The sequence below is a fragment of the Microcaecilia unicolor genome, chromosome 3 (genome assembly GCF_901765095.1).
Source record: "Microcaecilia unicolor chromosome 3, aMicUni1.1, whole genome shotgun sequence".
Taxonomy (NCBI): Eukaryota; Metazoa; Chordata; class Amphibia; order Gymnophiona; family Siphonopidae; genus Microcaecilia; species Microcaecilia unicolor.
Window position 1 is genome coordinate 522,522,140 of NC_044033.1, and position 121,896 is coordinate 522,644,035.

Sequence of the window (121,896 nt, forward strand, 5' to 3'; positions counted from 1 at the left end):
TATTTATGTTATATTCTTTGTCATTTTCAATACACATATTCTCTATACGTATTTTTTTAAATATTTGTTTTCAGTTAAGGTTAATTAAAATACTTTTTTATGTCTTAATATTCCTGTTCTTCTTGTTATCCTTATTTTATATATCGTTTTCATAGTTTTAAATTGTAAATATTATATATATATATATATATATATATATATATGGGTTTTTTTTGTAGACTCCTGATGCAGGCCTAGCAGCCAAAACACAGCGTTTGTGTCGAGTCTTTTGATTTAATAAATGTTTGTTTCTTGAAGAATCCATCTTTCCAGCGTTTGGTTTCTGTAGTCAAACATCCCACTTTTTCTTCTACTCCTGGTGGATGGGGAGTGGCTGCGGTGGCGATGGGGAGGCAGATCAAAATGTGCCCCCCCAACTCTGGCTGTGGCCCCCTCCCACCTCGAAGTCTGGCTATGCCCCTGGATTGAAGGTCCATCAAGCTCAGTATCCTGTTTCCAACACTGGCCAATCCAGGTCACAAGTACCTGGCAGGATCCTAGAACAGTAAAACAGATTTTATGCTCTTTATCCTAGAAATAAGCAGTGGATTTTCCCATGTCCATTTTAATAATGGCTTATTGACTTTTCTTTCAGGAAATTAGCCAAATCTTTTTAAAACCCTGCTAAGCTAACTGCTTTTACCACATTCTCTAGCAACAAATTCCAGAGTTTAATTACACATTGAGTGAAGAAATATTTTCTCCACTTTGTTTTAAATTTACTACTTAGCTTCATTGCATGCCTCCTAGGCCTAGTATTTTTGGAAAGAGTAAACAAGCAATTTACCCCTACCCGTTCCACTCCGTTCAGTATTTTAAAGACCTCTATCATATCTCCCCTCAGCCATCTCTTCTCTTGGTATTTATGCCTTCTGTTGAAATGGTGTAAGTCAGGGGCGTAGCCAGACTTCGGCGGGAGGGGGGTTCAGAGCCCGAGGTGAGGGGGCACATTTAGCCCCCCCCCTCCCAGTGCCACTGACCTGCCCCCCCTCACCATTGCCAACCCCCCCCCCCAGCCGCCACCACCACCACCACCAACAAGTTTGACCACCCCCCTGCCGATGACCCTCTCGACCCCCCCTCCTGCCGCCAACCCTCCCCCGCCGTCGCCTACCTTTGCTGGCGGGGGACCCCAAGCCCCGCCAGCCGAGGTCCTCTTCTTCCTTCATTCTGTTTCTGAGTCTGACATCCGGCATGTTGTAAGTGCAAGATGTCAGACTCAGAAACAGAATGAAGAAGAGGGCCTCGGCTGGTGGGGGTTGGGGTCCCCCGCCAGCAAAGGTGGCAAACGGCGACAGCGGATTGGCGGCGGGAGGGGGGTCAAGAGGGTCGTCGGCAGAGGGGTCCAGGGCCAAATCTACGGGGGCCCAGGCCCCCGTGGCCCCACGTAGCTACGCCCCTGGTGTAAGTTACGGCACCTACACATAGTTGCGTGGTTGGCCAGCTCACACTATTGTTCTATAATGAAATCTTGGCCCCCAGATACTGTTAAAGAATTCCTACTCAGCGCACTGCATCTACCCTCCCCCTCCCCCCCTCCCCCCCAATGTATCAGTTTTTGTACATATCAAGAGGGCAATTTCACAGAAGCCTATTTCAGTACAGAAAACACTATTCTGTGTAGATAAACACCTTTACAATTAACCCCTTAAGGTCGCATCAATCTGGATTGGACAAAATATAATACAGATTCCGAAGCACAGACATGCAACAGAGAGAATCACTCTGAATCCAGCCATGCACAGCAGTTAGTGTTGCTGTATTTGGGGCTTGGAGAGGAGAGTTTCTTTCAAGAATTTCTCTTCTTCTTCTTTGGAGAAGCTTTAGATTGCAGAAGCACCTAGTTCTTTCCAGGTGCTCTTTTTCTAGATCACCATTTTTTTAAAAATATATAAATATTCTTTTCAGAAGATTTTTGACACTGAGAGAGAGAGTGCAAGCTTGAAATGACGCGTGCCTAGCACGTGGAAGGTAAATCCCCTCATTCACTCCATTCTTCTAGTATTCCCTGGCAGGCGGCCAAACTAAATGTTTCTGCTGGATAAAAGAAAATGCAGCCTTCTCTCTCCGGGATTCTAGCTGTGGAGAATAGGCTTGTCCCTCACGTGGAGAGACAGAGAGAGATTGGGCATGTTAACGGACTCTTTATGTATTTATTGCAAGTGAGTGGCAAACCTTTTGGAGGTCCGAGCGGAAGAAATGAGCCAGCAAGCCTTGGAATTAAAAATAAAAAGATCTGAGATGCTGGTTCGTCAGGGGGAGAGGGGACCTGTCATTACTTCTCAGGGTTCTTGGCTGGCAGGCCTGCCACATGTTCAGGCGTTTGGCATGTCCTGGTCAGATACATCACTTCTAAAGAAGGACTTAGCAATTGGAGTCTGATATCGAAAAAACCTGAGCTCCTAAATTACCCCCCCCCCCCCCCCCCCCGTATACTAACCAGCTTATAATTGAAAAAGAAAAACGCCTATATTGCGACCCAAATCGGGAGATAGACGTTTATCTCACTAAAACGAATAAAGCGGTATAATCGAAAGCCGAATTTGGACGTTTTCAACTGCACTCCGTCGCGGATGCGGACAAAGTTGATGGGGGCGTGTCGAAGGCGTGGTGAAGGCGGAACTGGGGCGTGGTTATCGGCCGATCAGAGATAGGCGCCTTTCGCTGATAATGGGAAAAAAAATATGCGTTTTTAGCGAAAATTTAGGGCACTTTTCCTGGACCCTGTTTTTCCACGAATAGGGCCACAAAAAGTGCCCTAAATGACCAGATGACCACTGGAGGGAGTCGGGGATGACCTCCCCTGACTCCCCCAGTGGTCACAAACCCCCTCCCACCACAAAAATATGCCGTTTCACAACTTTTTATGTTCACCCTCAAATGTCATACCCACCTCCCTGGCAGCAGTATGCAGGTCACTGAAGCAGTTATTAGGGGGTGCAGTGGATGTCAGGCAGGTAGACCCAGGCCCATCCCCCCCCCACCTGTTACCCTTGTGCTGGTAAATGGGAGCCCTCCACACCGCCCCCCAAACCCACTGTACCCACATGTAGGTGCCCCCCTTCACCCCTAGGGCTATAGTAATGGTGTAGACTTGTGGGCAGTGGGTTTTGAGGGGGATATAGGGGGCTCAACACCCAAGGGAAGGGTGCTATGCACCTGGGAGCTGTTTTACCTTTTTTTTTGTTTTTGTAAAAGTGCCCCCTAGGGTGCCCGGTTGGTGTCCTGGCATGTGAGGGGGACCAGTGCACTACGAATCCTGGCCCCTCCCACGAACAAATGCCTTGGATTTATTCGTTTTTGAGCTGGGCGCTTTCATTTTCCATTATCGCTGAAAAACAAAAACGCCCAGCTCACACATTGTTGAATAAAACATGGACGTCTATTTTGTTTGAAAATACGGTTCGGTCCGCCCCTTCACGGACCCGTTCTCGGAGATAAACGCCCAAGGAGATAGACGTTTTCATTCGATTATGCCCCTCCACGCCATGCTAGCGGCTGCCATGCGCTAATGCCAACACTACTACTACTACTTAACATTTCTAAAGCGCTACTAGGGTTATGCAGCACTGTACAATTTAACATAGAAGGACAGTCCCTGCTCAAAGAGCTTACAATCTAAAGGACACGTGAACAGTCAGTCTGATAGGGGCAGTCAAATTGGGGCAGTCTAGATTACCTGAAAGGTAAGAGTTAGGTGCCGAACGCAGCATTGAAGAGGTGGGCTTTAAGCAAAGACTTGAAGATGGGCAGGGAGGGGGCTTGGCGTAAGGGCTCGGGAAGGTTGTTCCAAGCATAGGGTGAGGCGAGGCAGAATGAGCGGAGCCTGGAGTTGGCGGTGGTGGAGAAGGGTAATGAGAGGAGGGATTTGTCCTGTGAGCGGAGGTTTTGGGCGGGAACGTAAGGGGAGATGAGGGTAGAGAGGTAGTGAGGGGCAGCAGACTGAGTGCATTTGTAGGTAAGGAGGAGAAGCTTGAACTGAATGCGGTATCTGATTCACTTTGGATGGGCTGTGTCGACATCGCCGCTCAGCTTAGTAAACATGGGAGTTAGAGTCCTATTTTCAAACAGACTTAGGAGGTAATTTAGCTGAAACTTCATGTTAATTTAGGAACGTAAAAGTTGTGCTTATAAATTTAGGACTGCCTTCATTTGCCTAAATCTCTGAGCCTACTGCTGAAAATCAATGCTACACTCCTTTTATCCCCATCCTAAATCCACCCCTTTTGCCATTCACTTTTTATGTTCCTAAATTTAGGAATTTAGAGACAGATATTTGGTTGTGATCAGCATTTGTATTTTGTTTTTGTTTTCTAGAAGCTTTACGCTGAAATATTCAGTGCCGGACACTGGCATATGAACACAAGTGTTGGCGTACTAGGACAGCATCCTGTTTCCAACAGTGGCCAATCCAGGTCTCAAGTACCTGGCAAGATTCCAAAACAGTAAAACAGATTTTATGCCACTTATCCTATAAATAAGCAGTGGATTCTCCCAAGTCCATCTTAATAATGGCTTATGGATTTTTCTTTTAGGAAATTAGCCAAACCTTTTTTAAACCCTGCTAAGCTAATTGCTTTTACCACAGTCTCCGACAACAGAGCTTAATTACACATTGAATGAAGAAATATTTTCTCTGGTTTGTTTTAAATGTACTACTTAATAGCTTCTTTGCGTGCCCCCTAGTCGTAGTATTTTTGGAAAGCGTGAACTGATGCTTCACATCTACCTGTTCAACTCCACTCATTATTTTATAGACCTCTATCATATCTCCCCTCAGCCATCTTTTCTCCAAGCTGAACAGCCCTAGCCGCTTTAGCCTTTCCTCACAGGGAAGTCGTCCCATCCCCTTTATCATTTTCGTCGCCCTTCTCTGCACCTTTTCTAATTCCGCTATATCTTTTTTGAGATGCATCGACCAGAATTGAACACAATATTCAAGGTGCAGTCGCACCATGGAGCGATAAAAAGGCATTATAACATCCTCATTTTTGTTTTCCATTCCTTTCCTAATAATACCTAACATTCTATTTGCTTTCTTAGCCGCAGCAGCACACTGAGCAGAAGGTTTCAACGTATCATCGACGACAACACCTAGATCCCTTTCTTGGTTCGTGACTCCTAACGTTGCACCTTGCATGATGTAGCTATAATTCGGATTCCTCTTTCCCACATGCATCACTTTGCACTTGCTCACATTAAACGTCATCTAATTCCGCTATATCTTTTTTGAGATGCATCGACCAGAATTGAACACAATATTCGAGGTGCGGTCGCACCATGGAGCGATACAAGGGCATTATAACGGCATTATAACGGCCCATTTCCTTGTCTAAACAATTTTTAAAGTCTTTGCGCTTTTTTTTTCTTCCTTTTTTTTGCATTTTTTTCTCACTATTTTCTTTCTCTAAAATTTCTCCACGAGGTTTACATTCTTTTTGTTTTTTTGTCACTAATGGAGAACATGGATCGTGCAGGACATGCGGGAATTAAGGGGTCCTTTTACTAAGGTGCGCTGAAAAATGACCTGTGGGTAGTGTAGATGTGTGTTCTGGGCGCGCACAGCATTATTTTTGTAGCGCACCTACAAAAAAATGTCTTTTTTATTTTTGCCGAAAACGGACGTGAGGCAAAATGAAAATTGCCGCATGTCCATTTTGGGTCTGAGACCTTACTGCAAGCCACTGATGTAGCGGTAAGGTCTCACGCGGTAACCGGGCAGTAATGGTCTATGCGCGTCAAATGCCACTTCACACGCATAGCTGCCGCGCGCCAGAAGAGAATATTTTTTCAGAGGCGCGTAGCGGACGCGCGCCAAAATTGAATTTACCGCAAGGGCCATGCGGTAACAGGGCAGTAACTCCAATTTGTCACAAATAGGCGCTTAAAGCTTTTCAGAATAGAGGAACTCAAAATTCAGCTACAGTGAGTGTGTCCTCGGGAGATAATTGTACATCAAAAGCTTCCGTAACTTTAGCAATCTTACAAGTAAATGCAAGAATAACATCATTGGTGCAGATCACAGGATGATTTGTCTTGGCTTATTTTACCACATGTGAGGAATTTCATTGTTGCCAACAATTCTGACAGTAGATACTAATCTTAGATTTATATAATAACAGTTCTTTATCCTCTTTCAGGCATCTTTGAATTCAACTAGTTTCACTGCGTTTGATATAGTGTCTTTCTGTGATATAAGCAAAACAGTTTACATGTTATACATAGCTACTTTCTTGTCCCTAGTGGGCTCACAATGTAAGTTTTTGTATCTAGGGCAGTAGAGGGTGAGGTATGGCTCAGTGGCTTAGCCACAGGTGGGCCTGAATTCAAACATGCGTGGGATAAACATAAAGGAATCCTGTTCAGAAGGAATGGATCCTCAGGAGCTTAGCCGAGATTGGGTGGCAGATCCAGTGGTGGGAGGCGAGACTGGTGGTTGGGAGGCGGGAATAGTGCTGGGCAGACTTATACGGTCTGTGCCAGAGCCGGTGGTGGGAGGCGAGACTGGTGGTTGGGAGGCGGGAATAGTGCTGGGCAGACTTATACGGTCTGTGCCAGAGCCGGTGGTGGGAGGCGGGGCTGGTGTTTGGGAGGCGGGGATAGTGCTGGGCAGACTTATACGGTCTGTGCCCAGAAAAGGACAGGTACAAATCAAGGTAAGGTATACACAAAAAGTAGCACATATGAATTTATCTTCTTGGGCAGACTGGATGGACCGTGCAGGTCTTTTTCTGCCGTCATCTACTATGTTACTATATTTAGATTTGTTTTCATTTTTCTACCTTTCTTTAATTCATTGTATCATTTTCCACATTTCCTCTCCACTGTGAATTCTGAGTTTTCTTTGTCACTCTTTTTATTCTCTGAGCATTTCATCTACATTTTTCCATCTTGTTATCGTCTTTCTTTTGTTTTCCCTTCTTTTTTTCTTTATCCTACCTATACTCTTCCATTCTTGTTGTCTCCCCTCCTGCTCTCTCCCCTTACTCCTTCCCTCCCCACTCACTCATCCTTCACCACATCTCCAAAATTCCCCCATCTTTCACCTCTTCTTGAACCCCCTTCTCCATCTCTTCCTTGTTGCTTATTTTCCTCCACACCCTCCTCTCCGCCTTTTTTCCTTCTTCTCTCTCTCTATCTTTGCCCCTTCCCACATCTCTTCACCCTCTCCTCTCATATCCCTCCTTTCCCATTTCCTTGCCCTCCCTCTTGTCTTGCCATTATTGTATATTTTCCATCCTATATCTCTGTCTCCTCAAACCATCCCCTCTTACCTAGCCCCTGTCTCCTATCAGTCATCATTCTCTCCCTTCCCCAGCATTTTTTCTCATTTCTTCCTTCTTTTGGGCACATACTCCTTTTTTCCTCCATTTCTCAGCACTCTTCCCCCTTTCCGCTTTTCTCCCCCCCCCCCCCCCCCCCACCAGGTCCAGCTTCTCTCACTCCTTCTTCCCTCCTTCTCCCCACCAAGTCTAGCATCTCTCCTTCTATCTCTTCTTCAGCCCCACCACCACTACCACCACCACCAGATCCTTCATCTCTTCCTCTCAGCCTCTCTCCTCCCCCACCATCTCAATTTCTTCATCTAGTCCCCAGGGTCCTATGTTTGGAATAAACTCCATGAGCCCATACGTCAAGCCCCCTCCCTGCCCATCTTCAAATCCTTGCTCAAAGCCCACCTCTTCGATGTCACCTTCGGCACATAACCATTATACCTCCATTGAGGAAATCTAGACTACCCCAACTTGACATTTCGTCCTTTAGATTGTAAGCTCCTTTGTCCTTCTTTGTTAAATTGTACAGCGCTGCGTAACCCTAGTAGCGCTATAGAAATGTTAAGTAGTAGTAGTAGGGTCAGCATCTTTCCCTCTCCTTCTTGCTCCCTATCCCCCTCCCCCTCACCAACATATTTAGTCCTCTCCCTCTTTTCCATCTCCTCACCCCTCAAGTTCAGCATCGCTTCTTTTTCCTCCTCCCCAGCATCTTCTCCTTATATACCTCCCTTCCTGCAGGACAGGACAACTAATTAAAAAGTGATAGGGACCATGAATGGAGCCTTCACTTTCCAGTGCTACTGAAGGCCCTACCCTTTTGGCATGCACTTCCTTTGATGTATGGAGCAGAATGGCACAGTCTTCAGTTGCATGAGAGGGTGAAGGGTCTGCGATAGTTGTTACTACTTTCAAATTAACAGCTGTTAAATATAAAAGGGAAAAACGCTGGGCCATGGGGCAGGAGGGGGCAGAGGGAAGATAATACAGAGCAGCACCAACAGCAAAATGTAGACGATGCTGACCTGAAGCATTTGCCCAACTATGCCTATGCCCTGCTGTGTCAACAAACTAGGAAGTGTTCTCACATTCCCAGCTCTGGATGCTGAGGAGGGAAAGAGCATCCATGGTGGGTAAACCTTGTGCATGTTATTCGGTTTTTCTCCTGATACAGATGTTTGCAGTGTCTCATTCATTCCTCCCACACACACACTGCCTGGGAGGGTGATGCTTTCCTGGGCACCCAGCCCTGAGTCTGCTTTCTTTTCTGAATCATTTCCCAGGATGCCTGTGTGTGAAGGGGAGGAAGGGGCGAGGGGGGGGATTAGAGGAAGTGGAGGCTGGTCTGGGAGGATTCTGCTGCTTGCTTTTCTTATCTTCTCACTATCTGTTGAGAGTAATGCTGAGAATTTGACTAATTGACAGTGCTGAATGACAAGTTCTCCTTCCACCAGGAAGGTAAAATAATCGATGATTCGGATGTTGGATTAAGTCTCCGGGGACACAGCATTGTTGACTTCACCCCTTCCATTTCCCTTTATAGAAAAAAGCCTAGTTGTGAATTTGTCTAAAATTACTAAGATCCTTCTATTTTTGTACTTAGATTAGAGTAATCTCCATGACAATGTGGTTTTCAACTTTTGGAAAGTTGCTTTCTACATAGCCTTGCCCATCATAATGAATCTAAGGGGTCTGCCCTAGCTCATGCTTACCGCAGCTTAAAAGGTTCTACCGCAGGGCGCACTCAGGCATCCTGCGGTAAGTTCTGGGTTAGTGCGCGCACACCGCACGCTAAAAAAATTATTTTTGTTTGTACCACAGAGAGGGCATGCCTGGAGGTGGAGAGTGGGCGTTTCTGCGGTAATCAGTTCACGCAGCTACATTGCCGTGTGCTAACTGATTAGCGCATGAGCCCTTACCTTCTGCAGAATTGGTGATGCTAATGACCAATAATACTGTGGATCATAGTACCATATGTCTAGGTGGTAAAGGCGGTTAGCTTAGCGGACTTTTAAAAAGGTTTGGACGGCTCCTAAAGGAAAAGTCCATAGACCATTATTAAATTGGACTTGGGGAAAATCCACTATTTCTGGGATAAGCAGTATAAAATGTTTTGTACTTTTTTTGGGATCTTGCTAGGTATTTGTGACCTGGATTGGCCACTGTTGGAAACAGGATTCTGGGCTTGATGGATGTTTGGTCTGTCCCAGTATGGCAACACTCATGTACTTAGGATTCTAAATGGAATCTTGCTACTCTTTAGGGTTCTAAATGGAATGTTGCTATACACTTTGAAATTCTGCATGGAATCTTGTTATTCTTTAGAATTCTAGAATCTTGCTACTCTTTGGGATTCTACATGGAATGTTGCTATTGTTTGGGTTTCTGCCAGGTATTTGTGACCTGGATTGGCCACTGTTGGAAACAGGATGCTGGGCTTGATGGACCTTTGGTCTGTCCCAGTATTGCAATTATTGTGTACTTATGTACTTATGTAGAATACCTCTATAAAATAAAAATAAAAAAATTATTGTTTATTTAAATAAAGTCTCTTGCTTTTCTCAATGTTTTAATGATTAAAAATTAAGAATCAGGAGGAAAAGACCTCATTTAGACCTTAAACCACACTCTTGGAACTTATTATTTCCTGCATATGTACTTGGTCAAACAAGTCATCATTGGTCTAAAAAACCTCCTGTTAACTATTGTTCAACGGACAAAAAATGTATCTACTTTAATTCACAATAACTTTCGTTCAACAACTATATATGTAAAAATTGTTACTTAGCTTGAACAGCTCCAAATGATTGTTTAATAAATTTTTCTGTGAGACGCTGTGCAACGCTGTCAATTGCGACACTGTCAGTTGCTCGGCAGGACGTCAGACTCACAGAAACAGAAGCCTGCGCGGCTGCGTTGCTGATCTGCAAGGGCAGGCTTCTACATGGAATGTTGCTAGTGGAGTAGCAACATTCCATATAGAATCTCAAATAGTAGCAACAGAATCTCAATAGTAGCAACATTCCATCTAGAATCTCCAATAGTAGCAACATTCCATGTAGAATCTCAAGTAGGGATAGGGAAATGGGACTTGATATATCACCTTTCTGTGGTTTTTGCAACTACATTCAAAGCGGTTTACATAGTATATACAGGTACTTATTCGTACTGGTAGCCAGTGAGGTTTTTGCAAAAATGGTAGTCTTCCTACAACATTCTGAATCAATTGGAGCTGGTGCAGACCCTTTGTAGTCAGCCCAGTGTAGAGGGCATTACGGTATTGATGTTATCATGGCATGCACAACTGAGACAAGGCTTGCCTTCTCAATGTAAGGAGAGAGGCAGCATAGTTGTCACAAGTGATAGAAGCTGCTCTTGAAGGCTGCTATGTATGTGCGTGTGTGTGTGTGTGTGTATCACAAGACGAAAAAGAAAGGTGGGCTAACGAAAAGGTCACAAGAATAATCCAGAGCCAGGAAACAGTCTAATACACACAACAAACAGTCACACACATGACAAGTGCACATTCATGCACAGTCATTCTCAGAACATAGTGGCTCCCTCTCTTGATTTAAAAAAAAACTTTCTGTTATAGAAAATTGAAAATATTTGCCTCCCCAACTGTTTGCTCTCGCAAATCCCTTCAATAGTAAACAAACGTCTTAGGTCCTGGCTTGGATGTTGAACTTCCAACAATAGAGAGCATAGGGCAGTTTCCCTCTAATACTGACCCCCCCCCCCCCCCCCCCCCCCCCCCCCCCATCCTGAAATGTCAGCCCAGTCCACTATCTATGCTCCTGTTCATTTGGAGAGGCTCATTTGACATTGCGAATGGCCTCATTTCATCACATCCACCCCCGCAACGAATTCAAACCCTTTCCCTCTTTCTGTCACCCATTGCACAAATATTGGGGAGAAGATCACTGATAGATGAGAAGATGATGTTGGTTTAAAGACTTGTGTTTATCTGCTGGAGGAGCCAGGAGTCCTGCTTGCTCAAACTGTTTATGTCTCATGTTACAGTCCAGGAAATAAACAGAGCCCTTCCTTAAACTAAACCCTATTCCCTGGGGAGGGAGGACTTGGGGGCAGAGTCCTCTTCAGCTTTAACTTTCGCTGGCTTTCAGCTACGTAGGAGTGGAAGGTACAACCGTCTCTTTACTGGGAAGGAGGAAGTTGCATGTAGAGGGGGCAGGGGGGGGGGGGGTTTAGTCATTGCAACTGTTATTGATTCCAAAGCCTCAAGATCTCTTCTTGGAAAGAAACTAAGCAAGATTAAACCTCTTTAAGACCTGGAAAGGAGACCTCCGAGATACACGCTTCCCTCCCAGTCAGCTTTGTACTCATATCATAGGATGGTGGCGGTGAGGCAGAATACTGTGTGGCTCATGCTATGCCATGTCATTCTTATATTATGCAAGGTTCCGAAAAGATTCTAAGCGGATTACGGACAAGAATTCCTTCTATAAACTTTCAAATACAACCCTCATCATCATTATAAAATATCTTTCTCAGGAACGTTCATGTATTACCATAATTTATTCTTCCTTAACATATATACGCACATGATATATATCTATACCATGATCTGTTCACGTATGTTATGTTACATGTATGTTACCATGTATGTATGCAGCTTAACACATTACCATTTGTAATTCTGTTACCCGGAAATGGCAACCGCCATTACGGCAAATGTAAGCCACATTGAGCCTGCAAATTGGTGGGGAAATGTGGGATACAAATGCTACAAATAAATAAATAAATAAAAATCAAACAAAAATAACTGTAGCACTCTTTCAAAAGAATAATATTGTGGTATTCTCTGAATTTCCAAAGGCAATCTGTTCCAAAGCTTCACTCATACATAGTAACATAGTAGATGACGGCAGAAAAAGACCTGCACGGTCCATCCAGTCTGCCCAAGATAAATTCATATGTGCTACTTTTTTATTTGTACTGTCCTCTTCAGGGCACAGACTGTATAAGTCTGGCCAGCCCTATCCCCGCCTCCCAACCACCAGCCCCGCCTCCCACCACCGGCTCTGGCACAGACCGTATAAGTCTGCCCAGCACTATCCCTGCCACCCACCACCGGCTCTGGCACAGACCGTATAAGTCTGCCCAGCACTAGTTCCGCCTCCCAACCACCAGCCCTAGCACAGACCGTATAAGTCTGCCCAGCACTATCCCCGCCGCCCAACCACCAGCCCCGGCACAGACCGTATAAGTCTGCCCAGCACTAGTCCCGCCTACCAACCACCAGCCCTGATATAAAAAGGATAGCTCTAACATGGATTTCTTTTGAATACCCTTAAAAGATAGATAATTTAATTTCGAACTTGTACTGGCTTAGCCGAGGAAAAAGATGATGGAAAATCCAAATAATTAATCAAATTAACAGAGCCATCACCATACAAGCTACTTTAAATTGTAATCTCGAGTACACAGGAAGCCAATGTAACTCCTTTAATAAAAGTGGGGGGGGGTTCACTTTCATACTTTACCAAACCATAAATCAATCTTGCAGCTGTAAAAAGTGCCAAACCCCTCCGAGAAAAGTTGCATTGGCTCCCAATCAAAGAACGGATCATCTTCAAAATGTGCACCTTAGTCCACAAAATCATATACGGCGCAGTCCCAGAATACATGACAGACCTCATAGACTTACCAATAAGAAACAAAGTCAGATCATCAAGATCCTACCTAAACCTACACTACCCAAATTGCAAAGGACTGAAATACAAAACAACTTACGCAGTTGGCTTCTCCTACATAAGTGCACAACTATGGAATGGGCTCCCAAAAGCTGTGAAAACAATCCACGACCACTTGAACTTCAGGAAATCACTAAAAACCAACCTCTTCAAAAAGGCCTACCCCAACAACCTCACGTAACCGTCTTCACCTACCAACACAGCATGACTATGATTGAACAGGACATCACACAATCTTCATTCATTCCGACCCTCCACTTATACCTCATACGATCACTATACAACTTTGTATTTGTTATCCACCGACTGGGCAAACGCCTTTGACGGTACTATGTAAGCCACATTGAGCCTGCAAATAGGTGGAAAAATGTGGGGTACAAATGCAACAAATAAATAAATTCTGCAAGAATTGCAGTCTTTGTAGCAACGTTTTAGTAAGATCCCCAAATAGTGAGCTGCAATAATCCAAACATGGCATTAAAACTGCCCTGTGCCACTGTGCTAAAATTATCTGGGAGGAACTTAGAGCGAATTGCTCTTAACTACCATAATCAAAAAATTTTAGATAAGGTCTTCACATGTATTTCAAAGGTTAAACCTGGATCGGTTATAACTCCCAACAATTTTGAATGACCTTCAGGATAGTACAGGAAATTTTGGGCACCCAGCTTTACGCTTATCATAAAAAGTTACACACAAACTTAGAGAGGAAGCTCAGGGTCGCTGAGAGACACAGCTGGGCCCCGGGGCAGGACTAGACCGCCGCGCTGCGCCTCCCCATACCCCCACACTCGGGCTGCTGCCCCTGCACCTTTTCTGTCTGCTCCCTCATTCTGTCCTCTCCTGTGCTGCTGCTTTCCATGATGGGAGTTGGGACCCCGATGATTGCATTAACGTGATATGGCATTAATGCAATCATCCAGGTCCTGGGTGGACTGCAGGAGAGGACAGACCCGGAAGCAGGCAGGAAGAAGCTTGACACCGCCAGGCCCGAGCCCGGGCCCCCTCTTGGAGGCTGGGCCCGGAGAATTTTCCCTCCCCCCCGCCATCCCCTCTCAGCAGCCCTGAGTAAGTTCGATTGCGCACACAACTTAATTCAATAATTGGCTGCTAATTGGTGTTAACAGACCAGAAAAAAAGGCACTGAGGGCCTCCAAGAGAAAGTAACCAGCAAATCATAGTAAAATAGTAGATGACGGCAGAAAAAGACCTGCAAGGTCCATCCAGTCTGCCCAACAAGATAAACTCATATGTGCTACTTTTTGTGTATATCCTACCTTGATTTGTACCTGTGCTCTTCAGGGCACAGACCGTATAAGTCTGCCCAGCACTATCCCCGCCTCCCAACCACCAGCCCCGCCTCCCACCACCGGCTCTGCCACCCAATCTCAGCTAAGCTCCTGAGGATCCATTCCTTCTGCCCAGGATTCCTTTATGTATATCCCACTCATGTTTGAATTCCGTTACCGTTTTCATTTTCACCACCTCCCGCGGGAGGGCATTCCAAGCATCCACTACTCTCTCCGTGAAAAAATACTTTAAGGCCGTTTACTTTTTTTCCGGTCTGCTTACCTGCCTGTATTGTGGATTCCCTCTATTTTGTTGCTGCCGAATTGGAGTTAACAGCCAATTATTGGCTACTTTTGGCCTCAATTGGTGCTAATTGGCACTAATTAGCCCTTTGTCACTGTGCTATAAGTTACAGAGGGGCATTTTCTATATGACGTGTTGTCCAACTTTAGACGTTTTGCAAAAAAACATCCAAAATCTGAATAGGAAAGAAGGTCATTTTCAAAAAGGAAAAATGTCTTATCTTTTTTTTTTTCCCCCGAAAATACTGTTTTGAACAAGGTTTTGTGCTTTGGATGTTTGGTTTTTTGGTCCATTTTTGAAAAAAAAATATGAGTAAGTGCAAAATGTAGAAAATCAAGCCATTGGGATATAGGAGGAGCCAGCATTTTTAGCAGCCTGGTCCCCCAAATATCCCAGGAGAGCAACGGGGCACCCTAGGGGGCACTTCTGTGCACTTCATGAAAATGCTCCCAGGTACACATCTCACCTTTGTTCGCTTATCATGTTCCCTGAGCTCTCCGAAACCCACCCAGATCCTACTGCCCCCCCCCCCCACACTGTACAGCACTACAATAGCCCTTATAACTGATGGGGGCACCTATATGTGGGTACAGTAGGGTTTTGGTGACTTTGGGAGGGGTCACAGTTTCTACCGCAAGTGTGACAGGTAGAGGGAGATAGGGGCTTGGGTTCTCCAGTCCATAGTGCACTGTACCGACCACTACACTACTCTAGCGACCTGCATGCTGCTCTAATAGACCTGGCTGAAAACGGTAACGGAATTCAAACATGCGTGGGATAAACATAAAGGAAAGTACTGGGTGAGAAGGAACAAGGATAGGGGAATTGACTTTTACAGAATCAGGGGGATAGGTGCTGACATCTAGATGCAAGAATATACAATCCCAAACCACTGAAAAAATAATCGCAGTATTACAAAAAAAACCCAGTGAATAACGGTGTCCATTTAGACCTAATATTCTACACTTAAACCCGTATGGCAACTATATGGTAAAACCATATTTAAATAATGGAGGTGCCCTCAGAACATTCCCTCACAGGACACTTGGCTGTTGAAGGGATCTGTTTCAACATGACTGAGATGACAGTGCTAAGTATCCTGTTTTTGACACTGCTGGTTCTTATTAAAAAAAAAAGTCATTTCAAGGTACTGTTGGACACATTGATATGATTTTTAAATTGGACTCTTAGCAGAAAATATTTAATACTAGTAAAACAGGCCCATTTCTGACACAAATGAAACGGGCACTAGCAAGGTTTTCCTCGAAGTGTGTATGTTTGAGAGAGTATGTGTGAGATTGACTGTGTGTGTGAGAGAGAGTGAATGTGCGAGTGTGTGACAGAGAGAGAGAGTGAGACTGCTGGGTGTGAGTCTGTCTCCTCTGTCCCCCCTCCAGCCACCAAGCGATTCTCCTCTCTCCCCTGCTCTCCCTCCAGCCACCCAGCGATTCTTTTTCCCTTGCCCCCCTCCAGCCACCTATCGATGCTCTTCTCTCCCCTGCCCCCCCTCCAGCCACCCAGCGAGTCTCCTCTGTCCCCCGCTCCCCCTCCAGCCACCCTGCGAATCTCCTCTCTCCCTTGCCCCCCCTCCAGCCACCCAGCGATTCTCCTCTCTCCCCTGCTCCCCCTCCAGCCACCCAGCGATTCTACTTTTTCCCTTGCCCCCTCCAGCCACCCACCGATGCTCTTCTCTCCCCTGCCCCCCCTCCAGCCACCCAGTGAGTCTCCTCTGTCCCCTGCCCCCCTCCAGCCACCCAGCGAGTCTCCTCTGTCCCCCGCTCCCCCTCCAGCCACCCAGCGATTCTCCTCTCTCCCCTGCTCCCCCTCCAGCCACCCAGCGAGTCTCCTCTGTCCCCCGCTCCCCCTCCAGCCACCCTGCGAATCTCCTCTCTCCCCTGCCCCCCCTCCAGCCACCCAGCGATTCTCCTCTCTCCCCTGCTCCCCCTCCAGCCACCCAGCGATTCTACTTTTTCCCTTGCCCCCTCCAGCCACCCACCGATGCTCTTCTCTCCCCTGCCCCCCCTCCAGCCACCCAGTGAGTCTCCTCTGTCCCCTGCCCCCCTCCAGCCACCCAGCGAGTCTCCTCTGTCCCCCGCTCCCCCTCCAGCCACCCAGCGATTCTCCTCTCTCCCCTGCTCCCCCTCCAGCCACCCAGCGAGTCTCCTCTGTCCCCCGCTCCCCCTCCAGCCACCCTGCGAATCTCCTCTCTCCCCTGCCCCCCCTCCAGCCACCCAGCGATTCTCCTCTCTCCCCTGCTCCCCCTCCAGCCTTAGCAGAAAATATTTAATACTAGTAAAACAGGCCCATTTCTGACACAAATGAAACGGGCACTAGCAAGGTTTTCCTCGAAGTGTGTATGTTTGAGAGAGTATGTGTGAGATTGACTGTGTGTGTGAGAGAGAGTGAATGTGCGAGTGTGTGACAGAGAGAGAGAGTGAGACTGCTGGGTGTGAGTCTGTCTCCTCTGTCCCCCCTCCAGCCACCAAGCGATTCTCCTCTCTCCCCTGCTCTCCCTCCAGCCACCCAGCGATTCTTTTTCCCTTGCCCCCCTCCAGCCACCTATCGATGCTCTTCTCTCCCCTGCCCCCCCTCCAGCCACCCAGCGAGTCTCCTCTGTCCCCCGCTCCCCCTCCAGCCACCCTGCGAATCTCCTCTCTCCCTTGCCCCCCTCCAGCCACCCAGCGATTCTCCTCTCTCCCCTGCTCCCCCCTCCAGCCACCCAGCGATTCTACTTTTTCCCTTGCCCCCTCCAGCCACCCACCGATGCTCTTCTCTCCCCTGCCCCCCCTCCAGCCACCCAGTGAGTCTCCTCTGTCCCCTGCCCCCCTCCAGCCACCCAGCGAGTCTCCTCTGTCCCCCGCTCCCCCTCCAGCCACCCAGCGATTCTCCTCTCTCCCCTGCTCCCCCTCCAGCCACCCAGCGAGTCTCCTCTGTCCCCCGCTCCCCCTCCAGCCACCCTGCGAATCTCCTCTCTCCCCTGCCCCCCCTCCAGCCACCCAGCGATTCTCCTCTCTCCCCTGCTCCCCCTCCAGCCACCCAGCGATTCTACTTTTTCCCTTGCCCCCTCCAGCCACCCACCGATGCTCTTCTCTCCCCTGCCCCCCCTCCAGCCACCCAGTGAGTCTCCTCTGTCCCCTGCCCCCCTCCAGCCACCCAGCGAGTCTCCTCTGTCCCCGCCCCCCCTCCAGCCACCCAGCGATTCTCCTCTCTCCCCTGCTCCCCCTCCAGCCACCCAGCGAGTCTCCTCTGTCCCCCGCTCCCCCTCCAGCCACCCTGCGAATCTCCTCTCTCCCCTGCCCCCCCTCCAGCCACCCAGCGATTCTCCTCTCTCCCCTGCTCCCCCTCCAGCCACCCAGCGATTCTACTTTTTCCCTTGCCCCCTCCAGCCACCCACCGATGCTCTTCTCTCCCCTGCCCCCCCTCCAGCCACCCAGTGAGTCTCCTCTGTCCCCTGCCCCCCTCCAGCCACCCAGCGAGTCTCCTCTGTCCCCCGCTCCCCCTCCAGCCACCCAGCGATTCTCCTCTCTCCCCTGCTCCCCCTCCAGCCACCCAGCGATTCTACTTTTTCCCTTGCCCCCTCCAGCCACCCACCGATGCTCTTCTCTCCCCTGCTCCCCCTCCAGCCACCCAGCGATTCTACTTTTTCCCTTGCCCCCTCCAGCCACCCACCGATGCTCTTCTCTCCCCTGCCCCCCCTCCAGCCACCCAGTGAGTCTCCTCTGTCCCCTGCCCCCCTCCAGCCACCCAGCAAGTCTCCTCTGTCCCCCGCTCCCCCTCCAGCCACCCAGCGATTCTCCTCTCTCCCCTGCTCCCCCTCCAGCCACCCAGCGATTCTACTTTTTCCCTTGCCCCCTCCAGCCACCCACCGATGCTCTTCTCTCCCATGCTCCCCCTCCAGCCACCCAGCGAGTCTCCTCTGTCCCCTGCTCCCCCTCCAGCCACCCAGCGATTGTCCTATCTCCCTTGCCCCCCCCCCCCCTCCAGCCACCCAGCGATTCTACTTTTTCCCTTGCCCCCTCCAGCCACCCACCGATGCTCTTCTCTCCCCTGCCCCCCCTCCAGCCACCCAGTGAGTCTCCTCTGTCCCCTGCCCCCCTCCAGCCACCCAGCGAGTCTCCTCTGTCCCCCGCTCCCCCTCCAGCCACCCAGCGATTCTCCTCTCTCCCCTGCTCCCCCTCCAGCCACCCAGCGATTCTACTTTTTCCCTTGCCCCCTCCAGCCACCCACCGATGCTCTTCTCTCCCCTGCTCCCCCTCCAGCCACCCAGCGATTCTACTTTTTCCCTTGCCCCCTCCAGCCACCCACCGATGCTCTTCTCTCCCCTGCCCCCCCCCTCCAGCCACCCAGTGAGTCTCCTCTGTCCCCTGCCCCCCTCCAGCCACCCAGCGAGTCTCCTCTGTCCCCCGCTCCCCCTCCAGCCACCCAGCGATTCTCCTCTCTCCCCTGCTCCCCCTCCAGCCACCCAGCGATTCTACTTTTTCCCTTGCCCCCTCCAGCCACCCACCGATGCTCTTCTCTCCCCTGCTCCCCCTCCAGCCACCCAGCGAGTCTCCTCTGTCCCCTGCTCCCCCTCCAGCCACCCAGCGAATCTCCTCTCTCCCCTGCCCCCCCTCCAGCCACCCAGCGAATCTCCTCTCTCCCCTGCCCCCCCTCCAGCCACCCAGCGATTCTCCTCTCTCCCCTGCTCCGCCTCCAGCCACCCAGCGATTCTACTTTTTCCCTTGCCCCCTCCAGCCACCCACCGATGCTCTTCTCTCCCCTGCCCCCCCTCCAGCCACCCAGTGAGTCTCCTCTGTCCCCTGCCCCCCTCCAGCCACCCAGCGAGTCTCCTCTGTCCCCCGCTCCCCCTCCAGCCACCCTGCGAATCTCCTCTCTCCCCTGCCCCCCCTCCAGCCACCCAGCGATTCTCCTCTCTCCCCTGCTCCCCCTCCAGCCACCCAGCGAGTCTCCTCTGTCCCCTGCTCCCCCTCCAGCCACCCAGCGAATCTCCTCTCTCCCCTGCCCCCCCTCCAGCCACCCAGCGAATCTCCTCTCTCCCCTGCCCCCCCTCCAGCCACCCAGCGATTCTCCTCTCTCCCCTGCTCCGCCTCCAGCCACCCAGCGATTCTACTTTTTCCCTTGCCCCCTCCAGCCACCCACCGATGCTCTTCTCTCCCCTGCCCCCCCTCCAGCCACCCAGTGAGTCTCCTCTGTCCCCTGCCCCCCTCCAGCCACCCAGCGAGTCTCCTCTGTCCCCCGCTCCCCTCCAGCCACCCTGCGAATCTCCTCTCTCCCCTGCCCCCCCTCCAGCCACCCAGCGATTCTCCTCTCTCCCCTGCTCCCCCTCCAGCCACCCAGCGATTCTACTTTTTCCCTTGCCCCCTCCAGCCACCCACCGATGCTCTTCTCTCCCCTGCTCCCCCTCCAGCCACCCAGCGAGTCTCCTCTGTCCCCTGCTCCCCCTCCAGCCACCCAGCGATTGTCCTATCTCCCTTGCCCCCCCCCCTCCAGCCACCCAGCGATTCTACTTTTTCCCTTGCCCCCTCCAGCCACCCACCGATGCTCTTCTCCCCTGCCCCCCCTCCAGCCACCCAGCGATTCTCCTGTGTCCCCTGCCCCCTTCCAACCACCCAGCGATTCTTCTTTTTCCCTTGCCCCCTCCAGCCACCCAGCGAATCTCCTCTCTCCTCTGCCCCCCCAGCCACCCAGCGATTGTCCTATCTCCCCTGCCCCCCCTCCAGCCACTCCTCCACTTTAATCAGCATATATTAAATTCCCCCATGTGCTACAGAAAAGCACCGAGCATATCCTATATAATAAAACGCACCTCCAACGTTCTGAAGCCAAGAAAGTGAAGCCTTCAAGCCTTGAAGCATTCGTGCGCTCTGTAAGGCTCCATCTCCTCAATTGTCGACACGTAGTTCCGGAACGTTTCAGGAATGCTTCAAGGCTTGAAGTCTTCACTTTCTCGGCTTCAGAACGTTGGAGGTGCGTTTTATTATATAGGATATTGGTACACACACGGAGAAGGCCCTGTAAATGAGAGTAGATTTAATCACCCCAAAAAAATGGATGACAAAATGTTCTGAGGGCACCTCCATTATTTAAATACAGTTTTACTATACAATCGCCGTATGAGTTTCAGTGTAGAATATTAGACCTATAGTGACACTATTATTCACTGGGGGGGGTAATTATTTTTTATTTATTTATTTATTTTGAAATATTGGGACATCTAGATGCAGTCTGGGCTGGGCTGGTGTAAAGTAATCATACCTTTAACATACATGCCTACTTTTCTTTATAGAATACAGTTAAAATAACAGCCATAGCCAGCAGTTTTGATTGTAACGTGAGTAACATAGTAGATGACGGCAGATAAGAACATAAACACTGCCATACTGGGACTGACCAAAGGTCCATCAAGTCCAGTATCTTGTTTCCAACAGTGGTCAATCCAGGTCACAAGTACCTGGCAAGATCCCAAAAAACTACAAAACATTTTATGCTGCTTATCCTATAAATAAGTAGCGGATTTTCCCAAGTCTATGTTAATAATGCCTTATGGACTTTTCTTTTAGGAAATTATTCAAACCTTTTTTAAACCCTGCTAAGCTAGCTTCTTTTACCACATTCTTTGGCCACAAATTACAGGTTTTAATTACACATTGACTGAAAAAATATTTTGTCTGATTTGTTTTAAATTTACTACTTAGTAGTTTCATTGCATGCAACCTTCTAGTCCTAGTATTTTTGGCAAGAGTAAACATGATATTTATGTCTATTCATTCCACTCCACTCAATATTTTATAGACCTCTATCATATCTCATAAGAACATAAGAGTAGCCATACTGGGTCAGACCAATGGTCCATCTAGCCCAGTATCCTGTTTTCCAAACAGTGGCCAAGCCAGGTCACAAGTACCTGGCAGAAACCCAAATCATGGCAACATTCCATGTATGACCCCAAAGAACAGCAAGATTCTGGAATCCTAAAGAGTGACAAGATTCCATTCAGAATCTCAGAATAGCAACATTCCATACTAATCCCAGGGCAAGCAGTTGCTTCCCATGTCTGTCTCAATAGCAGACCATGGACTTTTCCTCCAGGAATTTGTCCAAACCTTTTTTTAAACCCAAATACACTAACCACTGTTACCACATCCTCCAGCAAAGAGTTCCAGAGTTTAACTATTCTTTGAATGAAAAATATTTCCTCCTGTTTGTTTTTAAAGTATTTCCATGTAACTTCCTTGAGTGTCCCCTAGTCTTTGTACTTCTGGAACGAATAAAAAATTGATTTACTTCTACTTGTTCTACACCACTCAGGATTTTGTAGACCTCAATCATACCTCCCCTCCTCCGTCTCTTTTCCAAGCCCTAACCTCTTTAGCCTTTCCTCATTCGAGAGGAGTTCCATCCCCTTTGTCATTTTGGTCGCTCTTCTTTGAACCTTTTCTAATTCTGCTATCTCTTTTTTGAGATGTGGTGACCAGAATTGCACACAGTATTCAAGGTGATACATTGGCATTATAACATTCTCATTTTTGTTTTCCGTTTCTTTCCTAATAATTCCTAACATTCTATTTGCTTTCTTAGCTGCCGCTGCACACTGAGCAGAGGATTTCACTGTATCACCAACACCGACACCTAGATCCTTTTCCAGGATGGTGACTCTCAATGTGGAACCTTACATCATATGGCTATAGTTCGGGTTCCTCTTTCCCACATGCTTCACATTGTTCTTATTCACTACTACTACTACTTATCATTTCTTTAGCACTACTAGACGTACGCAGCGCTGTACACTTGAACATGAAGAGACAGTTCCTGCTCCACAGAGCTTACAATCTAATTAGGACAGACAAACAGGACAAACAAGAGATAAGGACAAAGGGTAGCAAGATTCCGGAATCCCAAAGAGTAGCAAGCTTCTATGCAGAGTCCCAAAGAGTAGCAAGATTCCGGAACCCAAATAATAGCAAGATTCCGGAATCCCAAAGACTACTACTACTACTACTACTTATCATTTCTAAAGCGCTACTAGACGTATCCAGCGCTGTACAATGGACATGAAGAGACAGTCCCTGCTTGACAGAGCTTACAATCTAATTAGGACAGACAAACAGGACAAACAAGAGATAAGAACAAAGGGTAGCAAGATTCCGGAATCCCAAAGAGTAGCAAGCTTCTGTGCAGAGTCCCAAAGAGTAGCAAGATTCCGGAACCCAAATAATAGCAAGATTCCGGAATCCCAAAGACTACTACTACTACTTATCATTTCTAAAGCGCTACTAGACGTATCCAGCGCTGTACAATGGACATGAAGAGACAGTCCCTGCTCGACAGAGCTTACAATCAAATTAGGACAGACAAACAGGACAAACAAGAGATAAGGACAAAGGGTAGCAAGATTCCGGAATCCCAAAGAGTAGCAAGCTTCTGTGCAGAGTCCCAAAGAGTAGCAAGATTCCGGAACCCAAAGACTACTACTACTACTACTACTTATCATTTCTAAAGCGCTACTAGACGTATCCAGCGCTGTACAATGGACATGAAGAGACAGTCCCTGCTGGACAGAGCTTACAATCTAATTAGGACAGATAAACAGGACAAACAAGAGATAAGGGAATATTAAAGTGAGGATGATAAAATAAGGGTTCTGAACAAGTGAATAAGGGTTAGGAGTTAAAAGCAGCATCAAAAAGGTGGGCTTTTAGCTTAGATTTGAAGACGGCCAGAGATGGAGCTTGACATACCGGCTAATAACTGTTAGCATCTGCTGTATCCAATTACCCCATAGAGTATCTATGGGGTAATTGGATGTTATGCCTGTCGTTTCTTTGGGGTTGTTTGTTTGTTTGTTTGTTTGTTTTGGGGGGTTTTGTTTTGTTTTTTTACATTGCTTGTCAGTTTGCTGATTTATTTTTGTTGCTTTAAGTCATGGAAACCAATTTCTTCCGTAAAGAAGAGGAAGTAGTCCGCAAGGACAGTAATTTTACTGGCTTGGTATTCAAAAGTCACACCCTCTTTTTCCCTCACATGTGTTTTGTCCATATCAACGTCTGCCATAACCATTGCACGACTTTATAGCTGCAGTTCTCACATAACAGTATTATTGCTGGTAAAGAGAGTTGGACACCGCAGGCAAAAGCACAGACATTATTCACATTAAATGTTAAAGATGCCCAGTCTCGTTAAGGTCCTCTTGCAATTTTTCACAGAGCTCTTGCAATTTAACAACTTTGAATAGCTTTGTGTCATCAGCAAATTTAACTACCTCACAATTTATTCCCACATCTAGATATTTTTTAATGTGTTAAAAAGCAATGGTTCCAGCACAGACCCCTGGGGAATCCCATTATCTACCCTTCTCCATTGAGAATACTGACCATTTAACCCTCTTTTCTGTCTTTTAACCGGTACTTAATCCACGATAGGATATTACCTACTATCCCATGACTTTCTAATTTCTTCAGGAGTCTTTCATGAGGTACTTTGTCAAATAAAACCTGCACAGTCCATTCAGTCTCTCCAATAAGATAAGCTCATAGCACTCGTTGCAACCTAGACCGGATCTTCGTAGCTTGTTTAACTGTTTATAGAACTTGACTTGAGTTTAGCCACCCTTCTATTTATCCCAGTTGACTTTGTAATACCATCTTGTCCTGGAGTAGAGGAGTAGCCTAGTGGTTAGTGCAGTGGACTTTGATCCTGGGGGAACTGAGATCTATTCCCACTGCAGCTCCTTGTGACTCTGGGTAAGTCACTTAACCCTCCTTTGCCCCTGGTACAAAATAAGTACCTGAATATATGTAAACTGCTTTGAATGTAGTTGTAAAAATCTCAGAAAGGTGGTATATCAAGTCCCATTTCCCTTTCCCTTATGACATCACAATATCAGAAGTGAGCCAAGTATTGGGCAATCAAGCCATTGTGACATCACTGATGAGGTTGACTCTTATTGGTGGAATGAGTTGAGGAGTAGCCTAGTGGTTAGTGCAGTGGACTTTGATCCTGGGGAACTGAGTTCAATTCCCACTGCAGCTCCTTGTGACTCTGGGCAAGTCACTTAACCCTCCATTGCCCCATGTAAGCCGCATTGAGCCTGCCATGAGTGGGAAAGTGCGGGGTACAAATGTAACAAAAATAAATAAAATAAAAAAATACTTCCTGGGAGCAGGGACTCGGCTGCTTTCTGCACCCTCCAGCAGCCAAAAATGCACCCGGGGGGGGGGGGGCTTGATGCGCCGGGGGGGGGGTGTCATTGTGCCAGGGGGGGGGTGTCATGCTGCACCCTGGGGGAACGGACACTGCTGCACCCGGGGGGGGGGCGATCCGCCCTGGGTGACAGTCGACCTAGGATCGCCACTGCTTATTAGATGTTTCATTGATATTGTACTACTAATAATAATCATTTCTTTAGTGCTACTAGACATACACAGTACTGTACGCATTATATACAGGTACTTTCTCTGTCCCTAGAGGGCTCACAATATAAGTGTTTGTACCTGGGACAATGGAACTGCAGTGGAAATCGAACCCAGGTTGCCAGGATCAAAGCCCACTGTACTAACCATTAGGCTACTCCCCCTATTGACATCATATCATATCTATTTTATTTGAATGTTCTTCCTTGCTGTCTGTTATGATATCGCTTGTATTGTACTGACATTTATCATATTTGTGTTGTATGATTGTTCTGCAGTGCTGTTAAATGTGTATATTTTTGATCTTGTTTCATGGTTGTTCTATTTATTGTATTTATATACTGCCTTGGGTAAATCTCTCCATCAAGGCGATTAATATGTTCCAATAAATAAAATAAAAATAAAGAAAGCTGACACCCGGAGTTTTATGTACAGACATCTACCCATGTGCTGGAATATATTTTGGATAGCTCTGCACATGTGTAAAACTGTACTAAGTAATATAAAGTAAAGTGAGGGGGAGACTCTCGGTTTCAAAGCAGCTCATCCCACATTGCAAAAAAATCAGGCCAAAGCATCCAGTCTAACCCTCTTAAGGCATCCGAGCATCCGTGTGACTGTGACAATAATTATAACTCTTGCAATAATACATCTCAATGAAAACAATTTTTTTTTTAAATTCTTAATAAGAAGCTTTAAGTACATGAAGAGAGTTAATTGAGACAACTTGTCTCAGCCCCCCCGATGCCAGCAATGAAACTTCGTATGGAGTCTGGTATAGGCGCTGTGTAGGACAGCTCCTGTAGTCTAGAGAGAATCCACAAAAGTGGAGAACTCAATAGATCCCACGAGGCGGGAATACAAGCCAGGCTATCCAAAGAATGGAACCAAATTATAATTAAAATAATCAGTATTTAATAATTTTCAAACAAATGAGAGTAAAACAATCACACATTAAAAGTGACTCGACACGACGTTGTGTTTCGGAGTCTATAAACGCAAAAAAACAATAAGTAAACAAATTATGCATAAAAATAATATACTGAAAGAGGAACATATATAGAATATCAAAAGATCAAAATAATCACCATATAAATGCAAATGTTCCTGTAGACAACTGACTTTTATTTATTTATTTATTTATTTACTAGACTTTGAGCCCGTAAAAACGGGCTATTATAGGAAGGGGGGGTTGAAAGGCCCGCCCCCACCGCCGAGTTCGCCGCTGCCCCTCCCCCTCCGAGTTCGCGCCCCCCCCCCCCCCACCGAGCCGTCACCACCCACCTTCCACCCGGCCGGGCCCTCGCTCCGCTATTGAAACAGCGAGGGTCCGGGAACGCAGCACTGAGCTCTGCTGAGCTGCCGACGTCGGCCTTCCTTCTTCTTCTCTGCCTGTCCCGCCCTCGTGTGACGTAACGTCGTCGAGGGCGGGACAGAGGCAGAGAAGAAGAAGGAAGGGCGATGTCGGCAGCTCAGCAGAGCTCAGTGCTGCGTTCCCGGACCCTCGCTGTTTCAATAGTGGAGCGAGGGCCCGACCGGGTAGAAGGTGGGTGGCGGCGGCGACTCGGGTGGGGGGAGCGTTAGACGGCGGTGTCCCTCCCTCAGCAATGCGCAGTACAGACCCTCTGTGTTCCGCCCCCCCCCCCCCCCGTCATCACGTATTGACGTGGGGGCGGGGCAGAGAAGGTCTCTACTGCGCATTTGCGAGTGAGTACGGTCACTCGCCGTTTATATGTTTGATTTTATTGGTTACATTTGCATCCCACATTTTCCCACCTGTTTGTAGGCTCAATGTGGCTTACATAGTACCGGAGAGGCATTTGCAGACTCCGGTGTAAACAAATACAAAGCGATGTTGTGGTAAGATAAAGTTCACGTGGCACAGCCACACTAGGGAATCGTACAACGGAAGAGTTGTATTATGTCCATTACGTTCTTTAACGGAAGAGTTGTGTTATGTCCATTACGTTCTTTAGTTTTGTTGTGTTGCAGAGATCAGGTATTTATGTTGGATCGGTAGGGTATGCCTTTTTAAACAGGCTAGTTTTTAGTTTTTTCCGGAAGTTGAGGTGGTCGTACGTGGTTTTCAAGGCTTTTGGTAATGCGTTCCACACTTGTGTGCTTATGTAGGAGAAACTGGATTCGTTCAGATAAGTGCTTCTTATTAAGAATTTTGAAACAACTTTTTTATTGAGATGTATTAGTGTTACTGTCACGTGAACCCTCGGGCACTTTAAGGGGGTCAGATTCTATTCAGCTTTGACCTGACTGAGCAGTTATACTGCACTGAAGGCTTGCTTTTAAATAGAAAGCCTCCCCATCACTTTGATATTAAGTATATCATTTACAGCACGCGATCCTTTGGATTTACCTGTGTGGATGAGTTTTTGTTTTTTGGGGTTTTTTTTTTTTTTAATAATTTTCTTTATTGAATTTTCTTTAAATTTACAAGATTAACTTATAAATTTGCAAAACAGCACTTCCATTACAGAGATTGTGTTTAAGGGAAAAAGCAAGAAAAACAAAGGAAAAAAAACCTATATAATTACTCATTATCAAACACATAACCTCTGAATGAGAAATAAAAAAGGAAAACTATTTCAACAAGAAAATGTTAATTTCTGCTTTCTTAGGCCACATTTGGCTTTGGGAGGAGGAGTTTAAATGAGGAGATCTAAATATATCTTTAACAATTACAAAACATATGGCCTGATCCGCTTTGTCCCGGTATTATAATATTCTTAATACTTCACATGAACTATCTAGGCAGTTTTTTTATTTTGTATAAAGAGTCTAAGTTGATCTGGATCAAAGAACCACATATCTGTTGCCCAAATATTTAATACAACATTTACAGGGATATGCTAAGAGAAAGTTTGCTCCCATGGTTTTTTTTTTTAATCATTTATTTATAGTTTTTCATTTTACAAGGGTCACTTGCAAACAGTAATACAGAGATGACTGTACATTAATACACTATTAGAAGAAAACAATCTCAAATAGATAAATGGATTATATACAATCTTTCTCTTTCTTAGACCACAAAATAAATAGGGAGAGTGAAACAAGACAAGGAGATCAATTAAACAACAATAAACCAAGAAAACGTGGTATTAACCTGATTATCCCCAGATATTACTCGTCTAAGTCATTATTCCACATTGATCATCTGGTTGGCTTCCTCAAGACCAAATACGGCGTATAGTCCATTCATTTCACTGAGAACATACTTATTGTCCAGATTTTAGTTAGAAATAATACATCTGACTCCATTCTCTCTCTTTTAAAAACCAGAAATTATTTAACGATACATATACTCAAGTCTCTAATTCAAATCCCACTGATTAAAGCAATCCCAGTTTTCACAGGCTTCACTCCTTTCGAAGTAATAATTAAGGAAATATTTCTGAGGAAAACTTTAGGAGTCATACCTGGAACTCTGGGAAAAACAATAATCTCAACATTAATCATCCACAATAACATCCACCTTATTATTCAAAGTTCCTGGTCCATTATAATTTTCAGGATCATAACCACTTCTTGCTTGTACAGAACTTCATCTGTCATATTAATTTTTTCACTACCCATGGTTTTTTTTTTAATATTTTGTGTGTATTGTTTATCCAGTCCTACCCTAGCTGAGATAATATTTAACTCTCTCCTCTCTAACCTCATGTGCAACTTTCTTTAAATTAGTCACCTTATGTTCTAACTCTTCTTAACTCTCTTACCTATCTTTGGGGTCCTTTTACTAAGGTGCGCTGAAAAATGGCCTGTGGTAGTGTAGGCACGTGTTTTGGGCGTGTTCAGAATCATTTCTCAGTGCACCTGCAAAAAATGCCTTTTTTTTAAAAATTTTGCAGAGAATGGACGTGCGGCAAAATGAAAATGGCTGTGCGTCCATTTTGGGTCTGAGACCTTACCGCCAGCCATTGACCTAGCGGTAAAGTCTCACATGGTAACTGGGCGGTAATGGCCTACACGTGCCAAATGCCATTTGGTGCGCGTAGCTGATGTGTGCCAAAAAATAAAAAATATTTTTCGGATAAGCGTAGCAGATGCGCACCAAAAATCTGGTGGTAGCCGTGCGGTTAACTCCATTTTCATGCGCACTGGGCACAGGGAGATGTTTACGCGGCTTAGTAAAATGTCTCCTATATGTTCCATTCTTGCTTATACCCTTCACTGTTAATTCAAATGTTCTATTACGTATTGTGTTGACATTGTAAGTCGTATACTGTGCCATACTTTGTATTGTTATTGGAATATTTTTAATACTGTAATTGCTTACTGATTGATTTATTCTTACTGTACATCACCAAAATTCACCCTTTCCTTTCTGAGTACGCAACTAGAACCCTCATCCACACTCTTATCACCTCCCACTTAGACTACTGCAACTTGCTTCTCACAGATCTCCCACTTAGCCATCTCTCTCCTCTTCAATCTGTTCAAAATTCTGCTGCACGACTAATATTCCGCCAGTGTCGTTATGCTCATATTAGCCCTCTCCTCAAGTCACTTCACTGGCTCCCTATCCGTTTCCGCATACAGTTCAAACTCCTCTTATTGACTTATAAGTGCATTCACTCTGCAGCTCCTCAGTACCTCTCCACTCTCATCTCTCCCTACATTCCTCCCCGGGAACTCCGTTCACTGGGTAAATCTCTCTTATCTGCACCCTTCTCCTCCACCGCTAACTCCAGACTCCGTTCCTTTTATCTTGCCGCACCATATGTACCTGAAATAGACTTCCTGAGCCAGTACGTCAAGCCTCATCTCTGGCCGTCTTCAAATCTAAGCTAAAAACCCACCTTTTCGATGCTGCTTTCAACTCCTAACCCCTACTCACCTTTTCAAAACCCTCAACTTTTCATCCTCCCTTCAACTGTCCCTTATCCCTGACATGTCCTGTCTGTCCTAGCCCTTATCCCTCACTTGTTATTTACCTAGAGGAGGTTATACCTCCTAGATTTATATCCCTTTTTCAGTTTTTTGTAAAAATCAGTTACTGCTTTTGCAGTCATGTTATGTGATTGTAAAATTAGAAAATTATAAATAAAGAATTAAAAAAAAAAATCCCTCACTTGTCCTGTCTGTCTGTCCTAATTAGATTGTAAGCTCTATCGAGCAGGGACTGTCTCTCCATGTTCTAGTGTACAGCGCTGCGTACGTCTGGTAGCGCTATAGAAATGATAAGTAGTAGTACACCACCTTGAGTGAATTCCTTCAAAAAGGCGGTAAATAAATCCTAATACATAAATAAAAATAAAATAAATATTTGTGCACAGAAAACATTCCAATGTGCACAGATGTATGCACATGAACCTCAGGTGCCAATACAATTTTTTTGTGCACAGCCTCGGGTCTCTCCACAGTCTCTGGCACACCTCCCACATGCTCTAAAGAAAAAGAAAAGCTGCAGATCATTAAGCTCACAGTAATGGGAAGGAACAGGCATGAAATTCTCACTAAGGCTGTTGCAGAAGTTCCGAGTTAAACTTTAATGTTTCCTCAGATCTGCTGTGAAAGCTCCAGCGCTGTGCTCAGCTTTTCGGCCTTTTGCACACTTCTGTACATCTGCATTACTACTACTGCTACTTAACATTTCTAGAGCGCTACTAGGGTTACGCAGCGCTGTACAGTTTAACAAAGAGAGACAGTCCCTGCTCAAAGAGCTTACAATCTAATAGATAAGAGTGAGACAAATATAGGACAATCAAGCCATTGTGACATCACTGATGAGGTTGGCTCTTAGGCATTGGTGGAATGAGGCATTATGACATCACAATCTCAGCTCTGGTTAAATCACTGCTATATGTAATACTACTACTACTACTTAACATTTCTAGAGCGCTACTAGGGTTACACAGCGCTGTACAAAATAAACAAAGAAGGACGGTCCCTGCTCAAATGAGCTTACAATCTGAATAGCCAAAAGCTTCATTCCCGTGGATTTCCTCGTGTTGTGCTCTGGTGTTTGCACTAGACCTTCTAGTGTGAGTGAATTACCAGCTGTATAAGTTTAAGTTTGCCCACCTCCCTCTCGCCTCTCCCCAGGCATGACTGCTTGCTTTCCTATATTTTAATGGAGTTCCTTTCCCGTTTCCTTTTTGTAACCCGTCAGCTAGAGCGGTGTAGAAAGTCCTGTAAAGAAATAGAAATAGTTAGCTCATACCCCAAATCCATTTTTTGCATAGGCTGCCAACAAAATCGGGTGGTCAAGCTGACCTAATCGATGCATAAAAGCCCGCAGACTTTTGTGCATGGGTTCCCTCTGTGTCTCAGTGGGGTGGGAGGTTACCACAGTTGCCAGGGGGTGTCTTGTTTCATTTACTGAGCTGAATGAAAAGTGATGCCCCCATCTTGGTGGATGTTAAACTTGAATATGACTGCCTCTTGTAGATTAGCGATTAGTGTATTGTCTGGAGGTCCCAGAATATTGATCCTGCTTGTGTGTGTGAGAGGGAGAGAGTGTGCTATGTGTGCAGGGGGTGAGGAAGAAGTCCAGATGGATGGGAAGGAAACTGGCCCTCAAAAGACACAGAAGGAAGTAGGTCAGGCACTTTGCAGATTAAGGGCGCCAAACCTCATCCCTGTGTGGCAGGAGGCAGCAGCCACCACATCAAGCAGCATGCAATTACCAGGAATTAGAGCAGTATGGGGGGGGGAAGGGGGGGACACAGATTTGCCAACTTTAATTGCCCATTGTCAGGACAGAGCCCTTTTTATAGATCACGACCAGACGCTTAATACCTTTAATGGACTTTCCATTGTGAGATTATCTCTCCTGAGAACAATGTCTTTCCTTAGAACTAGTGACCGGTTTATGGGCTGTGAGAGAGGAAGAGGTTAGTTACTGGCTGTAGGTTTGTGAGAATGTGTGTGAGCTTTCTCTCTCTCTCTTCCTGCCTTAAGGCAGGAAGCCAGCTCCTTGTTGCTGTTTATTTTTATTTTTGTTACATTTGTACCCTGCGCTTTCCCACTCATGGCAGGCTCAATGCGGCTTACATGGGGCAATGGAGGGTTAAGTGACTTGCCCAGAGTCACAAGGAGACTCACAGAAACAGAAGCCTGCGCAGCCTTCTACATGGAATGTTACTAGTGGAATAGCAACATTCCATGTAGAATCTCCAATAGTAGCAACATTCCATGTAGAATCTCCAATAGTATCTATTTTATTTTTGTTACATTTGTACCCTGCGCTTTCCCACTCATGGCAGGCTCAATGCGGCTTACATGGGGCAATGGAGGGTTAAGTGACTTGCCCAGAGTCACAAGGAGCTGCCTGTGCCTGAAGTGGAAATCCAACTCAGTTCCTCAGGACCAAAGTCCATCACCCTAACCACTAGGCCACTCCTCCACTGTTGCTACTATTTGAGATTCTACATGGAATGTTGCTATTCCACTAGCAACATTCCATGTAGAAGTCGGCCCTTGCAGATCACCAATGTGGCCGCGCAGGCTTCTGCTTCTGTGAGTCTGACGTCCTGCACGTACTCACAGAAACAGAAGCCTGCGCAGCCTTCTACATGGAATGTTGCTAGTGGAATAGCAACATTCCATGTAGAATCTCCAATAGTAGCAACATTCCATGTAGAATCTCCAATAGTATCTATTTTATTTTTGTTACATTTGTACCCTGCGCTTTCCCACTCATGGCAGGCTCAATGCGGCTTACATGGGGCAATGGAGGGTTAAGTGACTTGCCCAGAGTCACAAGGAGCTGCCTGTGCCTGAAGTGGGAATTGAACTCAGTTCCTCAGTTCCCCAGGACCAGCAGCATTCTTTGGGGGGGGGGGGGGGAGGAATCAAACCCTACCTATTGAAAGTTAACCCCTTTGCTCCACCTTTCTCTGTCAGCCCTTATCTTTGGGTAGGGAGTGGGGGTGGGACACAATAAGCTGTTTGATAGAAGGACAGATAAGCAGAGGGCACAGGGCTTAAGAATCCATCAGCCCCTGAGTTATGCAAAGCCACCGGGACATTTACACATGGATAAGGTGTCAGCTAGTGAAGGATTCCCTCCACCCTCTCCTTTCTCCAAACTCACATTATCTCAAAAGAAAAGAAAGGAAAGGAAAGTACAGGTCTAGCAGGACCCATGGTCTTGGAGAAAACCTGGATCCCTGGAAGCCTGTGAGCTGTTCGAGATGTTCCTTCTTGTTTATTTATTTATTGATTGATTGATTGATTGATTGCATTTGTATCCCACATTTTCCCACCTATTTGCAGGCTCAATGTGGCTTACATATTTTTGTTAGCATTGTCAAACCAGGATATCAGATACAGTTAGTATGGTGTAGAGATTAAGTAATGGAAGAGTGAAGAAAGAAGGGAGTGAAAAGTAGCACATATAGGTTTATCTTGTTGGGCAGACTGGATGGACCGTGCAGGTCTTTTTCTGCCGTCATCTACTATGTTACTATGTTACTATGTATTAGGATAAGTGTAGAAGGTGGGCTTTCATAACTGAGTGGGTTAGTGAGATTATCGGTTCTCATTGTAGGCCTTGTTGAAGAAATATGTCTTCAGAGATTTGCAAAAGATGGTTATTTCGTTGACTGTTTTCAGGTCTGTAGGTAGTGCATTCCATAACTGCGTGCTCATGTAAGAGAAGGTCGTAGCGTGCATGAGCTTGTATTTTAGTCCTTTACAGCTGGGGAAGTGCAGGTTGAGAAATTTGTGGGATGATCTTGTGGCGTTTCTGGGAGGTCCACGAGGTTTAGCATGTAGATTGGGGCGTCTGCGTGAATGATTTTGTGTACAATCATGCAGATCTTGAAGGCAATGCGTTCCTTAAGTGGGAGCCTTCTATGGGTAAAGTAGAAACGTGCAGTTTCATTGGAATTTAAGTAAAAATACATTTGATTATTTATCTTTCTACTAAAAGTTGTATGCTTTATAGAGAGTCAGAGATGCCACGTTAACCAGTTCCAGGCTGGAGATTTTGGGATAGCCATGGATTTCTGTCCAGCCCATCCTATGGTGCATTATGGGATTTGCAACACTGATTTCAATGGGACAGGATCAGGCACTACAAATCCCTCACTGCTTTGGGATGTAAGCTCAAAACCAGGGCTGGCCAAAAAGTGTCCAGCGTGGGACTGGGTAACTTGGCATCTCTACTCTGCGCAACCTCATTGGAGGAGTGGCCTAGTGGTTAGAGCACCAGTCTTGCAATCCAGAGGTGGCTGGTTCCAATCCTTGTGATCTGGGGCAAGTCACTTAACCCTCCATTGCCTCAGGTACAAACTTAGATTGTGAGCCCTCCTGGGACAGAGAAATATGCAGAGTACCTGAATGTAACTCACCTTGAGCTACTACTGAAAAAGGTGTGAGCAAAAATCTAAATAAATAAAGATTCTAGAATTCTAAAGAATAACAAGATTCCATGCAGAATTTCAAAGTGTAGCAACATTCCATTTAGAACCCCAAAGAGTAACAAGGTTCTCAGGGTTAGAGGAGTGGCCTAGTGGTTAGAGCACTGGTCTTGCAATCCAGAGGTGGCCGCTTCAAATCCCACTGCTGCTCCTTGTGACCTTGGGCAAGTCACTTAACCCTCCATTGTCTCAGCTACAAACTTAGATTGTGAGCCCTCCTGGGACAGAGAAGTATCTAGCGTACCTGAACATAACTCACCTTGAGCTACTACTGAAAAGGTGTGAGCAAAATCTTAAATAAATAAAGAGAACTTGCCTTAAGCATCATCACATTAACACAGGTTAATAAATTTAGCCCTAAATTTGTACCTCTGGATGACATGCTTGTGTAAGTGGGAATATAAAGCCTGGTTCATGGTGCACCCTTATAACTTCTATCCTTCAGCAGTCAAAAATGAAGAACTTACACAATAAAGCCAGCTTTTTTTATTTCCTGCCTAAACACTTGCCAAATGGCTTCACAAGACCTGGAACAAGTTAAACAGTGTAATGAGCACCACTGCAGCAAAGACAGGAAGCCTGCCCACTTCAGGCTTTATGAATTTTTTAAAGTGATAAGTCCGCAGCCATAAATGGCCAGAGGGCTGCCTATGGGACTGGAGTATTTACAGATTGTTCACTTTGATCCCAGTCGGTAACAAAGCAAGAGGAATGCTCAAACCATCTGGATTAATTTCCGAAATGACGCTTTATTGTGTGTGTGGCTTTCTGTTATTTTCACCAGCCTGTGATCCTAATTTTGAGGGGGGGGGGGTGGTAAAGCCCACGCAAACCATCAAGGCTTTGCATTTCCTCTCCTGAAGGAAGGGAGAAAAGGGTTCCTTTGTGGGATGGACAGTGACTTTGAAAAGTGTTGCTCGCTTTCCTGCCCTCCCCCCCCCCCCAAGGAGATCAGCATGGCCAGTGGTCCCCAAATATTTGCCAGTGTAGTGAAATGGTGCCCCCGCACGGGAAGTGGATCTGGCAGTGACTGATGTGGTCATGTAAAGGAGGGGACGTTTACATCTGTGCATTTTCGACCACGTGCTGCATAGAAAAATACTTTTGAAATCTGTTGACCTGCAGAAATCCCCCTCTCTCAGTAGGAAGGAGCTTGCATAATTAGGGTAGGATCACTGTTCCAGCGCTGCTTTCTGTAGAGAGAGCAGGTAAAATTACTGATTATCCCCCCCCCCCAAAAAAAAGGCTGAAGGACCCATGTCATCGTTTGCTGATTGGGATTTTGTTTATTGTCTGAGGAATGGCAATCTACTACTACTACTTATCATTTCTAAAGTGCTACTAGATGTACGCAGCGCTGTACACTTGAACATGAAAAGATAGTCCCTGCTTAACAGAGCTTACAATCTAATTAGGACAGACAAACAGGACAAATAAGGGATAAGGACAAAGGGTAGCAAGATTCCGGAATCCCAAAGAGTAGCAAGATTCCACAATCCCAAACACTACTACTTATCATTTCTATAGCACCACTAGAAGTACGCAGCGCTGTACACTTGAACATGAAGAGACAGTCCCTGCTCAAAAGAGCTTATAAACTAATTAGGACAGACAAACAGGACAAACAAGGGATAATAAGGACAAAGAGTAGCAAGATTCCGGAATCCCAAAGAGTAGCAAGATTCCACAATCCCAAACACTACTACTTATCATTTCTATAGCGCTACTAGACATATGCAGCACTGTACACTTGAACATGAAGAGACAGTCCCTGCTCGACAGAGCTTACAATCTAATTAGGACAGACAGGACAAATAAGAGATAAGGGAATATTTAAGTGAGGATGATAAAATAAGGGTTCTGAACAAGTGAATAAGGGTTAGGAGTTAAAAGCAGCATCAAAAAGGATTTCTCTTATTGATCAATCAATCAATAAGTGAAAGAAAGACCTTAAGGAAAGGGGAAGTGGTTTGTAGTCTTCAAGATATGGCCGAGAATTTCAGATGACTTTTTACACGCGAAAAGGGCATGTCACAACCGTGCATGTCACTTGCCCTTGAGAAGCGACTGCCTTCGCTTCAAAGGAAACCGGGGGGGGGGGGGGGTCGGGGGTCCAGTCATAACGCGCTGCCAGGTTCAGAAGTGCAGCCGAGAGCTCTCTGCTGATTCATGAGGTAACTGAGGTTTTCTGTGAGCGAGGAGGAAAAAAAAACTGAAAATCGTGACTAAAAAGAAAAAGTCCCGAGTCATGAGTTGTGCAGGAGCGTGTGGGAAAGAAGCGGCTCCCCTTCCCCTCTCTGTCCTCCCCGGGCGCGTCGAGTCCCCTCCTGCCCTCGCTGCTTTTTCACCTAGTTTTAAAAACCATCTCTTGCCCCCCCCCCCCCCCCCCTTGCAGCTGTGCTCAGAGCTCTCAGATTCAGGCATAAAGCGAGAGAGAGAGAGAGGCAGCATGTCCGATCCTCAGCCCCTGTCGCTTCAAAAGAGAGAGTTAGTGGAAGCTTTCCCCCTGCCTCTGTGAGCTGACTCGGCAAGAAGCAGCGCTGGAAAGCGTTTTTCTTAGGCTGAGTTTTCGCGTCCTGGGATTTTAGTCCACCGGGAGTTTCAACCAGGTTCAGCGCCAATGTCGCCCTTGATTTGTACAGAGATGTCTCTTCCCTCTGGAAGGAGTTTATAGAATCTGGAGTCTGAGGTTGCAGAGTTCAGTTCATTTGACGTAGATACAACTGATTTAGGTCCCCTATAGCCAAAAGCTGTTCCCTAGTTTGAAATCAATTGGACTGAGCTGAAGCAGACAGAACTGGGGGAAGTGCTGTGCTGACTCACCTGGGGCGTAGCCAGACCTCAGTGGGAGGGGGGGGTCCAGAGCCCGAGGTGAGGGGGCACATTTTAGCCCCCCCCCCCCATGCCACCAACCCCTCCCCCGCCACTTTCAACCACCTGCGCCGCTGCCGCAGCCCCTCCCCCGCCACTACTGCCGCCAGGTACCTTTGCTGGCGGGGGTCCCCAACCCCATTCAGCGCCAGTCTCCGGCGCATTCGCTGATCTGTTTCTGTGAGTCTTGACTCCTGACGTCCTGCACAGACGTGCAGGACGTCAGGAGTCAAGACTCACAGAAACAGATCAGCGAACGCGCCGGAGACCGGCACTGAAGAGGACTTCGGCTGGCGGGGGTTAGGGACCCCCACCAGCAAAGGTACCTGGCGGTAGCAAAGGAGGGTCGCCAGCGGTGGCGGGAGGGGGGGTAGAAAGTGGCGGGGGAGGGTCAGCGGCGGGGGGTTGAAAGTAGAGGGGGGCCAGGGCTAAATCTGTGGGGGCCCATGCCCCCATGGCCCCACCTAGCTACGCCCCTGCCTGCATGTAAAGCTCATCGCAACGATATTTAGGGGCCTCCAGTCTGCCCAACTGTACAGGTTCCACTTCATGATCAAACGCTGGTATACTCAATCGCTGTCTCTCCCTGCCAATTTTAGGGCACAGACCCTAAAAGTCTGCCCAGCACCAGTCCTGCTTCCCAGTGGCGTAGCAAGGCCGGGGTGGTGGGGGCGGTCTGCCCTGGGTGCACGCTGCTGGGGGGGGTGCAGAGAGCAGCCGCGCGCCTGTCGGCTCCGCTGGCTCCCTCTGCCCCGGAACAGGTTACTTCCTGTTCCGGGGCAGAGTGAGCCAGCGGTGCCGACAGCCGCGCGGTTGCTCCCAGCAGCTAGGAATGCACCCGGGAGGGGAGGTGTTGATGCGCCGGGGGTATCATTGTGTTGGGGGGGTCACTGCGTTGGGGGGGTGTCGTGCTGCACCCTGGGGGACGGATGCCACTGCACCCGGGGGGGGGGGGGTGCGCAGCTGCGATCCGCCCCGGGTGGCAGCCGACTTAGGTACGCCACTGCTGCTTCCCAATTGCGAAAGCCCACTCCAGCCTTGAGGAGCCTAATCTATTTTTAACATTTACGGTACCCAGACCATAGAAGTCTAACTTCCCAACCATTGAAACTGCTGTCCAAGCTCATTCCAGCTATGAGATCATTTAAGTTTCGCTTTAATTGTATTCCATCCTTTTTCTATATAGTGATCCTCTCTGTTTAAGCCAAGCATTTTACCATTTTTTTTTTGTGTTCACAACCTCCCTCAGGAGGGCATTCCAGGCATCCATCATCCTTTCCGTGAAAAAGTATTTCCTGATATTGCTCCTAAGTCTCCCACCCTGCAACCTCAACCCAGGACCTGTAGTTGTACTGCTTCCCTGCCTTTGAAAAGAGAAGTTTGCATTTCAATACTATTTAAAGGTCTATATCATACCCCCTCCCCCCCCAATATCTGAAGAATATAGATATTGAGGTGTTCAAGTCTCATCTCATAGCCCTATATCATTTTTGTTGCCTTCTTGTAAACGGTCCCAAGTCTTTTGATGTCTGTAGCAAGATACAACCTCCAAAATTGCTATTCCTACTAATCGTTTCTATAGCGCTACTAGACATACGCAGCACTGTACACATTATATGCAGGTACGTTCTTTGTTCCTAGTGGGCTGACAAACTAAGTTTTTATACCTGGGGCAATGGGAGGGGTAAGTGACTTGCCAAGGTCACATAGAAGTGTCAAGCCCAAGAGCCTGTCTGGAGGGCACCCGTTAAGTGAAGAATGGGGCCGGCCGTCCGTACCGGAAAAGGCTAGCTCAAAGCTAGGAGGTTAGGTAGGGAGGTAGAGGTTGGAATATTAGGGGGAGGGGGAGAGGGAGGGCAGGAATCGGTAAGTGCCTTTGGTCTGGCTTGCCATAGGGCAATTTAAAAGGAAGCCAAACTGGAGGCAGATCTGATTGGCGAGGCAGCTGGATGGGGAGGGAGGAAAGGCGGGACTATTTATTGGGATACCTCCCGAGTGCAGGGCTTTTCCTGCTCCTTGGAGGCGGCTTTCCCACCCTACCTCCTCTTTTTGCTTACATGGAGCCCTGGTTAGGGCGGAGGAGTTATGAAGCCTTTGTCACAGTGGGTGGCAGCCCTGAGCTACAGGGTCTCAGGCTCAGAGGTCTGAGCCGGGTTAAAATTAAAGGGTCAAGTGACCCGGCTAAAAGTAGACATGGAGGACCATGCTGACATCATAGGCCCTTGCTTGGCTGAGGTGGGCTATCTGCTTTGCTGAAGGGGTGATCAGCTAGGGGGGTGTCAAATTTGCCTATTGAATGCAGTTTATGTAGCTCTGAGTTATTTGTTGGTTATGTGAGTTGCACTTAAAGTTGTTAATAAAGAAGTTGCAGCCTTTGATTAATTCGCATAATTGTCTGGCATTTTATTTGAAGGAAAAGGTAATAGGTACTGAGGGATTGTTTAGAGACGGGAGGATCCCATTTCTGCAAAGGGAATTGAACCCAGATCAGAACCTACTGCACTAACCATTAGGCTACTCCTCCACCCTTGAGCATAATATTCCACATGGGTCCTCTCCAAAGACTAGAACAAAGGCGAATAGCACCTCCTACTGGACATGTCTCTCTATGCCGCCTGAGATCCTTCTGGCTACAGCCACCACCTTGTCACAATATTTCACTGCTTTAAGATCCTCCAACACTATCACCACAAGGTCCCTCTCCTGGTCTGTGCTTGGGGTAATACGATCCAATTTTTTCCCCCAACTATCAGGCGCGTTGCCGTGTTTTGTACAAGTTGAAGGTTCAGCTCTGACTTGTAAGCCCAAAGTCCACAGCTGCTGTGGTCAGAGCTCTTTTATACTGAGACATGTGAAGGGCAGTTCAATAACCGTGCCTGTATTGTTACATAAGAACAGCCACACTGGATCAGACTGATGCTCCAACAGGAGCCCATCCAGGTCACAAGTACCTGGCAGAATCCCAAAGAGTAGGAAGATTCCGGAACCCCAAAGAGAAGCAAGATTCCAGAACCCCAAAGAGAAGCAAAATTCCAGAACCCCAAAGAGAAGCAAAATTCCGGAACCCCAAAGAGCAGCAAGATTCCGGAACCCCAAAGAGAAGCAAGATTCCGGAACCCCAAAGAGAAGCAAAATTCTGGAACCCCCAAAGAGAAGCAAGATTCCGGAACCCCAAAGAGAAGCAAAATTCTGGAAAAAGAGAAGCAAGATTCCGGAACCCCAAAGAGAAGCAAAATTCCGGAACCCCAAAGAGTAGCAAGATTCCAGAACCCCAAAGAAAAGCAAGATTCCAGAACTCCAAAGAGAAGCAAAATTCCGGAACCCCAAAGAGTAGCAAGATTCCAGAACCCCAAAGAGAAGCAAAATTCCGGAACCCCAAAGAGAAGCAAGATTCCAGAACTCCAAAGAGAAGCAAAATTCCGGAACCCAAAGAGTAGCAAGATTCCGGAACCCCAAAGATAAGCAAAATTCCGGAACCCCAAAGAGAAGCAAAATTCTGAAAACCCCAAAGAGAAGCAAGATTCCAGAACTCCAAAGAGAAGCAAAATTCCAGAACCCCAAAGAGTAGCAAGATTCCGGAACCCCAAAGAGAAGCAAAATTCTGAAAACCCCAAAGAGAAGCAAGATTCCAGAACTCCAAAGAGAAGCAAAATTCCGGAACCCCAAAGAGTAGCAAGATTTCGGAACCCCAAAGAGAAGCAAAATTCCGGAACCCCAAAGAGAAGCAAAATTCTGAAAACCCCAAAGAGAAGCAAGATTCCAGAACTCCAAAGAGAAGCAAAATTCCGGAACCCCAAAGAGTAGCAAGATTCCGGAACCCCAAAGAGAAGCAAAATTCCGGAACCCCAAAGAGAAGCAAAATTCTGAAAACCCCAAAGAGAAGCAAGTTTCCAGAACTCCAAAGAGAAGCAAAATTCCGGAACCCCAAAGAGTAGCAAGTTTCCATGTGCCATCCATGCCTAAATGCCGAGATAGCCCTATGTGCTATCCTATAAAGTAGTAAGTACATTCACATGTATCTGCTTGAGAGTATACATGTGGGTGGAACATGGGTGTGTCTCCCAGTTCTCACTAAACTTACAGAATACTGTAAGTTACACATGTGATATCCAGCACTTTGGCATGCTTATGTCATTGACTTGCCATAAGTGAGCACGCCTAACTTCGTGCATGCAAATGCAGGTTTACCCCTGTATTCTATAATGACATCTGTGCGCACAGCTGTCATTATAGAATTGGCACTCAGCGCATGCCATCGGGATGCCTAACGTATAGTGCCCAGTTATAGAACTCCCCCCAAAGAAAGGATCAAGAGGGCGGTTTAAGGGGGTGATGTGAAGGGGCTCTTCTAATGCCCCAGAGAGGCCCAACGCTCAAACCAAACTGGGCTTGCAACGTTTCATTTAGACAGGTTTTTGACAGCCTAAATGAAATGGGTTTTTTTGCTGGTAATGCACAGAGGCTTTTGGCCACTGCTATACCACGCAGGGAAGCAGTGACCAAAAGTCTTATGCTAATGAGCTTGCTTGTTTTAAAATGAGCTCATTAGCAATTCCATGCAATGCTCAGAACAAAGGCGCACAGCAACTTCCTGCCACAATGACTAAAATCAACCCACAGCTCCTGAGTGGTAGGGTTTTAGATGTTAGGGCAGGGTGACTTTTACAGCTAGGCTTGCTTCCTAACTTTTCCTCAGGCAGTAGCAACATTTTATTTATTCATTTGTTGCATTTGTATCCCACATTTTCCCACCTATTTGCAGGCTCAATGTGGCTTACAGTATGCCGTAATGGCGATCGCCATTTCCGGAATGAGAAATACAACGTATTATTACATTAAAGTTCATAAATGTTGAAGTAAATTATAAAGTAAGTTGGATAAACAGTTCATTTCAGGCATGAGAGATGGGGGGGGGGGGGTAGGACGTTAATGTTCATTGGTGACAAATTGATTGAAGCAATCAGATGTAAAGAATTCGGTTTTATCTGGTTCTGGCAGAGTTTTGATGTTAGGTCACTTATGATGTCTCATTATTTTCTCTCCACTGCACACTTACCCCCGTCTCTTCCTACTTGCAGCCATCACCAAAAAGATTTTTTGCTTCCCCTCTTCACCAAACATGCACACTAGAACTGCGTCCACCGCACAGCTCTTGCGGGCATACGCCAGTAGGTTCTGAGCTCTTTACCAACCTCAACACTAACAGCGTAGGTATAATTTGCATGCTGTTAGTGTTGAGGATTGATCGCACCGGAAAACAGCACCGGAATTCTGTGCATCTCCTCCTCAGCGCTTGGTTCCCTATCATAAAAGAAAATTTGACAAGGGGTTGCTCAACATTTATGTAACTCTAAAGAGCACAGTGCCCCCCCCCCCCCCCTCCATCAATGCAACTGTGAAAATCCCAGGCAAGAAATTCAAAGGATGCATGTTTCTAACTTTTTTTTTGTTACATTTGTACCCCGCACTTTCCCACTCATGGCAGGTTCAATGCAGCTTACATGGGGCAATGGAGGGTTAAGTGACTTGCCCAGAGTCACAAGGAGCTGCCTGTGCCTGAAGTGGGAAGGGAATCAAACTCAGTTCCTCAGGACCAAAGTCCATCACCCTAACCACTAGGCCACTCCTCCACTGTGGCTACTATTTGAGATTCTACATGGAATGTTGCTATTCCACTAGCAACATTCCATGTAGAAGTCGGCCCTTGCAGATCACCAATGTGGCCGCGCAGGCTTCTGCTTCTGTGAGTCTGACGTCCTGCACGTACGTGCAGGACGTCAGACTCACAGAAACAGAAGCCTGCACAGCCTTCTACATGGAATGTTGCTAGTGGAATAGCAACATTCCATGTAGAATCTCCAATAGTAGCAACATTCCATGTAGAATCTCCAATAGTATCTATTTTATTTTTGTTACATTTGTACCCTGCGCTTTCCCACTCATGGCAGGCTCAATGCAGCTTACATGGGGCAATGGAGGGTTAAGTGACTTGCCCAGAGTCACAAGGAGCTGCCTGTGCCTGAAGTGGGAAGGGAATCAAACTCAGTTCCTCAGGACCAAAGTCCATCACCCTAACCACTAGGCCACTCCTCCACTGTTGCTACTATTTGAGATTCTACATGGAATGTTGCTAGTCCACTAGCAACATTCCATGTAGAAGTCGGCCCTTGCAGATCACCAATGTGGCTGCTCAGCTTCTGTGAGTCTGACGTCCTGCACATAGACTCACAGAAACAGTCTTCTACATGTGGAATAGCAACATTCCATGTAGAATCTCCAATAGTATCTATTTTATTTTTGTTACATTTGTACCCTGCGCTTTCCCACTCATGGCAGGTTCAATGCAGCTTACATGGGGCAATGGAGGGTTACCTGACTTGCCCAGAGTCACAAGGAGCTGCCTGTGCCTGAAGTTGGAATCAAACTCAGTTCCCCAGGACCAGAGTCCACCACCCTAACCACTAGGCCACTCCTCCACTCTTAAGAGTTCTGCTCCTAAATTGGCCTCTTGGAAAATTTTACTAGGGCTGAGTGCCTAAATTTGTACTCAGAATTTCACTAAATACCTAAACATAGGAGCATTAAAAGATGGGTCACAACAAGGGCAGATTTAGGGTAGGTAAGTAAATTTAGGAGCCTAGCACTGATTTTGAGCACTAGGCTCTAATGAATAGCAACTTCTAGAAATGTATAAGCATAACTTTTACGATTCTAAATTGAGATGAATTTTCAGCTGAAAATTTAGGCTCCTAAATAGAGCACAAACTTAACCTAAGAGCTTAAATTTAGGAGCGCAGCATTTTTCGAACATGGGGCCACAATGACCACGAAGGAACCTAAGCAGCCACCTAAATGTGAGACGAATACGTTTATAATCTTAGCTTGTGTAACTGCAGGGACTCTGCTTAACCCCTCTTCCCCTCTTTGAAACTGATCACCTGACATCTCCCCTCACTCCAAAAAAAACTATATATAGTCACATCTGCTCTAACAAGTTGTCTTTATATCAAGAACAGTTCACGGCTCCCATCTTGTTAAAATGAGGAAGCTTTTCTTGAACCCCAGCCTGGTCATCCAAGGAGGGGACCAGGACCCACTAGAGGAAGAGAGGCAGGTGGTGTGTGTTTTCTAGTAAGAAGCAGGGGAATTCGGAAAGCAAACAGGACACACTGTATTGCCATCCTGGCAGGATGTACTTCCTTGGGCCGTAGGAGGCAGGGACTGACAGGAGACTCCAAGACTTCTCTTGTCAACAAAGGTGTTAGATGAGAAACATTTACATTTCGATTATTTTTATATTAAGATAGGGTGTGAAACTGAAACGTATAGGTGGTCTGCCTTTGACTGCTCTGCCTGCCAGTACCTCACCTGCGCAAGTTATATCTTTAGGAGAATATTATAAATCAGGGAATATTATCATTTAGGGGTTTGCATCAGCCTTTCAGACGGGGGCCTTTTTACCAAGCCGCATGAGTGTCTGCACGCGCGCCCGATGCACGCCAAAATGGAGTTACGGCCCGGCTACCGCATGGCTCTTGCGGTAATTTCATTTTTGGCGCACGGCCGATAACGCACCTCTGAAAAATATATTGGTTTTTTTTTCTGACACGCGTAGGTTGTTACCACCCGTGTGTGACTTTACTGCTAGGTCAATGGCTGGCGGTAAGGTCTCAGACCCAAATAGACGCGAGCCGATTTGGATTTTGCCGCACATCCATTTGCGGCCAAAAATTTGTAAAAAGAAGGCAATTTTTGCAGGTGTGCTGAAAAATGGATCTGTGCGCGCCCAAAACACGTGCCTACGCTACCGCAGGCCATTTTTCAGGGCACCTTAGTAAAAGGACCCCTAGATCTGGCAATAAGCCGCTAAGGGCCCTGATTACTAAGCTTCACTATGGGCGCGCTAGTGTTTCTAGAGCGTGTTAAAAATACTAGTGCCCTATATTTCATTTGCATCGGCAGTAACAAAGCACTTTAAAAAAAAGAAAAGAAAAAAACACTTCCTTTTAGCAGGAGCTGCAACAGGGGCGTAGCCAGACCTCGGTGGGAGAGGGGTCCAGAGCCTTCGAGGTGAGGGGGCACATTTTAGCCCCCCTGTGCCACCGACCCCTCCCCCGCCACTTTCGACCACCTCCACCGCTGCCGCCACCCCTCCCCCGCCACCACTGCCGCCAGGTACCTTTGCTGGCGGGGGTCCCCAACCCCATTCAGCGCCCATCTCCGGCGCGTTCGCTGATCTGTTTCTGTGAGTCTTGACTCCTGATGTCCTGCACGTCCGTGCAGGACGTCAGGAGTCAAGACTCACAGAAACAGATCAGTGAACGCGCCGAAGACTTTGGCTGGCAGGGGTTGGGGACCCCCACCAGCAAAGGTACCTGGCATCAGCGGCGGCAAAGGAGGGTCGGTGGCGGAAGGGGGAGGTTGAAAGTGGCGGGGGAGGGTCAGCGGCACAGGGGGGTTGAAAGTACAGGGGGGCCAGGGTTAAATCTGTGGGGGCCGTGCCCCCATGGCCCCACCTAGCTACGCCCCTGCAATATTCTTGCTTTGGCTAAGGGTCTAAGCCTGTCCCCTCCCCCCCTCCAATATTCTACACCTTCTGATTCTCAGCCAAATCCAAAAAAGTATCCTCAGCTCTGGATCTTACTGAAAAAGTGGCGGCGGGGGAAGGGGGGGCTAAGGCAGCACAGATTTCTTCTAAGGAAAACAGGAAACAAAAGTTTTAAAAAATCGTTTTTAGTTTTATTAATCTTCCTGCTTTGCTGAATAACCTCATTGGGTTCCCTTTTGGCGCCCCCTGTCCCTTGCAACGTTCTCTTGTACAAAAGGAGCGAAAAATCATCAGTTCAGCCCCTAGATCGCACCCTGCGCTTCGATCTTAATCCACGTCTTGTGTATGAAGTCTAGCGAATCTCGGGGGGGGGGGGCAGAATTAAATTGACTGGCTCATCTCCGCATTAAGCGGAACCTTGGGAGGCTTTAGGGTCTTCCAGCTCCTGTTGTACCAATTAACAGAAAGGTTTAGAAACCGGAGCTCAGTCAGGCTGCGCTTTAGAAAGTGAGGCTGGTTATTAGGCAGTAAAGGGGGAGAGAGAGTGGCTGGATCGGGCCGTCTGCCACTCTTTACCAAGGCTTTTCTCCATTTCCAAACACAGTGAGGGTCACAGAGGAGCCAGATCTGTTGAATCAGTGGGTTCTGAGCGTCCCCCCACCCAAATATTGAGCAAGTTCCTTCATGATGTCCAGGTAGGGCTTATTAGCACTGTGCCTGGCTTCCCCCCCCCCCCCCAATCATTTTGATATGTTGGCACCTATGGTAAGGGTTAACAATCGTCTCTCAACTTTGCGCAGAACAGGGGGGTTAAATCGTGAGCTGGGGTTATTGAACTTTTTTGAAGGGGGGGGACGACGACGGAGGAGTAGACGTTTATAAAGGATTTCTCTACATCCTCCGGGAAATTATTAAAATTCGGTTTACAGTTTCATTTTACAGGTACTGGGTCTGTCCCTAGTGGGCTCCCAATCTGGAGCAACAGAGGGTTAAGCGACTTGCCCAGGGGTCACACGTTGCTGCAGAGGGAACTGAACTCGGTTCCTCAGGACCTTCTTATCCCACTGCCGACCATCCAGCCCAGTTCCCCAGGTCTATTCCCCTAAACCCCCAGGTCTCCCGCTCGGCCATTCCCAAATTCCAGGGTCAGTGTTGCTCTGGAGCTGCTGCTCCGAACAGTATGTGAAGCCTGTGTGTCCCGTCCCCTCCCCCCCACTCCCGCCCATACATATAGAGTATTAAAGCAGTTTAAAATCCTTGGGGCACCCTTAAAAGGAATATGGTGCAAAGGAGAGGTGCATGCCTTTTATTACAATTACTGCCTGATATGTCCTGTCTGTCCTAACCCTTATCCCTTACTTGTCCTGTTTGTCTGTCTGTCTGTCATAATTAGATTGTAAGCTCTACCGAGCAGGGACTGTCTCTCGTGATAAGTAGTAGTAGATGACAAGAAATAGAAATTCTGGCAAAAAGAAAGGGCAAAAAGGAATAAGAAAGAGAACGAATCGGGTAGGACAATCTGCAAGCAATAGCAAGAACCCCGTTTTCTTGCCAAGTTTTCAATCTCTGCTCTTCCAGGGAAAATGAGGACACACAGTAGTACCAGTGAGCAAGCAAAGTGAAAAAGAGGAAAAAAAACTCTGTTGGCCCCCAGAGAGCGGTTAGATGAAGGGGAAAGCAGCCCTTTTTTTTTTGTCTGGTGGGAAGGCAGGTTGCCGACTTTTTTTGGCCAGCCCGTACAGGTGAAGCTCCGCCCCGGCAAACTTGTCTGCTCGGGTGTTGTGCACAGTCAGCTGAGGGGGAAGAGACAGACAGACTGGTCCTGTAGCTCGGCTCAGCCCAGCAGCAGTGAGGCTCAGGCAGGCGGCAGGGCAGCAGCTGCAGCACCTATGCGCTAGACAGACAAGCGAGCCCAAGACACCACCACACTAGGGCAAGAAGGATCGCGGTGTTTCCCCAGATTTATCCGAGGAATTTCTTCCAATGTTAGACTTTTTCCCTCTGGAATACCCTCCGGGTTCTTCCTCGGTAAGCAACAAGTACTCTTTTTTGGGGGGGTGTTTTTTTTTTTTTTGCAATCTCTTTTTGAGTTCCTTATCTTATACCTTGACGCTTTTTCGTTAGAACCCCAGTCGTTAACCCTTTCCGCGTTCTATTTTTGTTTTTGTCATTTCGTTGAAGTTTCGGTATTACAGGGATTTTTCCCTGCCCCCCCCCCCCCCACACCCCTCTATCTGTGTTTTTCTTTTACATAAGTAGTTGAGTACATGATGATCCTTTTAGGAGCTGTTTTGTGCGTGCAGGAGATGAAGTGGGGGACGGGGACGGGGACGGGGACAGCGCGTCCATCCTGTTGCAGAGAGAGTGGTGGGAAAGTTCAGGTATATCCGCCAGGTTCTCTAGACCAGTGATTTTTTTATTTTTTTTATTTGTCTGCGGAGCTCGGCTTATATTTTGTACACAGTCATCATGTTTACCCCAAAGCTGGAGCTTGTGAGTTTCGCCTTCCCTCGGATGGAATTTCTCTGCTGCCCCTTTTGCTTTTTTGGTTTTCCAGTGGCCGGCTCCTCCACTCTGTTCACAGACATTTGCCAGTTTAAACTTTTGCGCCCTGGTGGTCGGACTTGTAGCTTTTTATTTCCCATAGCTTAAAAAAAAAACAGAAAAGAAAAAAAAGTTATAAATACATCCAGGAAGAAGGCCATGTGGGTCCGATTAGGAAGTGCCAAGGCTAAAGGGTTTTCCTCTTTTGGATGCGGGTTTTATGGCAAAAAAAAAAAACAAACCTCCAAACATTATTACGTGGAAATCAACGATTTTACTTCATTTACAGCAAACAAGCATAAACGTTTGCATGCATGCAGACTTCTAAATTGCAACAAAAATGTTCATTTTTTTAACCGTTTCTTAGACTTGGCATCTTCCATACCTACTTCTTTTTTTCAGTTGTATTTCTCACAGCTTCAGGCATCCGAAGCGGATCTAAAGCCCGCAGTGGTGCTGGAAGTCTTTCTGCGGACTTTTTTAGATATTTTATTTCGGAGGGGGGGGAAGGGAGTTTGAGAAAGCTCAGTGGCAGATAACTGTATCCTTCTTGTAGGTGCTGTAGACTATTGTGTCCTCCGCTTATTGGGGGGGGGGGCACAGCTGGACACTGGCACCGGGGGCAGATGCTGGATCACTGGGGGGCATGCTGTAGACAAAGTGTCCTTCGCTTAGTGGGGGGGGCACAGCTGGACATTGGAACGGGGGGGTCAGAACCCGGATCTCTGGGGGGGATGCTGTAGACTGTGTGTCCTTCGCTTATTGGGGGGGGGCAGCTTGACATTGGCACCGGAGGCAGAGGCCGGATCACTTGGGGGGGGGAGATACTGTAGACTGTGTTCTTCGTTTATTGGGGGGGGGGGAGCAGCTGGACATTGGCACCTGGGGACAGAAGCAGGATCACTGGGGGGGGGGATGCTGTAGACTGTGTGTCCTTATTTGGGGGACACAGCTGGACATTGGCACCGGGGGGGGGGGCAGAAGCCGGATCACTGGGGGGGTACTGTAGACTGTGCGTCCTGTGCTTATTCGGGGGGGGGGGGCAAGTACAGGAGATCGGTAGGGGGAGGAGGTGGGGGTGATGCTGAGGGACAGGAGGATGTCTCAGCTCTCCACCCTAGAGGGTGGGGGCGGGAGAGGGCAGCTTGTTTTCGCCACTTGTTTGTGGGCTGGGAGCCGGTGGGAAAGTTCAGGCTCCCCCACCCCCACTTGGAAGAGGCAGGCTGAAGTTCCGGCATGCAAAGTCCATTTTTAGCCCCATTCAGACGCCGACTGCAGCTCCTTCCTCTTCCTCTCATTCCGAGGCGGCAGCTTTCCCACAAGCGGGGCTGGATGGCCGTGACCCCGGGCTCCCTGGGCTGCAGCGCTGGGGCTTTTGTGAGCCAGGTCATCGGACACGGGCTTCCTAACCTGCTGCAAGGTGGATCTGGATTCTTTGTAGGGCAAGAGAGCCTGTGGAGGTGCACAATTATGACTTGTTTAAAGCGTCCCAGACGGCTGCATTAGTCACGAGTCGGACGGACACTACTAAAACGTCTTGCACCAGAGATATCCGCGCACGATACCGATCTCTTGTTTTTTTTTGGGCTGCAGGCTGCCACAGCACGGAGCTCCGGCGCACTGCGCCCCAGCATCGCCCCGGGAGGGGGGACCATGCGGATGGCCATGGACGACGCGGACCTGACCCAGTGGGCGGAGGCGGACTTCGAGGAGAGATGCACGTACATTGTGAAGGATCACGCGTGGGAGGGCAGCGCAGAGCGGGGCAGCCTGACCCAGGCAGAGGCGTCCCTGCCCCGCAACCTCAGCTTCAGATACGGGCCTGACCGCAAGGAGGTGAGTGAGCAGTGCACTACCGTTGTGATGATTCTTGTGCTTGTGAAGGCAGCAGCTGGTGATTTGCCCTCCCCCCTTTCTTCAGCTTGTTAGGAAACTTTGAAGAAATGAAAGTGGCTTTAGTAAGCGCTGGGTGGCAGCTCACTTCCAGCACACGGAATAGGCTTTGTAGCAATTAGCAAATAATTAAGTGAACAAAAGCAGCGATTTAAGTGGGGATGAATATGGTTCTGATGGAGGGCTGCCGCTCTCCCCCCTCCCCCCCCCCACCTCCATCTTTTTAAACCCTACGCTGGCAGGTGCTTTAAAAAAATGCTTTTCAAACCAGAAGCGGCTTTTTAATTAAATGTTATTACTTTGCTGGTGACAACCTTCAACATTTATGTTCCCAGCCTTACTACTGTTTTGGGGTCCACATTTCTCTTTTGAGAGTGGAGGAGTAGCCTAGTGGTTAGTGCAGTGGACTTTGATCCTAAGGATTCCCACTGCAGTTCCTTGTGTCTCTGGGCAAGTCACTTAACCCCCCCATTACAAAATAAGTACCTGAATATATGTAAACCGCTTTGAATGTAGTTGTAAAAAACCACAGAAAGGCAGTATATCAAGTCCCAGTTCCCTTCCCCCCCTTTTCATAATGCAAGAGATGGGTCCAAGCATTTCCCTTTACTCCGAAAGGAGGCTCCGGAACCAAGGGGTGACAGGGGAAAGACTCAGGCGTAATTAAGGACATATTTCTTTACTTAAGTACATAAGTATTGCCATACTGGGACAGACCACAGAGAGGATGGTGCAAGTTAGAGCAGTGTCAGAATCCAGGCAGCGTGGCTACAGCCCAGAGGAGGTTGTGCAGATACTGTGTTGTCTGTTCGGATGGGCAGGGTCTTTTCCTGCCTTCATGTCTTTTAGTCTAGCATTGTAAAGCCTCTCCTGAGTTGCTGTAGGAAGACTGGCAGATTGCAACCCCGTGGTGGCTGCATTTCTCTCCGCTTCAGCAGGGCAGACAGATGAGGTTTGCAGGAGCTATGCCTTACCCGCCCATGTATTTTCTGATATATTTAGCCATCCCGGTTACGTAGGTGTGAAGATCAGGAATGCTAATAATCCCAGGGACAGCATTCCAAGAGCTGTCTGTCCTGCAGTGATACAAAAGCAGTACACTGACTTCATTTTTGTGTAATGATCCAACCCTCCTCCGCCTCCACCTCCCCGGGTAGCTGTACTGGGTTTGCATACAGAAAAAGTCTTCTAGTAAAGTTTATTATTATAATGATGATTGTAGGTGTGAGGCAGGTTAGTCAGACACTGGTGATAGAGTTTCATTCTCTGGCTCTAACTGTTGCCTGGGGAAAACCAACCTTTTCTGTTTCAAGTGGTAGTACACAGTAACTAATAATTAATTTAGTTCTTAAGTAATGAATTAAATAGGCTATTCTTGTATAAAGTGATGTAGATATGCATCAGAAAGTTCTCCAGCTGCTGTATTGTAAATTCTGCTCTGTATTTTATATGCCATGTCAGATGGTTTGGATGGGAGGTTTTCCTTTTAGATGTATGATAGAGAGTAAGGGATTGGGGTATTTCCGTGTTAGAGATGTTTTATTTACTATTGTACACGCAGTGTTATGTTATTATTTATGGGGTGTGAACTACTTTAGTCCCTTTGTTAGAGGTGGTAAATGAGAATAGAAGTAGTTAGTTACTTACAAAATTAAGTACCTGAATAGATGTAAAACCACTTTGAATGTAGTTGCAAAAACCTCAGAAAGGCGGTATGTCAAGTCCCCAGTTCCCTTTCCCTATTTGAGATTATAGGTGGAATGTTGCTACTATTGGGATTCTGTTGCTACTATTTGAGATTCTAGACGGAATGTTGCTACTATTAAGATTCTGTTGCTACTATTGGAGATTCTGTTGCTACTATTGGAGATTCTAGATGGAATGTTGCTACTATTGAGATTCTGTTGCTACTATTTGAGATTCTAGACGGAATGTTGCTACTATTGGAGATTCTAGATGGAATCTTGCTACTATTGGAGATTCTACATAGTGTTGCTAGTGGAGAAGTAGCCTAGTGGTTAGTGCAGCAGACTCTGATTCTGGGGAACTGGGTTCAATTCCCACAGCAGCTTCTTGTGACTCTGGGCAAGTCACTTAACCCTCCATTGCCCCTGGTACAAAATAAGTACCTGAATATATGTAAACCGCTTTGAATGTAGTTGCAAAAACCTCAGAAAGGCAGTATATCAAGTCCCATTTCCCTTTCCCCTTATCTGTTTGTCTCCTGTTCATCTGCCAGATGTAACTCCTCAAGGCTGTGGTTTATTGTCTTCTCATGCTGCCTGTACAATAGATTACTTTTTAACTCCCTTTGTATTCTGGTTGGTAAGGTGAACAATTCATGTAAATCTAATATCCAGATGCTAATGAAGGGTGATCAGTATTTTGGTGCTGAGTTTGTTTGTGATTTTTTAGGATTTGGGCAGAATGTACTGCAAGTCCTGGGTGTCTTTAGGAGCTGCATGTCAATCCAGGCAATATGTGGTGGAAAACGGCTACTGTATCGGTGCTGTGTGTTTGCCATGCGGAGTGCTGATTCTGAGCCTGACAAATGATGGTGGTCAGAACACAGTGGGGGAGCTGGTCACGGAACTACAAGCTATGGTTTCCTATTATCTGTTATGTAGGATTGTGATAGCACTGTTAGACATATGTAAGACTGTACAAATACTTAAAGCCAGTCCCTGCTCTGTAGGGCTTACAGTCTAGTTAAGACAAACATACGAGGCAAGTTGGCTATGCAGTATCGATCATCAACATCAAACAAAAACTTTAAAAATCTCCCCTCCTCTGTTTAGAATATGCTGAATTTTACAGTAACAGATGTCTTGAAGAAGGGCTGAAATATATGACAATTGCTTTTTACCTATCATGTATCGTAGGTCAGCACTTTATTCAGCCTGCTTTCCAGCAGGAGGCACCATAACTGGGACAGAAAGTGATTCTGTCACTCATCGGACCCCTTGTTTGGAAGGGTAGGATGGGGTGTGGAGAAGAAGAGGGTAATGCATTCTATAGATGATCGCACCTTCCCTTGCGAATTGCTTTTTACCACTTCAGACTGCTCAGTTAGGATGAATTATTATTATTATTATTTATTGCACTTGTATCCCACATTTTCCCACTGATTTGCAGGCTCAATGTGGCTTACAAAGACCTGTTATGGCATCGCCATTCCAGGGTAAAGAACACAATTGGTGTTACAAAGAGATCAAGGAAAAACAAAGAGGATCTGGTCAAGCAGTAAAGAGACATTCTGAATAAAGGTGTGTAGGTGTTGTGTTACAGTTAGTTATGGGTTATCATGGTAGGCCTTGTTAGAGAGGTAGGTTTTCAGAGGTTTGCGGAAGTTAGTTAATTCGTTGATCGTTTTCAGGTGCGTTGGTAGCGCATTCCACAGCTGCGTGCTCATATAGGAAAAGCTGGAATAATATCACAAAGCGGGACAGCAGATTTAAAAGTAGATTCTAATTGTTTTGGGTGCCTGCTGCTGTTCATTGAAGCCGTTCGGTATTTTTCCCTTGCTTTTTTGGGATTTTCTGGACAATGGCTTCTTTTCCTTGAAGTCTTTTCTTTGATAAGATAGGTGTGTGTTTAGGCCTATTCTGAGACTCGCCACACTTCTGGGTGTCTCTCATTTGCAGACAACCAAACTTTGCAGGTGGGAAAGAAAATCCTTTTCAACTCAAGTTTTCAAATTTGTTATTTTTGGGGAGGAAGGAGCGGAAGGTGATGGTTTCGCTCCAGGAAATCCATCTTCAAATCCTTATTCAAAGCCCACCTCTTCAATGTCGCCTTCGGCACATAGCCATTATACCTCCATTCAGGATATCTAGACTGCCCCAACTTGACATTTCGTCCTTTAGATTGTAAGCTCCTTTGAGCAGGGACTGTCCTTCTATGTTAAACTGTACAGCGCTGCGTAACCCTAGTAGCGCTCTAGAAATGTTAAGTAGTAGTAGTAGGAACACAGATTAGGCAGTACCACAACTTTTAAACCTTCAACCAAAATTAGATTGATAGAAGCAGAGCTTGAGAAAATATTCTGAACCCTAGGTCCCATGCTTTTGGTTTTTTTTTTAAACTACGAGTCTTTGGTAATTATGGGCTTATTTATCATTTTTGCAAAATTCTTACCGTTAAACCATTGAATTTTGGTGCTCTTCTAAAGTCATTTATAATTCCTGCTGAAACTTATGAGCATGCACACAATGATTTTTATGGCAGTACAGTGGGAGAGGTGGAGATTAGAGAGCTGCCCGGGAATGGGAATTTTGGGAATCCCGCAGAACCCTGGGATCCCCACAGGGATGGAAGCAGTTGCCACGGGATTCTTGCTGGGGTGGTCGAAGTTGCTGTGGGAGATTAGTCAAAATTTCTGGTGACTCCAGAATGAGGGTCGGAATGCACTGAGAGAGGCAGCCGGAACTCCAGACTGAGGCTCGGAATGCCCAGAGAGGCAGCCGGAACACCAGACCGAGGCTCGGAACACTCGTTGGTTGAATAGTGAATACCGAAAAACACGGGAGGCTGTTGGGGTTAGAAGGAAACAGAGGGCTGCGAGCAAGTAAATAATAGCAGGGGAATGGAGGCGATTCATTGTAGGAATGGGTGGGGAAGGAATGGATGTTAGTGGGTATGGGTTAGATTCCATTGGAGATGGTGAAATTTCTATCCCCGTGCAAGCCGCTAGTGAAGATAAGGATAGTATCTTAGTTAATGCTGAATCAGTTTGCCAATTTCTATATTCAGTTCAGTGACTGAAAATGTGTTAAGCTTTATAATTTGCCTCGTAATAGCTTTGGGACCCTTGAAGGGAGTTGGCAGAATACATGTGAATTGAATGTAATTGAATTCAAGAAAGCATGGAAGGATCACAGAGGAAGGATCTCGGAGCAGAAGAAAGAAGTGTAGAGCTTTGTGGTTGGTGTGGATGGACAGATTGGAGAGGCCGTATGGTCTTTATTTGTGTCACTTTCTATGTTTCTGTGTTACAATCCTGTGCTCTCAGGTCCACGATGGTTTTGACATCTTCAAGATCCTATGAGCACTTCATATATAATTCCAGAGACAAACAGGAAGAGGTGGTTAGGTATCATGAAAAGTATTATTTAAGAGACGTTGTCACAGTTACACAAGAGGAGAAAGTATGTCTAGGCAAGTACTGAGGGGTGGATTTGTGGGGAAGCATAGCCGTACTGCAGGAGAGAAAGCCCCACTGAGGCAGTGCCTAGAAAGGAGACAAGAGAATGGCTTGCAGGATGGATACACAGATCCTAGGCAGGAATGCAACGTAATATGGCGTTTATATTCTGCCAACTCCCAAAAAAGGTTCAAAGCGGATAACAAAATGAAAATATAAAGAACGAATAAGAAAAAAAAAAACACATCATAACACAAATTTTCTAAACCAATAAGTTTTTAAGCTTTTCCAAAAAGAATAAAAGCTGATAGTTCTCTGGCAGATCCTCTGGCAAATTGGGACAGCTTGATATCAAACCGAACTTTCCAACACTTTCTTGTATTGAACTCCTGAGCAAGATGAAAAATAAAACAGAGGCAAATCCCCTGCCCTAGACGATCTAGACTTGGAAGGAAATGGAAAAGACGAAGTAAATACGCAGGACTGGAGCCATCAAATATTTTAAATATTATACATGCCAATTTGAAAAAATATGTGCCGGAGAGGCAACCAATGAAGGCAAATCAAAGAAGGGATCGCTCGATCGAACTTCTTTAAATGAGGTCACTGTTCCATGAGCGAAGTACATTTGTTGTCATTTTCATTACTACTACTACTACTACTTAACGTTTCTAAAGCGGTACTAGAAGTACGCAGCGCTGTACACTTGAACATGAAGAGACTGTCCCTGCTCGACAGAGCTTACAATCTAATTAGGACAGACAAACAGGACAAAACAGATAAGGACAAAGGGTAGCAAGATTCCGGAATCCCAAAGAGTAGCAAGATTCCAGAACCCAAATAATAGCAAGATTCCGGAATCCCAAAGACTACTACTTATCATTTCTATAGCGCTACTAGACGTACGCAGCGCTGTACACTTGAACATGAAGAGACAGTCCCTGCTCGACAGAGCTTACGATCTAATTAGGACAGACAAACAGGACAAATATTACTCTGGAATTATAACAAATAGGGGATCCTGATTAATGACCTACATTTTAAAACTGGAGCAACAAGTGACCTGAGCAAAATCTCGGAGTGACCGGAGGATAGGGGATCAAGCCAAGATCCAGAGCTACAGCATCGAATGTGTTTACCCCAAACTGTCCTGAGCATGGATTGAACCAAGCTCCCTTTCGATTTGAAATAAAATGATTCCACTTAATAGTTGAACTATTTTCCTCTGCCCCTTCTACTGGATGCTGGGCTCCGTCTTCTCCTAGTGAGGCAGAGGTTGACTGGTATCTTGTCCAACTTTGTTGAGGAAGTTACGTGGAACTCTTTGCTGGAGGAGGTGGTAACGGCGGTTAGTGTACCTGGGTTTAAAAAAGGTTTGGACAAATTCCTGGAGGAAAAGTCCATAGTCTGCTATTGAGACAGACCTGAAGTTCTAAGGGATGCAAATGTGTCTTCTCTCTAGATTATGGTTTCTCCTTGTTATTATCTGAGGAAGTGGTGGGAGAGTTAACACATTTGGACCGCCGGTAGGGTGCTTTCTTGTTGTCGGTTGTATTTCTGTGTGGGCATTAAAGTGCCCTTTGTAAATCACCTAAGGTACTCCATAAGATTTAAAGAGGCAGTATAAAAGGGTTTTCTTTAAAAAAAAAAACATAGATTGAGCTTGACATCAGAAATATTTCATCATGGGAAGGGTAGTACATGAATGCCGAGGTGGTGGAGAATAGATCAGGACGAGCATTAAGTGAAAGCGGCTGCACCTGGCAGTGTACCAGGAAGGATTCTGTTAAATTTTACAGCATGAGAGGGCCTTGACTGTTCTCCAGGACACCAGGGAACAGCACATATTTCTGAAGCCAACCTGTGGCAGGCAGTAGTCATGGCTGTACAACATTCAGCAAAACAGTGGGTAAAAAACCAGGCGTTCCAGAGTGAAGATGAACCAAACTTTATTAATCAGTCAATATACTGATTAATAAAGTTTGGTTCATCTTCACTCTGGAACGCCTGGTTTTTTACCCACTGTTTTGTTGTATTGTGATTATCCGTGGGATTTCGTTGAGTTCTCCACGTTTGTGGATTCTCTACTGTACAACATTCAGACCAGCTACGGCTGAGCCACTCTCCGGGCCAGCTGTGGTGACTGAGATTTGTCCTATAGATTTTCCAGACTGGGCTGCAAAACAGGCAGACCCACTTGTCTTCTAAGCCCTGCTCATCCCTAAATTATTTGGTCCTTTCAGGCAGGTCCATTTTGCCTGGCTGGACAATAAGCCGCTTCTGCTCCTTCTGTAAAGAGCTGTCTTTCTACTGCAGTGACTCAAGTTGTTTATTAATTACCATCCACTGAAGACTTGTTAATCCTATTTCCTCAAACGCAGGAGACGGGATGGTGCTTTTGAGACACCTTGTGGACAAAAGGCTTAAAGTCAGTGTCTATGATTTATATGGATCCCTCTTTGCTCCTTTCTGCACTGCATTCCCTCCTTGCATGATAGACTGAGTTTTGATCATTCTTGCTCCCCCTTTCCAAATTGTCTTTTCTCCTTCCAAAAAAAAAAAAAAAGCTGGTAATGATTGATCTCTAATCACCTGACTGGCTAGCCTCACTGCTTTTAATGTACAAACGTTACCACTTCTACCCTAATGTCGAAAATGATCGTTCTATAAATGATGACCCAACATATGTTACAATCTAATCTATTACTTAAGAATCTATTTGCAATACCTTAATGTATTCCTCTATAATGTATGTACGCACTTGAACGAAATACCATTTGTAATTCTACTGACCGGAAATGACAATCGCCACTACGGCAAATGTAAGCCACATTGAGCCTGCAAATTGATGGGAAAATATGGGATACAAATGCTACAAATAAATAAAAATTGACATAAACCAAGAAAGACAAAAATGAACTCTGTGTGTTTGAGATGAGATGGGACAGAAAATTAGAATATACATAAGGGTAGTGGAGTACATTTTCACAGGGTTTAGAGACCTCTAAAAATACTCCTACTTTTAGGAGCCTAAAAAGTGGAAGGCAGCAGGGGCAGGTTTAGGGCATGGAGAAACGTCGGGAGCTTATCGCCAGTGTTCAACACCAGGCACAAATGGGGGCAGATCAGGAAGGGAGAATGAGGATCTGGGTGCATAAATTTAGGAGCTCAGCTGTCTTTCAGTATTGATCTCGGCCTCTGTACCTGCGATGTCGCTTCCTCCCCCCCCTAACCGCAGTACCAGTTCTCCAGCAAAATGGAGGGATGAGGGATTGCAAGAGAATTTCAAACAAACCATGGCCTTCAGTTTCTAAGGGGCGTGATAGCAGATCACCTTTTCAAGCAGCTAAGCTAGGTGAACTGAGGCTTTCTTCAGTCTTGCAGGCAGCTGCTGCAGCCCAGGTGTCCCAGCCTACGCTTCCATTCTCGAAAGCTGCCTGAACCTGAGGCCAAGGCATGAAAGTGAAGAAAGGAAAAGCAGAGCAGTGGTGGCTGAGGCATGCATGAAGAGTTGTGTACCCGACTGGCCACTGAACTCCTTCATGAAAGGGCAAGAGGAATGCAAATGAAATGTCAGAGGAAGAAGGAACAGAGCACCTGGTGTTCTGCAGACCAGAGACTGGCACATCAAGAGTGTTTCGGCTCTCGGTGTGTGATAGAAGCCCTTTTTTTTTTCTTTCAGTTTCGCTCATGCCCAGATGCACAAGCCTCTGAAGCATTCAGTTTCAGAGAGTGGCCTTAGCTGCCTCATAGGAGGAAGACAACATGTCAGTTTCACCGGTGAGCTGCAATTCAACCAGCTGACGGGGGGGGGGGGGGTCCCTTCCCCTGCCCCCTCCCCCACCTCTTCTCTCAACCTCCTTTGTGCATCACCAGATAGACTTATAAATTATGACAGTCACATCTAACATAGTATAGTAACATAGTAAATGACGGCAGATAAAGACCTGTAAGGTCCATCCAGTCTGCCCAAAAGATAAAGTCATTTTACATGGTATGGGATACTTTATATGTATACCCGAGTTTGATTTGTCCTTGCCTTTCTCAGGGCACAGTCCGTAAAAGTCTGCCCAGCACTGTTCTTGAACTTTCCATATCTATTCAGTTACGATCAGGGCGTAGACCGTAGAAGTCTGCCCACCTCCCGTTTTTCCAATTACCTGCGTTGCCACCCAATCTCCGCTAAGATTCCGCAGAACCATTCCTTCTAAACAGGGTTCCTTTGTGTTTATCCCACACATGTTTGTATTCCATTACTGTTTTCATCTCCACCACCTCCCGCGGGAGGGCTTTCCACATTTCCACCACCCTCTCCGTGAAAAAATACTTCCTGACATTAGTACCAAGTCTGCCCACCTTCAATCTCAATTAATGTTCTCTAGTTCTACTGCCTTCCCGTCTCCGGAAAAGGTTCGTATGCGGATTAATACCTTTCAAATATTTGAACGTCTGTATCATATCACCCCTGTTTCTCCTTTCCTCCAAGATATACATGTTGAGGTCAGCAAGTCTCTCCTCGTACGGTTTGCAATGCAAATCCCATACCATTTTTGTAGCTTTTCTTTGCACCGCTTCCAGTCTCTTTACATCTTTAGCAAGATACGGCCTCCAAAACTTAAAGCAATACTCCAAGTGGGGCCTCGCCAATGACTTGTAGAGGGGCATCAACACCTCCTTTCTTCTGCCGGTTATGCCCCTCTCTACGCAGCCTAGCATCCTTCTGGCCACGGCCGTCACCTTGTCACGTTGTTTCTTCACCTCAGACACCAACACCCCAAGGTCTCTCTCCTGAGTCGAGCTTACTAATCTCTCCCCTTCTATTCGGTAGCTCTCTTTTGGGTTTCTGCACCCCAAGTGCATCACTCTGCACTTCTTGGCATTATACAAGGAGAGAGGGAGGGCTGAGGTGCTATGATGTTGGGCACTGCATATTGCTAATCAGTAGACCAGCCGGAGCATTACGAGTTTTACTGAGCACTTAATACACAAAGAGGTTTCACTAAATTAATAGCACATATAAAAAATCAAATAAAAAAAAAGGAATAAGGCATTTAAAACAACGGTTTCCATAAGAATTATATGATAGCATAACATTGAAACCAGGACAATAGGTTATCCCAGAGTTAGCGTAGAGCTGATTACATTTTAACTGCAGGACCTTCGACCATTCTTCTAACTTTTCAGATCCCTTCTCATTGTTTCTCCTTCCTCCAGGGTATTTTTTTTGTTACATTTGTACCCCGCGCTTTCCCACTCATGGCAGGCTCAATGCGGCGGGCAATGGAGGGTTAAGTGACTTGCCCAGAGTCACAAGGAGCTGCCTGTGCCGGGAATTGAACTCAGTTCCTCAGGACCAAAATCCACCACCCTAACCACTAGGCCACTCCTCCACTGTTGCTACTATTTGAGATTCTACATGGAATGTTGCTATTCCATGTAGAAGTCAGCCCTTGCAGATCACCAATGTGGCCGCGCAGGCTTCTGCTTCTGTGAGTCTGACGTCCTGCACGTACGTACGTGCAGGACGTCAGACTCACAGAAACAGAAGCCTGCGCAGCCTTCTACATGGAATAGCAACATGCCATGTAGAATCTCCAATAGTAGCAACATTCCATGTAGAATCTCCAATAGTATCTATTTTATTTTTGTTACATTTGTACCCTGCACTTTCTCACTCATGGCAGGCTCAATGCAGCTTACATATTGTATACAGGTACTTATTTGTACCTGGGGCAATGGAGGGTTAAGTGACTTGCCCAGAGTTACAAGGAGCTGCCTGTGCCTGAAGTGGGAATCAAACCCAGTTCCCCAGGACCAAAGTCCACCACCCTAACCACTAGGCCACTCCTCCACTCTGTTGGCTATCTTCGTGTCATCCACATCTGTATTTCAAACGCGAAGCATAAACAGTTCTGAGTAATCCTGTGGGCAAGAGAGTGAAATAGTATTGGTTCATGCATGGGGGGGGGGGGGGGAGGGTAGGAGATCAAGCACTGTACTCACTGCAGGACAAATTCACAGAGAGTCCGTGGCACATATTCCATAGAAGGATTGAATCGGACAATCCAGCTGGTCCGTTCTCCTGTTGCTGGTGATTGTCACTGTCAGGCACGGACTGATACATGATCACATAAAGTATATTAATTGACACTTCCTTGGGATACGCACTGATCATCCTTAGCTGTCAGGTAAAGCATGGAATAGGCACAGAGGATCCTTAGCTGTGGGGGGGGGGGGAATGAGGGGTAAAACCTGGATTAGGCATAGGGAATCCTTAGCTTTGGGGGGAATGAGGGGTAAAGTCTGGGATAAGCACAGAGTTGTGGGCAATTGAGAAAAGCCAGAGATTCAGAAAAATGGCCATACTAGATGGACCTTGGGATTTTTAAAAAAAATATGGATTGTGTTTCTGTGGTTTGTATTAACCTCTCTTTGGAGGTTCTGATTTCACTTCTAGATAAATTAGAGAGGAAGCAGTCAAGTTTAAAAAAAAAAAGAAACTTGTGTGGTGCTGACCTGCAGTACTGTGGGTGCACGAAATCTATACACTGTCAAAAAACTTCAGATCTGACCGGGTCCCCTGTGCCATTCCTGTCAAAGAGTAGATATAAATTGTTAAAAAACAAACAGACAAAAAAAAAGCAAAACCCAAGTTCGTCACAGACTTGTTCGTTTGAATGATGATGAATTACTTCCTGATCTGTGGTCTCTAAGTTAAAAAAAAAAAATGCCAGTCAAGAAGGAAATCGAGCATAAAATGTTTCTGCTGCCTGGTGATAGTACCCCTAATATAGCAAAGCTTTCCACTCTAAAAACACCTGCTGTGCTCTGCCCTGCGCTGCTGAGAAAAAGTCAGTGTCTGGGGCAGAGGAGCCCACTCAGAGGGCAGCCGTAGAAGACATTCTTACGAGATATGGGACGTTTGGCTGGAAGGTCTGCCTGGGATAGTAGTTTCTGTTTGTGGAGAGTGCAGATAGCTGCAGTGAGTACAGGGGGCAGCAAATCTCAGGGGGTGATCCTTGTAAATATTGCACAGAGCCTGTAACACCTGGAATATCTCCCAATGCGGAAATCACTAGGAATGGTACTGCTCCTCCCTGGCAAATCGGCCAGAATGCACCCCCACTTTGGCCTCGAAGATTTCTGGTATTTTGCCCTGCCATAGGGCGAACATAAGCAATACCATACAAACCGAAGGTCCATCAAGGCCAGCATCCTGTTTCCAACAGTGGCCAATTCAGGTTACAAGTACCTGGCAAGATCCCAAAACAGTACAATACATTTTATGCTGCTTATCCTAGAAATAAGCAGTGGATTTCCCCCGAGTCCGTTTTAATAATGGCTTATGGACTTTTCTTTTAGGAAGTTATCCAATCCTTTTTTTTTTTAAACCTGCTATGCTAACTGCTTTTACCACATTGTCTGGCAACGAATTCCAGGGTTTAATTACACATTGTGTGAAGATATATTTTCTCCGATTCATTTTAAATTTACTACTTTGTAGCTTAATTGCATGCCCCCTAGTCCTAGTATTTTTGGAAAGAGTAAACAAGCGATTCACGTCCACTTAGTGTGTACTGCTGGGGATGGACTGAGAAAGGGGCTTGCAGTTATGCCCATATTCGGCACCCACAGAGCTGACTCCTATGCACATACATGCTTTCACGTTGAAAACTGAGACAAAGTTGGTGGGTAAGAAATCATTTCAAAGAGATTACTTCAGCTGTTCAAAACCTGAAAATTCATTTACTATAATCCAAGAAATGCCTTTAAATGCCATGGGGAATTAAGAATTATAATCAGACTCACAGAAACAGAAGCCTGTGCAGCCTTCTACATGGAATGTTGCTAGTGGAATAGCAACATTCCATGTAGAATCTCAAAGAGTAACAACAGAACCTCAAATATCAGCAACATTCCATGTAGAATCTCCAATAGTAGCAACATTCCATGTAGAATCTCCAATAGTAACAACATTCCATGTAGAGTCTCCAATAGTATCTATTTTATTTTTGTTACATTTGTACCCTGCGCTTTCCCACTCATGGCAGGTTCAATGCGGCTTACATGGGGCAATGGAGGGTTAAGTGACTTGCCCAGTGTCACAAGGAGCTGCCTGTGCCTGAAGTGTAATAAACTTCACAAGCTGTGATATTCATGGAGTATTAACAGTACCTGAAGACAAACTGGGGTGGGAGTGGGGCATCAGCCAGCTAATGTACAGCTGATAACCCCTGGATACTTTTAATGGGACCAATGAGGTAGAAAAAAAATTACCCCATGCTCCCAATCCATTTAAACAAACATTCCCATATTTATTTAGGAGTCCTCTGTGTATCTAACTCTGTTTTTGAATCCCTGCTTCATTTCTGTCTCCATCACCTCCTCTGGGATGGTATAATCCATCACCCTTTCGGTGAAAGAATATTTCCTGATTTTGCTCTTAAGCTGACCTCTTTGCAGTATCATATCATACAGCTTTCCTTTCTTTGGGAAAGGTTCGTTTTTTGGTGAATATAGCTGTTTCAATATTTAACAGTATCATATCTTCTCTGTCTCTAGCAGAGACTCTCTTACCTATCTCCTTATTTTAAAATCGTTTAGGAGGTCTTTACCAACAATGATCCTATTTGACGTAGGAGCCATTGCAAAAAAAAAAAAAAAGGGCCCTTCAGCTATTTGCATGTTCACGGCATTAACCACACCTGTTAGTAAATGATACAGTTCTCAGTTTGGTTGTACCTTCCGCTCAGTGTGCTGCTGTAGCTAAGAAAGCAAATAGAATGTTAGGTATTATTAGGAAAGGAATGGAAAACACAAATGAGGAAGTTATCATGCCTTTGCATCGCTCCACGGTGCGACCACACCTCGAATATTGTGTTCAATTCTGGTCACCGCATCTCAAAAAAGATGTAGTGGAATTAGAAAAGGTGCAGAGAAGGGCGACGAAAATGATAAAGGGGATGGGACGACTTCCCTATGAGGAAAGGCTAAAGCGGCTAGGGCTCTTCAGCTTGGAGAAAAGGCGGCTGAGGGGAGATATGATAGAGGTCTATAAAATAATGAGTGGAGTTGAACGGGTAGATGTGAAGCGTCTGTTCACGCTTTTCAAAAATACTAGGACTAGGGGGCATGCGATGAAGCTACAATGTAGTAAATTTAAAACGAATCAGAAAAAAAAGTTTTCTTCACTCAACATGTAATTAAACTCTGGAATTCATTGCCAGAGAATGTGGTAAAGGCGGTTAGCTTAGCGGAGTTTAAAAAAGGTTTGGACAGCTTCCTAAAGGAAAAGTCCATAGACCGTTATTAAATGGACTTGGGGAAAATCCACTATTTCTGGGATAAGCAGTATAAAATGTTTTGTACATTTTTGGGATCTTGCCGGATATTTGTGACCTGGATTGGCCACTGTTGGAAACAGGATGCTGGGCTTGATGGGCCTTTGGTCTTTCCCAGTATGGCAATACTTATGTACTGACTGACTGCTAAAGCAGATTTCTGTCTGGCAAAGTTTCAGATCAGCATCCCGTTCTAGCACACATTCATCTTATTGTTAATGGATGTTTTCGGAAGAACAATTTGTCCTGGCTGAGCAGGGAAAAGTTTTAAGGAAGTACAGCTGTACAAATGTTCCCTTTCATCACCTGTGCTCTGATGGGACATGTTGAACCATCCTGAACAGCTGTTACTAGGCTCAAACAAGAACAAAGGCAAATCTTGCTCTACACATAGCTAGAGAGGAATTGAAAGTTTTTCAGATGACATAGACATAGTAAACATAGTAGATGACGGCAGAAAAAGACCTGCACGGTCCATCCAGTCTGCCCAAGAAGATAAATTCATATGTGCTACTTTTTTATTTGTACTGTCCTCTTCAGGGCACAGACTGTATAAGTCTGGCCAGCCCTATCCCCGCCTCCAAACCACCAACCCCGCCTCCCAACCACCAGCTCTGGCACAGACCCTATAAGTCTGCCCAGCACTATCCCCGCCGCCCAACCACCAGCCCCGGCACAGACTGTATAAGTCTGGCCAGCACTATCCCCACCTCCCAACCACCAACCCCGCCTCCCACCACCAGCTCTGGCACAGACTGTATAAGTCTGCCCAGCACTATCCCTGCCTCCCAACTACCAGTCCCGCCTCCCACCACCAGCTCTGGCACATACCGTATAAGTCTGCCCAGCACTATCCCTGCCTCCCACCACCGGCTCTGGCACAGACCATATAAGTCTGCCCACCAGTATCCCCGCCTCCCACCACCGGCTCTGGCACAGACCGTATAAGTCTGCCCAGCACTAGCCCCGCCTCCCAACCACCAGCTCTGCCACCCATTCTAGGCTAATCCTTTTTTGACCACAGTTGGTCATTGAAGAACATCTTCTCTTAGGCCTCTGCAGCTGGCGTCATAATTGTTGCAGTGTGAACTCGGACACGGCAAGACATGGATACCTCGAACAATCGTTAAAGACTGTCTCTGCATTTTGCGTGATTAGAGATGCAGAGGGCAGGATGCAGCATTCCTGCACGGAAATCAACAACGCTTTGCAAACATTTTATGGAGCGTTTCATTCCCCTGTTGACCCATGTTCATGAAATAACAGGTTAATGTTGTCTGTGAAACGCCCTTTCTCCTTCTGGAGCTGATAACTATATCTTACTGTCCCCCGCTTCTTTGCCAGAATAAACATAAAGCCACTGAGAAGTTGTTATCAAATGGTGTTACATAAGAGTAGGCTTCAAGAGTTCTGTCTCTTGTACTTTGGATTATAGAGAAAGGAATTTCCTTTGGTAAAATAGGTTTTTTTTTTTTTACTTGTGTGAAAACTTCCCTCCCTCAGCATGTCTAATGCAGTGGCGTACCAAGGGGGGGGGGCGGTAGGGGCGGTCCGCCCCGGGTGCACGCCGCTGGGGGATGCCGCGGCGCGCGCCTGCTCCGAGTTCGCTAAATTTCTTTGCTCGTTCGCTGCAGCTCCCTCTGCCCCGGAACAGGCTACTTCCTGTTCCGGGGTAGAGGGAGCTGCAGCGAACGAGCAAAGAAGTTTAGCGAACTCGGAGCAGGCGCGCACCGCGGCACCCCCCCCCCCCCCCCCAGCGGCATGCACCCGGGGGGGTGTCATTTCACTGGAGGGGGGAGAAGGTGTAATTTAGTGGGGGGGGGGGCGCTGCACCCGGGGGGGGGCGCATCGGCGCTCCGCCCCGGGTGCCATCCAGGCAAGGAACGCCACTGGTCTAATGTGCTGACTTTAGCTGCATTAAGAAGAGGTATTCCTGGGGGGGCAGTTGGGTTGGGTGAGGAAAGAGAGTTCCCGTCGACGGAAATTTTCCGAATCTTTGTACTTACTTTCCAAGCAAAATTCTACCCGCACGTGGTCGTCCCAGCTTCAAAATGAAAGCATGCATGGACTTTTGCTTTGAGACTTATTGCAAAGTATGCATTGTTAACTCCCAGGGCACTTTCAGATAATCTCCTGGATGCCAAATACGGGGGGGGGGGGGGGGGGGGGGGCAGAAGCAACTCTGAAGTCTGAGCCTCTTCCAGACTAATTTCCTCTTACAAATTCCAATGTCAAAATGTTTGCAAAAGTTTACATCTGAGACACAAAACAATACTGTTATCTTTATTAGGCTATGACCAAACTGGTTTTACCTATAGACAGATTTCATCTCGTTAATATTTTGCACTGGGCAAACTGGCAGAGACTTACAAGGGTTGATTGCCTTCGATTCTGGTTTGCTGGCTGGATTAAGCCACTGTTTCTGAGCCTGAGAGGAATAAAACAAAAGCGCCTCCTTCCCCCCCCCCCCCCACCCCCCCCCATGCAATACTTCTTAATCAGTCTAATTATTGAGCCCGTTAAGGTGTGCTTCTTTTTCGAAAATGAAAGAAATTGCAAGTGGATCCTAAACATGGTCCTATTTTTTAAAGTCATTGCCACGTGGGCGAGTAAATCACCTTCTTATAACATACTGACTGGTGGAAAGTACAAGCCATGACTCGATGGTGCATGTTTTGCTGGTCGGCTTGCACAAGAGCGGAGTTTGGATGGAACATGGACAGACTAAGCACTTTCATGCATAGATGCTGAAACACTTTATTCTACACGCCTGTGTGCATAAAGTACATGTTTATTATAGCAGCTTCTACATTGGTCGCAGTTACATTGAAGGCGCGTTCTCTGATAAGTATAATGACAAGAAAGCACCTAACAGGGGCATAATCGAACGGCGCCCCGACCGTATTATCGAAACGAAAGATAGCCGGCTATCTTTCGTTTCGATAATACGGTTGGAGCCGGCCAAATCTCAGCATTTGGGCTGGCTTTAGAGATGGCCGGCATTGCTTTCCGGCGATAATGGAAACTAATGCCGGTGATCTCAAACCCGGACAAATCCAAGGTATTTGGTCGTGGGAGGAGCCAGCATTTGTAGTGCACTGGTCCCCCTCACATGCCAGGACACCAACCGGGCACCCTAAGGGGCACTGCAGTGGACTTCACAAATTGCTCCCAGGTGCATAACTCCCTTACCTTGTGTGCTGAGCCCCCCAAAACCCACTACCCACAACTCTACACCACTACCATAGCCCTAAGGGGTGAAGGGGGACACCTACATGTGGGTACAGTGGGTTTTGGATGGGTTTTGGAGGGCTCCCATTTACCACCACAAGTGTAACAGGTAGGGGGGGATGGGCCTGGGTCCACCTGCCTGAAGTGCACAGCACCCACTAAAAACTGCTCCAGGGACTTGCATACTGCTATCAGGGAGCTGGGTATGACATTTCAGGCTGGCATAGAGGCTGGCAAAAAAGGGGTTTTTTTAGGGTGGGAGGGGATTGGTGACCACTGGGAGAGTAAGAGGAGGTCATCCCCGATTCCCTCCGGTGGTCATCTGGTCAATTGGGGCACTTTTTTGAGGCTTGGTGCTAAAAATGAATGGACCAAGTGAAGTCGGCCAAATGCTCGTCAGAGCCGGCCATCTTTTTTCCATTATCTGCCGAAGCCGGCCATCTCATAACCACGCCCCCGTCCCGCCTTCCATACCCTTCCGAAACGCCCCCTTTAACTTTGGCCGGCTCTGCGACGGAAAGCAGTTGGAGCCGGCCAAAATCAGCTTTCCATTATACCGATTTGGCCGGGTTCAGGAGATGGCCGGCCATCTCCCGATTTGTGTCGGAAGATGGCCGGCGATCTCCTTCGAAAATAAGCAGGTAAGCTACCAGCCCGATACTAACCTGTTTGTGTACATATACTGTTGAGTAGCCAAGTAGACCTACCACAGCAACCATGCTTCCCAGAATAAAGCCAAATTTTTACTTTCAGGAAAGATTGTATTGATGAAATTCAGATAGGATGATGGAGGGGGTGGGGGTGGGGGAAACGCAGTTTCATCCTCGAACAGCTGACCATTTCCTTCAGGGGGAAGAGGAGGGGAGAACCAGCCTGCCATAAGCTTCTAGCATTAGTAACATAGTAGATGACGGCAGAAAAAGACCTGCATGGTCCATCCAGTCTGCCCAACAAGATAAACTCATATGTGCTACTTTTTGTGTATACGTGTGAGTGACAGTCCTGTTTTGTTGCTTAAACTCTTGCTATCTACTACTACTACTATTAAACATTTCTATAGCGCTACTAGACTTACGCAGCGCTGTACAAATTAACATGAAAAGACAGTCCCTGCTCAAAAGAGCTTACAATCTAAATTGGACAGACGAACAGACAGTTAGGGTTGGGGAAATTGCAGTGGTAGGGGTGATAAGTGAGGGTGTTGAGTAAGAGAGTCATGGTTAGGAGTCGAAAGCAGTAGCAAAGAGGTGGGCTTTAAGCCTAGACTTGAAGACAGCCAGAGACTGAGCCTGACGTACTGGCTATCTGACTAAAGTGTCTGCTATGAAACTCTTTAAGAAGAGAGTGACTGTCTTGTCCGCATGCAGCTAACTCTGCCGTGTGTTCTCTCTCCTTTTGCAGGTGATTGGCGTTCTGAGCAATGAATACATCCCCAAAGGGACACGGTTCGGACCCTTAGTAGGCGAGATCTACACGCCAGATACAGTTCCGAAGAATGCAAACAGAAAGTACTTTTGGCGGGTGAGTAGGGACAGACTTCTTCGTGTTCGTATAGTAACCAGGTCACTTCCTGTGGGACGACTTTCCCTGCGAGGAAAGGCTAAAGCGGATAGGGCTCTTCAGCTTGGAGAAAAGGCGGCTGAGGGGAGATACGATAGAGGTCTATAAAATAATGAGTGGAGTTGAACAGGTAGATGTGAAGCGTCTGTTCACGCTTTCCAAAATTACTAGGACTAGGGGGCATGTGATGAAGCTACAATGTAGTAAATTTAAAACAATTCGGAGAAAATGTTTCTTCACTCAACGTGGAATTCATTGCCAGAAAATGTGGTAAAGGCGGTTAGCTTAGCGGAGTTTAAAAAAGGATTGGACGGCTTCCTAAAGGAAAAGTCCATAGACCATTATTAAATGGACTTGGGGAAAATCCACTTTTTCTGGGGTAAGCAGTATAAAATGTTTTGTACTTTTTTGGGGATCTTGCCAGGTATTTGTGACCTGGATTGGCCACTGTTGGAAACAGGATGCTGGGCTTGATGGTCCTTTGGTCTTTCCCAGTATGGCAATACTTGTGTACTTATGTACCTGGGGCTGCCTGTTTATGAACAGGAGGAATGGCGACAAACGTTACCCCATCTCATACAAAAAGAGCTCAGAGACCCAATGACCACGTCATTGTAGGCAGGGGAAGAGAAGATGATGGGGAGGGGGGAGGGAAGATGTTTTAGCTGTGGGTTCGGGGAGGGTCTGCTTTCCACAAGCCTTCACTACCAAATTAGAAAAGGAAACTTTTCACAGCTTGATTGAAAAGAAGGTTAGCTTGCATTTCTAGACAGGAAAATGGTGCACAGTGTCTGAAAACCTTTCTTTTTCACAGGAGTTCACTAATTTATCCTTGCTGCTTGGGTAGTTACACCTTTTGCTCATTATTGACCAATTAGGCAAATCAGTAGCATTGATATTTTTATGCATTTTGTTTGACGATTCTGCTATCTTACTTGATTTGATTTGATCACAAATCTTTTATTTTACTTCGCTCGGGACCCTGTTTACTAAACTGCACTGTAGGCGTTCACGCTTTTTAGCACGCACTAAAATTAGTGCGCAGTAATGATAGACGCCCCTTGGGTTTCTCTGTCATTAGCGCGTGCTAATTTCTAGCATGTGCTAAAAAGTAAGCACGCCTACAGCGCAGCTTAGTAAACAGGGCCCTTAGTTTGTAAGAAGAATAAAAATGTAGAAATAAAGACCCCAGCTAAGATAATGTTCAAACAACTTTTTTTAAACTAGTCCATTATTTGCTTACACCCCATGCTGTCTGTTTATGTATTGTGTTGACAATGTAATGTCATCATTCACGGAGAAGCCCCAGCCTACATGTCTGAGTTAATAGACTTACCACCCCGAAACGCTAAGAGATCATCCCGAACTTTCCTCAACCTCCACTTCCCTAACTGTAAGGGCCTGGAAATACAAGACATTACACGCAACGACCTTTCCTTACATGAGCACGCAGTACTGGAACAAATTGCCGCGGAACCTGAAAACGATCCATGAACAAACCAACTTCCGCAAGGCATTGAAGACACATCTTTTTGAGAAAATTTACGGAAAGAACCAAAACACATAAAGTTCACACTCACTGTTCAGAAACACATTAATACATCCACTTGTGAACCCTTAACCCTTAATCTCACCACACTCGCACCTCTACTCACAGAAAAAATGTACACCAAGTGCTTCATATAATGCCTCTAATTTCCTGTCTCTCTCCTCCTACTGTCCCATTGTTCTTCCCAATTGATTGATTCCTTATGATTTTGATTTCTTTTCGTCAACTCTCCCTAATGTAATCCATAACCTGAATTTTTTTAACAAATTGTATTTCCACTATTCATAATATATTGTAAGCCACACTGTGTCCGCAAAAAGGTGGGAAAATGTGGGATACAAATGCAATAAATAATTGTAGCATACTATGCCATACTTTATTGATTTATTGTTATTTATTTAATAGGATTTATTTACCGCCTTTTTGAAGGAATTCACTCAAGGCGGTGTACAGCAGGGGCGTATCTGAGGTTCGGCGGTAGGGGGGGCAGGGGCTAGAGTGAGGGGGCACATTATAACCCCCCCTACCGCCGCCCCCCGCTGCCGTCGTCGTCATCGTCAACCCTCCCCCCCTACCGCCATTAACCCTCCCCCGCCTACCACCAACCCTTTCCCCGCCTACCGCCGTCACCTACTCCCGAGGTCCGCTCCTGCTGTTTTTTTAAACTATTACTTCAGCTGGCGGGGGACCCCAACCCCCGCCAGCCCAGCCGAGGTCTTCTTTAACTTCTTCATCCTCGTGCTGTTAAAGCTGCATGACGCATCCTTCCCGTTGGACGGAGTTTGACGCAGCAGCAGTTAGAGCAAATTTTTTTTTTTTTGCTGCCGGAGGTGACCTCCTCTTCCAAAGATGGGGGATGGGGTGGGCTTTCGGCAAGCACCATAAACAAGAGGCCAGTTTCAGCCATAACCAATGGTCCGCAGAAAGTTTTTTTTTTTTTGCAGAAACAGAAACTTGCCGAATACAGCTTTTTGAGTCTGGGGTAAGCAGGATAAAATGTTTAGTACTCTTTTGGGATCTTGCCGGGTATTTGTGACCTGGATTGGCCACTGTTGGAAACAGGATGCTGGGCTCGATGGACCTTTGGTCTTTCCCAGTATGGCAATACTTATGTACTTGGGATTCTGAATGGAATGTTGCTGCTCTTTGGGGTTCTACATGGAATGTTGCTACACTTTGAAATTCTGCATGGAATCTTGTTATTCTTTAGAATTCTAGAATCTTGCTACTCTTTGGGGTTCTACTTGGAATGTTGCTATACACTTTGAAATTCTGCATGGAATCTTGTTATTCTTTAGAATTCTAGAATCTTGCTACTCTTTGGGGTTCTACTTGGAATGTTGCTATACACTTTGAAATTCTGCATGGAATCTTGTTATTCTTTAGAATTCTAGAATCTTGCTACTCTTTGGGGTTCTACATGGAATGTTGCTATTGTTTGGGTTTCTGCCAGGTATTTGTGACCTGGATTGGCCACTGTTGGAAACAGGATGCTGGGCTCGATGGGCCTTTGGTCTTTCCCAGTATGGCAATACTTATGTACTTATGAGTCAGTTTCAGCACCAGAACCGAAACCGAATTTCGATCGGGCTGTAGTCTGTGAGAATCTAGTTAGGATACTTCCTTTTCACAGAGCTGCCAAGTTACCTAGTCCTGCGCTTACATTCCAAAGCAGTGTGAGATTTATGTAGTCATTGAAATCCATGTTGCAGGTCCTCTAATGCATCGTGATAGGCTTGTCAGAAAGCCAGAATTGGCCTTCAGCCTCCTTCTTAGAACCGGATAAACTGGCAGCTCTGTTTTGTCTTTGGGTTGTTTTGTACCCTGTTAACTTCCCTCGTTAGTCTAGCAAATTCTCCGCTTTCTTATAGGCGTCATGTTGGTACCTTAAAAATGCTCATGGGGCTTGGAGAGGGGCTGAGAACAGTGTGTGGGCATGCTCGCCGGTCCAGGCACAGGTTGGAAGGCATCCAGAAGCCTGTTTGCAGAGCAGTTGCTTCCAGGATTAATAAGTTAACCTATGTGAAAAGGAAATGGGGCGGGAGGGAGCTTTAACTGTGCTACTTTCACACATCTCTTGCAGTGAAGTTAAGATTGAGATACAGCTTTAATTTGGCCCCTGAAGGGGGATAGAAATCAGTTTTCTCTTATCTTGGGGAAGTAGTTACAAACCTAGCTTCTCTCTAGGCAGTGAATGTGCAGTTTTGGATTTTCATCCTTCTTGGTCATGGTGGGCTAGGGGCCATGTCACATAGGGGCACATTTCTGCCTGGTGAGGAGCTTTCTCTTGATTTGGGGATTTGGACTGGCAGAGTATTGAACCGAGTCAGAGGAACTCCTGGGATGTGACTGATGTTCTGTCTTTGCTACTGGGCAAAAATCACTTCCTCTTCTGAGCTTTCTCCCTGTAAATTCAGTAATGACAGCATCACCCCCTATCGTCCATCTCATTTCGAAGCTTTTCATGCACGTCGGATTCTTGAAACATCATCCTTCCCTCAAGCGTCTGAATATTTGTTTCCTTCAGGTATTCTCATACTGAACCCTTTCTAGAACATGACCTGTTACCTAGACCTTCAAAAGACATTAGAAGTTCCTCCAGTTTAGACCTTCCCTGTAATTTCTGTCCCAGAGTGATCTGTGATACTTCATTAGTTCACAGATTGTTCCCCTCCCCCACCTTTTTAAAAAACAAACGGGACGGATCAGGCTTGTAGACGAACCGAGGAGAGATTATTTTGGGTTTTCATGTGTAGGAACAGATTCCCCCCCCCCCCTCCCGCCGCCCCTTGGGTCTGCTGGCAGGGGGTAAGGAACATCTGGTGCAGGATCCAAAAATCTTGCATGCAAATGTGAGGGGTAGGAAAGAGTTAGTTTGCGGGCTTTTAGAATACCCCAATAGTGACATTATTTCTTGTAAGTGTACTATGAGTCAGCATAATCTTCAGGCCTCCTTGACAACACCAGATGGAAATATGGTGAGGTGGTTAGAAAGCAGTCAGTTTCTTTCTGCGTGTGACCTCCTAGCATGGTTGTGACTTCCTTGGAGAAGCACAGCAGAGGGGCAGAGAGTGGAAGACCTTTTGCAGGAGCTCTGTGCTACGGAAGAAGCAGAAAATGGCCATGCAGTGGCCAGACCCCGCTTTCTGGATATTTGCAGACCCAGGAGTAGCCGTGAACCTGAAAACGGCTTGTGTGACCCTCTCTCCCCTCTCAGATAGGAGCAGTCACTCAGCTCTCTGTTCAGTTTCTCATTAGAAGCACACCGCAAAACCTCTCCTTTGATGAGGCTACATGTGTTTCCCCTGCTCAATTTACAGGAAGCCACCCTGACTAGAAAGTGATTTTAATGTTTACAGGCTCTTAAAGAAAGAGTCCCTGGTTCTGTATGCATGCACATATATTTTTTTTTCATGTGGATCAACCATGAGAGAGTGATAACTGTGGGGTGAAAAGGCTTTCAGCAGAGTCTTTTTGATGTGGGTCATAAATGTGGCTTTAATAGTTGGGCATCCAGACATTGGAGACAGACTTTACAGATGCTAGGTAGAGCAGCAGATTAGAGGCCAGGGGTTCTCAAACCCCAGCCTGTCAGGTTTTCAGGATAGCAAGGAAGAGACCAGTCCAATGGAACAGCAGAGAAGGAGTGGGGAAGGTAGGCTCTTTCCAAACGCAGAGACGGACGTGCGATTAGAAACGGTTTATTGATAACATCAAACAAAATATATATGACTCAACGCGGCTGTGTTTCGGCGCCGTAGCGCCTTCTTCAGGAGACTATGATGTTAAAATCCAGCTAAATATAGTATCTGCAAGTGGGGACCACGGTCCACAATCCGGATTGTCTTTGACACTGCATATTCTGCTCGCAGAAGTGACTCAATCCGGATTGTGGACTGTGGTCCCCACTTGCAGATACTATATTTAGCTGGATTTTAACATCTTAGTCCTTCATAAGCCAGGTTTTCAGGATACCCACGGTGAATACGTACAAGATCGATTTGCATACACTGCCTCCATAGTATGCAAATCTGTCTCATGTGTCCTGAAAACCTGATTGGCTGGGGTTCCCCCAGGACAGGTTGGAAATCATGGTAGAGGCCACTGCCAGATTTCTGAATGGGGAATGCTGCAAAGGTGAGAAACCAGTACAAACACAGTGCGGTTCTGGGACTCAGGAAGGGGGAAACGGAAGGATCCAAATAAGCACAGTTCTAAGCAAAATCCCCCCCCCCCCTCTATTTTTTTCACATTTTCATTGATCCTCATTATTGCATATACTAATACATAGAAACAGAGAAAATAATGGGGGCAAGGTGCATATACTAGTATGGCAAACTGTATATTTTTTATTTATTGCATTTGTACCCCACATTATCCCACCTTTTTGCAGGCTCAATGTGGCTTACAGAGTAAGGTTATGATAAAGTCAGTACATGATTTAAATACAGTTGTTTTATGTTTTAATAGGTGTCTTTCTGAAGTTTAGACTATATCAGATGATTATTCAGACCCTGCAGTGGGTGTTTGGGCTTTTCTTTAAAGCCAACCATGGTGTTTAAAAACGAAAATATGTGTACGTATAGAGCAGCACTGTTCAGACAGGTGGAAGCACTGAATACATGTAGGAATCACTGTCCACTGGTACCTCTACTGTAATGCAGGAGTCCTCGGGATACACCATTATATACTAGTAAAAAAGGCCCATTTCTGACACAAATGAAACAGGCACTAGCAAGGTTTCCTCGGAGTGTGTATGTTTGAGAGAGTGTACGTGAGAGTGGCTGTGTGTGAGAGAGAGAGTGAATGTGCGAGTGTGTGTGAGAGAGAGAGAGAGAGTGAGTCTGGGTGCGAGTGTGTCTGTGAGAGAGAGAGTGTGTGTGTGAGAATGAGAGTGTGTGTAAGTGCGTATGTGAGACACAGTGTGAGAGAGAGAGAGTGTGTGTTTCACACAGATACAGTGTGTGCGAGAGAGAGTGTGTGTGAGACACAGACTCTCTGTGAGACTGAGTGTATGAGACCAAGAGAGTGTGTGAGTGACTGTGTGACACATAGAGAGTGAATGTGATACAGTGTGAGAGAGAGAGAGTGTGTGTGTGACAGAGATACCTCCCTCTTTCTCTCTCTCTCTGGTGTCTGAGCGTTACTGTGCAGGACGCTGAACTCTGGCTGTGCTTCAAGGAACTGACCAATCCTATTTAATAGAATGCACCTCCAACATCCTGAAGCCGAGAAACCTCGTGTGGTTGGTCACTTCTGCTTGTGACGAACCCGGAAGTACGTGATGTCAATTCAGGAGATGGATACAGAGAGCAGGAATGCCTCAGCCATGCAGTCAGCTTCAGAATGTTGGAGGTGCCTTTTATTATATAGGAAAGGAACTGACCAATCCTATTTAATAGAATGCACCTCCAACATTCTGAAGCCGAGAAACCTCGTGTGATTGGTCACTTCTGCTTGTGACGAACCCGGAAGTACGTGATGTCAATTCAGGAGATGGATACAGAGAGCAGAATGCCTCAGCCATGCAGTCAGCTTCAGAATGTTGGAGGTGCCTTTTATTATATAGGAAAGGAACTGACCAATCCTATTTAATAGAATGCACCTCCAACATTCTGAAGCCGAGAAACCTCGTGTGGTTGGTCACTTCTGCTTGTGACGAACCCGGAAGTACGTGATGTCAATTCAGGAGATGGATACAGAGAGCAGGAATGCCTCAGCCATGCAGTCAGCTTCAGAATGTTGGAGGTGCTTTTTATTATATAGGAAAGGAACTGACCAATCCTATTTAATAGAATGCACCTCCAACATTCTGAAGCCCAGAAACCTCGTGTGGTTGGTCACTTCTGCTTGTGACGAACCCGGAAGTACGTGATGTCAATTCAGGAGATGGATACAGAGAGCAGAATGCCTCAGCCATGCAGTCAGCTTCAGAATGTTGGAGGTGCCTTTTATTATATAGGAAAGGAACTGACCAATCCTATTTAATAGAATGCACCTCCAACATTCTGAAGCCGAGAAACCTCGTGTGGTTGGTCACTTCTGCTTGTGACGAACCCGGAAGTACGTGATGTCAATTCAGGAGATGGATACAGAGAGCAGGAATGCCTCAGCCATGCAGTCAGCTTCAGAATGTTGGAGGTGCCTTTTATTATATAGGATATACTGTATATAGATAAAGAAGCCATGTTTCTTTAAATAGGGGTGATTGAGTCCATTTTATGTCAGCAGGACCAGCCCATCATCTCTCTCTCTCTCTCTCTCTCTCTTTCTCTCTCTTTCTCTCTCTCTCTCTGCCCCTTCCCCTAAATTAGTTCAATGCAACACTTTTGTTATCCACCTTACTTTCTGGACAATAAAACAAACAAAAAAACCAGTTTCCTTAGTCTCCTTGTTCTGATGACTACTTATCCAGTGTCTGCACTCTCTCCTCTGTCTGCCTTTATTTTTAATCCACATGTCGGCAGAACGTAGGGTGGTGATTCTTGACTGGCACAAGACGGAGCTTGTCTTCCAGAGAGGAACCATGTCTTCTAGTGGCTGTCCTGGCTTCTTGCCAGCTCATTACATTTTGTGATGTTTTTTTGTGTTATGGCAGGTGATGTGCACCTTCCTTTGCTCCACCCCATTCCTCCACCACAGGCTTGAATTCAGAGTATTCCTGCAAAGTCTTACTCCAGGTCTGCAGAGGGAGGGAAGTTTACACACTTCTGTGCTCAGGGCAGGGGAGATAACAAGCTGCCATTAAGAAAATGCAATGTCCTTTGGGATCACTGAACGTCAGGTGATTCAGTGGTGTTAAAGTAGGATCCAGAGCACTTCATTCCGAATGAGCTGGAGACGGGCATTAATTTTTTGAAGGAAGTTTATCTTTTGTGCAGTTCTTCCCTCCTTGCAGCACATACCCTACAGAGGCACTGTCTCACTTCTTTCCTTACTGCTTCAGGGGAAAGACGGACACTCACCTAGGCCTTACCAGACAAACCAAAGCTGGAGATTTACCACAGCAGTGCTGGAGATTGACAGCCAATGAGTGAGGTTTTTCTTACAAACCCCAGCCATGTCTAAAACTAATTCTGGCAGATGCATATTCCAAAAACTGACATATTCCAATCAATAAATAGCGTCTACGCTCGCCCAATGTGCACCAAAATGGAGTTACCGCCATGTTGCAGTAATTTCATTTTTTGCTGCACGTCTGAAAAATCATTTTCATTCCTTGTCATCGGCAGCAGATGAATCCGTTAACTGATGGGTTGTATCCGCCTACCAGCAGGTGGAGATAGAGAACACTGAAAATCCATAGTGCCTCTTGGACGGCTAGCCCCCAACTGCCTTCAGTATTTCTCTATCTCCCAGCAGGTGTGGACGTAGCTTGATCAGCTCCTGGATTTCAGATTGCCTGGGGTGGCTCCTGTGCTTTGCCAGTTGAGCAGGGGTGTTGTGGCTGGTGGTGCCTACTTTAAAGGCATATAGGTTCGCCCTTTTCATCAAAAAATAAAAAAGGCATTTTTTTACAGGTGCGCTGAAAAACGATTCTGTCAGCACCCAAAACACGCGTCTACACTACCGCAGGCCATTTTGCAGCAAGCCTTTGTAAATGGGCCCCTAAGCAGTAGCGTACCAAGGGGGGGGGCAGTGGGGGCGGTCCGCCCCGGGTGCACGCCGCTGGGGGGTGCCGCGGCACGCGCCTGTCGGCTCCGAGTTCGCTAACTTCACTCGTTCGCTGCAGCTCCCTCTGCCCCGGAACAGGTTACTTCCTGTTCCGGGGCAGAAGGAGCTGCAGCGAATGAGCGAAGTTAGTGAACTACGGCACCCCCCCCCCCAGCGGAGTGCACCGGGGGGGGGGGTGTCATTTCGCCGGAGGGGGAGAGGTGTCATTTCACAGGGGGGGGAGTGCGCTGCACCCGGGGGGGGGGTGCATTGGCGATCCGCCCCGGGTGTCATCCAGGCTAGGAACGCCACTGCCCCTAAGCATTCTCTTACAGCAAAAGCCATTAGAGGATGGAAACTGTAGTTTAACATGGATAGATGTCGATTATGGAATATCTCTTGTAAATGTCATGTTGTAGGGTTTAGTTGTAAAGTATCCCGCTGCCCTTGTTTAACAGTTGACCGTTACTCTCCTCCATGCTAGATCTATTCCAATGGGGAGTTCGACCATTTCGTCGATGGTTTTGACGAGGAGAGGAGCAACTGGATGCGTTACGTGAACCCAGCACACTCGACGCAGGCACAAAACTTGGCCGCCTGCCAGAATGGCTCAAACATCTACTTCTACACCATCCAGCCTATCCCAGCCAAGCAAGAGCTGCTCGTCTGGTACTGCCGGGACTTCGCCGAGAGACTCCACTGTCCCTCCACCGGGGAGTTGTCCCTCATCAGTCGAAGTAAGTGTCTGGTGAAACCTGAGGGGTGCTCCTTGGCATCTGATGACAACATGCATGTTGTCTCCCGGGTTGCAGCACGGAGGGGAAGATTACAAGTAAAAAGAAAATAGCAGAAGAAAGAATTTCTTATGCCTGCTGAGATCGAACGAGCTTGTTGAAAATTTTGGATAGTTTCTTTGATTGCTTGGTGGGAGTGTACCATGTCCTTGATCAATTGAACCCAGAGTATTATCCATATACAATTATTTATTTATTTGTTTGTAGCATTTGTCTCCCACATTTTCCCACCAATTTGCAGGCTCAATGTGGCTTACATTTGCCGTAATGGCGGTTGCCATTTCTGGGTAACAGAATTACAAATGGTATTGCGTTAAGGTGCATGCATACATGGTAACATACATGGAACATGGGAGGAGATCCGCCGGCAAGCGGAGAACTCAAACACCCCACGGTAAAAACAGAAGAATGCAAAGAGTGGGAGAGCGACCAAGGATGCCGGAAACTGGAGGATGTTCGTTAATGAAGAATTTTATTATAAAATTCTTCATTAACGAACATCCTCCAGTTTCTGGCATCCTTGGTCGCTCTCCCACTCTTTGCATTCTTAACATACATGGAACATAACATATATGGAACAAATCATGGTATATATATATATCATGTGCATACATACATGGTAAAGAAGAATACATTATGGTATTGCATGAAGGTTCCTGAGTAATAATTGGATTATAACATACTAAGGTAATCTAGTGACAGGTCTTGATCATTCATAGCAAAGAGGATAATCAGTCATGTGATAAGAGTTCGGTTTTGTCTAGGTCGTGTATAATGTTATTGTTTAGTATATAAGATGGATGTTTATGGTATGCCTTCTTGAAAAGATCTGTTTTCAGTAGCCTTCGGAAGATGGTTAGGTCTGGCGTTGTTTTTATGGCCTTCGGTAGTGCGTTCCATAGCTGCATGCAGATGTATGAGAAACTGGTCGCGTATGTGGATTTATATTTTAGCCCTTTACAGTTAGGATAGTGGAGATTGAGGAATGTGCGTGATGATCTTTTTGCGCTCCTAATAGGCAAGTCAATAAGGCCTGACATGTTGGTCGGGGCTTCCCCGTAGACGACTTTGTGGACCAGGGTGCAATAGGTTTATGAGGTCCTTTAGGAGATAAAAGACTGACTTCCTGCTTTGGAGGCTTACGTGTCTCTAGGTCCAGATGATCATCCATCAAGTCGCTGTGAACAGCTTCTTGATTTCCAGCATCCTTTAATAGCCCTGAAACCCACCCCAGATTCCCAGGCTCCCTATTGGAACTCTTTTACTTACGCCTGCTACGCACTACGGTGTTTGCCTGTGGCATAAGGGACAAGACACCGTGCCCCAGGGGCGTATCTGTGTGGGGCCACAGGCGCCTGGGCCCCCGCAGATTTCGCCCTGGACCCCCCTACCGCCGTCAACCCTCCTCCACCTACCGCCATCACCTACCCCCGCCGAGGTCCGCTTCCTCCGTTCCGGTGCCTTTAAAAATGTTACTTCAGCTGGCGGGGGACCCCCAACCCCCACCAGCCCAGCCGAGGTCTTGTTTTAAGAAGTTTTTCCATCCTCATGCTATTGAAAACTGCGACGTCAGACCTCGGCTGGGTGGTGGGGGTTGGGGGTCCCCTGTAAGCTGAAGTAATATTTTTAAAGGCACCGGACCAGAGGAAGCAGACCATGGCGGGGGTAGGTGACGGCGGCAGCCAGGGGGGGCTATAATGTGCCCCCTCACTCTAGCCCCTGCCCCCCCACCGCCGAACCTCAGATACACCCCTGCCGTGTCCTATATTCAAGGCCCAATGCAACTTGTTTTATCCCCCTGTCACTGATCTGTGTTTACAGCTGTTGTACTCTATAGGATATTGAAAGGGTCAAACTGGTGTTGGATTCAAAAGAGGCCTGCATGCAAGCAGCTGAAAGCCACCTATGCAGCTCTGAGCTTGCGCAGTCGTGTGCAACACTGGCTGCAGTGGCAGGGAAGAGGAAGGGCAGGAAGTTAAGAGGGGAGGTTGGCGTGATTTTTTTCCCCCTCTTTTTTCTGGCCTGTTCCTTCACATTCAATTAAGTGGTTCTCTGATATTCCCCTCAAAGAGATTGCATTTCACCTGCAAAATATGAGTTTGTGTGTGCGATGTATACCCAGAGACGTATACAAGAGTGTCCTTTATCAAGAGTCCCTTCGAGCTTCACCCGAAAAGGTGCAAAAGGTTGACTGAATTTTAATGCAGTAAAATAATATAACAGTCTATGTACTTGTTATGAATGGTTGTCCAGTACGTGTTGGCGTTGTCACCTTTTAGAATGGTTGTTTTAGCTTGCTGTGCTTTCCTATCATTTTGATGGAGTTCTTTTATGTTTGTTTTTATTATGATTTTTATATTGCTATGTAAACCGTTCTGTTTTGTGAATACAATTTGAAACGGTATCGTAAATGAATAAACGATAAACGATAGCGGAGGGGAAGGAGCAGGAACTGTGAGCACATGGGGCCCCCATAGACAAGAAATATCAGAAAGGCCTGTTCTCTTCTTCAGAAGTTTATCTTCACTTCCTTTATTCAGCAGAGCAGAGTTATCTCTCCAATCTGCTTTGCTAGCTCTGCCTTCTGTTGCTTCATTTCACTTGAACTGACTGTTTTCTGGTCTATGGTTTTTACGTCTACTTTCAATCTGCGGGAGAAGAGGCTGGAAGATGGTTAAGAGATTGCACAATTATTTCTTTCTCAGCCGTTCGTTCCCAGATTCACTATCACTCTAGGACTTTTTTTTATGTCTAATTGTTTCAGAATCATTTTTTACTTATCATATGGACACAGCGGACTGTGATTTGTAAAAAGTGGGAGTACGACCAAGGATACCAGAAACTGGAAGATGTTCTTAAATAAAAAACTTTATTAAAGGTTTGAAGACTCGACACGTCGTGTTTCGGCCGTCAGGCCTGCATCAGGAGTCTATAAAAAGTACATTTATATATGATATGTATGGTAAAAAAGAACAGAAAAAGAACAGAAAAAAATTATTATCTACAGAAAAAGTTAAAACAATAAATGCAATAAATTATATGAACTCATAGATTTTATGTGGCAATTTTGTAAGATAATATAAAAATAATAATAATGATTAAAACACATACATATGATAAACTTATCACGAAAAAATACTATATATGAATTTGTAAAATAATAATACAATACAAAAAACCATCCATGTCTTATATGAATAAAAACAGTAAATAATAAAAAATGTATATGCACATATAAATGGTAAAAGTAAAATAATGCAGGATGCACATACAGTACATGTTAATAAAAAAAAGAGCAAATAACCATTTAAAATTGTGAATTTTGAAATTAAAATTAATAATAATATCATAATGCTGTGATGTATATACATACATATATATACTACGTTAAGATCACATACATATAGAGAATATTAGTCAATTTGATAATATTAGTCAATGATTTAATGCAAACCACATGAATGAAAAAACAACTATAGATAATAATTTTTTTCTGTTCTTTTTCTGTTCTTTTTTACCATACATATCATATATAAATGTACTTTTTATAGACTCCTGATGCAGGCCTGACGGCCGAAACACGACGTGTCGAGTCTTCAAACCTTTAATAAAGTTTTTTATTTAAGAACATCTTCCAGTTTCTGGTATCCTTGGTCGTACTCCCACTTTTTACAAATCATTGTTTTTACCGTGGGGTGCTTGAGTTTTCCGCTTGTTGGTGGATCTTCTCTCACAGCGGACTGTGTCCTGTAGTTCTTTGCTGAACTGGACTTTGCTTTAAAATAGAGATTAAAAAAACACACACACACACAGGTTGATCTGGTTAAAATAGAAGCCTTTCCATCTTAACTCTTTAAATAGCAGCTGGTCACCAGAATACCCTTACTTTGAAATCAAGGGAAATTTCTGGAACTGACTGGTATAATTAAGGCAACTCAAGAATTAATGTTACAGTTAATCAAAGGAATCTAGCTGGCTAAACATGCCTCACTAAGGAGTTTGCCAGCCACATCCCTTGATTAAAAATTACCCTGATGCTAAGCAGCTAAATAAAGAAGCCCAATTTAATGTGGAAATTCTGGAAAAGCCATTAATAGACAGGAAAACCAGGTCGTAGCCAGAGAGCAGATTATGGGTGGCCATAAGGGGGGAAATGTCCTCTCCACCCCTCCCTGCCTCGAGGCGCACCCCCCACACACCACCACCACCACCACACACTCACTCACATACACACACACACACACAGAGTCAACTTTTAAAAGAAACTAAGTTCCTGAGCTGACGGGAATACTCAAGCCTCGCCAGCTGAAGATCACCCCGAAGGCACCCAGAAAACTCCCGCGCACAGCTCGGCAGTGGGCCGCCGGCACTTGGCGCAGGCATGAAAAGTGAGCATGCGCAGAGGACTAGTGTTGGCAGCTCAGGAGGCATCTGCTGGCTGCCGAGCTGTGCACAGGAGGTTCTAGGCGCCTTTAGGGAGATCTTCAGTCGATGAGGCTTGGGGATCCCTGCTCAGCTACCACAGCAGTGTGCCGTTGTTGGGTGGGCCTGAGCCCGCCCAGGTCCACCTGCGGCTACACCCCTGGGGAAAACCAAAGGGGAAAATGTACAGGTGGGAGGTAATTGTACAAAAAGCTGGGAAAGGGACCAGAGCCAGCAACAGCAGTGCACAAATATACACCTGTTTACTCTACGTATGCGCTCACTTATTTCATACAATATGTATATATGTCACATCTCCGCACCTCCTCTTTCCAAAATACATGGGGTCTGCAGAAGAGATTAGACACAGTCTTTCAGCATACCTACTTCTTCTTCTTATTATTTACTAGTAAAAAAGCCCCGTTTCTGATGCAAATGAAACGGGGGCTAGCAAGGTTTTCTTCAGAGTGTGCATGTGGGAGTGTGTGTCCCTGCCCCCTCCCCCCTCCCAGTCCAGTCCTTCGGTGTTAAGTTTCCTGCTGTTCTGTGTTTTTGTTACAGAGAGAGTGAGGGCATCTCTCTCCCCTCCCCCCTCTGAGTCCTTCACTATGTGAGATTTCGTGCTGTGCTGTTTTCCTTCACTCATGGGGAAACCGGATATCTCTGGCGCTTCACACTTCCGGCTGGAGGCTTCAGAACGTTGGTCTTGCCTTTTATATATAGAGATTGCATTTGTATCCCACATTTTCCCACCTATTTGCAGGCTCAATGTGGCTTACATAGTTTGGTTATGATGCTGTCATTCCAGGATTTCAGATACAATTAGTGATGTGTAAAGAATAAGTAAGGGAGGAAGAAGGAAGTGATAGGGTGGGTAAGTTTAGAAGGTGGATTGTCATAGCTGGAAGGATCGGTGAGGTGGTTTGTTAAGGTTATGGGTTCTCTTTGTAAGCCTTGTTGAAGAAATATGTCTTCAGAGATTTGCGAAAGTTAGTTATTTCCTCAATTGTTTTCAGGTCTGTAGGTAGTGCATTCCATAACTGCGTGCTCATGTAAGAGAAGGTGGTGGCATGCATCTGCTTGTATTTTAGTCCTTTACAGCTGGGGAAGTGTAGATTGAGAAATTTGCAGGACGATTTTGTGGCGTTTCTGGGAGGTAGATCCACAAGGTTTAGTATGTAGGTTGGGGCGTCTGCGTGAATGATTTTGTGTACAATCGTGCAGATCTTGAATGCAATGCGCTCCTTAAGTGGGAGCCAGTGAAGTTTCTCTCTTAGGGGTTTTGCACTTAGGGGTTATGCAGCAGGGAAATAGCTATGTGGGGCCACGGGGGCCTGGGCCTCCATAGATTTGGCCCTGGACCCCCCTGCCGATGACCCTCTCGACCCTCCCCTCCCGCCACCAACCCACTGTCGCATACCGTTGCTGGCGGGGGACCCCCAACCGCCGCCAGCCGAGGTCCTCTTCTTCCTTCGTTCTGTTTCTGTTTCTGACATTCTGCACATTGTACGTGAAGGACATCAGACTCACAGAAACAGAACGAAGCCTTGCAGCCAGAAACGTCCTTTGCTGGCGGGGGACCCCCAACCGCCGGCAGCCGAGGTCCTCTTCTTCCGGCGGAAGGCTTCATTCTGAGTCTGACGTCAGACTCGCAGAAACAGAACAAAGGAAGAAGAGGACCTCGGCTGGCGGGGGTTGGGGTCCCCCGCCAGCAAAGGTAGGTGATGGCGGGGGAGGGTTGGCGGCGGGAGGGGGGTCGAGAGGGTCGTCGGCAGGGGGGGTCAAAGTTGGTGGTGGTGGTGGCGGCGGTAGGGGGGTTGGCAATGGCAGGGGGGGTTGGCGGTGCCGGGGGGGGGGGCTAAAATGTGCCCCCTCACCTCAGGCTCTGGACCCCCCCTCCCGCCGAAGCCCCTGTTATGCAGATACACCCACATGCACTTTTCTAAGAGGCCGTCTCTACTTACACAAGGAAAATGCTTTCTGCAAGTAGTCTGATGAAAGAAAATTCTATAGATTAGGTGAGCGTATTTACACATGCTTGCACGTATACACGAGGAGAATACCAGTGCTTCTCGAGCAAATGTGCCCTTACACATCGGGCCACTCAATGCTATTCTGTAACGGTGCACGTAAGTAGCAAAGGGCCAGATTCAGCAAGTGGCCCTCAAACATGGCTGCCAATTTCCACACCCAGTTTTTGGGCACCAGGAAACCCAGTATTCTAAAACATTGATGTGCAAATTTCGGAATGCCCCTGACCCGCCCGTGGCCATGCCCCTTTTTGTTATAGAATAATGTTATGAAATAGTGCGCGCTCTAAATATAGAACAGGGAATTTCCAACCGTCTCAACTCAAATTCTAAATACCAAAAAAGGTTGAAATTACAGTTTTGTGGGTGTCTCACCTTGTAATTCCAAGATTGCACAACCGGAATCTTTTCTAATAAATCAACAAGGAACCTCAAACCTCCTAATAGGGAACGTACTGCTGGATTCAGGCACTTAGGTTGGGTCAGTAGGGTAAGCCTTTTGGAATAAGATGGTCTTTAGTGATTTCCGGAAGTTAAGGTGGTCATGGATTGGATCCTCAAACTAATTAAGTTGCATGCACATCTCAGGATCGTGTCCAGAGTTTGGCACCCAAATTTGGGTGACCTTTATAGAATCCGGTGGACAGTGTAGAAATACAAGAGAGGCATAGGTAGGACTTCCACATGCATATAACGTACAGAATACGGTAAATTATATACATCCTGGCCACATTTAGGTACCTGCAGTTATGCCAGATCTGTGGCTCATCCTGGATTAGGCTACTTTCTCTAATGGAAGCTGCAGTGGCGTTCCTTGGTCGGCTGCCACCCAGAGCGGATTGCTACTGTGGACCCCCTCCCCCTGGGTGCGCATCATCCGTCCCCCCTGGGTGCAGCACAACACCCCCCCCCCCCCCGGCACATCACCTCCAAGCCCCCCCCCCCCCCCCCCCCGGGTGCATTCTTCTTACCTGCTGGGGTCACGTGAGTAGCCGCGCATCTGTCGGCTCCGCTGGTTCCCTGCTGCTTCTGCCCCAGAACAGGAAGTAACAACAGAGGAAGCCAACAGCCGCATGGCTGCTCTCCCACCACCGCGTCCTCGGTACACCACTAGGAAGCTGGACACCCAGGGGCCTTTACAGCTGGCCTCAGAGTACCTAAATGGAGGCTCCCAGTTGTAGAATTTCCCCTCTAGGGTTTATTCTTTAAAAAAAAAAAAATCCTGTTTCTATATACAGAAGGCCTTTGCTGATTTGGTAGACAAGTTATTACTAGGTTATTTGCAAGTCTCCTTTTTTCATTCTGAGTTTTGAAAGCCCTACGTAAAATTTCTAGGTAGTGTTTTTTTTTTCTTTTTTTCCACAAGTACGAGGGCCTCTCATGTTGAGACTGAAAAGTGTGAATCAGCAAAATTATCACCTTACCTCACAGGCTTTGTAGCACCAACTTCTGTCTTGAAATGACTCTTCACCAGCCCACAGCTCTTTCTCAACATTAAGTAAAAATAAATTTTTTTTAATGATTTTTTTTTCCAGTACAGTCTACAGTGTGGGGTGTTAGTCAGAAAAGCGATAAGCCCACCCAGTTTCGAGCTCTCAATTGCTGTTTAAAACCAAAGTGCAACGAACCAGATTTGCTACACTACTTTTCTCCCATATCCCTGGTCTCCAACCCTGAACACCACATTCCACCTACCACAGGGAAAACAAAATAGGGAAAACACTTACTGTATATTGCTCCAAACAATTTACTTCCTGTGCAAATAGAACCGCCGAGAGGGAGGGCAGGGGTGGCAAGATTTCCCTGGCCTGGCCTCCAAGGGGGGGCCTGGCACCAGGGTCTGTCTCTCTCCTGCTCTTGTGTGTCAGGACCCAGGTGATTGCGTTAATGCGATAACCCAGGTCCCAGAACACAGGAGCAGGAGAGTGACAGACCAAGGCAGGAGCAGACGCAAGAAGGTAAGGGGGCGGGGTTATGGCTGCCCGGGGGTGGGGGTTGGCCTTGCCCTGCCCTGCCCTGCCCTGGGCCCAGCTCAGTATCTTGGCGACCTTGGCTGGTAATGTTATCTCGGCCTTAAAAAGAAATATGTAGCAGATAGCAAAATTCATTTTGCTTTCAATGTTAATGTTCAGGGGAAAAAATGTGAAAATGGCTGCCATCTTCCTGGGAGTGCCTGCAATTGCCTTTTTATAAAAATACGCTGAAAATACGTAGAGACCACCCCGACAGTATCCAGATAGAGCCAGAGAAAAAGGAGAATAATGCCCAAGTATACAGATAGCCCAACGCCAAGCTAACCAGTAAAAACAAGCCGCTGATCTATGGACCCGTGTTTTAAACACCAAAGGTTAGCTGGTTATGTTTCTGAATATCAGAGATTAATTTTTCAAATAAGACGGCCGGATAAATCTACCAAACTGTGATAATGAATACTGGGTTTGCCAACCTGTAGGGCGCCTAACTGAAAATGTTGGACTGAATGGTGATATGGTGCCCAGTCATCTTTGAATATTGCATGGGATAACAATGAGCTCGGGGAGAGATACCATGGCCACACTTTGGGTCTGTTGCCTGTGCAGGAACCAAAACTAGGGCAAGTAAGGGATGGGTGCCCCCTCCCTGTACGCGGGGGTAGATGGTGCGGTGCCCAGATTTCTATCCCCATGTCTCTGGATGCCATCACCATCACACCCGGGTATATGGTGCATGGCAGCCCTCTGTGTGTAAGGGTATGGGTAACCAGATACATATATGAACTGGCTAGATTAACTATATAGGGGGCTCCCAAAAGCTGTGAAAACAATCCACGACCACTTGAACTTCAGGAAATCACTAAAAACCAACCTCTTCAAAAGGCCTACCCCAACGACCCCACGTAACCCTCTTCACCTACCAACACAGCATGACTATGATCGAACAGGACAACACGCAATCTTCATCCATTCCGACCCTCCACTTATACCTCATACGATCACTAGACAATTTTGTATTTGTTATCCACCGACTGGGCAAACGCCTTTGACGGTACTATGGGGTCGTTGGGGTAGGTCTTTTTGAAGAGGTAGGTTTTTAGTGATTTCCTGAAGTTCAAGTGGTCGTGGATTGTTTTCACAGCTTTTGGGAGCCCATTCCACAGTTGCGCGCTTATGTAGGAGAAGCCGGCTGCGTAAGTTGTTTTGTATTTCAGTCCTTTGCAATTTGGGTAGTGTAGGTTTAGGTAAGATCTTGACGATCTGACTTTGTTTCTTATTGGTAGATCTATAAGGTCTATCATGTATCCTGGGACTACGCCGTATATGATTTTGTGTACTAAGGTGCAGACTTTGAAGATGATCCGTTCTTTGATTGGGAGCCAATGCAACTTTCCTCGAAGGGGTTTGGCACTTTCAAAGCATGTTTTGCTGAATAACAGCCTGGCTGCTGTATTTTGGGCGGTCTGGAGTTTTTTTTATGAGTTGTTCTTTCCCAATAAACATAAACACCCCAGATCCATTCTTTTAGACCAATGTCAGATGAACAAGTGGAAAGGAAAGTCGCAGCTGAGAAAGTTGAACACGTGCAGTTGCGATGATATGATTTGACCTTGATACGTTCAAAGTAACCACGCATAACCTCGATACCTGAATACATTTAGCTTTGCATGCAATCAGCATTTTGGTCTTTAATGACATTGGCCCCTGAGAACAAAAGCGGGCCAGGTCAACTTTGTTACAATGGAAGATATTGGCCATCTCAGTAAAGAACAAGCATTGCCTGAATTGGCTTTAATCTGGATGTATGGAGGTATGGACGTGGCCCGATTTTTGCTTCTCAGTCATTGGGCCGTAAGAGTCATTAGATCATAGCTGAAGTAAAGGGTCGCTTTACTCATACTACCCCTCTCCTCAAGACCTTTCACTGGCTCCCTATCCGTTTTCGCGTCCCGTTCAAACTTCTTCTACTAACCTATAAATGCACTCACTCTGCTGCTCCCCAGTATCTCTCCACACTCGTCCTTCCCTACACCCCTTCCCGTGCACTCCGCTCCATGGATAAATCCTTCTTATCTGTTCCCTTCTCCACTACTGCCAACTCCAGACTTCGCGCCTTCTGTCTCGCTGCACCCTACGCCTGGAATAAACTTCCTGAGCCCCTACGTCTTGCCCCATCCTTGGCTACCTTTAAATCTAGACTGAAAGCCCACCTCTTTAACATTGCTTTTGACTCGTAACCACTCGCCTCCACCTACCCTCCTCTCTTCCTTCCCGTTCACATTAATTGATTTGATTTGCTTACTTTATTTATTTTTTGTCTATTAGATTGTAAGCTCTTTGAGCAGGGACTGTCTTTCTTCTATGTTTGTGCAGCGCTGCGTACGCCTTGTAGCGCTATAGAAATGCTAAATAGTAGTAGTCTCTTGTAACCAGAGCTAATATTGTGATGTCATAATGCCTCAGGCCACCAATAAGAGCCAACCTCATCAGTGATGTCACAATGGCTTGATTGTCCTATACTTGGCTCACTTTTATTACATAGCTCTTTGAGCAGGGACTGTCTTTCTTCTATGTTTGTGCAGCGCTGCGTATGCCTTGTAGCGCTATAGAAATGCTAAATAGTAGTAGTAGTAAAGCAAGAAGTGGACACGGCCCCCTTTTGCTCTGAAGGGCTCGTTTGTCTCCTGGGCACAGAATGGGGGGAAAACTTCCTTAACAAATTAAGGGGGGTCTTTTACTCAAAATTAATGCATGTTATCTGCAGCAAGGCCAACAGGAATAAAATGGGCCCTTTGGCAGATAACACGAACAAATGTTTAGTAAAAGATCCCTAAGTCTATAGTTCAGCACTATAGGCAAGTTGAATTGTGGCCAAAATTGATCCTTTTAAAATCAAGACGGGCCAGGAGTAGGATCAAAATGTATTGAGACAGCAGCGACATTAGCTTCTATCCAAATAAATTTATCATTTAGCGGGACTGATTTAGCAGGTATGTTATCCCTTCAAGTTTAACACTTCATATTTAGCAGCACTACCTAAATGGATAGAGCTGGATGAATATCGGGTAAAAGTTATCCGCTTATCTTTATGCAGCGGCCATCCAGCGGCGTAGCTAGGTGGGGCCATGGGGGCGGAGGCCCCCACAGATTTAGCCCTGGCCTCCCTCTACTTTCAACCCCCCGCCACTGACCCTCCCCCGCCACTTTTGACCCCCCCGCCACCGCCGCCGACCCTCATTTGCCGCCGCTGCCGCTAGATACCTTTGGTGGTGGGGGTCCCCAACCCCCGCCAGCCGAAGTCCTCTTCAGTGCCTGTCTCTGGCGTGTTCGCTGATCTGTTTCTGTGAGTCTTGACTCCTGACGTCCTGCACGGACGTGCAGGACGTCAGGAGTCAAGACTCACAGAAACAGATCAGCGAACGCGCCGGAGACCGGCGCTGAATGGGGTTGGGGACCCCCGCCAGCAAAGGTACCTGGCAGCAGTGGTGGCAGGGGAGGGGCGGAGGTGGTCGATAGTGGTGGGGGAGGCTGAAAGTGGCGGGGGAGGGGGTCGGTGGCACAGTGGGGCTAAAATGTGCCCCTCACCTCGGGCTCTGGACCCCCCTCCCACCGAGGTCTGGCTACGCCCCTGCGGCCATCGTTCTGAATATTGCATTTCTAGCAGTAACTGTGTCGGGAAGTAGCTGTGATATTTATATCTGTTATGTTTTTTTTTTATTTTTCAGCACAGAGCTGCATTATTAATCCAAAGCAAGACAGCGCGGAAAAAGACATGCCCTACCAAAAAAGCATTCCAAAGAGAGAGCACAGCGTGAAGGAGATTCTGAAACCTTCCACCCATCAGCCCAAAGCAAAGGAGCCGGCACGGATCAATATTTCACCAGCCACGCCAGAGAAAGACCTGGAGGAGCCGAGGAGAAACTGTAGCCCCGACAGGCCATTCTTTCCTCGGGTCATCTACCCCATCCACCCTCATGTTCCCGAAGACTACCTGAAGGCTGCTGTGGTCTATGGCATGGAAAGACCCAGTTACATTACCCCCTCACCCATCCAGTCGGTCACAACACCCAGCCCGTCAGCAAGAAGCAGTCCAGAGCAAAGCTTGAAAAGCTCAAGTCCTCACAGCAGCCCAGAAGCCACGTTATCGCCTCTCCACATTTCTCAGGAACAGAGAGATTCCTATCCGTACCTGAATGGACCATACAGCACAGAAGGGTTAAGGTCGTACCCTGGATATGCACCCCCTAACAGCCACCTCCCTCCAGCACTGATCACGTCCTACAACCCCCACTATTCCAAATTCCTGCTACCTCCATACAGCGTGGGCTGTAACGGCTTGAGTGCTTTGAACAATTTTAATAACATTGGTAATTTCGGCTTCCTCCCCCGAATGTACCCTCTGTATAACAACCTCTCCCACCACATGCTGAACCAGGCCGCCCTTCCGGGCGCGCTGGTTCCTGAAGGAGCACGCAGACTGCTTCAGCCCGAGCAACCCAGAGACCTCCTCATCCCAGCACCCACCAGTGCCTTCTCCTCAATCGCAGGTGCTGCAGCCAGCATGAAAAACAAGTTAAGCAGCCCTAACAACGGGTCTCCCGCTGCTGGCACAGCGGCCACGTTAGAGCACGCCATGCAACCGAAAGCTACCTCAACGATGTTGACCAGCAGCAGTGAAGAAGCCATGAATCTCATTAAAAACAAGAGAAGCATGACCGGATACAAAACGCTTCCATATCCGCTGAAGAAGCAGAATGGAAAGATCAAGTATGAGTGCAATGTTTGCTCCAAGACCTTTGGCCAGCTCTCCAACTTAAAGGTAAGGATGCAGGTCAGGCTCGAGACTCTACAGTGTAGCTTGGTACCCACCGACTGAGCTTACAATGTTGGTAATTCACCAGAAGATATGCAAGCTATTTGGCTTTTATTTTTCGGTGACGTTAAGGGGTCCTTTTACTTAAGGTGCGCCGAAAAATGGCCTGCGCTGGTGTAGAGGCATATATTGGATGTGCGCAGGTCCATTTTTCATCGCACTCGTAAAGGTACCTGGCGGTGGCGGGTCGAGAGTGGCGGGGGAGGGTGGAAAGTAGAGGGGGCCAGGACTAAATCTGTGGGGGGCCCATGCCCCCGTGGCCCCACCTAGCTACGCCCCTGCTTCCTGTATCTTCTGGGGTTATAAGTGCTGGTTCCCAGGATTCCCAGCAAGAAGAAACTGGGCACAGGATCTTCCAGACAGCAATGCAAATTTCTGCCACTGGGGCCCGCCAGATCTTACTGGTTCTAATACATTAACGCCCAGTTGCCCTTAATTGTCAGATTTATTGAGCGCAACATTTTTATAACTTTTTAGAAGCTGTAAATGGTAGAAAGTCCTACGGCAAGGTTAAGGTCTTTGAAAACCACAGACACAATGGCAAGCAGGTGCATCATGTGTTCTGTCACACGGGCCAGGTTGATGCAAGAAACTGAAAATTAAGTGAGAATAAGATATATGTATGTGCGTGTATACCTTGTCTGCAGTTTGTGTACATTGTCTCAGTTCTCTTTGAAACTGGAGTTAACACGTTTGTTCTTTCCAGGTCCATTTAAGAGTGCACAGCGGAGAGCGGCCTTTCAAATGTGAGACCTGCAACAAAGGATTCACACAGCTGGCGCATCTGCAGAAACATTACCTGGTACACACGGGAGAGAAGCCCCACGAATGCCAGGTGCACAGAATGAAATTTTGATTGCATAGGAAGACACAATCTAATTTGGCGGTCTCTTGCCATCCTAATTGTAGTCTCATATATATCCCTTTCTCAGTTTGCTTTGTTTCACAAAATAATTACCCCGGGTATAAGCAATTTTCAATATAGTTACAAATTAATATACCATTATAATCCAGGAACCATGAAAACATGGATTACTAATCATAAAAAAAATATATCTTTATTATAACATTTATATAAAATTATGTATCTCACAAACAAACGTTTTTTTTCCCATAAGTCCACTTGAATAAATCGTGCTTCTGTGACTACAGCTCCACAATGGCACGTCTGTCGTACTCTGAAAATGCTGACTGTCAATATCCAAAGCACGCATATGCAAAATTATGAGCTCCAATCCCCGTTGCACAGTCAAACCAACCTCTATCAAACCTCCTAAAGCGTCACTGCCATGGTTCAAATCTTGGCGTTCTCTACTCAGTTTCAGCCACAATTTCAGTGCAAGAGTGAGACTCTTGCCTCCCCGATGGAGCATCGGCAGATAGCTCAGAATAAACTGGGAGATTTAAAATTTGTGGTGTTATACCGATTGCAGAATGTTCGGGGTGGCGATGTGTCCGCTTTTTTGGCGCGTAAGGAACAACGCTTCATTTTTATCTGGAAAATCGTTTTCCCTATGGGATTAAATAAGGAAGTTGAATGGGCCATTATTTAAGTCACATGCTAGGATTCAACCAATCAATGCTGACAACGCTAGTGTTTCATAGCGAATGCGTTGGCTTCTGGTTATAGCAAGATGTCATTTTAAGTTCTGTATGTTGGTCTACCAGACTTTGCGTGGAAATATTCCTTTTTATTGGGTGGGATTTTTTTTCTCTGTAGTAGTCGGCTTTTGAGGGGGCAAATATCTCTTCTGTTTCCCTCTCAGTTAAATCTCTGAAACAACTTTCAGCTTCAATTCCACAGAATCCTCTTCCTTCCTCTGTCCGCTGCTTAACTCATTTTTGGGTCTTTTGTAAACAATTGAAGGCTGTTTTATTTTAAGAATACATGAAATGATTTTAATTGAGGTTTTGTTTTTATTTCTGTAAATTCCCCCCAGACGGTTGTTGCGCAATAGAAGTTCCCAATGTAATGTAATGTCCGTTGACGTTTGTACATCTCTTTTGGCGTCTTTGAATTTGTTTAGGATGGCAATACAAAGTAAGAGGGTCTTTAACGTTTAAGGGAGATTAAGGTCAAGGTTTATTGCCTCACACGTTGCTTGTACTGTCGTTTATATTTGGTTTTATAGTTCAGCCCCTGCAAACGCTCGAGTGCGAAACATGGGACCATGTCGGGTCTAAAGCCATGAACTGATATAAACACAGTCAAGATTATTCAGGAACATGTTGACTTTTGAGTCTCACTCTTGCATTGAAATTGTGGTTGAAACTGAGTATGCCCTGCAATGGTGCCCCGCGAGGGTATATGCATGTTGCAGTCGATTCAGAATACAGCTGTGAGATTAATTTTGAAGAAAGGGCTTGAGAGATCATGTATCTTCCTTCTTTCTTCATTGCATTGGTTGCCTGTTGTGTTCAAAGTGAAGTTTAAAATGTTGACAGGATTGCATCCTCCTTATATTTGTAAGAGAGGATTAGTGCATACGTTTCAGGGAAGGGAAGAGAAAATGGGACTTGATATACTGCCTTTCTGTGGTTTTTGCAACTACATTCAAGGTGGTTTACATGGTATATTCAGGTACTTATTTTGTACCAGGGGCAATAGAGGGTTAAGTGACTTGCCCAGAGTCACAAGGAGCTGGTGTGGGAATTGAACGCAGTTCCCCAGGATCAATCAAAATCCACTGCACTAACCACTAGGCTACTCCTCCACTAGCAACATTCCATGTAGAAGCCTGCCCTTGCAGATCAGCAATGCGGCCATGTAGGCTTCTTTTTCTGTGAGTCTGACATCCTGCACGTCAGACTCACAGAAACAGAAGCCTGCGCGGCTGGTTTGCTGATCTGCAAGGGCAGGCTTCTACATGGAATGTTGCTAGTGGAATAGCAGCAGTCCATGTAGAATCTCCAATAGGGAAAGGGATATACCGCCTTTCTGAGGTTTTTGCAACTACATTCAAAGCGATTTACATATGTTCAGGTACTTATTTTGTACCAGGGGCAATGGAGGGTTAAGTGACTTGCCCAGAGTCACAAGGAGCTGTAGTAGGAATCGAACTCAGTTCCCCAGGATCAAAGTCCACTGCTTTAGCCACTAGGCTACTCCTCCACTCTTTCAGCTTTCCAACTCAAAGTTTATTAGTGGTGCCAAGGCCCCAAGATGGCGTAATTAGATGGTATGCTTTTCTGTGGTTCTAGTTCAGGTATAGAATAAGTTGCTTGAGGCCCTTCATAATCACACTGATTTGTGGGACTCTGTTGGGAGTTGAAGACTTGGCCTTTTTTCGACAGGCACTTTCAGGGATTGTAGGTGATTTTTAGTAGGGCGTTTGGGTTAATAAATGAATAAACAAATTGACTCATAGCTGGTAGCACTGAATACGAGCAACTGGGGTATCAGGATGGTTCACCTGTACACAATTCCTTTCTCCTATGAGAATGTCATAATCCTGCACTTAAAAATTGCATATGTGAATCTTGAAAAGTGCTCATTATGTATTTCCTAATCCTAAGGTTTTGTTTATAAAATACGCCATGCGGGATATAAAGGGAGGAGGGATAATGTAACATCTTTCAGAACAATTACTGCCCCATCATCAAGATCTCAGGTTCTGAAAATTAGTATCATGTTCACTTTGTCATTTTGGGTTTAGGATGAACTTGTAATGTACAGAGGCAGAAGAGTAATATCTTGTATTATTTAGTTGACGTACGTCATGCATTGGTGTCTTTTGCTCTCTTCTTATCTACATTGTATTTCTATTCCTTCAAAAATTAGGTTTGCCATAAACGATTTAGCAGCACCAGCAACCTAAAGACCCACTTACGACTACACTCTGGAGAAAAGCCATATCAGTGCAAACTATGCCCAGCAAAATTCACCCAGTTTGTGCATCTCAAACTCCACAAGCGCCTCCATACCCGGGAGCGTCCACACAAATGTATCCACTGCCACAAGAGCTACATTCACCTTTGCAGCCTCAAGGTCCACCTCAAGGGCAATTGTCCAGTAGTTCCAACCTGTGGTCTGTCTACAGAAGACCTGAACCGTATCAATGAGGAAATTGAGAAGTTTGACATCAGTGACAGTGCAGACAGGCTAGAAGATGTCGAGGACAATATTGACACATCGGCAGTTGTGGAAAAAGAAATCCATTCCATTCTCAGAAGAGAGTTGGAAGGAGTCGGTCTCAAAGTATCATTGCAGAGAAACATGGGGCCTGGGCTTCTGTCCTCAGGATGTAGCTTTTATAACCCTATGGACTCATCGGTTCTGAAGTTGCCTCACAGTCATCCCTTACCTCTACCCACAAAGGTCAAGCAAGAAACAGTGGAATCAATGAACCTTTAAAGACTTTTCAAGGAAACAAAAATATTTTGTAATTTATGACTTGGGGAGTGTGGGGTTTTGTAGCAATCATGTGTACATAGTTTGATGCTAAGTTATCGTAATCCTCAATGGGTTGCTCTCAACCCCTCTCCAAAGAAGGAACCCCACAATACTGATTGAATTCTCAGGGCATGAAGAAAGGCATAGCCTATTTATTGCCTAATTACTTCTTGATATTGTTGTTATTGTTATTTTTATTACAAGACAATCTATTCGTAATTATTTTTTTTCAATAATAGTACTTCATAATTTATTATGCAATTTATCATTCAAAAAGCAATAATTAGAAAATAATGTTTACAATGACTGGAAAATTCATTGTAATTTGGATCATAAATGTTTATACTGTTTGTTTTGTTTGTATGTGCTCATGTGTTGTAGATATTTCTGTAGGTTTATTTTAAGTTAAGAAGAACCTAAAACTGAAGAGAAGGAAGGGAGGCACTACTTCAGTTTGTTTGTTTTTTTTTTAGAAAGTCTACATATCAATGTCAAGGTTTTTTTGTGTTGCCAAAGTTGGGCATTTGACATGTTGACTCCTGGGTTCATTTGCTCTACAGTACCTTGTATGTATGTATGTTTGTTTTTTATTTAATTTTTTTTTTTTTAGTGTATAGGTGTGATGAATGACCCAGTGATGACTTGAGTAGCAAGAACTGAGGATAGGAAAGGATGCCAAGGAGCAGGTAGCTATGAGAATTTGCTATCTGCAGCTTTCTCCATGAAAACATCTAGGTATCAAGCGACTAGCATATAGTTTTTCTGTTTGTCTTCTGAATCACTTATTTACAAAACTAGCAAGGGATGACTTCAAGCTGCTTGAGGTTAGTCAATCCATGGGGGTTTCTAGTTAGAAATGTGAAGATGATAGCCTCTTGTAGAACTCAGTTGCTTTCTCCTAATGCCCTTCACTGATTTTCTGGGTGATTAAAGCCTCTTTGTTGACATGTCCCTGTAATGACAATCGTCCATTTCGATCACTTCCCTTCCTTTAGCACCATCATGGTCTGAATGCATCACCTCCATGAAACACCCAACCCCTGTAATGGGTAAAAATTCCATCTGAACCATGACTTCATACACTTCATGGAATTAGTTCATTGAACAAACTCATGAAAGTTGGTTTCCTGGTCACTTTCATCTTATTTAGTATTCCACCAATTTTCTTTACTTTCTAGCATGTTCCAAATGTTTTCAATTTGGTAAACTGAGGTAGCAAGCACTTTTCTCATAGCTGCACAATGGGAAACATCCTTTACTATATAGGTTTCGTAATGCATTCACTGAAAATGAAATGGGACTTTAGATTTGACAAAGACAAATAATATATTCCAAAATCCAAGGCGAATGCTCAGCTGAGCTCGAAGTGAGTTACATATTCAGTTACATCATTATTTTCAATGCCCAAATTAACTTACAAACTAATTGTACCTGAGGCAAAAGTGGGTAAAGTGATTTACACAAGGTCTCAACCCTGGCTTCCTTGGTTCGCAACCCACTTCTAACCACTACACTACTCCTCCACTCTGCCTTTGCATTCTTAAGACACAGATTTCCCCAAACCAATCCAGAAATTTCGAATTTGAGCTCTCAGACTAACATTTGGCTTTCCCTTCTCATCCTGGTTAAAGCCACGGGACCCATACAAGCCTCATCTTCTAATGACCTTTTTATGTGTGTATGTATGTTTGGAGATTATGTTGTGGTTTTCAACCTAGTCCTCTCAGCCAGCCTAGTTTCAGACTATCCACAGTCAAACACATGAGGCATATTTGCAAGCTCTGCTTCCTTCTCTGCGAATCTGCCTCATGCCTTTTCATTGTGATTATCCTGAAAACCCAACTGGCAGACTGTAGGCTGACAACTGGATTGATAACCTATTTCCATCCCCCTTTTCTTTATGTCTGGAACGTCTCAGCTGACCACAAAAAGAGGGAGGTCATTCCCAAAATTCGACAATTCATTAAATAAACTCCATAAGCAAATCTTTTTAAGTCTAGTACAATTAAAAACCTTAAAAACACATGGATTATATATTGCCTGCCCAAAGCAGATTGAAGTCTTCAAGCTCCAATATTAAATACAGAAATCTCCAAAGGACAGACTTTTCTAGAACGTTTAGATAAGTTCCATCTGACAGTTGCTTCGTTCTTAGCTTTCTCTGGAATTCATATGCTACCTCTCCTTTCTGTAGGTCTCAGTACGTGTTTCTTATTCTTGGTAAGGCCCATGAACATTTTATTCCTTCTGAAAGGCTTTGTCTATGATGTCTGATTTTTCAAAGCTGAGGATCACTGGCGCCTGTGATCCAGGTGGCATCCATGAGGATGAGTGGAACATTTAAAGAGCAACCTAGTCTGTCACTGAGTTGAATTCACAATTTTAAATCTAAAAAGTGTGAAACGATGCAGCCAAAATCAATATGGCTCATTTGGGAGTAATAAGAGACCTTTATTACAACAATCTCAAAACACGATAAATTTTGTATAGGAAATCATGGCATCTGAGAGTGTCTTTGGGGGAACATGATACAGCTGTTTGTGACACCTGTATCTTTCTTGGATCTTCATATATCATGTATTTTGTACAAACTCATATAAGTATACCCAGTCACAATGATCCCATATGGAATGTGGAATGTGTGAGCTCCATCGTGTAATGAGTAAAGCACACACGTGTGTTCCTTCCTAGGTTATTCTCATATCATACCGATTTCATGTTTTCACTACGGAGGGAGTAACATTTCCCCACCTCCTCTTCCTGTCTGAACCATGTTAAAAGATAGCGATCTATGATTGTTCACGCTTTCATGGAATTTAGTATACATCAACAAAATGTGTTATGATAACTGATTCTGGCCCTTGCTAGACCCCCAAACCAACAAAAAGAAGATCCAAATCTCCTGTAAAATGAAATGAAAACCACAAAAAGGGTGGAAGATAAACCAAAACAGACCAGAAAAGGAACATAGGGAGTAAGAGCACCAGAAAAGTTTATTGGGACCCTACACGGTCCGTGTTTCGGCCAACAGGCCTTCCTCAGGGGTCCTGAATCTGACGTTTACAGATGCACCTCCGAGATACTCACGAAACGAAAAGCAAAATACGCTGGTGCTGTCTGGTAGCGGGCATAGGCGTATATGCTAGGCCCCTCCCCACTGTCCCTGCCCCCACCATCTGCCCAGGATATATCTGTCAACAGATGTGCTGGTGTGTGAAGAGATTAGCTGCCTGGGTTCTTTGAAAATTGGTTTGGTCACTCATTAAAGCAGAATAGTTCAACTTTCCTGTTATTAGTCGTTGGGTTACTTATCTTTTGTTGTTGGGGGACGGGGAGTTCGACTTTCTGTCACATTATCATGTTTCTCCCTTCAATATTTATTTGTAATTTTTTTGTTGGAAAGGGCACTGAGAAGAAAACAAAAGCTGTTATTTGACAACATTTTACCTCGTTGCGTGTGTCCGGTGGTTCAGGGATTGGGGGAGGGAGTGTTTTCCCCTACGAATTTTCAGCTTCATAGATGAAACCAAAGGTGCACAGGAAATAAATACCAAGATAACCATGCAGGTCTTTTCAATTTTAGGATTTTTTGCTGAGCCCAAAGATATCCTGTAGGCATTCAAGATGACTTTTGGGACCAGATGTACTGAGCATGCTCCCTACTGACACAAGATGGGGAAAAATTTCTTTAGTACATCAGACTGTGACTGCTGTGTGCTACTCAGGAGACTGAGCTTTCAAGGATGTTGAAGCCAGTTTTGTTTTGAACATAAGAGACGACATTCCAATGACTTCTACTGAAAACCAGACCTTGGGGATTTAGCCAAGACAGCCTCTAAGACACCTCTTGCAGGGGACTTGTATGAATAGAAAGTGGGGGTTGCATATGAGTCGCGGTGATCCTGATTTTTTTTTTAATGTAGCAAAGGATTCACTTCTTCATATTTGATGGACAACATTAGTGGTAAAATGGGGGAAGTCTTCATTGTCCAACCAGGTGGATGTATCTAGCGGTAAGGGTTTTTTTGGGGGGGGGGTTTTAGAGCTAAGGCATTCAGGTCATCTTGTGTCTTCAACAGGAAGCCTCTTGTCCTTGTCGGCAAAGGAGCAGTGACATCACCTCATCCTGATCCCCTTGTAGCAGGATGATCTGATGATGCTGACCGCTGGTTTTCCAGGTGTTGTCTCTGAGAAACCTGTGTGGCTGGTGATGGAGAACTCCGCTCTCTGCCGAAGCTGTGCTCTGATCCCCAGACATATTGGTCAGCCAACAGGCCATTCACCTGGTTGGACAGTAATCGGTGTTTTCCTGCAGAAGTGTTCTTCAAATCATACAATAAACCAAAGTACCACTGGTCTGGCACTGGACACACACATCCTCTTCCTTTTAATTTTGGTCTGTTGTGCTTTCCTATATTTGATACCAATTTTTTACAAGGATTATACGCGTCAGCTTTAAACAGAAAAACAAATAAGGTCTTTCTTCATGAATTTCTTTCATGTGAATGTAGCAAACAGTTGTGTTTCTTTATTTTGTTTCTTCCTCGCGTTCTTAAAGAGAAATTCCAACCAAAGTTAACAGACTTTTTTTTACTTCTTTGCTAGAACAAACTGTATCTTATGTTTACATACTGGTTTACAAATTGTTATTTATGTGCAAATTGTCAAAAAAAAGTGTACATTAAAATATGTTTGTTGCTATATAAACGATTCTGTTGTACTGTTGTATCTAGGCAATAGCTAGTAAACAAAACTCTCATCGGATTTTTTTCACAGTGACCCACGTGAATACAGCAGTTGTGGAGGTGATGGGAAAAAGAGTGTAAAGAGAAATAACACAGTGAAATTATCATTATAAAACTGCTGGTTTGTTGGGCATGCCACTGGTGTAGTCACAGGTGGGCCAGGGTCCACCTACTTAGGGCTCCGACCCACCTAACAGTTTAGTGGTAGCTGGTGGAGATCCCAAGCTCTGCCAGCTGAAGACTTTCCCCTGATAGTAACTAAATTCTACTCTCCACAATACTGGCACCTGCGCATGCTCAGTTTTCAGCGCGTGCCTGCTGCAGACTGCCAAGGTGGAAAGAAGCATTTTCCTGCCAGCTGAGATATTTTTTTGGTGGTGGTGGTGGTGGTGGTGAGGAGAACATTTGGTGCCCACCCACTTCTTACCTAGGCCCACCCAAAATCTGTTGTCTGGCTACGCCCCTCACAGAGCTGTGGGTGAGGTGGCAGTGACATCAATGATTTGGACAGCTGACATTCGTCATCCAAAGGATCCAGAGACCTGAATGTTGACCTCTCTTCTGGCCTTACACATGGCCCCTTGTTGGGTTTGGTAAAATGGTTTTTCAGCAGTGAGCTCTGTGACGTATCAGACACCCCTGTATCAAAAATGGCCTATGACCCATCAAAGAAGCCACGAGGAGTTTAGCAATGCTAAGACGGATTAATAACATATAGTGATATCTCAGGCTATTGTATCTTCATAGATATTTCTAGCAATACTAGACCCCAAGCCAGAAGGACCTTAGGTCTTGGCCTGACTGGGGACATTTTGAGGAGAGCCAGCCTTTGCGGCCGCGTTGCTGATCTGCAAGGGCAGGCTTCTACATTACTACTACTACTACTACTACTTATCACTTCTATAGCGCTACAAGGCATACGCAGCGCTGTACACCATACACGAAAAGACAGTCCCTGCTCAAAGAGCTCACAATCTAAATAGGACAGACAAACAGACAGAACAACTAAGAGGTAGGGATAAAAGGGTACAGGGCAAGTGAGTAGTGGTTAGGAGTCAAAAGCAGTGGCAAAGAGGTGGGCTTTTAGTCTGGACTTGAAAACGGCCAAAGACGGGGCTAGACGTATAGGCTCGGGAAGTCTATTCCAGGCGTGAGGTGCAGCGAGATAAAAGGAACGGAGTCAGGAATTAGCAGTAGAGGAGAAGGGGACAGATAAGAGAGATTTATCTACAGAATGGAGTACTCGAGGGGGGGCGTAGGGAGAGACAAGAGTGGAGAGGTACTGGGGAGCGGCAGAGTGGATGCACTTATAGGTCAATAGGAGAAGTTTGAATTGAATGCGGAAACAGATAGGGCCCTTTTACTAAGCAGCCCGTGCTACCCCCCCCCCCCCCCCCAGCATGGGTCTTTCCCACACGCTAAGGCCACTTCTTATGCTGCTGTGAAATGGCTGATTATTCTATTTTGCCAATAATGGTCAGGCGTTAATTTTCCCATTGGCATTTGGCCATTAATGCATAAGCACTTACTGACATCCGTTTTGTAGCTGGTAAGGGCTCACACGCTAACCACATGCTAATTGGTTAACACACAGCAATGTAGTTGCACTAAACGATTAATGCAGAACATGCCTACATTCCCCTCCCCCCCCCAAACCTGCTCCCAGCACCAAAAAATAAAAACTATTTAGCACGCACACATGCAAAAACTACCATGGGATGCCTGTAAAAAAAAGGGGGGGCGATGTATCTACTAATAATGTTCACAAATGCTGTGTCAGTAGTACCCTGGGGTGGGGGGGGGGCGGAAAGCCTCAAAGTGCCAGGGTCAAATATGCTCCCATTGGCAACCTACAGATCCTTTTGACCAATCGCTTGGTCATTAAAGAGCAAAAACCTCCCCAAAGTAACTAATCAACAGCACAGGAGATATTGTCATTGGGAAACTTCCTCATTAGTTCTATTCCTCTTGAAAATTTGCTGCTTAAATGTCAGCCAACATCTTCATGTGCATAATTCTAACAAAAGTTGAAACTTAGCTTCTATTAGACGGTCTGCCGATATCCACGGTTGCCACAGCTTCGTTTCCCCCGACCAACGATGGCCAGCGTTTCGCTGTGCTTCTTATGAGCTATTAGCTGCTTCAGGGTCCACGTTGGAAATAGATAGACAATGGCGCCTCAAACTGAGTCGACCGGCAACACATTAACAAAAGCCTTGAAAACGACGCACGACCACCTAAACTTCCGGAAATCACTAAAAGCCTAACCTATTCAAAAAGGCACGCCCTGCCGATCCAACCTAAATGCCTGATCTCCGCGACACAACAAAACTAAAGTACGTAATGGACATAAGTCAACTCTTCCGCTGTACGTTTCCCTAAATGTGACTGTGCTACCTGAACTTTATCCTACCACAACATCACTTTGTATTTGTTCACACCGGAGCCTGCAAAGGCCTCTCCGGTACTATGTAAGCCACATTGAGCCTACAAATAGGTGGGAAAATGTGGGATACAAATGTAACAAATAAATAAATAAATAACTTTATCTGGATAGTCACCCGGTTAGCAGAAAATTGCCACTAACTGGATTAACTCCTAGCTCTGCCCAGACTCTGCCCTGGACCATCCTGGAACTGTCTGGATAGTGCCAAGATGGTCTGACTGGATAATTCCTGCTCTTACCAGACACAATCCACTGTTTTAAGAACATTTCACATTCCATAACCTAGTAAACAATACGTAGAAATATAAAATAGTACATTTTTATTATAAACCACCTCGAGCTAAATGTTTGGTTGGTGTGGAAATAACATTATTATTATTATTATTATTATTATTATTATTGTGCATTAGCAAAACCAGATCCAACTGCTCAATTAACTCATAAAAGCAGTCAGTGGAAATAACATATAGCGAGTGCCTGGGATCCAGTACTGGAACACCGTGTGCCCTGGAGTAGGGACATACCAGGTAGAGTAAAGGAGGGGAATATTCCATCATGATCCAGCACCCCCAAGAGCAGGGTTGCAATGGTTGTTTCCTTTTCCTAGACTAGCTAGAGATCCCTAATTCTGCTGTGGACAACTTGGTTTAAGTAAATGTGTCCAAAATTGAACCAATATATAAAAAGCCCTGAGGCACTCCCATATTTTGCCCCCCCCCCCCCCAAAAAAAAAACCAGAAAATCTCTTCAAGAACACATCAGCTATTATTACTTTCAAGAAAATAGTTACAGAGTAGATGACAGCAGACAAAGGCTGAAATGGCCCATCCAGTATGCCTAGTAAGGTGGTTAGGGTGCTCTGTGCAGGTTTTCTGCAGGCCTTTGTTTAGAGTTATAACAGGAAGATCCCTTAATGGCCAGCACCCAGTTATGCCTGTGGAAAGTCACAATTTGAACATTTTTGATTGAGATGATGTGCAATATTTCAACAAACAAAACAGCGAAGATGACTGACAAAAATAAAAAAATAATATTAAAAATAAAATGAAAAATCAAAACACAAAAATATAAGAAGTTTCAAATTTGTATTTAAAAATATAATAAAAATCATATAAAAAAAGGGGGGAAACGACACTTTGGTTGTGAGAATTAAAAAAGAAACTTTATTAACCAAAGGATAACAGGGAGAAAGGGACTCGACACAGCTGTGTTTCGGCCATACAGGCCTGCGTCAGGAGTCTCTTTTCTGGTCTTTTCTGTCAGACTTTGTTTTAAGCATTGTTTCACGCGATATTATCAGAAAAGAGACTCCTGATGCAGGCCTGTATGGCAGGGGCGTAGCCAGACAACAGATTTTGGGTGGGCCTAGGCAAGAAGTGGGTGGGCAACAAGTGTTCTCCCCCCACCCACCACCACCACCACCACCACAAAAAAAGTATCTCAGCTGGCGAGAAAACGCTTCTTTCCACCTTGACAGTCTGCAGCAGGCATGCGCTGAAGACTGAGCATGCGCAGGTGACAGTATCAAGGAGAGTAGTGTTTTCATCAGGGGGAGGTCTTCAGCTGGTGGAGCTGGGGATCCCCACCAGCTACCACTAAATGTGTGCTACTGTTGGGTGGGCCTGAACCCTAAGTGGGTGGGCCCTGGCCCACCCAGGCCCACCTGTGGCTACGCCACTGCTGTATGGCCGAAACACAGCTGTGTCGAGTCCCTTTCTCCCTGTTATCTTTGGTTAATAAAGTTTATTTTTTAATTCTCACAACCAAAGTGTCGTTCCCCCCCCACCACCTTTTTTATATGATTTTTATTATATTTTTAAATACAAATTTGAAAACTCTTATATTTTTGTGTTTTGAGTTTTCATTTTTATTTTTAATATTATTTTTATTTTTGTCAGTCATCTTCGCTGTTTTGTTTGTTGTTGTTCCTTGCGAAGACTGGTTTCTTCTGTTTTTTTGTACTACGTGCAATATTTGAAAACACTAATTGTGCTAGCCTTCCTTTCCTTGAAGATGAATCATTTCTCATTTTGCAATTGAATGGCAGCTGGGTCAGTTTGGTTGGACCTTCTCTGGTATTTCCTCGCATGAATCTACCATGACTTAAAGTGGCCATGACAAATTGAACTGAAAGGAAAGAAGGGCAGCATCCCATAATTATCTCAGGCATTTTGTTCTCTATCTTCCTCCACCCCAAATTGGTTGTCCTACCAGTTCCACCTTTTCCATGACAAGAGTCTTACTGGAGCTATATAAACTTGCCATTCTAGACTGGCTACATATAACGTGTACAGCGCTTTTACATCCCGTACTGCTATAGAAATGATAAGTAGTAGTAGTAGGTTACACAGAATACAGCTCTTGCCATGGAGTAAAGAAATTCAAGTTACACATTTCCAAGAACGGAGCTGATCCTTTGAATGACTATAATCTATATATATAAAAGGCAACCCCAACGTTCTGAAGCCTCCACGGAAGTTGAGGCGCCCGAGATATCCGGTGTGCCCTGGAGTGTCTGCACCGCCCTCGCGTCAAAACGTCATGACGTCGAGGGCGGAGCTATTGACACTCGAGGGCCGAAACGGCCCACAGCGAACAAGGCAAGTAGCTTCGAGGGACGGAGGGAGGGGGCCCCTTGCTAGCGCCCGTTTCATTCCGCTCAGAAACGGGCATTTTTTCCTAGTATATATATACAACTATGGAATGGGCTCCCAAAAGCCCTGAAAACAATCCACGACCACTTGAACTTCAGGAAATCACTAGAAACCTACCTCTTCAAAAAGGCCTACCCCAACGACCCCACGTAACCCTCTTCACCTACCAACACAGCATGACTATGATCGAACAGGACAACACGCAATCTTCATTCATTCCGACCCTCCACTTATACCTCATACCATCACTATACAACTTTGTATTTGTTATCAACTGACTTGGCGAACGCCTTTACGGTACTATGTAAGCCACATTGAGCCTGCAAATAGGTGGGAAAATGTGGGGTACAAATGCAACAAACAAACAAATAAATAACAAGGGCTTCTGATTTTAGATTTTAACCATTAAACACTCCAATGTATTTTTAAAAAAACCCTAAAATAGATGTTTATTGGATAAACACCAGAAAAATGTACTTTCATAACTCTTCCCTTGTTCACCTTATATCTTCTATTCTGTTTTTGTGCCAATTCTGCACTGACGACTCATTAACTGCACAATGTATTTGATTCAAGTACCTGTGTCATGAAAGTGTCAATAAACAATGAGTTTTCATACCCTCAAAGGGCCCCTAATTACCTGGAAATTAAACACCTAGGGGAGGGGTGTGATTGAGGGGGGGTATTTATTTCTTTATGTCCATTTATATACCGTATCTTATTGCGACTATACGGCACCATATATACAATTAAACAGACAATGGAACTCCATTTATGACAGGAAAGTACAGCAAACAGAATTGACTACAGAATACAAACCAATACAGATTAAGATTTAATATACAGTGAAACTACCCATTTATAACCGTTTCTCTTATTCTAGGTTCTGTTCTATATAATTTATAAAAAAAAAAGTAGGTCTTCAAGAGTTTCCGATAGTGAATATAGGATCTCTCCAGTCTAATCTCATTTGGGAGACTGTTCCAAAGAGAAGGGGACAGATAGAAAAAAGCCGATCTTCGTGTGGATTCCCATCTAGCCTTAGCAAGAGGTGGAATAACTAACCTGTTATCCGTTAAAGATCTAAGAGTTCGCATAGCGGTGTAGGAGCGAGGCTAAGCCTGGGCAAGGTGTTAAGTGTGGAGGAGGAGATGAATCTGGGGGAAAGAGTGTGAATGAGGGGGTGGCATGAGCTCACGCTGGGTGGGGGAGAGTATTTATTTATTTATTTATTACATTTCTATCCCACATTTTCCACAAATGCCCTCAACTCAGTAGCTAAAAGTATATGGGTAGGTTTACAGCACAAAACAGGGAGGACTTTAGGATTGCTACCACAATTAGACTACTGCAATTCGTTATACCTTCGGAAATCAAGCGAACTGCTCACCCGTCTACAGCTCATGCAAAGTACTGCTGTTTGGATGGTTTGCGAATTGGACTGCTTCGACAGCGTGTCATCACTTGTAATTCTCTATCCGGAAATGGCGATCGCCATTACGGCATAATGTAAGACACATTGGGCCTGCAAGCTGGTGGGAAAATGTGGGATACAAATGCAACAAATAAATAAATCATCGATTCACGATCTCCACTGGTTGCCAACTTGTCAGTGCATAAATTTCAAGGTACTTTGCTTAATTTTCAAATCTGTGTTCGGATCAAATTCAGAGGGGTTGAGCGAACTACTCGTTGTGCCATCCCCTAGCAGAACTTTGGGTCTTCTGAGAACGCTGAAATTAGGTTTTCCATCACTGACATGAATTCTCTTCAAAACCATTATCGAGAATTCCTTTTCCTTTTGTAGGGATGAGACTGTGGAATATGTTACCACCGAATCTAATGCACATAGCTTCCTACTTCTCCTTCAGGAAGGCCTTGAAGACTTATCTGTTTGACAATTAGGTATTATGTCTACAGTTTCAGACCACCCGTGAAACTGATTTCTTCTTATTATTATTATTCCTCGAGATGTCACTTCGCTCAGTATGAAGAGCTGCACTTTCCTTATTGTAAACTGCTATGAATCCTTTATGGCAGGGGCGTAGCTACAGGTGGGCCTAGGCCCACCCAATCTCAGCTCAGGCCCACCCAGTTTTACAGCAGCTGAACAGCCCCAGCCTTAGTTTCTGCCATCCAGGGGCGTAGCTGCGGGTGTAGGCACTTTTTTTCTGGGTGCCAAAGGAAGGGAAACGGACTTCAAACGTATTTTACCTGTGTTGCTTAATCAGGCATTTAGATTTTTTATAAAGCAAAGTATATGCCATTGCTATAATCATACTGCAGGATCCTGTTATGTGTGTTGACATATTTGCCATGATTGTAGACTTATATCTGGTCAACTTTGATATGGCATGATGTAACTATATTTAAAAATATTGTTATCTCCCGTTAAGTATGTATGGGGTTTATTTTGATGCAGGGCAGCTGTTGGGCGGACTACTTAGAAATCCATCATCAAGTGCATTCTAAGGCATTATTTTGTAGTACCCCAAGAAACACTACTCATACGTAGTGCCCACCCATATTAGCTCCGAGCCCACCCCAAATGTCAGGTCTGGCTACGCCACTGCTTTATGGAAACTGGGTTGTCTATAAGAATACAACATGTACTTGCAGGGACGGAGCAGAGGGAGGCACTTTGCTGGAAGATGTGCTCAGATTTCTCCTGGTGAAGATTTCTTGGCCCTATGGTGAAGCCCTTTAAACAAATAAAGGCTAGCTGAGCCCAGGTACAGAACAAAACAAAAATCTTTTTTTCGATACGTAACAAAAAAAAAAGCATGATTTTCTTACCTTTCCAGGCTTCACTTCTTCCTCTTAATCTGGGCCTCTGTGCTTTTTTTTTTTTGTTTTGTTACATTTGTACCCCGCGCTTTCCCACTCATGGCAGGCTCAATGCGATGGGCAATGGAGGGTTAAGTGACTTGCCCAGAGTCACAAGGAGCTGCCTGTGCCTGAAGTGGGAATCAAACTCAGTTCCTCAGTTCCCCAGGACCAAAGTCCACCACCCTAACCACTAGGCCACTCCTCCACTGTTGCTACTATTTGAGATTCTACATGGAATGTTGCTATTCCATGTAGAAGTCGGCCCTTGCAGATCACCAATGTGGCCACGCAGGCTTCTGCTTCTGTGAGTCTGACGTCCTGCACGTACGTGCAGGACGTCAGACTCACAGAAACAGAAGCCTGCGCAGCCTACTACATGGAATGTTGCTAGTGGAATAGCAACATTCCATGTAGAATCTCCAATAGTAGCAACATTCCATGTAGAATCTCCAATAGTAGCAACATTCCATGTAGAATCTCCAATAGTATCTATTTTATTTTTGTTACATTTGTACCCTGCGCTTTCCCACTCATGGCAGGCTCAATGCGGCTTACATGGGGCAATGGAGGGTTAAGTGACTTGCCCAGAGTCACAAGGAACTGCCTGTGCCTGAAGTGGGAATTGAACTCAGTTCCTCAGGACCAAAGTCCACCACCCTAACCACTAGGCCACTCCTCCACACTCCTCCTTCACTTTGGGCCTGGGATTTTGTCTAAAGAACATAAGCACTGCCATACTGGATCAGACCAAAGGTCCATCAAGACGAGTATCCTGTTTCCAACAGTGGCCAATCCAGGTCACACGTATCTGGCAAAAGCCCAGAAGAGTAAAACAGATTCTGTGCTACTTATCCCAGAAATAAGCAGTGGATTATCCCACGTCCATCTTAATAAGGGTTTATGGATTTTTCTTTTAGTAACTTGTCTAAACCTTTTTTTCAAACCGTGCTACACTAACTGCTTTTACCACACTCTCTGGCAACAAATTCCAGAGATTAATTATGCATTGAGTGAAGAAATATTTTCTCCAATTTATTTTAAATTACTACTACTACTACTTAACATTTCTAGAGCGCTACAAGGGTTACGCAGCGCTGTACAGATTAAGAAAAGGACAGTCCCTGCTCCAAGGAGCTTACAGTCTAATGGGCGAAATGTCAAGTAGGGGCAGACCAGATTTCCTGAATAGAGGTATGGTGGTTAGGTGCCGACGGCGACATTGAAGAGGTGGGCTTTTAGCAAGGCTTTGAAGATGGGCAGGGAGGGGGCCTGGCGTAAATTAACTACTTAGTAGTGTCATTACATGCCCCCCTAGTCCTTGTATTTTGGAAAGAGCAAAAAAGCGATTCACGTCTACCCGTTCTACTCCACTCAGTATTTTATAGACCTCAATCATATCTCAGCCATCTCTTCTCCAAGCTGAAGAGCCCTAGCCACTTTAGCCTTTCCTCATAATGAATTTGTCTTATCCCCTTTATCATTTTTGCCACGCCTCTCTGTACCTTTTTTAATTCCATTATACATATATCCCTTTCTGGGGTTTTCCTCTTCATTCCAGGTTCCTCAGCTATGCCCCTGTTCAGGTGGGTTGGGCTGTTGTCCCTTCAGGAGAACCAGGAATTTTGTCTGTGTACTCTTTCCACTACTTTAGACATGATGGAGCTGATATCTACTGGGAATAGATGCTTTACCTATCTTATTGAGGTCTTGAACGCTGCTCCTTTAGATTTGCACCAAGAAAATAATTATTTTTCATAAGCAATTGAGTCTGCCCCCCTTCAATCTCATTTCATGTCCATGAACGAGAGGACATGAAATGAGATTGAAGGGGGGCAAACTCAAGAAAAATGTCAGGAAGTATTTTATCACGGAGAGAGTAGTGGATGCTTGGAATGCCCTCCCGCGGGACGTGGTGGAGAGGAAAACGGTAACGGAATTCAAACACGCGTGGGATAAACATAAAGGAATCCTATTCAGAAGGAATAGATCCTAAGGAGCTTAGCCGAGATTGGGTGGCAGAGCCGGTGGCAGGAGGCAGGGATGGTGCTTGGCAGACTTATACGGTCTGTGCCAGAGCCTGTGGTGGGAGGCGGGTCTGGTGGTTGGGAGGCGGGGATAGTGCTGGGCAGACTTATACGGTCTGTGCCAGAACCGGTGGTGGGAGGCGGGGCTTGTGGTTGGGAGGCGGGGATAGTGCTGGGCAGACTTCTACGGTCTGTGCCCTGAAGAGGACAGGTACAAATCAAAGTAGGGCATACACAAAAAGTAGCACATATGAGTTATCTTTTTGGGCAGACTGGATGGACCGTACAGGTCTTTTTCTGCCGTCATCTACTATGTTACTATGTAAAAGTTTTTTTGGGGGGGGTCTGGTTTGTTTCTAAACTGTTTAGTATTGCTATCAAGACAAAGCTGGATGCGATTTGTTTTACCCCTTGCCTGTCAGGTTCTCAGGATATCCACAATGAATATGCCTGAACTTGATGTACATACACTGCCTCCGTTCTATCTCTTTCATGAATATTCATTGTGGATATCCGGAAAACCTGACTGGTAAGGGGTACTCCAGGACCGGACTTGGGAAACACTGGTTTAGTTGACCTGGTCATTATGAGGCAGGATTACTGTGTTGGTGCAGTAAGTCATCGATGAACTGTGTCATAACCAGAAATGAACTAGGCAGACCAGATTCATACCTGCCATCATATTCTATGTTTCAGTAGTACTGGGAATCTCATCACACCATCCATGTGAACATCTACATAGAATTCAAAGCAGAGGCACTGGCAAAAACCAATCAATTCCCTTAATATAATAACTGGAATTTGATAGGGCTGCCCAGAGACACAGCCAAGCCCAGGGCAGGACCCCCCCATCTGGGTCGCCATCGCACCACGCCTCCCCACACACACACTCAGCCCCCCCCCCCCCCATATTCAGGCGGCCACCACCCCCACAATCAGGCCATCACCCCTGGCCTCGTACCTTACCTTCCTGTGTCTGTTCCTCCCTCGGTCTGTCATCACCTGCTCCTGTGTGACAGGACTCAGGTTATCGTGTTAACGCAATCATCCGGGTCCTGGCACACAGAAGCAGGAGAGAGACAGACCCAGAAGCAGGCAGGCAGGAAGAAGCTTCTGCTCCCTCGAAACCTTGTCAGTGCTGGCACCGCTCTCCCCCCCCCCCCCCCCCCCACCTCTCGGCATCCCTGGAATTTGAGACCAAAATTTCAGCACATACCCAAAAAGAAGCTACAAATACATAACTCTTATTATCACATCTTAGCCAGCATCAATACATAGGATCTCTTCCATTATAGCAATAACAAAATCACACGCTTAGGATGAGTGGCATATGCCTCACCACAGTCAAGAGTTTCATAAAGAAGACCCTACTGAGATACCAAAGCCCCTATTCACACTGAGGTGGAAACCTGAAGAATGTATCTTCACCCACCAGACACATCCCAACAGTGATCAAAGACACTGCCTTTGCTTAAATGTCCACAATGAGCAAAACAGAATCCTAATGTTATGCGGGTGTGTGTGAGCTCCGAGAATGGCAACAAAACTCCTAAGCACTCCCTACCACATGACATCATGCATTTATTTTTGGCTCTTCAAGTGCATGATGATGTTTCCTGGTTGGAAACCAGAATGAGAAGTCTATTTATAGTCAGAACCTCTGGAAGTGATTTGTATTATGTTATGACAATCAGCCTTCAAACTTCATTAATGCATGGCTGGGATCTGCTTTCAAGTCAAGTGCTAAGTGAGTGTAACATTACTATGGGCTTCACAGAAACTGATGGCGATGAAAGATTAAAACTGTGAGGCTCATCTCGTCTGTCCATTCCATTCCTATTGCAATATCCTAGATTCCATTCGATCTCCAGCTTTAATCGTCACTCCCTCCCATGACCAAAGATCCTCTCTTTACTTAACCCAGGCTTTCTTGTGCTCTGTTACAACTGTGCTTCCACGATCTTTATTTATTTATTTAACACATTTATATCCCACATTTTACCACTTAGTTGCAGGCTCAATGTGGCTTACGTGGAGGGGCATAATTGAACAAAAACGTCTATCTCCATGGGCGTTTATCTCCGAGAACGGGTCCGTGAAGGGGCAGACCGAACCGTATTTTCGAAAAAAATAGACGTCCATGTTTTATTCGACAATTTGTGAGCTGGGCGTTTTTGTTTTTCAGCGATAATGGAAAATGAAAGCGCCCAGCTCAAAAACGAATAAATCCAAGGCATTTGTTCGTGGGAGGGGCCAGGATTCGTAGTGCACATGCCAGGACACCAACCGGGCACCCTAGGGGGCACTTTTACAAAAACAAAAAAAAAGGTAAAAGAGCTCCCAGGTGCATAGCACCCTTCCCTTGTGTGTTGAGCCCCCCAAATCCCCCTCAAAACCCACTGCCCACAAGTCTACACCATTACTATAGCCCTAAGAGGTGAAGGGGGGCACCTACATGTGAGTACAGTGGGTTTGGGGGGGTTGGATGACTAAGCATTAAGCATCACAATTGTAACAGGTAGGGGGGGATGGGCCTGGGTCCACCTGCCTGAAGTCCACTGCACCCCCTAATAACTGCTCCACTGACCTGCATACTGCTGCCAGGGAGGTGGGTATGAAATTTGAGGGTGAAAATAAAAAGTTGTGAAACGGCATATTTTGTGGTGGGAGGGGGTTTGTGACTACTGGGGGAGTCAGAGGAGGTCATCCCCGATTCCCTCCAGTGGTCATCTGGTCATTTAGGGCACTTTTTGGGGCCTTATTCGTGGAAAAACAGGGTCCAGGAAAAGTGCCCTAAATTCTCGCTAAAAACGCATATTTTTCTTCCATTATCGGCGAAAGGCGCCCATCTCTGATTGCCCGATAACCACGCGCCAGTTCCGCCTTCACCACACCTTCGACACGCCCCCATCAACTTTGTCCGCATCCGCGACGGAGTGCAGTTGAAAACGTCCAAATTCGGCTTTCGATTATACCGCTTTATTCATTTTTGTGAGATAAACGTCTATCTCCCGATTTGGGTCGCAATGTAGGCGTTTTTCTTTTTCAATTATAAGCTGGATAATATCTTAGAGGCAGGCTCCAGTTCGGTAAAATACAAATACACAAAATAGTAGTAAATCTATAAATAGCATGAGTATAAGGCAACAAGTATATGATAAAAAGTCCAATACGGTCCATAGTTTTGCTGTATCACAGGAAGTAGAAAATTAAGTTGGGTCTGAGGGGTAGGCCTTCTTAAACAAGGTGGTTTTCAGTGACTTCCTGAAGTTAAGATGGTTAGGAATTGATTTCACGGTTTTAGGCAGTGCGTTCCACAGTTGTGTACTTATGTAAGAGAGGCTGGATGCATAAGTTGATTTGTATCGAAGACCATTGCAGTCCGGATAATGTAAATTTAAGTTATTTTGTACGCCCATGACCCTCCCATTTCTGCACCCCCTTAAATGCCAATTAAATTGTGTGAGTAATGTTAGGCGTGATTCTCGGCCATAAGCCATAAACAAATCAGAGAAAATATTTCTTCACTCAACGTGTAATTAAACTCTGGAATTCGTTGCCAGAGAATGTGGTAAAGGCAGTTAGCTTAGCGGGGTTTAAAAAAGGTGTGGCTAGCTTCCTAAAAGAAAAGTCCGTAAGCCATTATTAAAATGGACTTGGGATAATCCACTACTTATTTCTAGGATAAGCAGCATAAAATGCATTGTACTGTTTTGGGATCTTGCCAGGTACTTGTGACCTGGATTGGCCACTGTTGGAAACAGGATGCTGGGCTTGATGGACCTCCAGTCTGTGGCAATGTTTATATTCTTTATTTTTGATGACTTCAATAGAATTAGGAGGGTCTGTTCATAAATTTAGATGACCTGCTATGGGTATGACTATAACTTCGAACCTTAGGCAAAGGTTTCCCCGTGTTCTATTTTGTAACAAGATTTGTTGAAAGATCTGTCACTGTGCTGATTTCTTCTATTTCATTTAGTAATCGATGGGATTGAACGTAACTTTGCAGTGACGTTGGAGCAACCTATCAACTGTGAGTCATTTGACTCTATGGCAAAGGAGTTTCAGCAGTCAGGTGAAGGAGTTTCTCTATTACATAACAAGCATGTGTTATTAAGGGACACCCAGAGCCAGACAGAATGCTGCAACAGAGCTTCAGGAGATTGGAAGAACATCTCCATTTACAAAAAAAAACTTGATTTGTTGCACCAACTGTAAAATAGTTGCAGAGAAATGAGACTTTTTATTAGTTTTATAAGTGCTTAAAGATACCAAGCTACGATTTACATAATAGAGAGTTTAGCCAATAACAATAGAGTTCCCAGATTAAGAGAGACCAGAATTTTGGTTTAGCAAAATGCATGATGACGATACCAGAATAGTGAAGCAGAAACCACCAGGAGAGAGTCTGCTGCAGAAGCAGAACAGACAACCAAACAGCAGCGGCGATCCAAGGATGAACAAACACAGCAAGAGTTTATCCAAATGTCAACTTTAACGGAAACAGGACCTGACCTGGCCAAGTTTCGGGAAAAAAAAAAAACCTTTGTCCGAGTTCGCTTAGGTTTCCATAATAGATTCACAGATTCAATGCATGTACTGCAGTACCTGCAGAGAAAACGCTCTGGTCCAGTTCCCAAAAGTCAGTAACCACCAGGTCTGCAGCCCAAATGTGTCTTTGGGAGTGAAGATGTCGTTGAATAAGTCCAAATCCAGCATCAGTAATAAGGCACAACTGGAAAGAAAAGGTTAAGCGGCCTTGTTTCCCGCACTTTACTTGCTTAACCTTTAACAGAGCACCTGTGACCCCTGAGGCAGACGGCACTCTGTCGAAACATGGTCCCGTGTCAGGTCTTTTTACTCTTGGTGCTTTGTCAATAAAAGAGTGTATTCATACCTTGTTGTGCTGGAAGGTTCCCTGGCCTACCCTTACTTTGCTGAAACATGGACCATACAGCGCAAAACTGGGGTGGATATCCCAGGGGCGTAGCCATACCTCAAGGTGGGAGGGGGCCATTGGGAGGGACATTTTGGTCGCCACTCCGCCGCTGCCCCCCCTCCGCTGCCCCCCCTCCGCTGCCTTGCACCCCCCTCCGCCACCGCTGTACATCTTGGCTGGCAGGGGTCCCCAACCCCCCCCAGCTGAAGACTTCGTCCAGCGCTGCTCTCCGGCGCCGCCATATTGCCTGCCCTGCTCTCTTTTCACCTCGAGTCGGGCACGCTCCTTTTAGTGAAACTGCTCAATTTCACTAAAAGGAGCGTGCCTGACGTGAGGGGAAGAAAGAGCAGGGCAGGCAATGCGGCAGTGCTGTCGCAGACCAGCACTGGATGAAGTCTTCAACTGGCGGAGGTTGGGGCCAACCAGGTGCCCAGAGTAAATTTGGGGGGGCCAGGCCCCCATGGCCCCACCTAGCTACGTCACGGGGATATTCAGCCTGCGGTACTTAGCGTTTTGCTCGCAGCCGACAGTTTTATGCCCAGATAATCAATACTGGGCCATGTCAAGGCATATGTAGCTGGTTAAAAGTTAGCCGGTTAAGTGCAATATTCAGCATTTAGGAGCCCTTTTACTAAGGCGCGTCGAAAAGTGGCCAGCGCCTGGAAAAAACACATTTTTTTTGTGGCTGAAAATCAACGTGTGGCAAAATTAAAACCAGCGTGTGTCCATTTTTGGCCTGAGACCTTACTGCCACCCATTGACTTAGTGGTAAGGTCTCACGCGCCAACTGGGGCGGGGGGAGGTAGGGTAAGTGGCCAGCGTGCGTGCACTGCCGATTACCGCCGGGGTAAGTGCCACTTGTTTTGGGTGTGCATGAAATGGAATTACTGCCCAGGGCATGCGTTAGCAGGACAGTAGCTCCAACTTGGCGCACTTTGTATGCGTGTACGCCCATATGCGCCTTTAGTAAAAGAGCCCCTAATTGGCTAAGAAGAATTGCATCAAGACAGGAATGTATTTTTTGCCGTCCTATTTATGCGGTTACTTTAGCTGGTTAAGTGCTGACTCTGTCCTCCCCCCCCCCCCCCCCCCCCCCGTCTGTAAAGATATAAACTAGAAATCAACAGTAGGAGGCTTTTTGAGCCTCTGATGACAGCTAGCACTCCAATGAATTATTAGCCATAGAGCTATGTTTTGGGAGTCTGTTAAGGCTTTTTACTCCGCATACAAGAACGCAGAGTTTGAAGTTTAGAGTTTAGGATTCAAAAGAGATGATAATGCCCCGCTACAAGTCATGGATGTTGCTAATGTTTAGCATGCCCTAAATATTAATGCGCACTAAAATCGCTAGCACGCCTTAGTAAAAGACCCCCTACGTTATTCCTTCTCCTTTCACATATTTGGTTCTCTAGAATTTTCCACTTACTGTCATCAGCCTCCTTTTGCCGATATTATTCCTATGTACCATTTCTTTAGGGGTCAGTATTCAGCCGGTGGGAGCATTATTACTGGATATTCAATACCGGGCTGCGTCCAGACACCAGCATTGAATAACTGGGTTTTGCCGTTTCTGGCTGGTTACATCGCTTTGAGTATCGCCCCCTTGGTTTCTTTTTCCCTTGTGTTTCTCTTTATCCTCTTCCATTCTTCTCTCCCCACACTCACCCTTCCTCACCTCTAACACAACATCCTTCTCCTACTTCTACAACACACCCCTCACTTTTTTTCCCTCATCTCTTTCTCCGTCACCCTTCTCCTTCTATCTCTTTTCTTCTACTCTTTCCCACTCATATCTCCCCAACACTTCTCTATCCCTCTGTTCTACCTCCTCCCTCCTTCTGCCCCTCATCTCTCTCCTTCCTCCCCTTCAAAATTTCCTGTCATATCGTTTCTTTCTTCCCCTTTTCCTGTCTAAGCTTCCTCATGTCTCCTTCCTCCTCCTCACAACTTCTTCTCTCATATCTCACGTTCAGCCATTTCCTCCTCCTTCTCCCCCTCACCATGCCCCTCCCCTCTCCCTTATTCCTCAGTCTTCACTTCCTCATTCACCATCTGATACCCACTCACTCCACTTCACAGAACTGTCCCCCTCTCATTCAATGCTCTACTTTGTTCTACTTCCTTATTTCTCTCTCTCTCTCTCTCTCTCCCATCATTCCACTTCCTTCATTTAGCTAATTTCTCCACCTCCCATCTTCCCTCTGTCTCTCTTTCCCGTTGCTTTCTTCTCCATCTCTTCCCTTTCTTCCTATCGCCCTTGTTTCTCCTCCATGTTGCCATCACTTTCCTGTTTCCTCCATCTGCTCGCCATCTTCTCATTTTCCTACAGACAAGCAGCTCAGGCTCATGGGGCCTCAGTATGTGTGTCATGCTGACAATCTCCATATCCTCATCCTCTGACACAAGTTTCTGTTATGAAAAAGAAAACACATGAACACAGGAGTGGGCAGCACCGTGAAACCTCTGAATCTCTGTGGCCCGTACTGCTGATCAGAAAGCTGCTCCTGCCTGCCAGCCACCCAACACTACAACCAGCTTTGTTCTGGCTTCTCCTCTTGATTGAGAGGTCTGAACCAGGCTTGGTGTTCAGGTTCCTTGGCTCTCCATGCAAGACCAGATTGACAGTGGTCTGGGCCCCCAGGCAATTAGGGCCATGGGACCCTAACCACCTATGAAAAGTGATGAAACTAAATGGAGGCTAGAGGAGAGTGGGTCTCCTATTGTTGTTTCCCAGTACCTCCCAATGCCCAGCCCACCATGGTAAGGCATACTACTACTACTACTTATCATTTCTTTAGCGCTACTAGACGTACGCAGCGCTGTGCACTTGAACATGAAGAGACAGTCCCTGCATGACAGAGCTTACAATCTAATTAGGACAGAGAAACAGGACAAACAAGAGATAAGGGAATATTAAAGTGAGGATGATAAAATAAGGGTTCTGAACAAGTGAATAAGGGTTAGGAGTTAAAAGCAGCATCAAAAAAAGTGGGCTTTTAGCTTAGATTTGAAGACAGCCAGAGATGGAGCTTGGCGTACTGGCTCAGGAAGTCTATTCCAGGCATATGGTGCAGCAAGATAAAAGGAATGGAGTCTGGAGTTAGCAGTGGAGGAGAAGGGTGCAGATAAGAGAGATTTACCCAGTGAATGGAGTTCCCGGGGAGGAATGTAGGGAGAGATGAGAGTGGAGAGGTACTGAGGAGCTGCAGAGTGAATGCACTTATAGGTCAATAACAGGAGTTTGAACTGTATGCGGAAATGAATAGGAAGCCAGTGAAGTGACTTGAGGAGAGGGCTAATATGAGCATAACAACATGCTACCACATGCTACTGCTACACTGTTGCAGCGGTACTGGACAGCCAGCACATTTTGATTGATTTATTTATTGTACTTATATCCCACATTTTCCCACCTATTTGCAGGCTCAATGTGGCTTACATAGACCTGTCATGGCATTGCCATTCCAAGGAAGAGTTACAATTGGTGTTACAAATTTTCAAGGATAGCAAAAGAAGTGATCAAACAATTATAGAAAGAGACATTTCAGGGAAGGGTGGAGTGGTGAAGTGTTATAATTAAGCTATGGATTCTCGAGGTAGGCTTTGTTGAAGAGATGTGTTTTCAGAGATTTGCGAAAGTTGGTTATTTCGTTAATTGTTTTCAAGCTAGTTGAGAGCCACAGGGCAAGTGAGCAGCCAAGCTTGTTCTATGTATTGGCTTCTAAAGGTTAAGGCATGAGCAAAACCCTAGGGACGGGCAGCCAGAAAATATTCTTTTGTGTCGTTTCCCTTTCTGGGAACATTGGTTTCAATCGTTTTCGTTGGCCATCTTTTTCATCACGGGAGCAAAGTCATTGAGTGCACAGTCTTTTGAAAGAGGGCACATTCTTTAGGAAAGGGCTGTACTCTTTCTGAAACAACGCACACTCCTTTCCTGATACCATGTGCGTGCGCAGTGTCCACGCAGGTGCGTAACATGATTATGGGGAAAAGAGGTCATTCTCAAACAGAAAGAGGGCACCCTTTTTCAAAAGAGAGTACACTATTACTGGTAAACCGAACCCACGAATTTCATTTTTTTTTCTGCTGATTTTTGGAGTTTAACGACATACAATGACATGGAATACGGACATATCCCAAGTCAATGCAAAGGACAGCCTGTTCTTACTAATTCCACCTGAAGAAAACCTCTACCCAGGGCAGGCTGCTAGTGAATTGATGTGCTTTTGCTGTTTGGCACAATTGTTAGCTGATAATTACGATGCTGTTGAATTGGATTGTTCAAGCTCCAGTGTATGTGCTTCACCGTTGCTGGCTGAGTTATTATAATGGACTCCTGAGGCAGGTGCATTGTGCACCGAAACACAGACTGAACTGAGTCCTTTTTTGACTGCTTTTAATAAACCACTGGTTTGGAACTTCATTGGTCTACCCCCTTGTTTTGTTTTTATTTCTGCTTTATTTTTTTACCGTTCTAGGAAGCTCTGCACTGCAACCTAAGTTGGTAGAATTACAATTACAATTAGTGGCGCTCTCTCTCTGGAATTCCCTGCCGCTTGAAGTGGTTGGAAAGATCAACCTTGAGATTTAAGAAATTGATGGAAGCATGGTTGTTTACGTGATATTATGACTGCTGATGTTTTAGTGGTAACCAGGGAGTGATTTTTTGTCATGACTTGAGGGGTGGGACTTGGCTGGGGGGTGGATCCCTCATGTATCTCTGCTGATTATTCTTTCTTTTGTTATTTGGAGAAGATTGTAGCGCTATCGGAATGCCTTCCTTTTGCGTTGTAGTGATTTGTTTAGGCTGATTTTAACTTTATTATAAACTGCCTTGAAGCGTAATTCTTTATGTGAATGGTAGTATATTAAATTCTACAAACAGATAAATAAATAAGGCTTATATTCCACTACAAACCAAACCAGGTCAGTGCAGATCAAATATAAGATAAGTAGCAATTTCTAGTAAAGTACAAACCATTATAGGTAACATACGCGCTCCAAACAGATATATTAAAATGGCGTT

At 45.7% G+C, this 121,896-nt stretch overlaps 1 protein-coding gene across 1 annotated transcript; it reads left to right on the forward strand.

The window, feature by feature from the left end:
- The first annotated feature begins 47,701 nt into the window (after positions 1 to 47,701).
- PRDM1 (PR/SET domain 1) lies at positions 47,702 to 97,337 on the forward strand. Its single transcript, XM_030195662.1, has 7 exons — positions 47,702 to 47,859; positions 49,969 to 50,211; positions 69,385 to 69,504; positions 79,230 to 79,482; positions 91,690 to 92,783; positions 93,544 to 93,672; positions 96,619 to 97,337. The coding sequence occupies exons 1-7, from the start codon at positions 47,815 to 47,817 to the stop codon at positions 97,189 to 97,191; spliced, it is 2,457 nt and encodes an 818-aa protein (XP_030051522.1). The 5' UTR covers positions 47,702 to 47,814; the 3' UTR covers positions 97,192 to 97,337.
- The last annotated feature ends 24,559 nt before the right edge of the window (positions 97,338 to 121,896 follow it).

Bases quoted from the DNA above. Each gene is read 5' to 3' on its own strand.
- PRDM1 (XM_030195662.1), top strand. From the start codon at position 47,815: ATGTTAGACTTTTTCCCTCTGGAATACCCTCCGGGTTCTTCCTCG. The intron at 69,505-79,229 runs GTGAGTAGGGAC...CCTCCATGCTAG, and splicing joins ACAGAAAGTACTTTTGGCGG to ATCTATTCCAATGGGGAGTT. The intron at 92,784-93,543 runs GTAAGGATGCAG...TGTTCTTTCCAG, and splicing joins GCCAGCTCTCCAACTTAAAG to GTCCATTTAAGAGTGCACAG.